This window comes from Nyctereutes procyonoides, unplaced genomic scaffold (genome assembly GCF_905146905.1).
Source record: "Nyctereutes procyonoides isolate TBG_1078 unplaced genomic scaffold, NYPRO_anot_genome, whole genome shotgun sequence".
In the NCBI taxonomy this organism is placed as follows: domain Eukaryota; kingdom Metazoa; phylum Chordata; class Mammalia; order Carnivora; family Canidae; genus Nyctereutes; species Nyctereutes procyonoides.
Genome location: NW_026575047.1, coordinates 60,391,088 through 60,535,266, shown reverse-complemented (window position 1 = coordinate 60,535,266; position 144,179 = coordinate 60,391,088). Strand labels below are relative to the sequence as shown.

At 42.0% G+C, this 144,179-nt stretch overlaps 1 protein-coding gene across 5 annotated transcripts; it reads left to right on the top strand.

The window, feature by feature from the left end:
- The first annotated feature begins 82,346 nt into the window (after positions 1-82,346).
- Positions 82,347-136,898, top strand: TUBGCP5 (tubulin gamma complex associated protein 5). Of its 5 annotated transcripts, none has more exons than XM_055326090.1 (23): positions 82,347-82,552; positions 83,986-84,039; positions 84,148-84,256; positions 91,999-92,095; positions 92,682-92,761; positions 93,393-93,528; positions 105,991-106,108; positions 106,637-106,726; positions 107,888-107,981; positions 108,702-108,948; positions 111,210-111,412; positions 113,698-113,813; positions 114,899-115,170; positions 116,238-116,436; positions 117,019-117,207; positions 118,200-118,382; positions 123,845-123,929; positions 124,033-124,153; positions 124,716-124,804; positions 126,610-126,735; positions 127,309-127,397; positions 135,714-135,814; positions 136,524-136,898. In XM_055326090.1, the coding sequence occupies exons 1-23, from the start codon at positions 82,407-82,409 to the stop codon at positions 136,568-136,570; spliced, it is 2,991 nt and encodes a 996-aa protein (XP_055182065.1). In that variant the 5' UTR covers positions 82,347-82,406; the 3' UTR covers positions 136,571-136,898. The 5 variants fall into 5 exon arrangements, with proteins under 5 accessions (XP_055182065.1, XP_055182064.1, XP_055182063.1 ...); XM_055326089.1 differs by having other exon boundaries at positions 82,348-82,552; positions 105,994-106,108; positions 114,899-115,167; positions 124,716-124,891; XM_055326088.1 differs by having other exon boundaries at positions 82,348-82,552; positions 105,994-106,108; positions 124,716-124,891.
- The last annotated feature ends 7,281 nt before the right edge of the window (positions 136,899-144,179 follow it).

Here is a 144,179-nt window from a genome sequence, read left to right as displayed (position 1 = left end):
TTAAACAAACAAGACAAACTATCCAATAAAGAAATTATCTTAGAGGATAAATGTTCAAAAAAAATTGGATCAATACAAGGACCTCAAGTGGGAGAGGTTAGTATCCCAGGTCCGATTGTCAGCTGAGAGTTGACAGCACCCCAGTGCGTTAATGGCTTCACCCCTTGAATTTGACCACACATCCCTCTCTCGAGGTGCCAACTTGGAGACCTTTCCTTGGGTGGGAGGGCTCAGGGTGTGAAGGCTGTAGGGTGTTCAGCGCCGCCCTGTGATCTGGCAACAGAAGGGAATCGTATCGAAGTCCTGCATCAGTGAAGGGCTCAGTGGCTGTGGGAACCAACTGGCCTTCTGACATGTTGTGCAGCACACGAGGCCCCTGTGCCTGACCCCGGAAGGGGGGGCAGGAATGTCCTCCTTCACAACCTAACTGCACAGCAATAGACATTGTACCGTGAGCCCCATGTCCCTTTGGGAAAAAGTCTCCCAACTCACCAGGACCATGCTCAAGCCTTGGAGAAGGTGGAGAAGGACCTCAGGCCAATGGGGTCTCCAGGGAGCACCAGTTAGGAGAAAGCATAGCACAGTGCAAACTACTGGAGACCATGTGCGATGAGACATGGTGTGTCTCTTTTTAAAAAGTTTTCATTATTCATGAGAGACAGAGACAGAGAGAGGCAGACACACAGACAGTGGTAGAAGCAGCCCCCATGCAGAGAGCCCGAGGCGGGACTTGATCCTGGGCAGAAGGCAGGCGCTAAACCACTGGGTGACCAGGCATCCCCTGAAGACTCTATTCTGATATTCTCACAAATCTGTGCACAGGGACTCTGCATCTGGCCCAGGCAGGGGCAGGGCCATGGGGGCAAGTTTGGGGAGAAGGGGAATCCAGACTCATGTGGGAGCAGGTGTCTAGGGGGGAGCCCAGGGGAGTAGCAGGCTGGCTTCTGGGCCCCAGGGCCCTTCGTGCTGCACGGGGCCCTGGGTGTCAGGTGGCCCCAGGCCCTGCACTCACCTTGAGCCCACGCTGGCCTCTGTTAGCTGTGCAGGGCAATTCCCAGTTCCTTGAGGTGGTGGGGCAGATGACCTCTTCCTCCCGCTCCCGCCCCCAGTCCTGTGTGGAGCTCTGTGAAGACAGTGCTTGGAAGCCAGGCGGGAGGCATCAGTGCCCTGTCTGGCTGCCTCGGCTGGGCCGCATACCCAGCTGACTCCATTCCAGACACACCACAGCACAGTCAGCACACACACCTCCCCCAAGGAGAGAAAAGGGATGCAGCTGCAGGGCCTTGGGCTAACTCTGGGTCGGGTAAGAGGCACCTCAGGAATTCTCTTTCCACCCTGCCCACCATGACATCAGGGTGACCCTGAAGGGATCACCGGGGAACCTGCTGCACTGCAATGTCCTCCAGTCTGGATGCGACCTGCCCACACATCCCTGTTTCCCTGAACCTGAGGAGGAGGGGATGGGACTGCCCAGGATGGCTGGCACAGGTGGGCTGGCCTGGCCTGCGCTGCTTTTACCTTATGACACTTCCTGATAAATGCCCTGAGGCATTGGCTTTTATGGTGGAGCCAAAGCCTACAGCATTTGAACAAGTGGCATCCCTGGGGTTCCTGGAAGCCAGAGTCCCCAGAGGTGGGCAAGCAGCAAGAGAACATCTTCCAGTAGCGGATGTCTCCAGCCAAGTGAGCCTGAGGTGGGGCTGCACTAGAATGCGGGTGCCTGGTTACAGGGGTTCCAAGTTCTGTTGGGCTCTGCTGTCAAGGAAGTGACCTCACTGCCTGGGACCCCCTTCCTGAGTCCACTCCTGGAGGAAGCTTCAGGAGCAGCGCTCGGGGCTGCCGATGGCTCCCCCCTCCCTGCAGGCAATGGCCTGTGCACACAGTGACACAACTGCACCCCTCTCCACAGGCCCCAAGGAAGGACTGTGTGCAGCCAGGGCCCCAGCCTGGAAACACACCTGGGTTCAGACACAACTTTCCGTTCTTCCCTGGTTTTGACCCCGGAGAAGCCATTGTGCCCGTTGGGGATGGTCTGTGTCTTGCCTGTGGGATAGGGATTTTCCTAGCGGATGCTTCCTCCAGACATCCCCAGGCCACTGTGGCATCATATCTATGACATTGGAGACGGGTGTCACATGCAGGAAATACCTCCAACCACATGTTCTTCCTTGGTGTGTACATGCATCCAGGCCCACATGGTCCTGTGTGCAAACAAGTGGGCACGAGTACTCTCATTCTGGAGGCCCAGAAGATGACAGTCCCACTGGGGCAGGGATGGGCAATAGCTGCCCACAATCCTAGGCTCCTGAATATAAGGCAAACCCTACAGAATGTGTCAGAGTCTTGGCCTAGAAGGTGTGAGGCTGTCCTTATCCTGAAACCCTGCCCGTCATGTGTTAAGGGCCATTCCCTCATTTCCACTGGGTGAGCTGTGGACAGCGATGCACCCAGTGGGTCGCCCTGACCTGGGCTCTAGGAAACCTGCTGTCAGAAACAGAACTGTAAGTAGACAGTAGGCACTGAATCTCCAGCTTGACCACCAACTGAACTGAAATCATTTTGTGTATCCATGCACACTGACAGAGAAACAGAGAAATGGATGTAAATGTAGACACATATGCAGAACTAGGGAGTTAGCAGAGGAGAAGTAACATCATTGAAGATCATTAAATAAAAAAAGAAATACAACTGAATCTTGAATGGAGAAAATGGAGTAATTAAAATAGAACCATGAAAAATAATTCATCAAACCAAAAAGCAGAAAGTGGGATAAAGAAGCAGGAGCAGATTGGTGACACAAAGAAAGCAGCAAGCCTCGAATATAAGTATGATCCTGCCTCACGGATTCCGTGGAACAGAAGTCGAGCAACAAGCAGCACATTCCAGCAAAGGCCTAAGAGAATTATTTTGTTTTGTTTGTTTTTACTTAAATATTTTTATTTCTTTTTTCCATGAGAGTGACAGAGAGTGAGAGAGGCAGAGACATAGGCAGAGGGAAAAGCAGGCTCCGTGCAGGAAGCCTGATGGGGGACTCAATCCCAGATCCCAGGATCAGGCCCTGGGCCGAAGGTGGACGCTCAACCCTGGAGTCACCTGGGGGTCTTAGACTAAGCTAATTATTGAATAGACTGTGTTTTTTCCAGTGGTCTACTGCTTTTTTGTTTCTTTATCATTTATTTCTGCTCAATCATGATTCTTTCTCTCCTTCTTTTGCCTTTAGGCATTAATTACTGTTCCTTTCCTAGCTTCCTTAGCGGTAAGGCTCGGTTGTGTATTTGCACCTCTTCTTGCATCTTGAGGTAGGCCTGTATTGCAGTATACTTTCCTCTTAGGACCACTTATAGACAAGTAGAGCTTTACCTCCAATGTCAGCAAAAGTTTGACACTGTCTGTTTTCATTTTCATTTGCTTCCATGTATTTTTATTTCATTTTTAATTTTCTGATTAACCCTTTTATTGTTTAGTATGGTATTCTTTAACCTCCATGCATTTGTGGTTTTTCCAACTTTTTCCTTGTGATTGACTTTAGGCTTCATAGCATTGTGGTGAGACATTATGCATGATATGATCTCAGTCTTTTTGTATTTGTTGTGCCCTGATATGCGACCCAGTGTGTGATCTATTCTGGAGAATATTCCATGTGCATTCACGATGAACGTGTTCTGGTGCTTTCAGACAAAATGTTCTGAATATATCTGTGAAGACCATCTGGTCCAGTTTGTTATTTAAACCATTTTTTCCTTGTTGATTTTCAGGTAGATGATCTGTCTGTTGCTCTAAGTGGGTGTTAATGTCTCCTAATATTTTTTACTTCAGTGACTTTAAGTTTGTTATTAGTTGATTTTTAGGTTTGGGTGCACCAGTTTGGGGGGCATAAATATGTACAACTGTTAGATGTTCTTGTTGGATAGATCCCTTTATTATATTATAGTCCCCTTTTTCATCTCTTCTTACAGTCTTTAGTTTAAACTCTAGTTTGTCTGATGTAAGTGTGGCTGCTGACTTTCTCTTGATGTCCATTTGCATGGTACATGGTTTTCCATCCGCTCACTTTGAATCTCTAAGTGTCTTTAAGTCTAAAATGAGTTTCTTGTAGGCAGCATAGAGATGAGTCGTGTTTTTTATCCATTCTGATATCCTGTGTCCGTTGGTGAGAGCAGTTAGTCTGTTTCCCTTCACAGTGAGTGTTGATAGATATGAATTTAGTGCCATTGTGTTACTTGTGAGGTTGCTGTTCCTGTAGATTTTCTCTCTTCCCTTGTAGTCTTTGTAGCTTGTGATCTATCCTTCTTTCCCTCTTGAAAAGTTCCCTTTAATATTTCTTGCAGGGGTAATGTAGTGGTCATGAACTCCTATTGTTTTTGTCTGTCTGGGAAACTCTTTCTCCCCTTCTATTCTGAATGACAGCCTTGCTGGAAAAGGATCTTTGGCTGCATATTACTCCCATTCAGCACATTGAGTATATCATGCTTCTCCCCTCTGATCTATTAGGTTTCTGTGGAGAGATCTGCTGCTAACCTTATTTCTCTTCCGCTATAATTATGCAGGGGACAATCCCAATCTTTTGGTATTGGTTAGGACCTGATTTGTGACCCAGTAATTTAATTTAGGGATTTCTTTTCCATTGCTGCTCTCAGGATGTTTTCCTCATCTCTATATTTTGCAAATTCTACTCTAATATGTCTTGGTGTTGGCCTGCTTTTGTTGATTCTGGCCAGAGTTCTCTGTGCCCCCTGGATTTGGATGTCGCTTTCCTTCAGCAGATTAGGGAGGTCTTCAGTATAACTTCCTAGGGTAAGCTGTCTGCCCCATTTCCCTGGGACACCTATGCTCTTCCTGTTATTATGCTTTATGAGGTCACCAGTTCTTTAAGTCTATATTTGTGATTTTTTTCTTTCCTTTGACTTTTCAGCTTCATTATTCCCCATAATGTAATTTTTCAAATCACTTCTTCATTATTCTGCTTCTTCTATCATTGTGCTCATTGTATATGGTGGATTTTGCATCTCAATTACAGGATTTTTTTTCAGACTGACAAGTGTTTAAATCTTTTATCTCTGTGGTAAGGGACTCTCTGGTGTCTCTATGCTTTTCTTAAGCCCAGAGAGTATCCTTAGATGCTGTTTTAAATTCTGGGTGAGGCATATCACTTATATCTGCTGAAATAGATCCCTGGCTATGACCTTTTTTTTGTTCTTTCTTTTGGGATGAAGTCTTCCCTCTTGGCATTTTGCCCAAGTCTCTGTCTTCTAGGTGTTAGGAAATCCTTTGTGTTTCCTTGTCATGGGGTGATGACTGTATTAAGAAGAGGTTGTATGCTAACCAGGCAGGGCCTGGGCTTCAGGAAGTGTCTGGAGTATGCTGTGTACTCTGCTGCTGTGTTTTGGCAGCTCTTTCCCTCAGGTCACCTGTGCAGTGTTTCCGCCTGCCTGCAGTGAGGCCCTTGTCCAGTGTGTGGTGAGTTTTACCTAGGAGTGCTGTGGTCATCTGGGTAGAAAGGCTAGATTTAGTATCCTCTAGAGCTGGTGTTCTATCACTCCATGGTCTGTAGACTTAGGTGTGGGGAGTGGGTGCTGGTTGTCTGGAGGGGAGAGGCCCAGCTGCCGTTCCGGGTCTCAGGTACACTTGCCCTCATAAGAAAGCACCTGCAGAGCATAAGGGGATGGGGATTGTTGTAAGTTTCTCAAGCTCCCACTTTTTTCTATATACTGCTGCCTGAAGTCCTCAGTGTTGACTAGGAGCGGAAAAAAAATGGCATCATGCATTCAGTGTTCACACCCACAGCTATTCAGGAAGCCATCATAGAAGAGGGAACCATGTCCTCTCATTGACCCCAGGCTTCCCTCAGATTCCTGCCTTCCCCCTGTCTGTGTCTGAGCTGTCTGACCCACAGTGGCTCAGTGCTCCTGTCTTAGCTCATGCATGCAGGCTGGGTTTCAAAACTCCAAATTTTAGGGACCCAGTGTGGGATGGAGCCACATTAATCCTCTGGGGGAGGATCTGGCCCATTGTGGCTGGTGCCACTATGCCCCTAAAAGGCAGTCACGCGAACACACCGGGGTTTGCAGTTTATGGTGAAGCACGGTGAAAAAACCAGTCTCCAGGTTAGCTGCCCTCAGCAGCTGGCTCTGCTCCTATGGTAATGCGTGGGGAATTTCAGTGCTGTCTGCTGCCTGTTTTGTCCCTGAGCGGCAGTGCCACCTCTCCCCGATGCACTGCAGTGGGCCCCAGGGTATCCTCAGACATGCTGTCTGCTGCTGGACCTCTGCCCCCACTCCACCAGGAGCACTTCAGAGCTGGCCAGGCTCCACTCATGGGGACGGCATGGAGTTCTGAGACTCCAGACTCTGAGCTCCACTGCTTCCAAGAACTTTCTATAATCAGCCCCTTTGGCTTTCTCCCCTCGACGGCTTTGGAGAATGTTTCTCTTGTGGAGTGCCCCGCGCATGTCCTCTCCCACACGCACTCTCCTCTCTCTCCATGATTTTTACTATGCTTTTTATATTTTTTTATATTTAAAATTTTTTCTTTCATGAGAATTTATTTCATTTTAATTAGTGAAAACATTATTAATGATATGAAACTAATGTATGACTTGTGGATGAGGCACTGAGCTCTCTGGAACCCCCATCCTGTATAAACAAAACTCTCCCTCCATCTTAAGCCTCTTGCAGGCTCACTCCATTTTCTGCTGTCAGTGGAACCTTGAGCTGACCTTGAGCTCCTATGTACAAGGGGACTAAGGCCACTCCAGACCATCACTGTCCCCTCCCTGAGACTCATGGCAGCTGTTGGCATTACTCTCTCCTCCACTGTTTGCTGTCATTAGCAAAGCTGGTCTCTTTCCCTCGTGTGTCTCCCCCCTATCCTCGGTCCTCATCATCTTTCTTGACAGCTTCAATATCTACATGGATGACCCGCCGAATGCCCTGGCTCCTCGCTTCCTCAGGTTCCTATGGCCAAAGAATGACCTTTACTTCCACTCAGTACTGTCATCCTCTCCCATTTTGTATACACCTCACCAAAACTTGTATCACCTTCAAAATATTACACACAGTAACCCCAATTCATCTTCTATGACACTTCCACCATATTTCACATTTATCACGACATAAAATCCATTGACTTCTCCATCTCCATCTGCCTTTTCCTTTGTTCACATTTCTTCTCCTCATTAGGCTCCATGGCCCATCACTGTAATGACCTAGCACCTCTCTCTCTCTCCACCACACTTGTCTGAACCTGGATGCCCACAGCCCCAAGTCTGCACCCAAATGTTGAACTTTGCCAGATATGCACAACAGGGCAAATCGGCTTTACAATTCATGATCCCACAGTCCAGATGACCCCTCTTTGTAACCTACCACCCTAGTGTTTTTATTGCTGGTAAGATTACTGTCCCTGTTTCCAGGAGAAACATTTTTTTCTCTCCTCTTATACCTTCTACTCTTCCCAGGTGCTCGCTCCAATCTTTCATCACCTGAGCTTATACTTGGTTGAGAAAGCGGGAGCTATCAGATGCTTACTTCCTTACTTTCCACCATCAAATTCACAAACTTACTTGCATCCATTCTGTTGTTTACCTTTCCCTTTCCTCATCAACTGAAGGAATGCTTCCTTTCTTATCAAAGTCTAATCCTTCCACGTGTTTTCTGGTTCCCATCCCATCTCAAGGAATTTGCTCCTTCGTAATCTCTTTTTTTTCCTGCAGTAACTTTTTTTCCTTAGCTCATTTGCTATGTCATACTAACACAGGATCTTCCATCTTTTAGCATTTCAGCATATGCTCGGCAAGACTAAGAGTTAAGTCTCTAGTTATGTCATTGGGTAGACATCCCATAAAACCAACACACTCACATGCACATATATGTGAACCCAACATCTAACAAGTAATTTTCTGAGTTTCAACTAATTTGTCTTTTCACCCTTAAAAACCTGTATCCCATATTTAGATTCAGCATCCTTTCTGAGGTTATTATAAGCTGTGGTAACCTTAACTTATGGAATAAACCTTTTTAAATGGATTTTTTTCTCATTCAATTATTTAGGTTCAATGTTTATGTGACAGTGTTGAGAACTCTGAATATGTTTCCATCATATTCAAAGTATTTCTACTCTCTGGACACCTCAGGGTAATTTCTGACATTATGACAAATATAAAAACCTGAATGACTGAACCTGTGAGTGCAAGAAGTTATATTATGGCATTATAAAGTAGCTCTCAAAAGAACCCATTCAGTCATATATATTAGAGTTCATTTCTATAAAACAAAATTTCACACTAGGGAATCTCAGGAATAGTTGCTTTATATGGTTCTAGGGTTTGTTTCAAGCACAACAGGAAAAAAATGCTTCTGGCATTTCCAGAAGAATACAAGAGGGAAGATGGATCTTGATATTGTTGGCCATAATTCTTAGCTGCAGTATTGACAAAATATGACTATATATATTTTGTGGAATTTGTTTAAACTTATGAATTTTTATATTTAGTAGCTAATATAAATAAAATACAAATAAGCAAACATTTTTGTTCGTATATATAAATAGGCAAATTTAAATCTGTCAAAAAATAACAATTGAAGTATGGTAGATTTCTTTGGTCTTCCTCTTCACTTTGGTTATCTCGCCTTTGGAAGACTCCTCCTCCACTGGCTTCCATGATACCCATCTCCTTTTCTTCTGACCTCTTTGTCTACTAAGGAGTTTATTCTCCTTTGATGGTCTCTGTTCCTCCAATCCCTGCTTCTCACTTTATTCTCTCTCTGGGGATCTCACTCATGCCTTTTCACCAACTGCAGATGACTTCCATGTGTCTTCTTTGAGCCCACATTGCTCTTTAGAACTTTAAAATCAAGGATGTATCTTCCTTCTAGGAATCTACTTGTGTGATCCATGGGCACCGCAAGCATCACATGCCCCAAACTCATGTAACCCTTCTCCCAAATATGTTGCTCCTTCTGTGTTCCCTTGTTCAGCAGATAACAACCTTTTCCCAATGTGAAACATTGGGGCTTATCTGAGGCTTCTTTCTCTCCCTTGCCTTAAAATTAATTGTTCAATATCTCCTATTGAAACTATAGCCTAAATATCTTTTAAGTTTCTCTATCATCTCCATCTTCACTTTTGATGCTTTGATTGATGAATCAATATTTCTGTAATATTCCATATTTTTCTCCCTTTTTTAGAGACAACTTGTGAATCTGCTCCTTACATTTTGTCAGAAGGATTTTCTTAATATGTACATAATGTCATGTCCCTTCAATGCTCAAAATCCTTTAATGTCTCTTCTTTATTTTTAAGGCTTTTTAAAATTTTAATTCCAGTTAACATACAGTGTTATATGTTAGTTTCAGGTGTACAGTATAGTGATTCAACACTTATATACAATACCCAGGGTTCATCATGACAAGCATACTCCTCAAAACCCACCACTTCTTTCACCCATCCCCTCACCCTCTTCGTCTCTGGTAATTATTAGTTCCCTCTAATTTAGGGTCTGTTTCTTGGCTTGTCTCTTTTTTCTTTATTTATTTGTTTTGTTTCTTAAATTCCACTTATGAGTGAGTGAGTCATATGAATACCTCCCCTTTACTCTCAGGAGAACATTCATACTTAGAGTAATCTACAAGGTGTTTTGATATTATCTTTCTCCCATTCATACCCATTGCACCAGGATTGATCATAAACTGCATTTGAAAAGGGAGACAGAACATGAGAGACTCCTAACTCTGGGAAACGAACAAGAGGTGGTACAAAGGGGGGTGGGGGTGACTGGGTGACGGGCACTGAGGGGGGCACTTAATGGGATGAGCACTGGGTGTTATGCTATATGTTGTCAAATTGAACGCCAATAAAAAATTAAATAAACTGCATTTGATTTGCAAATATTGCTCTGCTGCCTCGCCTCTCTGACTTTGAACACACTGTTTGCTGTCTGTCCCTGGAGTGACTTTCTTCCATTTGCTGCCTAGCTGACTCCCACTTGTCTCTGTGAGAGTGAGCTCAAGCAACATCTCACCTAGGAAGACTGTTCAAGTCTGATTAGATATCTCCCTATGTGCTAACACACTCTTCTGTTCATACAGCTATCAGGCAATATAATACAGCAATACTCATTTATCTTCTTGTCTGTGTCCTTCACTGGACTGTGAAATTCCTAAGCGTGATGCTCTGTCTTTTTAATCTCTATATCCACATGACCTAGCAAGTAATACAAACAAACATTAAATAGAAATCTGTGTTAACAACTCCTATCAAAGAATATCAGTACATTGGGTTATCCAAGTATTATAGTTGATACTGAAATTGAGCATTGGTGGTGATACCCACAATTAAACATCCATTTTTCTCAGCATCAAGTGACCATAGATTTGTTGCCATGGAAAGGAAAAAGTAAATTTTAAAATGGTCTGAGGAAAGTTGCCCTAATGATTGTAAATCCTCTAATGGCATTATGCTAGCACCATTAGTTACAGATTTTGTTCCAAATTCTCAATGCATTTTTACTTACATGAGAAACCTAACTATTTTCAAACACTCTCAGTCTCACTTACGGTTTCTAACTTGCATCCAGCTGAAATGTAGCTAGCTGGAGATTTTGAAAGGAAATACTCTTTCACCATTTATACAAGTGCTGCAGCTTCTATAATCTTTAGGAGGCTCATATGAACCACTAATTTGTGACAAGATGAGTTGACATTTTAGAGATCATCAGAATCTTCCTTGAGGCAGAATTTAGTCTTCCTTCTAATAGCCAACAGTCACAAAATATTCACATACCTGCCAACATTCATATTGCTGAACTTCACTATACAGCTTCATTGTACTGTATAGCCTTCAACAGCAATTATTTCTTATTTCCAATTATTTGTGGCTATGAATGGATAAAATTATGAAACCATGAGCATTAGAATATTCTTTTAACATTTTCCTTGACTATGTTCTTTAATGGAGAAATGAAATTATTCAGCTAACATGGAGACTTACTTAAACCCTCCATTTCTTTTCATTGTCAGTCTGCTTCTTTCCAAGGGAAAGAGTTAATTCATTCCTTCAGCATGAGGGACAGAGAATCCTAATTCCTCTAGAACTCCATCTTAGGAGGCAGACTCTTGTTTGCATCTTTGGGGTAAATCCCCAGCAGGGCATTTGCTGGATCATAGGGCAGGTCTATTTTTAACTCTTTGAGGTACCTCCATACAGTTTTCCAGAGTGGCTGCACCAGTTCACATTCCCACCAACAGTGTAAGAGGGTTCCCCTTTCTCCACATCCTCACCAACATTTGTGGTTTCCTGCCTTTTAATTTTCCCCTTTCTCACTGGTGTGAGGTAGTATCTCATTGTGATTTTGATTTGTATTTCCCTCATGGCCATTGATGCGGAGCATTTTCTCATGTACGTATTGGTCATGACTATGTCTTCCTCTGTGAGATTTCTATTCATATCTTCTGCCCATTTCATGATTGGATTGTTTGTTTCTTTGCGCTTTAGTTTAATAAGTTCTTGATAGATCTTGGAATCTAGCCCTTTATCTGATATGTCATTTGCAAATGTCTTCTCCCATTCTGTAGGTTGTCTTTTAGTTTTGTTGACAGTGTCCTTTTCTGTGCAAAAGCTTCTTATCTTGATGAAGTCCCAATAGTTCATTTTTGCTTGTTTCTTTTGCCTTCGTGGATGTATCTTGCAAGAAGTTACTGTGGCCGAGTTCAAAAAGGTTGTTGCCTGTGTTCTCCTCTAGGATTTTGATGGAATCTTGTCTCAAATTTAGATCTTTCATCCATTTTGAATTTATCTTTGTATATGGTGAAAGAGAGTGGTCAAGTTTCATTACTCTGCATGTGGATGTCTTATTTTACCAGCACCATTTATTGAAGAGACTGTCCCAAAGGACAGTCCTTCCTCCTTTATCGAATATTAGTTGACCGTAAAGTTGAGGGTCCACTTCTGGATTCTATATTCTGTTCCATTGATCTATGTGTGATGTTTTTTTTGTCCCCCCCCCTTTTTTTCTTTTATTCTCTTCTCTTTTTTCCTTCTTTTTTAAATTCTTTTTTCTTCTTTGTTTTTGTTTTCTTCTTTCTCTTCTCTATTTTTCTCCTTTTCCCAATACAACTTGTTTTTGGCCATTTTGCACTGAGTAAAATGACTGGAAGGAAAAACTCACCTAAAAAAAAAAATCAGAAACAGCTCTCTCTCCCACAGATTTACAAAATTTGAATTACAATTCAATGTCAGAAAGCCAATTTAGAAGCACAATTATAAAGCTAGTCGTGGGGATCCCTGGGTGGCGCAGCGGTTTGGCGCCTGCCTTTGGCTCAGGGCGTGATCCTGGAGACCTGGGATCGAATCCCACGTTGGGCTCCCGGTGCATGGAGCCTGCTTCTCCCTCTGCCTGTGTCTCTGCCTCTCTCTCTCTCTCTGTGTGTGACTATCATAAATAAATAAAAATTAAAAAAAAAAAAGCTAGTCGTGGCTCTCGAAAAAAGAATGAAGGATTCAAGAGACTTCATGACTGCAGAATTTAGATCTAATCAGGCCGAAATTAAAAATCAATTAAATGAGATGCAGTCCAAACTAGAGGTCCTTACGATATGGGTTACCGAGGTAGAAGAACGAGTGAGTAACATAGAGCAAAGTTGATGGCAAGGAGGGTAACTCGGGAAAAAAGAGAAAATGACTAAAATGTTATGAGAGGATAGGGTAAGGGAAAAAACAGCCTCAGAAAGAAAAATCTACGTTTATCTGGTGTTAACGAGGGTACCAAAAGGAACAGAGGTCCAGGGATCCCTGGGTGGCGCAGCGGTTTGGCGCCTACCTTTGGCTCAGGGCGTGATCCTGGAGACCCGGGGTCGAATCCCACATCGGGCTTCCGGTGCATGGAGCCTGATTCTCCCTCTGCCTATGTCTCTGCCTCTCTCTCTCTCTCTCTGTGACTATCATAAATAAAAAAATTAAAAAAAAAAAAAGGAACAGAGGTCCAGAATAGGTATTTGAACAAAACATAGCTGAAAACTTCCCTAAACTGGGGAGGGAAACTGGCATTCAGATGCAGGAAAAAGATAGATCCCACCCCAATATCAATAAAAACCGCTCTGCACCTGGATATTTAATAGTGAACCTTGCAAATTAGAAAGATAAAGAGAATTTCCTGAAAGCAGCAAGAGACAAGTACTCTCTTTTATGGGGAGAAGTATTAGCATAACAGCAGACCCCTCCACAGAGACCTGGCAGGCCAGAAAGGGCTGCCAGGATATATTCAGGGTCCTAAATGAGAAGAACATGCAGCCAAGAATACTGTATCCAGCAAGGCTCTCATTCAGAACAGAAGGAGAGATAAAGAGCTTCCAAGATAGGCAGAAACCGAAAGAATATGTGACCACGAAGCCAGCTGTGCAAGAAATACTAAATGGGATTCTGTAATAGAGGAAGTCCAAGGGAACAATCCACAAAAACAGGGACTGAATAGGGATCCTGATGACACGAAATACAGATCTTTCAATAGTAACTCTGGACGTGAATGGGCGTCATGACCCCATTAAAGGCGCAGCTGCGGTTTCAGACTGGGTAAAAAAGCAAAACCCATCTATTCGCTGTCTACAAGAGACTCATTTTAGACATAAGGACACCTACAGACTGAAAATAAAAGGTTGGAAAACAATGTACCATTCCAAAGGTCATCCAAGAAAGCAGGGGTAGCCATCCTTAGGTCAGATAAACTAACCTTTATCCCAAAGACTGTAGTAAGTGAAGAAGAGGGACACTATATCATACTTAAAGAATCTATCCAACAATTGAAAGATGAATGGATAAAGAAGCTGTGGGCTATGTATACAATGGAATATTACTCAGGCTTTAGAAAACATAAATTCCAACCTTTGGTTTCTTTTCATTTTTTTTTTTTTTAGATTTTAATTTTTTTACTCATGAGAGATACACAGCGCGAGAGAGAGAGGCAGAGACACAGGCAGAGGGAGAAGCATGTTCCATGCAGGGACCCCAACATGGGACTCGATCCGGCGTCTCCAAGATCATGCCGTGGGCTACAGGCGGCGCTAAACCGCTGGGCCACAGGGGCTGCCCCCACCTTTGGTTTCGACGTGGATGGAACTGGAGGGTATTATGCTGAGTAAAATAAGTCAATCGGAGAAGAACAAACATTATATGATGTCATTCAATTGGGGAATTTAAAAAATAGTGAAAGGGAATAAACGGAAACGGAGAAAAAAATGAGTGGGAAATATCAGAAAGGGAGACAGAACATCAAAACTCCTAACTCTGGGAAACGAACTAGGGGTGGTGGAAGGGGAGGGGGGCAGTGGTGGTGGTGACTGGCTGACGGGACTGACATGGTCACTTGATGGGATGAGCACTGGGTGTTACTGTATATGTGGGCAAATTGAACACAAATAAAAATCAATTAAAAAAACACTGTATTGTGCTGTTTTAGGGTGAAATGTTCTGAATATATTTGTTAAGTTAAAAAAAAAGAAAAGAAAAGAAAAGAAACGACAAATAAGCAGCATTTCCTTCGACATTGATGTAACTGGAGGGTATTATGCTGAGTGAAATAAGTCAATCAGAGAAGGACAAACAATATATGGTCTCCTTCATTTGGGGAATATAAAACATAGTGAAAGGGAATAAAGGAGAAATGAGAAAAAATCAGTCAGGAAAATCAGCAAGGGAAACAGAACATGAGAGACTCCAAACACTGAGAAACGAACTAGGGGTGGTAGAAAGGGAGGTGGGTGTGGGGTGGGGGTCACTGGTTGACGGGCACTGAGAAGGGCACTTGATGGGATGAGCACTGGGTGTTATTCTATGTGTTGGCAAATTGAACACCAATAAAAAATAAATTTAAGAAAAATTAAAAATAAAAGATTCAGCTGTAGTGCCATATATGTTCCAAGTCAGCTTCTAATGTATGACGTTGTTTCTCCCATAGCTCACATTCACAGGTGCAGGAATCGAGGACTAGAACTGGGAGTGGTATTACTCACTATAACCCATTCATGATGTATTTGCAAAATGTTTACTTTCTGTTCCCAAGATTTTATATTCTGCTGGACTAGAGGTCTCAGGTTCAAAGAGAGCCACAAAAACAAACCCACTGAACTGGAAATTGAAACTCGTGCATGGACACTTTGAGCTCTTCATGCCTCGGAATCAATAGGCAAGGAAGGAAGTTACTATGCTGGCTGGGAAATTAATCCCAAATACCTGGGAGAAATTGGATGAACTCCATAATGGAGGTTAAGAAGAGTATGTGAGAAAATCAGAGGATCACTAAAGACATCTTTTGATATGACCTTCATGTTTTCATTTTCATTTCCTTCCATGTATTTTTTAATTTACACTTTAATTTCCCGATTAACCCATTCATTATGAGCAGTAGGATATTTTTTAACCCCCAGGTATTAGTGGCATTTCCAATTTTTTTCTTGTGGTTGACCTTAAGTTTCATGTCATTGTGGTTGGAAAATATGCATGGTATAGTCTTCATCTTTTTGTACTTGTTTAGGTCTGATTTGTGACCTGGTATGTGATCTATTCTGCAGAATGTTTCATATGCACTCAAAAAGACTGTGTCTTCTGCTGTTTTAGGATGAAATGTTCTGAATATATTTGTTAAGTACAAAAAAAAAAGAGTAGAATAGAATAGAAATGACAAAGACCTACTACTTGCTTCATTGTGGATGGAACCAGACGGTATAATGCTGAGGGAAAATACTCAGTCAGAGAAGGGCAATGATTATATGGTATCATTCATTTGGGATAATAAAAAATAGTGAAAGGGAATAAAGGGAAACGGAGAGAAAATGAGTGAAAATATCAGTTGACGATGACAGAATATGAGAGACTCCTAACTCTGGGAAATGAACAAGGGGTACTGGAAAGGTTGTTGCTTGGGTGGTTGGGGTGACTGGATGACGTGCACGCAGGGGGACACGACATGATGAGCCATGGGTGATATGCTATATGTTGGCAAATTGAACTCTTCTCATTTAGGACCCTGAATGTATCTTGCCAGCCATTTCTGGCCATCCAGGTCGCTGGGGAGAGGTCTGCTGTTAACCTACTACTTCTCCCATAAAGTTTAGGGATCCCTTGCATCTTGCTACTTTGAGGATCTTCTCTTTATCTTTGGAATTTGGAAGTTTCACCATGAAACATCAGGGTGTTGAAAGGTTTTCACTGAGTATAGGGGGGGATCACTCTATCTGCAGGATCTGCATGCCTGATTCCTTCCCCAAGTTAGAGAAGTTCTCGGCTATGATTTCTTCAAATACACTTTCTGGTCCTCTGTTCCTTTTGACATCCTCTGGAACCCCCTTTAAACACAGATTTTTCCTTCTGAGGTTATTCATTTATTTCCCCTAACCTTTCTTCATGGTCTTTTGTTTTTCTCTCTTTTCCTCTGCTTCCTTCCTTGCCATCAACCTGACTTCTATGTCACTCACTCGTTCTTCTACCTCATTAACCTCATCGTTAGGACCTCCAGTTTGGATTGCATCTCATTCAATTGATTTTTCATTTTGGCCTGATTAGATCTATATTCTGCAGTCATGAAGTCTCTTGAGTCCTTATGCTTTTTTCTAGAGCGAACTGTAGCTTTATAATAGTGCTTCTGAATTGGCTTTCTTTTTTTTTAATAAATTAATTTTTATTGGTGTTCAATTTACCAACATACAGAATAACACCCAGTGCTCATCCCATCAAGTGCCCCCCTCAGTGCCCGTCACCCATTCACCCCCACCCCCCGCCCTCCTCCCCTTCCACCACCCCTAGTTCGTTTCCCAGAGTTAGGAGTCTTTCATGTTCTGTTTCCCTTTCTGATATTTCCCACACATTTCTTCTCCCTTCCCTTATATTCCTGAATTGGCTTTCTGACATTGAATTGTAATCCAGATTTTGTAACTCTGTGGGAATGAGGACTGTTTCTGGTTCTTTCTTTTGAGGTGAGGTTTTCCTTCTAGTCATTTTGCTCAGTGCAGAGTGGCCAAAAATAATTTGTATTGGGAAAAGGAGAAAAAGAGAGAAGAGAAAGAAGGAAATAAAAAGAAAAAAACAAAGAAGAGAAAAAAGAGAGAAGAAAAGAAAAAAAAGAAAAAAACGGGGTGGGGGAGCAAACAGAAATCAAAAAACAAAAGACAAAAAAACAAGGGGGAGTTCCTCTGATTCTGTATAATGTAAATCCCTCGACTTCCCCTGGAACTTTCAAGTGCTGGTCGGTCAATAATTTGTTTTTCCCCTGTCCCTCTAGCTGGTCTTCTGGGGGAGGGGCCTGCTGTGCTGATTTTCAGTTATTAGCACTTGGGGGCATGGTTCAGGGCTCAGTGAAAGATGCTGAAGCTGTTTATACGGTGAGGCCACTGTGAGGCTCATTGGGGGTTGTTTATCCTGTGAGGCCCCAGGAGGAACAACAACAGTGGGGCCGGCCAGGTCTGGAGCCCTGGAATCAGCTCCTGCAGTAACTACAGAGCTCTCAGTCTGCAGGGCCCTGGATGCCCTGGGGCGGGGCTGCTGATCTGCTCAGCTTGGGGCAGGAGTGTCCTTGCTGTCCTGTGCCCTCCGGGCTTCTGCCTGTTCCTGGGGGAGCACCAGATCCTGGGCTGTGTCCGCGGCGCCCTGTGCTCCCGGGCCTGCACTGTTGGATTCGCGCTACTGGCTGCACAGCCCCTTCTAAGCGGAGCCTCTGTTGGAGCCGCTCCCGAGCTGCTCCAGGGGCCGCGCAGCCCCCTCCCCGCAGTGCCTCTGCCAGAGCCGCTTCTGAGCTGCTCCGGGGCCACGCCGACCCTCCGTGCGCCTGGGTCGCCCAAGCTGCCTCCCTGCTACTCCCGTGGCCGAGCAGCCTCCTCCCCCCGAAGCCTCCACCAAGCCGGCTCCGAGCTGCTCCCGAGTCCAGCCAGGCGCGCTGCAGCCCTTTAGCATCTCTATCTTTGGGGTAAATCCCCAGCAGTGCAATGGCTGGGGCAGCTGTTATTTTTAACTCTTTGCGGAATCTCCACACAGTTTTCCAGAGTGGCTGCACCAGTTCACATTCCCACCAACAGTGCATGAGGGTTCCCCTTTCTTCACATCCTCTCCAACATTTGTGGTTTCCTGCTTTGTTAATTTTCCCCATTCTCACTGGTGTGAGGTGGTGTCTCATGGTGGTTTTGATTTGAATTTCCCTGATGGCAAGTGATGCAGAGCATTTGCTCATATGCTTGTTAGCCATGTCTATGTCTTCCTCTGTGAGATTTCATTTCATGATTTTGCCCATTTCATGATTGAGTTGTTTGTTTCTTTGGTGTTGAGTTTAATCAGTTCTTTTGGATCTTGGAAACTAGCCCCTTATCTGATACATCATTTGCAAATATCTTCTCTCATTCTGTAAGTTGTCTTTGAGTTCTGTTGATGGTATCTTTTGCTTTGCAAAAGCTCCTTATCTTGAGGAAGTCCCAATAGTTCATTTTTGCTTTTGTTTCTCTTCCCTTGGTGGATGAATCTTGCAAGAAGTTACTGTGGCCAAGTTCAAAAAGGGTGTTGCCTGTGTTCTCCTCTAGGATTTTGATGGAGTCTTGTCTCACATTTAGATCTTTCATCAATTTTGAGGGGTTTTTTGTGTGTGGTGTAAGACAATGGTCTAATTTCCTTCTTCTGCATGTGGCTGTCCAATTTTCCCAGCACCATTTTTTGAAGACAGTCTTTTTTCCATGGATAGTCTTTACTGCTTTGTCAAATATTAGTTGACCATAGAGTTCAGGGTCCATTTCTGGATTCTCTATTCTGCTCCATTAATCTATGTGTCTGCTTTTGTGCCGATACCACACTATCTTGATGACGACGGCTTTGTAGGACAATGTGATATCTCACATTGTGATGCCCCTGGCTCTGGTTTTCTTTCTTAATATTCCCCTGGCTATTCGAGGTCTTTTCTGATTCCACACAAATCGTAAGATGATTTGTGCCAACTCTCCGAATAAAGTCCATGGTATTTAGGTAGGGATTGCATTAAATGTGTAAATTGCCCTGGGTAGCATTGACATTTTCACCATATTAATTGTTCCAATCCGTGAGCCTGGAATATTTTCCATCTCTTTGTGTCTTCCTCAATTTCTTTCAGAAGTGTCCTGTAGTTTTTAGGTTGTAGATCCTTTACCTCTTTGGTTAGGTTTATTCCTATCTGTCTCATGCTTTTGGGTGCAATTGTAAATGGGATTGACTCCTTAATTTCCCTTTCTCTGTCACACTGTTAGGGTATAGAAATACAACTGATTTCTGGGCATTGATTTTATATCATGCCACACTGCCGATTGGCTGCATTAGTTCTTGGATCTTGGGCAGGAGTCTTTTGGGTTGTTTAGGTACAGTATCATGTCATGTGCCAAGAGGAAGAGTTTGACTTCTTCTTTGCCAATTTGAATGCCCTTTATTTCTTTATGTTGCCTGATTGCTGTGGCTAGGACTTCTAGTACTGTGTTGAATAGCAGTGGTGATAGTGGTCATCTCTGTCTTGTTCCTGATCTTCGGGGAGAGGCTCCCAGTGCTTCCCCATTAAGAATGATATTTGCTGTGGGCTTTTCGTGATGGCTTTTAAGATGCTGAGGCATGTTCCCTCTATCCCTAAACTCTCAAGAGTTTTGATCATGAATGGATGCTATATTTTGTCAAATGCTTTCTCTGCATCTATTGAGAAGATCCTATGGTTCTCGTTTTTTCTCTTGATGATATGATCAATTACATTGATTGCTTTATGAGTGTTGAACCGGTTTTCCATCCCGTGGATAAATCGCACTTGGTCAAGTGAATAATCTACTTAATGCACTGTTGGTTCGTACTGGCTCATATCTTGTTGAGAATTTTTACATCCATGTTCATCAGGGATATTGGTCTGTTATTCTACTTTTTGGTGGGGTCTCGGTCTGGTTTTGGAAGTAAAGTGATGTTGGCCTCATAGAAGGATTTTGGAAGTACTCCTTCTCTGTTGTTGTTTTTTTTTTTAATAAATTAATTTTTATTGGTGTTCAATTTACCAACATACAGAATAACACCCAGTGCTCATCCCGTCAAGTGTCCCCCTCCGTGCCCGTCACCCATTCACCCCCACCCCCCGCCCTCCTCCCCTTCCACCACCCCTAGTTCATTTCCCAGAGTTAGAAGTCTTTATGTTCTGTGTCCCTTTCTGATATCTCCCACACATTTCTTCTCCCTTCCCTTATATTCCCCTTCACTATTATTCATATTCCCCAAATGAATGAGAACATACACTGTTTGTCCTTCTCCGATTGACTTACTTCACTCAGCATAATACCCTCCAGTTCCATCCACGTTGAAGCAAATGGTGGGTATTTGTCGTTTCTAATGGCTGACTAATATTCCATTGTATACATAAACCACATCTTCCTTATCCATTCATCTTTCGATGGGCACCGAGGCTCCTTCCACAGTTTGGCTATTGTGGACATGGCTGCTAGAAACATCGGGGTGCAGGTGTCCCGGCGTTTCATTGCATCTGAATCTTTGGGGTAAATCCCTAACAGTGCAATTGCTGGGTCGTAGGGCAGGTCTATTTTTAATACTTTGAGGAACCTCCACACAGTTTTCCAGAGTGGCTGCACCAGTTCACATTCCCACCAACAGTGTAAGAGGGTTCCCTTTTCTCCGCATCCTCTCCAACATTTGTTGTTTCCTGCCTTGTTAATTTTCCCCATTCTCACTGGTGTGAGGTGGTATCTCATTGTGGTTTTGATTTGTATTTCCCTGATGGCAAGTGATGCAGAGCATTTTCTCATGTGCATGTTGGCCAAACCCAAAAGCCTCCACCCCAAGATTGCTAGAACTCCTTCTCTGTTTATCTTTCGGAACAGCTTTAGTAGAATAGGTATGGTTTCTCCTTGAAACGTTTGATAGCATTCCCCTGGGAAGCTTTTGGCCCTGGACTTTTGTGCATCAGAAGTTTTTGAGGACTGCTTCAATTTCCTCTCTGGTTATGGGCCTGTTTAGGTTTTCTGTTTCTTCCTGTTCCAGTTTTGGTAGTTTGTGGTTTTCCAGAAATGTGTCCATTTCTTCTAGATTGCCTAATTTATTGGTATATACCTGCTCCTAATAAGTTTTTAAGATCATTTGTATTTTTTTTGGTGTTGATGGTGATCGCTCCTTTCTCATTCATGATTTTACTAATTTGAATCTTTCCCTCTTCATTGAAATAAGGCTTCCTAATGATTTATCTATCGTATTCATTCAAAGAAACAACTCCTGGCTTTGTTCATCTGTTCCACATTTCTTCTGGTCTCTATTTCATTGAGTTCTGCCCGAATCTTTATTAACTCTCTTCTGCCTGGTGTAGGATCTATTTGCTGTTTTTTCTCTAGCTCCTTTAGGTGTAAGGTTAGCTTTTGAATTTGAGTTTTTTCCTGTTTTTGGATGGATGCTCGTGTTGCGATGTATTTCCCCCTCAGGAGTGCTTTTGCTGTATCCCAAAGATTTTGAACTCTTTTATCTTCATTCTCATTAGTTTCCATGAATCTTTTTAAATCTTCTCTAATTTCCTTCTTGACCCTTTCGTCTTTTAGCTGGATGGTCCTTAAGCTCCACGTGTTTGAAATCCTTCCAAACTTGTTCCTGTGATTTAGTTCTAATTTCAAAGCATTATGGTCTGAAAATATGCAGAAGATGATCCCAATCTTTTGGTATCAGTTGAGACTTGATTTGTGACCCAGTATGTTGTCTAATCTGGAGAAAGATCCATGTGCACTTGACTCGAATGTGTATTCATTCAATTGTGTTTGGATGGAAAGTTCTGCAGATATCTGTGAAATCCATCTGGTCCAGTGTATCCTTTAAAGCTCTTGTTTCTTTGATGATGTAGTTATTAAAAAACCTGTCGAGTGTAGAAAGCGCTACATTCAAGTCACCACGTGTAAGTGTATAATTATGTAAGCATGTCTTAACTTTCATTATTAATTGATTGATATACTTGACAACTCCCACATTCAGGGTATGAATATTGATGATTGTTAGGGCCTCTTGTTGGATAGATCCTTAAGTACGATCCTCTTCATCTCTTACTACAGTCTTTGGGATAAACTTTAGTTTATCTGATCTAAAGATGGGTACTGCTGCTTTCTTTTGAGGACCATTGAAATGGTACGTGGTTCTCCAATTTTTTATTTTCAGACTGTAAGTGTCCTTATGTCTAAGTTGAGGCTCTTGTAGACAGCAAATAGATGGGGTGCTTTTTTATCCAGTCTCAAACCGCAGCTGTGCTTTTTGATGGGGTCATTGAGCCCATTCACATTCAGAGTTACTAATGAAAGATATGTATTTAATGTCATCATGATACCTATTCAGTCACTGTTTTTGTGGATTGTTCGCTGGACTTCCTCTAGAGAGAATTCCCCTTAGTATTTCTTGCAGAGCTGCTTTGGTGATCACATATTCTTTCATTTCCTGCTTATCTTGGAAGCTCTTTTTCTCTCCTTTATTTCTGAATGAGAGCCTTGCTGGATACAGTATTCTTGGCTGCCTGTTCTTCTCATTTAGGAACCTGAGTCTATCCTACCAGCCCCTTCTGGCCTGCCAAGGCTCTGTGCACAGTTGTGCTGTTATGCTAATCTTTCTCCCCATAAAAGTTAGAGATTTCTTGCGTCTTGCAACTTTAAGGATCTTCTCTTTATCTTTGGAATTTGCAAGTTACACTATTAAATGTCGAGGTGTTGAGCGTTTTTTATTGATTTTAGGGGGGGTCAATCTCTCTATTTCCTGGATCTGAATGCCCATTTCCCTCCCCAAATTAGGGAAGTTTTCAGCTATGATTTGTTCAAATACATATTCTGGGCCTCTGTCCCATTCGGCACCCTCAGGAACCCCCAGAAAATGTAGATTTTTCTTCTGAGGCTGTCATTTGTTTCCTTTAAACTTGCCTCATGAGCTTTAAATCATTTTTCTCTTTTCCTCAGTTTCCCTCCTTGCCAACAACTTGTCTTCTGAGTCACTCACTCATTCTTCTACCTCATTAACTATCATCATTAGGACCTCTAGTATGGATTGCATCTCATTTAATTGATTTTTAATTTCGGCCTGATTAGATCTAAATTTGCAGTCATGAAGTCTCTTGAATCCTTCATGCTTTTTTCGAGCGCCACCAGTAGCTTTAAAATTGTGCTTCTGAATTCACTTCCGACATTGAATTGTAATCCAAATTTTGTAAATGTGTGGGAGAGAGGACTGTTCCTGATTCTTTTTTTTTTTTTTTTTGATTCTTTCTTTTGAGGTGAGGTTTTCCTTCTAGTCATTTTGCTCAGTGCGATGTGGCCAAAAACAAGGTGTACTGGATAGAAGCGTGAACTCTTGTCACACTGTAGCATTCCAGCTGATCTCTCTTTAAATATCAGGCCAAATACCTATGTTTTCAGGATGATTTGAAAGTTATCCAGGTAGTTTCGTGGGGATAGGTGACTTGGGGACGCTACTCTTCTGCCATCTTGCCCCCTCCTCCTCTGTTTTCCATTTAAACATGGTTTCTAGGCAACGATATCAGGAGGGTCACTCAGAATGCCCTCTGACATTGGCCATCTGAGCTGCATGGTGATTGGCCACGTGAAACAGGCCACCCTGAGAGCCTGCGTGATTGGCCGGTACATGGCGGTGACATCACAGAAGGGCACTCTGATGCACCTGGGCTGATATAAAAGCATGGCAACCTCACACCTCCGTAACGACAGAGATGGCACTTCAGTCACAGATCTCCCTGCTCTTCCTCAGGTTCTCTGCCCTGTTTTCTGCCCCTGTCCATGGCAAGCCCACTGCCACCCTCTTCTCCCCCAGGCCTCTGGCTAACACTTTGGGCTCCACCAGCATGTTTGCACCTCCTTTCATCATCCTCTGTCTTCCTGAGAGTCCAAGAACCCACAGCAGGCAACTCCTGGTCCCATTTCCCACATTGAGGTTGGCCTGGCTGCTCACAGATATATTCCCATGTGGCCTCTGGGAGCGGGACACTGGGAATCAGTACCATGTTTTCTCAGGCAGAGAGAAAACCTTTCCCACACCTCTGGGCTCACCACCATGCTCAACACAGGAGAGCTGTGAGTCCATGTCCTGAGGGAGCCCAGGGCACTCACTGTTTCTCTGGAGCTCTCCAACCCAGCTCAGCACAGGGCACATGAATGCCCTAAACCTCCAGTCCTCCAGTATGTGTACAATGCCTGCAGTACTCCAGGCACCCGGAAGAGAGGGGAGAGTATGAAATAAGTAGGTCCTGGGTGAAAGAATCAACACATCACTGGACACGGTGGGGGTCATTGGAACACAGGCCCTCAGGCACGAGCTGCCTGCCTTAGCTCAATAGCAGAAAAACGGATCCTCCAGATCCCTGGCTGACCAGGAGCCCACAGACCACAAACCCTCAAACACAGCAGGACACTGAGAAATTCAGTCCTCAGAACAGAGCACCTACTAGGAGACCACAAACTGGGAACCCTCTGAACCCACATGCCCCTGGGTATGTGAGTCACCCAGACACTGGAAGGACCAGGAACCTTCATAGCACCAGCTCTCCAGCTGAGCCCAGAATAAGGCAAGTGGGGCCAGGAAACACTGGGGTTGCTGAGTGCCTGAAAATCATGAGCCCTGCAACCCAGATTATCATTGAGAAAATGAGGCACCTGCATAGTGGGATCAGCATGTGCCTTGGACCTGGAGACCAACATCACAGCTCAGCTCTACTCACTTAGGTCCCTGGTAAGGGGGCTCCCCTTGTGATTTGGACTTGAGGTTACACATCCCAGGCATGGCTAGGCCAAGCAGGCCCCTGGAATGCAGGCTCACCATGTGCCATTGGACCCCTAGACTAACAGCATATCTCAGCACTAGGGAAAGCTGGCCTCTGCTTAGGAAGAATTCATGAGATTGAGAAAACTCTCATAGGACTTATCAAAGAAAAGATAAAGAATCCAAACAAATAAAATAATATATGAAAGAGGCGGATCAAAACCAACTCCAAATAAATGCAATCAATTTTAAAGAATACTATGCGCAATTATATGCCCCCAAATTAGGAATCTGGAAAAAGAATGGATGCTTTTCTGGAAGCTTATAAACTATGAGAACTGAAACAGGAAGAAATTGAAAACCGGAACAGATCCATAACTAGTAAAGTAATTTGGAAGTACTCATCAATAACTTCCCAGAAAACAACAGTCCAGAGCTGAATGCCTCCCAGAGAATTCAACCAAACATTTGAATAAGAAGTAATACATATCTGAGGCGGGACACGATGGCAGAAGAGTAGGGTCCCCAAGTCACCTGTCCCCACCTAGATACCTAGATAACCTTCAATCATCCTGAAAACCTACGAATGCGGCCTGAGATTTAAAGAGAGAACAGCTGGAATGCTACAGTGAGAAGAGTTCATGCTTCTATCAAGGCAGGAAGATGGGGACAAAAGAAATAAACAAAAGGCATCCAAGGGGGAGGCGCCCCACGAGAAGCTGGGCTAAGGTCGGGGCGAGTATCTCCAGGACATGAAAGCCCCGTCCTGGAGAAGTAGGAGTTTCACCAATCTTCCCGGACAGAAAGGCACTCCTAGGGAGTTAGAGTGGGATCCCCGGAGGGGCGGGGATGCCCTCAGGCTCCCAGGGCCACTAACAGAGCACCTGTGCCCCAGGGAGAGTGCGCCACACCCCGGGCAAGCTCCCTAAAGCGCTATAGCGCACCCACGGCTGGACCGGGGGGAGCAGCTAGGAAGGGGCTCAGCTGGGGGCTCCTCGCAGAGGGGGCTGCGTGGCCCTGGGAGCAGTTTGACGGCGGTAGAGGCAGACGCTCTGCACAGAGGGGGCTCCATGGCCACGGGAGCACTTCGGTGGCAGATCAGGAGGTGGCTCGGCACAGAGGGGGCTGCGGGGCCCCAGGAGAAGCTCGGAGGCGGCTTGGGCAGAGGCTCCGTGCAGAGGGAGCTGCGCAGACGGGAGCGCTATTCCAACAGCACAGGCCCGGGAGAACAGGCCGCCAGGGACGCAGCCCAAGATCCGGCGCTCCCCCGGGACGGGCAGAGGCCGGGAGGGCCCAGGACAGCAAGGGCACTCCTGCCGCCAGGCAGCCCCAGGCTGATCAGATCAGCGGCCCCTGCCCCCAGAGCATCCAGGCTTCTGTAGACTGAGAGCTACATAGCTACTGGGGGAGCTGACTCCAGGGCTCTAGAGCTGGCTGCTGCCACTGTGGTTGTTCCTCCTGGGGCCTCACAGGATAAACAACCGCCACTGAACCTCACAGTGGACTCACCAGATAAACAGCTTAAACATCTTTCACTGATCCCAGCACCAGGCAGGGGGCTGAGCAGCTCCCCCAAGTGCTAACACCTGTAAATCAGCACAACAGGCCCCTCTCCCAGACCAGCTAGACTGACAAGGGAAAAACAAATTATTGACCAAACAACACTGTAAAGTTCCAGGGGAATTCAAGGGCTTTACAATTTACAGAATCAGAATCAGAGGCTACTCCCCCTTGTTTTTCTTTTTCTTTTTCTTTTCTTTTTGATTTCTGTTTGCTTCCCCCTTTTTTTCTTTCTTATTTTCTTTGCTTTTTTTCCTCTGTTTTCTCCTTTCTTTTTTTCATTTTTCTATTTTCTTTTTCTTTTCTTCTTTCTCTTTTATCTTTTTCTCCTTTTCCCAATACAACATGTTTTTGTCCACTCTACTCTGAGCAAAATGACTAGAAGGAAAAACTCACCTGAAAAGAAAGAATCAGAAATACTCCTCTCACCCACAGAGTTACAAAATCTGGATTACAATTTAATGTTAGAAAGCCAATTCAGAAGCACTATTATAAAGCTACTGGTGGCTCTAGAAAAAAGCATAAAGGACTCAAGAGACTTCATGAGTGCAAAATTTAGATCTAATCAGGCAGAAATTAAAAATCAATTAAACGAGATGCAATCCAAACTAAAGGTCCTAACAACGATGGTTAACGAGGTGCAAGAATGAGTGAGTGACATAGAAGACAAGTTGATGGCAAAGAGGCAATCTTAGGAAAAAAGAGAAAAAACGACTAAAATATCCTGAGGGTAGGCTAAGGGAAATAAATGACAGCCTCAGAAGGAAAAATCTACATTTACCTGGGGTTCCCGAGGGTGCCGAAATGGACAGAGGTCCAGAACACGTATTTGAACAAATCATAGCTGAAATCTTCCCTACTTTGGGGAGGTTAACAGGCATTCAGATCCAGAAATAGAGCGATCTCCCACTAAAATCAATAAAAATGTCTCAACATCTCAACGATGAATAGTGGAACTTGCAAATTCCAAAGAAAAAGAGATCTTTGAAGCAGCAAGAGTCAAGAAATCTCTAACTTTTATGGGGAGAAGTATTAGCATAACAGCAAACTTCTCCACAGAGACCTGGCAGGCCAGGAATGGCTGGCAGGATATATTCAGGATCCTAAATGAGAAGAACAGGCAGCCAAGAATACTGTATCCAGCAAGGCTCTCATTCAGAATAGAAGGAGAGATAAAGAGCTTCCAAGATAGGCAGAAACCGAAAGAATATGTAACCACGAAGCCAGCTCTGCAAGAAATACAAAGGGGGATTCTGTAATAGAGGAAGTCCAGGGGAACAATCCACACAAACAGGGACTGAATAGGTACCATGATGACACTAAATCCATATCTTTAAATTGTAACTCTGAACGTGAATGGGCTTAACGACCTCAGCAAAAGGCACAGCTGCAGTTTCAGACGGGATGAAAGAGCAAAACCCATCTGTTTACTGTCTACAAGAGACTCATTTTAGACATAAAGACACCTACCGCCTGGAAATAAAAGGTTGGAGAACCATGTACCATTCCAATGGTCCTCAAAAGAAACAGGGGTAGCCAATCTTAGATCAGATAAACTAAACTTTATCCCAAACTCTGTAGTAAGAGATGAATAGGGACACTATATCGTACTTAAAGGATCTATCCAACAACAGGACCTAACAATCATATATTTTTATGCCCCGAATGTGGGAGCTGTCAAATATAGCCATCAATTAATAACCAAAGTTAAGACATTCTTAGATAATAATCCACTTATACCTGGTGACTTGAATGTAGTGCTTCTGACAATCGACAGGTTTTCTAAGCACAACATCTCCAAAGAAACAAGAGCTTTAAATGATACACTGGACCAGATGGATTTAACAGACATTTACAGAACTTTACATCCAAACACAACTGAATCCACATTCTTCTCAAGTGCACATGGAACTTTCTCCAGATTAGACAACATACTGGGTCACAAATCAGGTCTTAAAAGACACCCAAAGATTGGGATCATCCCCTGCATATTTTCAGACCATAATGCTTTGAAATAAGAACTAAATCACAAGAAGAAGTTTAAAAGGATTTCAAACACATGGAGGTTATGAAACATCCTGCTAAAAGATGAAAGGGTCAAGTAGGAAATTAGAGAAAAATTATAAAGTTTCATGGACACTAAGGAGAATGAATATACAATGGTTCAAATTCTTTGGGATACAGCACAAGCAGTCCTGAGGGAGAAATACATCGCTTTATGAGTATTCATCCAAATACTGGAAAGGACTCAAATATAAAAGCGAACCTTGCCCCTAAAGGAGCTGGAGAAAAAAACAGCAAATAGATCCTACACACAGCAGAAGAAGAGAGTTAATAAAGATTCGAGCAGAACTCAATGAAATAGAGACGAGAAGAAATGTGGAACAGATGAACAAAGCCAGGAGTTGGTTCTTTGAAAGAATTAATAAGATAGATAAATCATTAGCCAGTCTTATTAAAAAGAAGACACAGTAGACTCAAATTAATAAAATCATGAATGAGAAAGGAGAGATCACTACCAACAATAAGGAAATACAAACGATTTTAAAAAACATATTATGAACAGCTAAACACCAATAAATTGGGCAATCTAGAAGAAATTGACGCATTTCTAGAAAGCCACAAACTATCAAAACTGGAACTGGAAGAAATACAAAACCTGAACAGGCCAATAACGAGGGAAGAAATTGAAGCAGTCATCAAAAACCTCCAAAGACACAAAAGTCCAGGTCCAGATGGCTTCCCTTGGGAATTCTATCAAACGTTTAAAAAAGAACCCATTCCTATTCTACTAAAGCTGTTCGGAAAGATAGAAAGAGACAGAGTAATTTCAAACCCGTTCTATGAGGCCAACATCACCTTAATTCCAAAACCAGACAAAGACCCCACCAAAAAAGGAGAATTATAGGCGAATATCCCTGATGAACACGCATGCAAAAATTCTCCACAAGATATTAGCCAATAGGATACTAAAATACATTAAGAAGATTATTCACCATGACCAAGTAGGATTGATCCCTGGGATGCAAGGCTGGTTCAACACTCGTAAAATAATGTCATTCATCACATAAGCAAGAGGAAAACAAGAACAATATGATCCTCTCAATAGATACAGAGAAAGCATTTGACAAAATGCAGCATCCTTTCCTGATCAAAACTCTCCAGAGTGTAGGGATAGAGGGAACATTCCTCAACATCTTAAAAGCCATCTACAAAAAGCCCATAGCAAATATCATTCTCAATGGGGAAACACTGGACGCCTTTCCCCTGAGATCAGGAACAAGACGGATGTCCACTCTTATCACAGCCATTCAACATCGTACCAGAAGTCCTAGCCTCAGCAGTCAGACAAATAAAATAAATAAATGTATTCAAATTGGCAAAGAAGAAATCAAACTCTCTCTCTTTGCCGATGACATGATACTCTACATAGAAAACCCAAAAGAAAAAAAAAGAAAGAAAACCCAAAAGACTCCACCCCAAGATTGCTAGAACTCATACAGCAATTTGGCCGCATGACAGGATATAAAATCAAAGCCCAGAAGTCACTGGCATTTCTATACAATAACAATGAAACTGAGGAAAGAGAAATTAAGGAGTTAATCCATTTACCATTGCATCCAAAAGCATAAGATACCTAGGAATGAAATTAATCAACAAGGTAAAGGATCTATACCCTAAAAACTACAGAAGACTTCTGAAGGCAATTGAGGAAGACACAAAGAGATGGAAAAATATTTCATGCTCATGGATTGGAAGAATTCATTTTGTGAACATATCAATGATACCCAGGGCAATTTACACATTTAATGCAATCCCAATCAAAATACGATGGACTTGGGGATCCCTGGGTGGCGCAGCGGTTTAGCGCCTGCCTTTGGCCCAGGGTGCGATCCTGGCGACCCGGGATTGAGTCCCACGTCGGACTCCCGATGCATGGAGCCTGCTTCTCCCTCTGCCTGTGTCTCTGCCTCTCTCTCTCTCTCTGTGACTATCATAAATAAATAAAAAAATAAAAATAAATACGATGGACTTTCTTCAAAGACTTGGAACAAATTATTTTAAGATTTTTTGTTGGATCAGAAAAGACCCTGAATAGCCAAGGGAATTTTAAAAAAGAAAACCATAGCGCGGGGCATCACAATGCCAGATTTCAGGTTGTACTACAAAGCTATGGTCATCAAGACAGTGTGGTATTGGCACAAAAACAGACACACAGATCAATGGAAATGAATAGAGAATCCAGAAGTGGACCCTCAACTTTGTGGTCAATGAATATTCAACAAAAGAGGGAAGACTATCCACTGGAAAAAAGATAGTCTCTTCAATAAGTGATGCTGGGAAAATTGGAAATCCAGATGCAGAAGTGTGAAAGTAGACCACTCTCCTGTACCATACACAAAGATAACTGAAAATGGATGAAAGATCTTAAGTGAGACAAGATTCCATCAAAGTCCTAGAGGAGAACACAGGCATCACCCTTTTTCAACCTGGCCACAGTAACGTCTTGCAAGATTCATCCATGAAAGCAAGAGAAAACAAAGCAAAAATGAACTATTGTGTCTTCATCAAGATAAGAAGCTTTTGCACAGCAAAAGATTCTGTCAACAAAACTAAAAGACAACCTACAGAATGGGAGAAGTATTTCCAAATGACATATCAGAGAAAGGGCTATTATTCAAGATCTATAAAGAACTTATTAAACTCAACACCAAAGAAACAAACAATCCAATCATGAAATGGGCAAAAGACATGAAGAGAAATCTCACAGAGGAAGACATAGACATGGCCAACAAGCACATGAGGAAATGCTCAGCATCACTTGCCATCAGGAAAATACAAATCAAAACCACAATGAGATACCACCTCACACAAATGAGAATGGGGAAAATTAGCAAAGCAGGAAACCACAAATGTTGGAGAGGATGTGGAAAAAGGGGAACAATCCTACACTGCTGGTGGAATGTGAACTGGTGCAGCCACTGTGGATAACTGTGTGGAGGTTCCTCAAAGAGTTAAAAATAGATCTGCCCTACTACCCAGCAATTGCACTGCTGGGGTTTTACCCCAAAGATACAGATGCAATGAAATGCTGAGACACCTACACACCGATGTTTGTAGCAGCAAAGTCCACAATAGCCAAACTGTGGAAGGAGCCTCGGTGTCCATAGAAAGATGAATGGATAAAGAAGATGTAGTTTATGTATACAATAGACTATTACTCATCCATTAGAAACAACAAATACCCACCATTTGCTTCGACATGGATTGGACTGTAGGGTATTATGCTGAGGGAAATAAGTCAATCTGAGACAGGCAATCATTATATGGTCTCATTCATTTGGGGAGTATAAAAAAATAGTGAACGGGAATAAAGGGAAACGGAGAGAAAATGAGTGAAAAGATAAGTTGAGGATGACAGAATCTGAGAGACTCCTAACTCTGGGAAAGGAACAATGGGTAGTGGGAAGGGAGGTGCTTGGGGGGTTGGGGTGACTGGATGAAGGGCGCTGAGGGGGGCACGTGAAGGGATGAGACCTGGGTGATATGCTAGATGTTGGCAAATTGAACTCTTCTCATTTAGGACCCTGAATATATCCTTCCAGACCTTTCTGGTCTTCCAGGGCTCTGTGGAGAGATCTGCTGTTAACCTAATACTTCTCCCCATAAATGTTAGGGATCACTTGTTTTTTAGTGCTTTGAGGATCTTCTCTTTATCTTTGGAATTTGCAAGTTTCACCATGAAATGTCGGGGTGTTGAACGGTTTTTATTGATTTTTTGTGTGTGGGTATCTCTCTATCTCGAGGATGTGCATGCCTGTTTCCTTCCCCAAGTTAGGGAAGTTCTCGGCTAAGATTTGTTCAAATATACTTTATGGTCCTCTGTTCCTTTTAGCAGCCTCTGGAACCCCCTTTCTACGTAGATGTTTCCTTCTGAGGCTGTCATTTATTTCCCTTAACCTTTCTTCATTGTCTTTTTATTTCTCTTTTTTCCTCAGCATCCTTCCTTGCCATCAACATGTCTTCATACTATGTCACTCATCGTTCTTCTACCTCATTAACCTTATCGTTAGGACCTCCAGTGTGGATTGTATCTCATTTAATTGATTTTAATTTTGGCTTGATTAGATCTAAATTCTGCAGTCATGACGTCTCTTGAATCCTTCATTCTTTTTTCTAGAGCTATCAGTAGCTTTATAATTGTGCTTCTGTATTGGCATCCTGACATCGAATTGTCACCCAAATTCTGTAACTCTGTGGGAGAGAGGACTATTAGTGATTGTTTCTTTTGTGGTGAGTTCTTCTTTCTAGTCCTTTTGCTCAGTGCAGAGTGGCTAATTGGAAAAAGGATGGAAATAAAGAAACAAGGGGGAAACAAAAAACAAAAACCAACAAAAAACAAGAAAATTTTCAAAATTTAAAAAAACATAACCAGGAAGGGTCTCCTCTGATTCTACATACTGTAAGTCCCTCAACTTCCCCTGGAGCTTTCCAGCGCTGCTTGGTCAAGAATTTTCTCTTCCTCTTTCCTTCCAGCTGGTCTTGTGAGGGAGGTTCCTGCTCTGCTGATAGTCAGGTGTGAGCACCAGGGGAGCTGCCCCGCCCCCTGCCAGGGGCACGGCTCCCTGGGAGCTCTTTATCCTGTGAGGCCCATGATCCCTGGCCGCCCCACTCCGACCCAGGCACAAGGTGACATAGGGAGGAACAACAACACTGGCGGCGGCCAGCTCTCCAGCCCGAAAGTCAGCTCCCACATTAAGTCCTGCAGCTCCCAGTCCGCGGGAGCCTGCAGCCCCGGGTGTCGGCGGCACTGACCTGCACAGCTCGGGTGTGCCCGGTGGCAGGAGCGTCCTCGCTGTCCTGTGTCCTCCCGGCCCCCGATTGCCCAAGGGGATCACCAGATCCTGGGCTTTGTCACCCGGGGCCCTGGGGTCCGAGGCCTGCGCCGCTGGAATCGCTCTCCCAGGGCCGCGCATTCCCCTCCTCGCCGAGCCGCTGCCAGAGCCACCACCTGAGCTGCTCCCGGGATCCGATGCGTGCGCGCTCCAGACCTTTTCAGAGCTCAGCCCATGGTGTGTGTGCGCGCTCTCCCCACTTCCTCTGTTAGTGAGCCCGGGAACCTGGGGGCTCCACTGCCCCTCGGTGGATCCTGCCCGAGTTCCCTGTGAGCGCCTTTCCATCCGGGAAGATTGGTAAACTTCCTGATTCTCCTGGTCTGGGCTTTTCCTGGAGTGTCTCCTGCCCGGCCTTGGCCCGGCTCTTCGTGGGGGTTCTCCCCTCCCACGCTGGAGTCTTGTTCTTTATTTTTTCGTCTTCCTACCTTGATAGAAGCACAAACTCTTCTCACTGTAACCTTCCAGCTGTTCTCTCTTTAAATCCCAGGCCGAATTCGTAGGTTTTCAGGATGATGTGAAAGTTATCTAAGTAAGTTGTTGGGGATAGGGGATTTCGGAATCCTACTCTTCCGCCATCATGCCGACAGCCTTGGCTCTCATTATCTTGATGTCCTATTTTCCCAATCTATTTACACAAATATGTTATTTTATCTTATTTTAAGTTACTTGTTAAAAATTTGAATTCAATTTGCCAGCATATCATAAACCATTAGTTTCAGATGTAGCGATCCATAAATTATCATTTGTATGTAACACCCAGTGCTCCTCACACCACGTGCCATCCTTGATGCCCCTTACCCAGGTCCTGATCCTCCACCCACCTCCCCTCCAGCGACCCTCAGTTTATTTCACAGAGTTAAGAGTCTGTCATGGTTTTTCTCTCTCTCTCTCTGATGACTTCCCATTCAGTTTTCCCTCCCTTCCCCTATGATTCTATGCAATGTTTCTTATATTTCACATATGAATGAAACCGTATGATAATTGTCTTTCACTGGCTGACTTATTTCACTTTCTGACTAATACGCTCCAGTTCCATCCATGTCGATAGAAGTGGTAAAGATTCGTCCTTTCTAAAGGCTGAGTAATATCCCATTGTAACTATAGCCCACATCTTCTTTATACATTCATCTGGCGATGGATATGTGGGCTCGTTCCACATTTGACCATTGTGCACATTGCTGCTGTGAACATTGGGGTGCAGATGCCCCTTCTTTTCACTACCTCTGTATCTTTGTAGTAAATACCCAGTAGCACATTTGCTAGGTCATAGGGTAGCTCTGTTTTTAAGTTCTTGAGGAACCTGAACACTTTTCCAGAGTGGCCGCTCCACTTTGCATTCTCACCAACAGTGCAAGACAGTACCCCTTTCTCCACAATCTGGCCAAAGTTTGTGGTTTTTCTGTCTTGCTTATTTTAGCCATTCTGCCAGATGTGAGGTGGTATCTCATTGTGGGTTTTGTTTTGTTTTGTAATTTCCTGATAATGAGTGATGTGGAGCATTTTTTTCATGTGTCTGTTGACCACGTGTTGTCTTCTTTGGAGAATGTCTGTTCGTCTCTTCTGCCCATTTCTTCACTGGATTACTTGTTTTGGGTGTTGAGTTCCATAAGTGTTTTATAGATCTTGGATACTAGCCTTTTATCTCCTATGTCATTTGCAAATGCCTTCTCCCATTTTGTAGGTTGCTTCCTAGATTTGTGGACTGTTTCCCTTGCTTTTTATCTTGATGAAGTCCCAATAGTTCAGTTTTGCTTTTGTTTCCCTTGCCTTTACAGACATGTCTTGCATAAGTTGCTATGGCCAAGGTCAAAGAGGTTGTTGCCTGTGTTTTCCTCTAGGATTTTGATGGATTTCTATTTCACCTTTAGGTCTTTCATCCATTTTGAGTTTATCTTTGTGTGTGGTGTAAGAGAATGGTCCAGTTGCATTCTTCTGCATGTGGCTGTCCAATTTGTTGAAGAGACTATCCTTTTTCCAGCGGATATTCTTTTCTGCTTTGTTGAAGATTACTTGACCATAGAGTTGAGAGTCCATTTCTGGGTTCTCTATTCCGTTCCTTGATCAATGTGTCTGTTTTTGCGCCAATACGATAACATTTTGATGATGACAGCTTTGTCGATGACATGCAAAAAAAAACCTTAGGCAAAATACAGCCTGAAGTCCAGACATTGTGATATAACCAGCTTTCGATTTCTTTTTCGACATTCCTGTGGCAAATTGGGGTCTTTTCTGGTTCCATGCAAAACTTAGAAATATTTTTTTCTGATCTGTGAAAAATGTCAATGGTATTTTGATAGGGACTACTTCGAAAGTGTACATTGGGGATCCCTGGGTGGCGCAGCGGTTTGGCGCCTGCCTTTGGCCCAGGGCGCGATCCTGGAGACCCAGGATCGAATCCCACATCGGGCTCCCGGTGCATGGAGCCTGCTTCTCCCTCTGCCTATGTCTCTGCGCCTCTCTCTCTCTGTGACTATCATAAATAAATAAAAATTTAAAAAAAAGAAAGTGTACATTGCCCTGGGTTGCATGGACATTTTCAAAATATTGATACTTCAAATCCATGAATATGGAATATTAATGAATCTCTTTGCTCTTCCACAATTTCTTTTATAGGTGTTCTGTAGTTTTTTTTTTTTTTAAATTAATTTTTTGGTGTTCATTACCACATACAGAATAACACCCAGTGCTCATCCCGTCAAGTGTACCCCTCAGTGCCCGTCACCCATTCACCCCCACCCCCCACCCTCCTCCCCCTCCACCACCCCTAGTTCATTTCCCAGAGTTAGAAGTCTTTATGTTCTGTCTCCCTTTCTGATATTTCTCACACATTTCTTCTCCCTTCCCTTATATTCCCTTTCGCTATTATTCATATTCCCCAAATGAATGAGAACATACACTGTTTGTCCTTCTCCGGTTACTGTGGCCAAGTTCAAAAAGGGTGTTGCCTGAGTTCTTCTCTGGGATTTTGATGGAATCTTGTCTCACATTTAGATCTTTCATCTATTTTGAGTTTATCTTTGTGTATGGTGCAAGAGAGTGGTCCAGTTTCATTCTTCTGCATGTGGATGTCCAATTTTCCCAGCACCATTTATTGAAGAGACTGTCTTTCTTCTAGTGGATCGTCTTTCCTCCTTTATCGTATATTAGTTGAGCATAAAGTTCAGGGTCCACTTCTGGGTTCTCTGTTCTGTTCCATTGATCTATATGTCTGTTTTTGTGCCAGTACCACACTGTCTTGATGAACACAGCTTTGTAGTACAACCTGAAATCTGGCATTGTGATGCCCCCAGATATGGTTTTCTTTTTTTAAAATTCCCCTGGCTGTTTGGGGTCTTTTCTGATTCCACACAAATCTTAAAATAATTTGTTCTAAGTCTCTGAAGAAAGTCCATGGTATTTTGATAGGGATTGCATTATACGTGTAAATTGCCCTGGGTAACATTGACATTTTCACAATATTAATTCTGCCAATCCATGAGCATGGAATATTTTTCCATCTCTTTGTGTCTTCCTCAATTTCTTTCAGAAGTGTTCTGTAGTTTTTAGGGTATATTTTGAGAACCATTTGAATGGTAAATGGTTCTCCAACCTTTTATTTTCAGGTTGTAGGTGTCCTTCTGTCTAAAATGAGTCTCTTGTAGACAGCAAATAGATGGGTCCTGTTTTTTTATCCAGTCTGAAACTCTGCGCCTTTTGATGGGGTCATTAAGCCCATTCACGTTCAGAGTTACTTGAACTTCTTCTTAAAGGGGAGTTTTAAGAGTCCCCCTTAAAATTTCTTGCAGAGCTGGTTTGGAGGTCACATATTCTTTCAGTTCCTGCCTGTCTTGGAAGCTCTTTATCTCTCCTTCCATTTTGAATGAGAGCCTTGCTGGATAAAGTATTCTTGGTTGCATGTTCTTCTCATTTAGGACCCTGAATATATCCTGCCAGCCCTTTCTGGCCTGCCAGGTCTCTGTGGAGAGGTCTGCTGTTACCCTAATATTCCTCCCCATGAAAGTCAGGGACTTCTTGTCTCTTGCTGCTTTAAGGATCTTCTCTTTATCTTTGGAATTTGCAAGCTTCACTATTAGATGTCGAGGTGTTGAACGGTTTTTATTGATTTTAGGGGGGGATCTCTCTATTTCCTGGATCTGAATGCCTGTTTCCCTTCCCAGATTGGGAAAGTTTTCAGCTAGGATTTGTTCAAATACATATTCTGGCCCTCTGTCCCTTTCGGCGCCCTCGGGAACCCCAATTAAACGTAGGTTTTTCTTCCTTAGAGTGTCATTTATTTGCCTTAATCTGTCTTCATGGTTCTTTAATTGTTTATCTCTTTTTTCCTCAGTTTCCCTCTTTGCCATTAACTTGTCTTCTATGTCACTCACTCGTTCTTCCACCTCGTTAACCCTCGTCGTTAGGACTTCTAGTTTGGATTGCATCTCATTCAATTGATTTTTAATTTCTGCCTGATTGGATCTAAATTCTGCAGTCATGAAGTCTCGTGAGGCCTTAATGCTTTTTTCTAGAGCCACCAGTAGCTGTATAATAGTGCTTCTGAATTGGCTTTCTGACATTGAAGTGTAATCCAGATTTTGTAACTCTGTGGGAGAGAGGGCTGTTTCTGATTCTTTCTTTTGAGGTGAGGTTTTCCTTCTAGTCATTTTGCTCAGTGCAGAGTGGCCAAAAACAAGTTGTATTGGAACACGGGGGAGTATCACTGGTCCGTCCAGCTGGTCTTCTGGGGGAGGGGCCTGTTGCGCTGATTTTCAGGTGTTAGCACTTGGGGGAGCTGCTCTGCCCCTGCCTGCTGCAGGGCTCAGCGGGGGTTGTTTACCCCGTGGGGCCCCAGGAGGAACAGTCGCAGTTGCTATGGCAACTCTGGAAGCCTGGATTCAGCCTCCGCAGGAACTACGGGCTCGGGGCTCTCGGCTCTCCGTCCGCAGGGCCTGGAGGCTCCGGGGCGGGGCCGCTGATCTGCTCAGCTCGGGGCAGGAGCGTCCTCGCTGTCCTGGGCCCTCCCGGCCTCTGCCTGTCCCGGGGGAGGCCGGATCCTGGGCTGTGTCCCGGCGCCCTGTGCTCCGGGGCCTGCGCTGGTGGATTCGCGCTCCCGCCCCGCAGCTCCCTCCGCGGAGCCGCCGCCCGAGCCCCTCCGAGCTGCTCCGGTCGGTCCCGCCGTGCGCGCTGCAGCCCTTAGGGAGCTCGGAGCACTCCCCGGGGCGCAGGTGTCTGTTAGTGTCCCCGGGAGCCCGAGGGCATCCCCGCCCTCCTGGGTCCTGCTCCAACTCCCTGCGAGCCCCTTGCCGCCCGCCCGGGAAGGTTGGTGCAGCTCCTGCTCCTCCGGGACGGGGCTCTCCTGTCCTGGGGACACTCGACCCGGCCTCAGCCCGGCTCCTCGCGGGGCCCCTCCCCCTCGGAGGCCTTTTGTTTCTTTATTTCTTTTTCCCCGTCTTCCTACCTTGATAGAAGCGCGAACTTTTCTCACTGTAGCATTCCAGCTGGTCTCTCTTTACATCTCAGGCCGAATTCGTAAATTTTCAGGATGGTTTGAAGGTTATCTAGGTAATTTGGTGGGGACAGGTGATTTGGGGACCCTGCTCTTCCGCCATCTGCCCTCCCCCTCTGTAGTTTTTATTTACAGATCCTTTACCTCTTTCATTATGTTTATTCCTTGGTATTTTATGGTTTCTGGTGCAATTGTAAATAGGATCAGCCCTTAATTTCTCTTTCTTCTGTATCATTCTTGCGTCTAGAAATAAAGCAGATATCTGTACATTGATTTTTTTATCCTGCCACACTGCTGAAATACAATATGAGTCCTAGCAGAGTTACAAACTCTCGTGTTTTCCAAATAAAATATCATGTCATCTGAGGAAAGTGAGATGTTGACTTCTTCCTTACCAGTTTGAATGCCTTTATAATTGTTTGCATTTATTTGGAGTTGGTTGTGATCTGCCAATTTCATTTATGATTTTATTTGTTTGGATTCTTTATCTTTTTTTTGATAAGTCCTTTGAGAGCTTTCTCAATCTCATGAATTCTTCCTAAGTAGAGGCCAGCTTGCCCTAGTGCTGAGATATGCTGTTAGTCTAGGGGTCCAATGGCACATGGTGAGCCTGCTATCCACGGGCCTGCTTGGCCTAGCATGTCTGGGTTGTGTAACCACAAGTCCAAAATCACAAGGTGAGACCACTTACCAGTGGCCTAAGTGAGTAGAGCTGAGCTGTGATGTTGTTCTCCAGGTCCAAGCAACATGTTGATCCCACTGTGCAGGTGCCTCGTTTTCCCAATGATGAGCTGGGATGTGGAGCTCATGATTTGGAGGCACTCTGCAAACCCAGTGTTCCCTGGACCCCCTTGCCTTTTTCTGGGCTCAGCTGGAGACTGGTGGTATGAGGGTTCCTGGCCCGTTTAGTGTTTGGGTGACCCACATGCCGTGGGGCACCTGAGTTCAGTGGGTTCCCAATCTGAGGGCTCCTGGTAGGTGCTCTGTTCTGGGGACTGCATTTCTCCATGTCCTGCTGTGTTCAAGGATTTGTCATTTGTGGGCTCCTGGTCAGCCAGGGATCTGGACGATCCATTTGTCCACTACTGAGTTGGGGCAGGCAGCTCGTGTTCTAAGGGCCCGTGTTCCAGTGACCCCCACTGTGTCCAGTGATGTGGTGACTCCTTGTCCCAGGACTTACTTGTTTCATAATACCCCCTCTCTGCCGGGGGCCTGGAGGCACTTCAGACATTGTACACATGGGAATGGACTGGAAGATTAGGGCATTCATAAGCCCTGTGCTGATCTGGGTTGGAGAGCTCAAGAGAAGCAGTTAGTGCCCTGGGCTCCTCAGGACATAGACTCACAGCTTTCCTGTGCTGATCCCTCCTGTCCCCAGAGGTGTGGGAGAGGCTTTTCTCATCTGCCTGAGTATCCATGGTACCGGTCCCCAGTGTCCCACTCCCACAGGCCACATGGGAATATGTCCGTGAGCAGCCGGGACAAACTCACAGTGGGAAAAGGGAACAGGAGTAGCCTGCTGTGGGTTCCAGGACTCTCAGGACCACAGAGGGGGATGAAGGGAGGTGCAAACATGCAGGTTGAGCCCAAAGTTTTGATGAGAGGCCTGGGGCAGGTGATGGGACAGGGGGCTTGCCATGGGCAGGGGCAGAAAACAGGGAAGTGAACTAGAGGGAGAGCAGGGAGATCTGTGGATGAAGTGCCATCTCTGTCGTCACGGGGGCCTGCGTGATTGCCATGCTTTTATATCAGCCCAGGTGCATCAGAGTGCCCTTCTGTGATGTCACCGCCCTGCCGCGGCCAATCAGGCAGGCTCTCGTTGTGGCCAGATTCAGGTGGCCAATCGCCATGCACCTTAGGTGGCCAATGTCAGACGGCTTTCTCAGTAACTCTCCTGATATCGTTGCCTAGAAACCATGTTTAAACGGAAAACAGAGGAGGTGGGGGCAAGATGGTGGAAGAGTAGGGTCCCCAAGTCACCTCTCCCTACCCAATTACCTACATAACTTTTATATCATCTTGCAAAGCTAGGAATTTGGCCTGAGATTTATTTTTTTTTATTTTTTTTAAGATTTATTTATTTATGATAGACATAGAGAGAGAGAGGCAGAGTGCAGGCTCCATGCCGGGAGCCCGACGCAGGACTCGATCCCGGGACTGCAGGATCACCCCTGGGCCAAAGGCAGGCGCTAAACAGCTGAGCCATCCAGGGATCCCTGGCCTGAAATTTAAAGAGAGAACAGCTGTAAAGCTACAGAGAGAAAAGAGTTCACACTTCTATGAAATACAACTTCTTTTTGGCCACTCTGCACTGAGCAAAATGACTAGTAGGAAAAACTCTCCTCAAAAGAAAGAATCAGAAACAGCCCTCTCTCCCAAAGACTTACAAAATGTGTATTACAACTCAGTGTTAGAAAGCCGATTCACATGAATAATTATAAAGCTACTGGTGTATCTAGAAAAAAACCCTAAAGGATTCAAGACACTTCATGACTGCAGAATTTAGATCTAATTAGGCCAAAATTAAAAATCAATTAAATGAGATGCAATCCAAACTAGAGTTCAGAACGATGAGAGTTAATGTGGTAGAACGAGTGAGTGACATAGAAGAAAGTTGGTGTCAAGGAGGGAAACTGAGGAAACAAAGAGAAAAATGACCAAAAGATCATGGGGATAGGCTAATGGAAATAAATGACAGTCTCAGAAGGAAAAACTGCGTTTACCTGGGGTCCCGAGGGTGCCGAAGGGACACAGGCCCAGAATATGTATTTGAACAAATCATAGCTGAAAACTTCCCTAATTTGTGGCAGGAAACAGGCATTCAGATCAGAAAATGGATAGATCCCCCCTGAAATCAATAAAAACCACTCTACACCTGGACATTTAATAGTGAAACTTGCAAATGCCAAAGATAAAGAGAAAATCCTTAAAGAAGCAAGAGAAAAGTAATCTCTAAATTTTATGGGGAGAAGGAAGAGCATAACAGCAGACCCTTCCACAGAGACCTGGCATGCCAGAGAGGCCTGGCAGGATATAGTCAGAGTCTTAAATGAGAAGAACATGGAGCCAAGAATACTTTATCCAGCAAGGCTCTCATTGATAATAGAAGGAGAGATAAAGAGTTTCCAAGATAGGCAGAAACTGAAAGAATATGTGATCATGAAGCCAGCTCTGCAACAAATACTAAGGGGGATTCTGAAATAGAGGAAGTGCAAGGGAACAATCCACAAAAACAGGGACTGAATAGGTATCATGATGACACTGAATACATAGCTTTCAATAAGTAACTGTGGACGTGAATGGGTTTAATGACCCCAGCAAAAGGCGCAACTGCCAATTCACACTGGATAAAAAAGCAAAACCCATCTCTTTGCTGTGTACAAGAGACTCATTTTAAAAAATAAGGACACCTACAGCCTGAAAATAAAAGGTTGGAGAAAAATGAACCATTCCAAAGGTCCTCCAAAGAAAGCAGGGGTAGCCATCCTTAGATTAGATAAACTACATTTCTACACAAAGACTGTAGTAAGTGATGAAGAGGGACACTATATCATACTTAAAGGATCTATCCAACAAGAAGACCTAACAGTCTTCAATATTTATGCCCAGAATTTATGCCCGCAATGTGGGAGCTGCCAAGTATATCAATCAATTAATAAGCAAAGTTAAGGCCTACTTAGATAATGATACACTCATACTTGGTGCCTTGAATGAAGTGCTTTCTACAATCAACAGGTTTTCTAAACACAACATTTCTAAAAACAAGAGTTTTAAATGGTACACTAGTCCAGATGGATTTCACAGATATTTACAGATCTTTCCATCCAAACACAATTGAATACACATTCTTCTTAAGTGCACATGGATCTTTCTCCAGAGTAGACCACATACAGGGTCACATAACAGGACTTAACTGATACCAAAAGATCGGGATCGTCCCCTGCATATTTTCACACCTTAATGCTTTGAAATTAGAACTAAATCACAAGAAGAAGTTTGGAAGGATTTCAAACATATAGAGCTTAAGGACCATCCTGCTAAAAGATGAAAGTGTAAAGCAGGAAATTAGAGAAGAATGAAAACATTCATGGAAACTAATGAGAATAAAGATACAACCGTTAAAAATCTTTGGGATACAACAAAAGCAGTCCTGAGGGGGAAATTCATCGCAATATGAGCATCCATCCAAAAACTGGAAAGAACTCAAATTCAAAAGCGAACGTTGCATCTAAAGGAGCTGGAGAAAAAAACAGCAAATAGATCCTACACACAGCAGAAGAAGAGAGTCAATAAAGATTCAGGCAGAACTCAATGAAAGAGAGGCCAGAAGAAATGTGGAACGGATGAACGAATCCAGGAGTTGGTTTTTTGAAAGAATTAAAAACGTAGATAAATCATTAGGCAGCCTTATTAAAAAGAAGAGGGAAAGGATTCAAATTAATAAAATAATGAATGATAAATGAGACAACACCACCAACACCAAAAATACAAACGATTTTTATTTTTTTTAATTTATTTATTTATGATAGTCACAGAGAGAGAGAGAGAGAGAGAGAGAGAGAGAGAGGCAGAGACATAGGCAGAGGGAGAAGCAGGCTCCATGCACCGGGAGCCCGATATGGGACTCGATCCCGGGTCTCCAGGATCGCGCCCTGGGCCAAAGGCAGGCACCAAACCGCTGCGCCACCGAGGGATCCCCTACAAATGATTTTTAAAGCTTATTATGAGGAGCTGTATGCCAATAAATTAGGCAATCTTGGAGAAATGGACACATTTCTGGAAAACCACGAACTACCAAAACTGGAACAGGAAGAAATAGAAAACTGAACAGGCCGATAACCAGGGAAGAAATTGAAGCAGTCCTCAAATCCTACCAAGACACAAAATCCAGGGAAGATGCCTTCCCAGGGGAATTCTATCAAACGTTTAAAGAAGAAACCATACCTCTTCTACTAAAGCTGTTCTGAAAGATAAAACGAGATGTAGCACTTGCAAACTCCTTCTATGAGGCCAACATCACTTAAATTCCAAAACCAGACAAAGACCCCACCAAAAAGGAGAATTACAGACCAATATCCCTCATGAACATGGATGGAAAAATTCTCAACAAGATTCTAGCTAGTAGTATCCAACAGAGCGTTCCCTTTCACTATTTTTTCTATTCCCCAAATGAAGGAGACCATATAATGTCTGCCTTCTCCAACTGCCTTATTCACGCAGCATAACACCCTCCAGTTCCATCCACATCGAAGGAAATGGTGGGCATTTGTCGTTTCTGATGGCTGAGTAGTATTCAATTGTATACATAAACCACATCTTCTTTCTCCATTCATCTTTCCATGGACACTGATGCTCCTTCCACAGCTTAGCTATTGTGGACATTGCTGCTATAAACATCAGTGTGAAGGTGTCCCGGCATCTCATTGCATCTATATCTATGGGATAAATCCCCAGCACTGCAAATGCTGGGTCCTGGGCACATCTATTTTTTTTTTTTTTGGCAGATCAATTTTAATTCTTTGACTAACCTCCACACAGTTTTCAAGAGGGGCTGCACTGTCGCGGCCGGCGCGAGAAGGTCCGGATTCAGGAACCGAGGGCAAGGGGATGAGAAATAAACAAGAGACTAAAAGTTCATGGGATAGGAGGTTCCATGCAGCTGATGGCTACAATGGACAAGCTTTATTTTTGCATGTAGAGTTTATATAGCCTCTGAAAGCAGGCAGCTTATTTCTTTAAGGAGAAGTACATCTCACGCACAAACATACATTGTTTTTAAAACTAACACCTGTTATTTGTTTAAGCAGTAGAGCATGAAGGCCACATATAGACTAAACAGTGAGGTTTGTTTACTAAGTAATGTCTGCCAAGGTGGTCATGTGTCAGGCCACCTTCTTGCTTACTTTATGGGAACTTGTCTCGATAACATTTTAAAGGAGAAGCAAATATGTACATTTACTTCCATAAGGGGGAAGAGCTAGGTGCAGTCCCAGCGGGTTGGCTAGGTATGGCAGGGAGCCTTTGCTCAACCTGGAACCTTGCCTCGCACCGCAGGACCGCTCCCAACACTGCACCAGTTCACTTTTCCACCAACAGTGCAGGAGGGTTCCCCTTTCTCCACATCCTCTCCACCATTTGTGGTATCCTGCCTTGTTCTTTTTCCCCATTCTCACACGTCTGAGGTGGTATCTCATTGTGATTTTGATTTGTATTTCCCTCATGGCTAGGGATGCGGACCATTTTCACATGTGTGTGATGGTCATGTCTATGTCTTCCTCTGTAAGATTTCTGTTCATGTCTTTTGCCCATTTCCTGTTTGGATTGTTTGTTTCTTTGCTGTTAAGTTTAATAAGTTTTTTAGAGATCTGTGATACTAGCCCTTTATCTGATACGTCATTTGCAAATGTCTTCTCCCATTCTGTAGGTTGTCTTTTAGTTTTCTTGACTGTATCTTTTGTTGTCCAAAAGCTTCCTATCTTGATGAGTCCTAATAGACCATTTTTGTTTCTCTGTCTCTTGCCTTCAAGGATGTATCTTGCAAGACGTTACTGTGGTCAAGTTCAAAAAGGTGTTGCCTGTGTTCTCCTGTAGGATATTGATGGACTCTTGTCTCACACTGAGATCTTTTATCCATTTTGAGTTTCTCTTTGTGTATGGTGCAAGAGAGTGGTCTAGTTTCATTCTTCTGCATGTGGATGTCCAATTTCCCCAGCACCATTTATTGAAGAGACTGTATTTTCTAGTGGAGAGTTTTTTCTTCTTTATCGAATATTATTAGTTGATCATAAAGTTGAGGGTCCACTTCTGGATTCTCTATTCTGTTCCATTGATCTATGTGTCTGTTTTTGGGCTGGTACCACAGTGTCTTGATGACCACTGCTTTGTAATACAACCTGAAATCTGGCATTGTGATGCCCCCAGCTATGGATTTCTTTTTAATATTCCCCTGGCTATTCGGGGTCTTTGCTGATTCCACACAAATTTTAAAATAATTAATTCCAACTCTCTGAAGAAAGTCCTTGGTATTTTGATAGGGATCCAGTGTCTGGGTGACTCACATGCCTAGGGGCACGAGTGTTAAGAGGGTTCTCAGTCTGAGGGATACTGGTAGGTGCTCTGTTCTGGGGACTGAATTTCTCCGAGTCCTGCTGTGTTCGAGGGTTTGTGGTGTATGGGTGCCTGGTCAGCCAGGAACCTGGAGCATCCATTTGTCCACTACTGAGCTGGGGCAGGGAGCTCGTGGTCTGAGGGCCTGTGTTCCAATGACCCCCACCGTGTCCAGTGATGTGGTGACTCCTTGCCTCAGGACTTACTTGTTTCATACAATCCCTTCTCTGCCGGGTACCTGGAGGCACTGCAAAACACTGTACACATGGGGGTGGAGTGGAGGTTTAGGACATTCCTGTTCCCTGTACTGAGCTGGATTGGAGAGCTCCAGAGAATCAGTGAGTGCTCTGGGTTCCCTCAGAACTGGGACTCACAGCTTTCCTGTGTTGAGCACCCGGTTGACCCGAGGGGTGTTGGAGAGGCATTTCCCCACTTCCTGAGTATCCATGGTACCGATTCCCAGTGTCCGGCTCCCACAGTCCACATGGGAATATGTCGGTGAGCAGCCAGGCCAACCTCTCAGTGGGAAATGGGAGCAGGAGTCACCTGCTGTGGGTTCGTGGACTCTCAGGACCACAGAGGGGGATGAATGGATGTGCAAACATGCAGGTGGAGCCCAAAGTCTTGGCGAGAGGACTGGGGCAGGAGGGTGGTCTGGGGGCTTGCCATGGGCATGGGCAGAAAACAGGGCAGACAACCTGAGGGAGAGCAGGGAGTTCTGTGGCTGAAGTGCCATCTCTGTCATCACGGTCACCTGCACGGTTGTCATGCTTTTATATCAACTCAGGTACATCAGAGAGGCCCTTTGTGATGTCACTGCCATGCCGCAGCCAATCACACAGGCTCTCGGAGGGGCCTGGTTCAGGTGGCCAATCACCTTGCAGCTCAGGTGGCCAATGTCAGATGGCTTTCTCACTGAGCCTCCTGATACCGTTTTCTAGACAATTTTAAACGAAAAACAGAGTAGGAGGGGGCAAGATGGAGGAAGTGCAGGGTCCCCAAGTCACCTGTCCCCACCAAATTACTTAAGTTCAAATCCTCCTGAAAACCTATGAATTTGGCCTGAGATTTAAAGAACAGCTGGAATGCTACAGTGAGAAGAGTTCACTCTTCTATCACGGTAGGAAGACGGGGTGGGGGAAGAAATAAAGAAACAAAAGGCATCCAAGGGGGAGGGGCCCTGCTAGGACCCGGGCTAAGGCCACGGCGAGTGTCCCCAGGACAGGAAAGCCCCATCCTGGAGAAGCAGGGGTTTCACCAATCTTCCCGGGAGTTGGAGCAGGATGCCAGGAGGGGCGGGGATGCCCTCAGCCTCCCTGGGACACTAACAGAGCACCAGCGCCCCAGGGAGAGCGCCCCCACACCGCGGCCGAGCTCCCTAAAGGGCTGCAGTGTGCATCCGGTGGGGCCCCGGAGCAGCTTGGAGGTGGCTCAGGCAGAGGCTCTACGCAGGGGGCTGCACGGCCCTGGGAACTGCTCAGAAGGCGCTCGGTCAGAGGCTCCACATGGAGGGGGCTGCGCGGCCTGGAGCATGATTCCAACAGCTCAGGCCTCGGAGCACAGTGCGCCAGAGACTCAGCCCAAGATCCCGCGCCTCCCCCGGGACAGGCAGAAGCCAGGAAGGCTCAGGACAGCAAGGACACTCTTGCCACCGGGTGGCCCCGAGCTGGGCAGATCAGCGGCCCCTGCCCCCAGAGCATCCAGGCTTCTGCAGACTGAGAGCTCCATAGATACTGTGGGAGCTTAGCCCAGGGCTCCAGAGCTGGCCACCTCTACTGTTGTTGTTCCTCCTGGGGCCTCACAACCCCCACTGAACCTCACAGTGGCCTCAATGGATAAAGAGGTTAAACATCTTTCACTGAGTCCTGCACCAGGGAGGGGGCTGAGCAGCTCCCCCAAGGGCTAAAACCCGAAAATCAGCACAGCAGGCCTCTCCCAGAAGACCAGCTAGACGGACAGGGGAAAAACAAACTATTGTCCAAGAAGCACTGGAAAGTTCCAGGGGAAGCCGAGGGATTTACAGTATAGAAAAGGAGAGGAGACTCTCCCTTGTTTTTTGTGTTTTGATTGCGGTTTTCTTCCCCCCCCCCCACCTTTTCTTTTATTCTACTCTCCTTTTCACTACTTTTGTTTTTTTCTTTTTAGTTTTTTTTCTTTCTTTCTTTTTCTCTTCTTTCTCTTCTCTCTTTTTTTCATTTTCCCAGTGCAACTTGTTTTGGGCCATTTTGCACTGAGTAAAATAACTAGAAGGAAAAAATCACCTCAGAAAAAGAATCAGAAACAGCTCTCTCCCACAGAGTTACAAAATTTGAATTACAGTTCAATGTCAGAAAGCCAATTCTGATGCACAATTATAAAGCTAGTGGTGGCTCTCGAAAAAAGCATGAAGGATTGAAGAGACTTCATGAGTGCAGAATTTAGATCATATCAGGCCGAAATTAAAAATCAATTAAACAAGTGAGTGACAAAGAGGACAAGTTGATGGCAAGGAGGGAAATCTGAGGAACAAAGAGGAAATGACTAAAAGATCACGAGGATAGGTTAAGGAGAAAAAATATCAGCCTCAGAAACAAAAATCTACGTAGATTTATCTGGTGTTACCGAGGGTACCAAAAGGAACAGAGATCCAGAATAGGTACTTTTTTTTTTTAAATTAATTTTTATTGGTGTTCAATTTACCAACATACAGAATAACACCCAGTGCTCATCCCGTCAAGTGTCCCCCTCCGTGCCCGTCACCCATTCACCCCCACCCCCCGCCCTCCTCCCCTTCCACCACCCCTAGTTCGTTTCCCAGAGTTAGGAGTCTTTATGTTCTGTGTCCCTTTCTGATATCTCCCACACATTTCTTCTCCCTTCCCTTATATTCCCCTTCACTATTATTCATATTCCCCAAATGAGTGAGAACATACACTGTTTGTCCTTCTCCGATTGACTTACTTCACTCAGCATAATACCCTCCAGTTCCATCCACGTTGAAGCAAATGGTGGGTATTTGTTGTTTCTAATGGCTGAGTAATATTCCATTGTATACATAAACCACATCTTCTTTATCCATTCATCTTTCGATGGACACCGAGGCTCCTTCCACAGTTTGGCTATTGTGGACATGGCTGCTAGAAACATCGGGGTGCAGGTGCCCCGGCGTTTCATTGCATCTGAATCTTCGGGGTAAATCCCTAACAGTGCAATTGCTGGGTCGTAGGGCAGATCTATTTTTAATTCTTTGAGGAACCTCCACACAGTTTTCCAGAGTGGCTGCACCAGTTCACATTCCCACCAACAGTGTAAGAGGGTTCCCTTTTCTCCACATCCTCTCCAACATTTGTTGTTTCCTGCCTTATTAATTTTCCCCATTCTCACTGGTGTGAGGTGGTATCTCATTGTGGTTTTGATTTGTATTTCCCTGATGGCAAGTGATGCAGAGCATTTTCTCATGTGCATGTTGGCCATGTCTATGTCTTCCTCTGTGAGATTTCTCTTCATGTCTTTTGCCCATTTCATGATTGGATTGTTTGTTTCTTTGGTGTTGAGTTTAATAAGTTCTTTATAGATTTTGGAAACTAGCCCTTTATCTGATATGTTATTTGCAAATATCTTCTCCCATTCTGTAGGTTGTCTTTGAGTTTTGTTGACTGTATCCTTTGCTGTGCAAAAGCTTCTTATCTTGATGAAGTCCCAATAGTTCATTTTTGCTTTTGTTTCTTTTGTTTTCGTGGATGTATCTTGCAAGAAGTTACTGTGGCCAAGTTCAAAAAGGGTGTTGCCTGTGTTCTCCTCTAGGATTTTGATGGAGTCTTGTCTCACATTTAAATCTTTCATCCATTTTGAGTTTATCTTTGTGTATGGTGCAAGAGAGTGGTCTAGTTTCATTCTTCTGCATGTGGATGTCCAGTTTTCCCAGCACCATTTATTGAAGAGACTGTCTTTCTTCCAGTGGATAGTCTTTCCTCCTTTATCGAATATTAGTTGACCATAAAGTTCAGGGTCCACTTCTGGGTTTTCTATTCTGTTCCATTGATCTATGTGTCTGTTTTTGTGCCAGTACCACACTGTCTTGATGACCACAGCTTTGTAGTACAACCTGAAATCTGGCATTGTGATGCCCCCAGCTATGGTTTTCTTTTTTAAAATTCCCCTGGCTATTCGGGGTCTTTTCTGATTCCACACAAATCTTACAATAATTTGTTCTAAGTCTCTGAAAAAAGTCCATGGTATTTTGATAGGGATTGCATTGAACGTGTAAATTGCCCTCGGTAGCATTGACATTTTCACAATATTAATTCTGCCAATCCATGAGCATGGAATATTTTTCCATCTCTTTGTGTCTTCCTCAATTTCTTTCAGAAGTGTTCTATAGTTTTTAGGGTATAGATCCTTTACCTCTTTGGTTAGGTTTATTCCTAGGTATCTTATGCTTTTGGGTGCAATTGTAAATGGGATTGACTCCTTAATTTCTCTTTCTTCAGTCTCATTGTTAGTGTATAGGAATGCCATTGATTTCTGGGCATTGATTTTGTATCCTGCCACGCTACCAAATTGCTGTATGAGTTCTAGCAATCTTGGGGTGGAGGCTTTTGGGTTTTCTATGTAGAGTATCATGTCATCGGCGAAGAGGGAGAGTTTGACTTCTTCTTTGCCAATTTGAATGCCTTTAATGTCTTTTTGTTGTCTGATTGCTGAGGCTAGGACTTCCAATACTATGTTGAATAGCAGTGGTGAGAGTGGACATCCCTGTCTGGTTCCTGATCTTAGGGGAAAGGCTCCCAGTGCTTCCCCATTGAGAATGATATTTGCTGTGGGCTTTTCGTAGATGGCTTTTAAGATATCGAGGAAAGTTCCCTCTATCCCTACACTCTGAAGAGTTTTGATCAGGAATGGATGCTGTATTTTGTCAAATGCTTTCTCTGCATCTAATGAGAGGATCATATGGTTCTTGGTTTTTCTCTTGCTGATATGATGAATCACATTGATTGTTTTACGAGTGTTGAACCAGCCTTGCATCCCGGGGATAAATCCTACTTGGTCATGGTGAATAATTTTCTTAATGTGTTGTTGGATCCTATTGGCTAGTATCTTGTTGAGAATTTTTGCATCCATGTTCATCAGGGATATTGGTCTGTAATTCTCCTTTTTGGTGGGGTCTTTGTCTGGTTTTGGAATTAAGGTGATGCTGGCCTCATAGAATGAATTTGGAAGTACTCCATCTCTTTCTATCTTTCCAAACAGCTTTAGTAGAATAGGTATGATTTCTTCTTTAAACGTTTGATAGAATTCCCCTGGGAAGCCATCTGGCCCTGGACTCTTGTGTCTTGGGAGGTTTTTGATGACTTCTTCAATTTCCTCCCTGGTTATTGGCCTGTTCAGGTTTTCTATTTCTTCCTGCTCCAGTTTTGGTAGTTTGTGGCTTTCCAGGAATGCGTCCATTTCTTCTAGATTGCCTAATTTATTGGCGTAGAGCTGTTCATAATATGTTTTTAAAATCGTTTGTATTTCCTTGGTGTTGGTAGTGATCTCTCCTTTCTCATTCATGATTTTATTAATTTGAGTCTTCTCTCTCTTCTTTTTAATAAGGTTGGCTAATGGTTTATCTATCTTATTAATTCTTTCAAAGAACCAACTCCTGGTTCTATTGATCTGTTCCACAGTTCTTCTGGTCTCAATTTCGTTGAGTTCTGCTCGAATTTTAATTAACTCTCTTCTTCTGCTGGGCGTCGGGTCGATTTGCTGCTTCTTCTCTAGCTCCTTTATGTGTAAGGTTAGCTTTTGTATTTGAGTTCTTTCCAGTTTTTGAATGGATGCTTGTATTGCGATGTATTTCCCCCTCAGGACTGCTTTTGCTGCATCCCAAAGATTTTGAACAGTTGTATCTTCATTGTCATTAGTTTCCATGAATCTTTTTAATTCTTCCTTAATTTCCTGGTTGACCCTTTTATCTTTTAGCAGGATGGTCCTTAACCTCCACGTGTTTGAGGTCCTTCCAAACTTCTTCTTGTGATTGAGTTCTAATTTCAAGGCGTTATGGTCTGAGAATATGCAGGGGACGATCCCAATCTTTTGGTATCGGTTCAGACCCGATTTGTGACCCAGTATGTGGTCTATTCTGGAAAAAGTTCCATGTGCACTTGAGAAGAATGTGTATTCAGTTGAGTTTGGATGTAAAGTTCTGTAGATATCTGTGAAATCTATCTGGTCCAGTGTATCATTTAAAGCTCTCGTTTCTTTGGAGATGTTGTGTTTAGAAGACCTATCAAGGGTAGAGAGAGCTAGATTGAAGTAACCAAGTATAAGTGTATTATTATCTAAGTATTTCTTTACTTTGGTTAATAATTCGTTTAAGTATTTGGCAGCTCCCACATTCGGGGCATATATATTGAGGATTGTTAAGTCCTCTTGTTGGATAGATCCTTTAAGTATGATATAGTGTCCCTCTTCGTCTCTCACTACTGTCTTCGGAGTGAATTTTAGTTTATCTGATATAAGGATGGCTACCCCTGCTTTCTTTTGAGAACCATTTGAATGGTAAATGGTTCTCCAACCTTTTATTTTCAGGTTGTAGGTGTCCTTCTGTCTAAAATGAGTCTCTTGTAGACAGCAAATAGATGGGTCCTGCTTTTTTATCCAGTCTGAAACCCTGCGCCTTTCGATGGGGTCATTAAGCCCGTTCACGTTCAGAGTTACTATTGACAGATATGAGTTTAGTGTCATCATGATATCTATTTAGTCCTTGTTTTTGTGGATTGTTCCACTGAACTTCTTCTTAAAGGGGACTTTTAAGAGTCCCCCTTAAAATTTCTTGCAGAGCTGGTTTGGAGGTCACATATTCTTTCAGTTCCTGCCTGTCTTGGAAGCTCTTTATCTCTCCTTCCATTTTGAATGAGAGCCTTGCTGGATAAAGTATTCTTGGTTGCATGTTCTTCTCATTTAGGACCCTGAATATATCCTGCCAGCCCTTTCTGGCCTGCCACGTCTCTGTGGAGAGGTCTGCTGTTACCCTAATATTCCTCCCCATGAAAGTCAGGGACTTCTTGTCTCTTGCTGCTTTAAGGATCTTCTCTTTATCTTTGGAATTTGCAAGCTTCACTATTAGATGTCGAGGTGTTGAACGGTTTTTATTGATTTTAGGGGGGGATCTCTCTATTTCCTGGATCTGAATGCCTGTTTCCCTTCCCAGATTGGGAAAGTTTTCAGCTAGGATTTGTTCAAATACATATTCTGGCCCTCTGTCCCTTTCGGCGCCCTCGGGAACCCCAATTAAACGTAGGTTTTTCTTCCTTAGAGTGTCATTTATTTCCCTTAATCTGTCTTCATGGTTCTTTAATTGTTTATCTCTTTTTTCCTCAGTTTCCCTCTTTGCCATTAACTTGTCTTCTATGTCACTCACTCGTTCTTCCACCTCGTTAACCCTCGTCGTTAGGACTTCTAGTTTGGATTGCATCTCATTCAGTTGATTTTTAATTTCTGCCTGATTGGATCTAAATTCTGCAGTCATGAAGTCTCGTGAGTCCTTAATGCTTTTTTCTAGAGCCACCAGTAGCTGTATAATAGTGCTTCTGAATTGGCTTTCTGACATTGAATTGTAATCCAGATTTTGTAGCTCTGTGGGAGAGAGGGCTGTTTCTGATTCTTTCTTTTGAGGTGAGGTTTTCCTTCTAGTCATTTTGCTCAGTGCGGAGTGGCCAAAAACAAGTTGTATTGGGAAAAGGAGAGAAAGAGAGAGAAGGAAAGAAAAGAGAAAAAGAAAAAAGAAAAAGAAAAGAAAAAGGAAAGAAGAGAAGAAAAAGGGAAAGAAAAAGAAAGAAAGGTGAAAAAAAAAGAAAAAAAAGGGGGGTGGGGGAAGCAATCAGAAATCAAAAAGAAAAGAAAAAAGAAAAGAAAAAAAAAAACACGGGGGAGTATTTCTGTAGACTTTAAGTCCCTTGACTTCCCCTGGAACTGGTCCGTCCAGCTGGTCTTCTGGGGGAGGGGCCTGCTGCGCTGATTTTCAGGTGTTAGCACTTGGGGGAGCTGCTCTGCCCCTGCCTGCTGCAGGGCTCAGCGGGGGTTGTTTACCCCGTGAGGTCTCAGGAGGAACAGTTGCAGTTGCTATGGCAACTCTAGAAGCCTGGATTCAGCCTCCGCAGGAACTACGGGGCTCGGGGCTCTCGGCTTTCCATCTGCAGGGCCTGGAGGCTCCGGGGCGGGGCCGCTGATCTGCTCAGCTCGGGGCAGGAGCGTCCTTGCTGTCCTGGGCCCTCCCGGCCTCTGCCTGTCCCGGGGGGAGGCCGGATCCTGGGCTGTGTCCCGGCGCCCTGTGCTCCGGGGCCTGCGTTGTTGGATTTGCGCTCCCGCCCCGCAGCTCCCTCCCTGGAGCCGCTCCCGAGTCCCTCCGAACTGCTCCGGTGCGTGCTGCAGCCCTTAGGGAGCTCGGAGCACTCTCCTGCGCTCGCAGGTGTCTGTTAGTGTCCCAGGGAGCCCGAGGGCATCCCCGCCCTCCTGGGTCCTGCTCCAACTCCCTGCGAGCCCCTTTCCGCCCGCCCGGGAAGGTTGGTGCAGCTCCTGCTCCTCCGGGACGGGGCTCTCCTGTCCTGGGGACACTCGCCCCGGCCTCAGCCCGGCTCCTCGCGGGGCCCCTCCCCCTCGGAGGCCTTTTGTTTCTTTATTTCTTTTTCCCCGTCTTCCTACCTTGATAGAAGCGCGGACTCTTCTCACTGTAGCATTCCAGCTGGTCTCTCTTTAAATCTCAGGCCGAATTCGTAGATTTTCAGGATGGTTTGAAGGTTATCTAGGTAATTTGTTGGGGACAGGTGATTTGGGGACCCTACTCTTCCGCCATCTTGCCCCTCCTCCCCCCAGAATAGGTACTTGAACAAATCAGAGTTGAAAACTTCCCTAAATTGGGGAGGGCAACTGGCATTCAGACACAGGAAAAAGATAGATCCCACCCCAATATCAATAAAAACCGCTCTATACCTGGATATTTAATAGTGAAACTTGCAAATTCGAAAGATCAAGAGAATTTCCTGAAAGCAGCAAGAGACAATCTCTGAATTTTATGGGGAGAAGTATTAGCATAACAGCAGACCCCTCCACAGAGACCTGGCAGGGCAGAAAGGGCTGGCAGGATATATTCAGGGTTCTACATGAGAACATGCAGCCAAGAATACTGTATCCAGCAAGGCTCTCATTCAGAATAGAAGGAGAGATAAAGAGCTTCCAAGATAGGCAGAAACTGAAAGAATATGTGATCAAGAAGCCAGCTGTGCAAGAAATACTAAGGGGGATTCTGTAATAGAGGAAGTTCAAGGGAGCAATCCACAAAAACAGGGACTGAATAGGGATCCTGATGACACGAAATACAGATCTTTCAATAGTAACTCTGGACATGAATGGGCGTCATGACCCCATTAAAGGCACAGCTGCGGTTTCAGACTGGGTAAAAAAGCAAAACCCATCTATTTGCTGTGTACAAGAGACTCATTTTACACATAAGGACACCTACCGCCTGGAAATAAAAGGTTGGAGAAAATCGAACCATTCCAATGGTCCTCCAAAGAAAGAAGGCATAGCCATCCTTAGATCACATAAACTACATTTCTTCACAAAGACTGTAGTAAGTGATGAAGAGGGACACTATATCACACTTCAAGGATCTATCCAACAAGAGGACCTAACAATCTTCAATCTTTATGTCCCGAATGTGGGAGCTGCCAAGTATATCAATCAATTAATCACCAAAGTTAAAACATACTTAGATAATAATACACTTATACGTGGTGACTTGAATGTAGTGCTTTCTACAATCAACAGGTTTTCTAAGTACAGCATCTCCAAAAAACAAGAGTTTTAAATGATACACTGGACCAGATGGATTTCGCAGATATTTACAGAACTTTCCATGCAAACACAATTGAATCCACATTCTACTCAAGTGCACATGGAACTTTCACCGGGTTAGAGAACATACTGGGTCACAAATCAGGTCTTAACCGATACCAAAAATTGGGATCGTCCCCTGCATATTTTCAGACCATAATGCTTTGAAATTAGAACTAAATCACAAGAACAACTCTGGAAGGATTTCAAACACGTGGAGCTTAAGGACCATTCCAATAAAAGATGAAAGGATCAAGCAGTAAATTAGAGAAGAATTAAGAAGATTCATGGAAACTAATGAGAATGCAGATACAACCATTAGAAATCTTTGGGAAACAGCAAAAGCAGTTCTGAGGGGAAATATATCGCAATACGAGCATCTATCCAAAAACTGGAAAGAACTCAAATACAAAAGCTAACCTTACACCTAAAGGAGCTAGAGAAAAAAGAGCAAATAGATCCTACACCCAGGAGAAGAAGAGAGTTAATAAAGATTCGAGCAGAACTCAACGAAATCGAGACCAGAAGAAATGAGGAACAGGTGAACAAAGCCAGGAGTTGGTTCTTTGAGACAATTAATAAGATAGATAAATCATTAGCCAGCCTTATTAAAAATTAGAGGGAAAGGACTCAAATTGATAAAATCATGAATGAGAAAGGAGAAATCACTACCAACACCAAGGAAATACAAACGATTTTAAATTTTTTTTTTATTTATTTACGATAGTCATACAGAGAGAGAGAGAGAGAGGCAGAGACACAGGCATGTGTCAGACAGCAGGCTCCATGCACCAGGAGCCCGACGTGGGATTCGATCCCGGGTCTCCAGGATCGCGCCCTGGGCCAAAGGCAGGCGCCAAACCGCTGCGCCACCCAGGGATCCCACAAACGATTTTAAAAAAATATTATGAACAGCTAAACGCCAAAAAATTAGGCAGTCTAGAAGAAATTGACGCATTTCTAGAAAGCCACAAACTATCAAAACTGGAACTGGAAGAAATACAAAACCTGAACAGGCCAATAACGAGGGAAGAAATTGAAGCAGTCATCAAAAACCTCCAAAGACACAAAAGTCCAGGTCCAGATGGCTTCCCTTGGGAATTCTATCAAACGTTTAAAAAAGAACCCATTCCTATTCTACTAAAGCTGTTCGGAAAGATAGAAAGAGACGGAGTAATTTCAAACCCGTTCTATGAGGCCAACATCACCTTAATTCCAAAACCAGACAAAGACCCCACCAAAAAGGAGAATTATAGACCAATATCCCTGATGAACACGCATGCAAAAATTCTCCACAAGATGTTAGCCAATAGGATACTAAAATACATTAAGAAGATTATTCACCATGACCAAGTAGGATTGATCCCTGGGATGCAAGGCTGGTTCAACACTCGTAAAATAATGTCATTCATCACATAAGCAAGAGGAAAACAAGAACAATATAATCCTCTCAAAAGATAAAGAGAAAGCATTTGACAAAATGCAGCATCGTTTCCTGATCAAAACTCTCCAGAGGGAGGAGGGGCAAGATGGTGGAAGAGTAGGGTCCCCAAGTCACCTGTCCCCACCAAATTACCTAGATAACCTTCAAATCATCCTGAAAATCTACGAATTCGGCCTGAGATTTAAAGAGAGAACAGCTGAAACGCTACAGTGAGAAGAGTCCGCGCTTCTATCAAGGTAGGAAGACGGGGAAAAAGAAATAAAGAAACAAAAGGCCTCCGAGGGGGAGGGGCCCCGCGAGGAGCCGGGCTGAGGCCTGAGCGAGTGTCCCCAGGACAGGAGAGCCCCGTCCCGGAGGAGCAGGAGCTTCACCAACCTTCCCGGGCGGAAAGGGGCTCGCAGGGAGGTGGAGCAGGACCCCAGGAGGGCGGGGATGCCCTCAGGCTCCCTGGGACACTAACACACACCTGTGCCCCGGGAGAGTGCGCCGAGCTCCCTAAAGGGCTGCAGCGCGCACGGCGGGACCCGAGCAGCTCGGAGGGGCTCGGGCGGCGGCTCCGCGGAGGGGGCTGCGGGGCGGGAGCGCGAATCCAACAGCGCAGGCCCGGGAGCACTGGGCGCCGGGACACAGCCCAGGATCCGGCCTCCCCCGGGACAGGCAGAGGCCGGGAGGGCCCAGGACAGCAAGGACGCTCCTGCCCCGAGCTGAGCAGATCAGCGGCCCCGCCCCGGAACCTCCAGGCCCTGCAGACGGAGAGTTCAGTAGTTACTGCGGGGGCTGAATCCAGGTTTCCAGAGCTGCCATAGCCACTGTGGCTGTTCCTCCTGGGGCCTCACGGGGTAAACAACCCCCACTGAGCCCTGCACCAGGCAGGGGCAGAGCAGCTCCCCCAAGTGCTATCACCTGAATATCAGCAGACAGGCCCTCCCCAGAAGACCAACTGGACGGACAAGTTCCAGGGGAAGTCAAGGGACTTAAAGTCTACAGAACCAGAAGATACTCCCCCGTGTTTTTTTTTTTTTCTTTTTTGATTTCTGATTGCTTCCCCCACCCATTTTTTTCACCTTTCTTTCTTTTTCGTTCTCTTTTTCTTCTCTTTTTTCCTTTTTTTCTTCTTTTTTCTTTTTCTCTTTCCTTTCCTTCTCTCTCTCTCTTTTTCTCCTTTTCCCAATACAACTTGTTTTTGGCCACTCTGCACTGAGCAAAATGACTAGAAGGAAAACCTCACCTCAAAAGAAAGAATCAGAAACAGTCCTCTCTCCCACAGAGTTACAAAATCTGGATTACAATTCAATGTCAGAAAGCCAATTCAGAAGCACTATTATACAGCTACTGGTGGCTCTAGAAAAAAGCATTAAGGACTCACGAGACTTCATGACTGCAGAATTTAGATCCACTCAGGCAGAAATTAAAAATCAATTGAATGAGATGCAATCCAAACTAGAAGTCCTAACGACGAGGGTTAACGAGGTGGAAGAACGAGTGAGTGACATAGAAGACAAGTTGATGGCAAAGAGGGAAACTGAGGAAAAAAGAGACATAAAGACCATGAGACAGATTAAGGAATAAATGACACCTAGGAAGAAAAACCTACGTTTAATTGGGGTTCCCGAGGGTGCCGAAAGGGACAGAGGGCCAGAATATGTATTTGAACAAATCCTAGCTGAAAACATTCCTAATCTGGGAAGGGAAACAGGCATTCAGATCCAGGAAATAGAGAGATCCCCCCCTAAAATCAATAAAAACCGTTCAACACCTCGACATTTAATAGTGAAGCTTGCAAATTCCAAAGATAAAGAGAAGATCCTTAAAGCAGCAAGAGACAAGAATCCCTGACTTTCATGGGGAGGAATATTAGGGTAACAGCAGACCTCTCCACAGAGACCTGGCAGGCCAGAAAGGGCTGGCAGGATATATTCAGGGTCCTAAATGAGAAGAACATGCAACCAAGAATATTTTATCCAGCAAGGCTCTCATTCAAAATGGAAGGAGAGATAAAGAGCTTCCAAGACAGGCAGGAACTGAAAGAATAGTGACCTCCAAACCAGCTCTGCAATAAATTTTAAGGGGGACTCTTAAAATTCCCCTTTAAGAAGAACTTCAGTGGAACAATCCACAAAAACAAGGACTGAATAGATATCATGATGAGATATAGATAAACTCATATCTGTCAATAGTAACTCTGAACGTGAACGGGCTCAATGACCCCATCAAAAGGCGCAGGATTTCAGACTGGATAAAAAAGCAGGACCCATCTATTTGCTGTCTACAAGAGACTCATTTTAGACAGAAGGACACCTACAACCTGAAAATAAAAGGTTGGAGAACCATTTACCATTCAAATGGTCCTCAAAAGAAAGCAGGGGTAGCCATCCTTATATCAGATAAACTAAAATTTACCCCGAAGATTACAGTGAGAGATGAAGAGGGACACTATCTCATACTTAAAGGATCTATCCAACAAGAGGACTTAACAATCCTCAATATATATGCCCCAAATGTGGGAGCTGCCAAATATTTAAGCCAAATAATAACCAAAGTGAAGAAATACTTAGATAATAATACACTGATACTTGGTGACTTCAATCTAGCTCTTTCTATACTCAATAGGTCTTCTAAGCACAACATCTCCAAAGAAACGAGAGCTTTAAATGATACACTGGACCAGATGGATTTCACAGATATCTACAGAACTTTACATCCAAACTCAACTGAATACACATTCTTCTCAAGTGCACATGGAACTTTCTCCAGAATAGACCACATACTGGGTCACAAATCGGGTCTGAACCGATACCAAAAGATTGGGATCATCCCCTGCATATTCTCAGACCATAATGCCTTGAAATTAGAACTCAATCACAAGAAGAAGTTTGGAAGGACCTCAAACACGTGGAGGTTAAGGACCATCCTGCTAAAAGATGAAAGGGTCAACCAGGAAATTAAGGAAGAATTAAAAAGATTCATGGAAACTAATGAGAATGAAGATACAACCGTTCAAATCTTTGGGATGCAGCAAAAGCACCCCTAGGGGGAAATACATGGCAATACAAGCATTAAGAATACATAAGCATTAATAATACAGAATTAATATTGTGAAAATGTCAATGTTACCCAGGGCAATTGACACGTTTAATGCAATGCCTATCAAAATACCATGGACTTTCTTCAGAGAGTTAGAACAAATTATTTTAAGATTTGTGTGGAATCAGAAAAGACCCCGAATAGCAGGGGAATTTTAAAAAAGAAAACCATATCTGGGGGCATCACAATGCCAGATTCCAGGTTGTACTACAAAGCTGTGGTCATCAAGACAGTGTGGTACTGGCACAAAAACAAACACAGAGATCAATGGAACAGAATAGAGAACCCAGAAGTGGACCCTGAACTTTATGGTCAACGAATATTTGATAAAGGAGGAAAGACGATCCACTGGAAGAAAGACCGTCTCTTCAATAAATGGTGCTGGGAAAATTGGACATCCACATGCAGAAGAATGAAACTAGACTACTCTCTTGCACCATACACAAAGATAAACTCAAAATGGATGAAAGATCTAAATGTGAGACAAGATTCCATCAAAATCCTAGAGGAGAACACAGGCAACACCCTTTTTGAACTGGCCTTAGTAACTTCTTGCAAGATACATCCACGAAGGCAAAAGAAACAAAAGCAAAAATGAACTATTGGGACTTCATCAAGATAAGAAGCTTTTGCACAGCAAAGGATACAGTCAACAAAACTAAAAGACAACCTGCAGAATGGGAGAAGATATCTGCAAATGATGTATCAGATAAAGGGCTAGTTTCCAAAATCTATAAAGAACTTATTAAACTCAACACCAAAGAAACAAACAATCCAATCATGAAATGGGAAAAAGACATGAAGAGAAATCTCACAGAGGAAGACATAGACATGGCCAACATGCACATGAGATAATGCTCTGCATCACTTGCCATCAGGGAAATACAAATCAAAACCACAATGAGATACCACCTCACACCAGTGAGAATGGGGAAAATCAACAAGGCAGGAAACAACAAATGCTGGAGAGGATGCGGAGAAAAGGGAACCCTCTTACACTGTTCATGGGAATGTGAACTGGTGCAGCCACTCTGGAAAACTGTGTGGAGGTTCCTCAAAGAATTAAAAATAGACCTGCCCTACGACCCAGCAATTGCACTGTTAGGGATTTACCCCAAAGATTCAGATGCAATGAAACGCCGGGACACCTGCACCCCGATGTTTCTAGCAGCCATGTCCACAATAGCCAAACTGTGAAAGGAGCCTCGGTGCCCATGGAAAGATGAATGGATAAAGAAGATGTGGTTTATGTATACAATGGAATATTACTCAGCCATTAGAAACGACAAATACCCACCATTTGCTTCAACGTGGATGGAACTGGAGGGTGTTTTGCTGAGTGAAGTAAGTCAATTGTAGAAGGACAAACAGTGTATGTTCTCATTCATTTGTGGAATATGAATAATAGTGAAAGGGAATATAAGGGAAGGGAGAAGAAATGTGTGGGAAATATCAGAAAGGGAGACAGAACATAAAGGCTTCTAACTCTGGGAAATGAACTAGGGGTGGTTGAGGGGGAGGAGGGCGGGGGTTGGGGGTGAATTGGTGACGGGCACTGAGGCGGACACTTGACGGGATGAGCACTGGGTGTTATTCTGTATGTTGTTAAATTGAACACCAATAAAAATTAATTTATTTAAAAAAAAAGTGATGTGGAAAACTCAGTAACTTAGGAAAACGTTGTTGTTGATAGGGAAACATACATGGAATAAAGACACTAACTCAAAAAAAAAAAATAAAACTACCCCTACATCTTAATCTACACCTACTCTTACCACCACCACTACCATACCCATAACTGTACACTTAAACATAACCCTTTGACTACTCTTACCCCAGCAACTACCCCCAACCCTACTCCTACCCTTACCCCTAAACTTAACCCTATACCTACCCCTAATGGTACTCCAAACCCTACCCCTAACTCTATACCTAACATCCCTAGCTCTACAACTACCCCTAAACTTATCCCCATGTCTACCCTTACCCATAACCCTAATCCTACCACTTCCCATACCCATCACTCTAACTCTATAACTACTTCTACCCATAACCCTACACTATCCCTTCTCCTACACCTATGTAGCCATGCCCCTATGGCTAAAATTACCCCTACACCTAATCCTAATCCTACCCCTACCACTATATATATGCTTACCCCTACCCCTATTTGTATCCCTATGACTACCCTTACCCTAACACCTACACCTAACCCTACTCCTACACCAACCCATAAACCTAACCTTATCCCTACCTCTAACGTACTTCAAATACTACCGTTAAATTTATACCTAACTATACCCCATACCCCTACCCCTACCCTTAACCCTACTCCTACCCTTACCCCTACTAATACCCTTACCATTAAAACTACCCCTACATAGTGGAAGGGGAGGTGGGCGGGGGGGATGGGGTGACTGGGTGATGGCCACTGAGGGGGGCACTTGATGGGATGAGCACTGGGTGTTACACTATATGTTGGCAAATCGAACTCCAATAAAAATATTCAAACAAACAAAACCCTACAAATAACCTTATGACTACCCCTACAAATACTCCTACCTGTATCCCTAAACATACCCCATCCCTCCCCCATCCCACCACTAACCTCATTCCAACCGCCAAGCATAAGCCTTCACAAACCCCTCCCTAACCCTAACCCTACCCATAACACTACCCATAAAACTTCCCTACCACTACCCTGCCACCTACCCCTACCCTACTCCTACCCCAATCCCTAACACTACCCACATCCCTTTCCCCACCCCACCCATACACTAAGTGCTATCCCTACCCCAACCTTATCCCTACCACTACTTCATTCCTTAACCCTATCCCTACCCTACATGTAACCCTACCACTACAACTAACACTAACCCTAAACTACAACTATCCTTATCCCAAATCCTATCCTTACCCTTACTCGTACTTCTACACCTAACCCCATCCCTATCCTTAACCTTAACCCTACTCCTACTCCTACCATATCACCTAACTCCACAATTACACTTACCCTTTATCCCATTCTTACTCCTATCACTAGCCCTACCTCAACCCTACCCCTACTCCTACATCTACTCCTAAACCTACCCCTACCTATACACCTGACCCAACACCTACACTTAGCCTTACCCCTAGTCCTAATTGTACTCCCACCAATAACCTAATCCTATACCTACCCCTAACCCTACTCCAAACCGAACTCTAACACTAACACTAATCATATCCCTACTCCAAAACCTCTCCTACCCCTACTCACCCCTACTCCTACCTCTACCCTTAATCCTACTCTTAAAACATCCCTACCTGTAACAGTAGCTGAAGGACTAGCCAATCATCTACCTTGGCTCCTGACCCTACCTGTTAACCTGTAGGAGTTGGTACTCCTACAGCTAACCCTTCCCCTACACCTCCCGCAAGCCTACACATGCACCTACCCTTATCCCTACAACTACCACTACCCCTACTCCTATCCCTAAACACACTACATACTCCTACCCTAAAACTACACCTAGCCCTACCCCAAAGCTTACTCCTATCTACACCCCTAAAGCTATCCCTACCCCTTCCTCTATATGTTCACCTAACCCTAACACTGCCCCTATACATAAAGCTACCCATAAACCTAAACCTACTCCTAACCCTACCTTTACACCTAACTCAACTCTCCCCCAACACTTACGACTACCCTGAATCCTATCCCTAAACATACATCTACCCCTACACTTAAAGCTAATCCTACTCCTACCCCTACCCTTACCCTTACTGCTAAACTATTTCTTAAAGATTTTATTCATTTATTCCGAGGGAGAGAGAGAGAGAGAGAGGCAGAGAAAGAGGCAGAGGGAGAAACAGGCTCCATGCAGGGAGCATGATGTACGACTCAATCCTGGGACTCTAGGATCATGCCCCGGGCTGAAGGCAGGCACTAAACTGCTGAGCCACCCAGGTATCCCCTGCTATACTATTTATTACCCCTATCCTTACCTCTACTCCTACCTCAAACTAAACTGCTAGCTTTACCACTAACCCTAACCCTCTCCCAACCCTACTCATACCAGTACACCTACTGCTCCCCCTACCCCTAATTCTAAACTTACACCTACCCCAACCCTACACCTACCTCTACACCTGCTCCTAACACCACCCTTACCACACGCTTACCCCTCCCCCAACCCTGTAGGAGTAGATCTTCCTATAGCTAACTCTTCCCCTACACCTCCCACAAACCAACACATACAACTATCCCTAACCATACAACTACCAATACCCCTACCCCTACTCCTACCCCCTACACACACCTCCTACCCCCTACACACACCCTTAGCACTACACATAGCCCTACCCTAACCTTACTCCTACCATTATGGTTTAACTTACCCCTACCTATACCCCTTCCCCTACCCGTACACCTAACACTTACCCTAACCCAAGCCCTGACCCTACACCTTCAGCTCTCCATAACCCTAAACCTACTCCTAACCCTACATCTACACCTAACTCAACTCTCCCACAACACCTAAAACTACCCCAAACCCTATCCCTATGTTTAGGGATCCTCCATCCTCATCCCAACCCCTAAAGCTAATCCTACCCCTACCCTTATACTTACTGCTACACTATTCCTTTCTGCTACACTTACCTCTACTCCTTACTCAAACCCAACAGCTAGTTGTACCCTTAACCCCAACCCTAACCCAAAGTACCCCAACCCTATCCATAACGCTAACCCTACCCATACATGTACAACTACTGCTCCTTCAACCTTACCCCTAAACCTACTCCTACCCCTAACCCTACACCTACCTCTACACACTCCTTAATCTACCCTTACCCCATCCCTACCCCTACCACTAACCTTACCCCTTCCCCTACACTCACTCCTACCCCATACTTACTCCTACTCCTACCACTACACCTACCCCTAGCAATACTCCTCCACATACCCCATTTCTTCCACTACATGACCCTTACGACTTATCGACTCTTGCCCCTACAGTCACACTCCTTTCTAACAACTTGCCCTACCCCTACCCCTAACACTACATTTTCCCATACCTTAACCCTACCCATACTCCTATCCCAACCCATATCCCCACCCTACCCCTTCCCCTAACCTTACCTGTAACTCTACCCTGCCCCCAAAACCTACATCTATCCCTGCCCCTACCCATACCTGTACTCCTACCCTGACCCCTACACCTACCATTAACTCTATGTATATTCCTACCCCATCACTACTCCTACTCCTACCCTTAGCCCTACCTCTACACTTACTCCACTATACCTACACCTACACCTACCACTTCTACTACACCTATCAATACCCCAACTCTTACCCCAAAACCTACCCCTAATCCTGCCCCAATCCATAAACTCACTCCTACACCTGTACCTACCCCTAAACCTAATCCTACAGCTTCCCATAACCATACTACTAATCCTACCCCCTAACCCTATGCTTGCCCTACCCTGACACCTAACACTACCCTTACACCTAAACCTAACCCTAACTTTACCCTTATGGCTGATCCTACCTCCACACCTAACCCTCACACTTCCTCTTCCCTTAACCCAACCACTACACCTACCGCTATCTCTACATCTACCCATAAACCTACTCTTACCCTACAACTACCTCTACACCTAACCGTACCCCTACCTCGAACCCTACCCATACCACTACCACTTCCACTACCCCAGGACCTATCCATACCCTTACATCTAAACTTACTCCCATCTCTATTTCTACACCATCTGTAACCCTACACCTAACCTTATCTGTACAATTATCCCTATCCCTACCAATACCCCTATGCTTAACCCTACCTCTAAACCTATCACTAAACCCATCTGTAACCCTAAATGTAACACTACCCCTAATCATAACTTTAAACCTACTCCTAGCAATACTCCTATTATATGCCTACTGTATAGCACTCTTCCATTTTAGTGTCACACCTACTGGTGACATAGTATCTAACTCCCTTATGTGAGAGGCTAGTTGAAAGCTGCATTCAAGCAATGCTTGTTTCTCAGAGTAAGTAGATTGCATTTCCAAGGTGCCTACACACCTCCTGTTGAGCTTGGTTCTAACTCCCTCATGTGGGACCCTAGTAGAAAGCTACATTCAGGGCAGGCCAGGTGGCTCAGCGGTTTGGCACTGCCTTCAGCCCAGGGTGTGATCCTGGAGACCCGGGATTGATTCCCACATCGGGCTCCCTGCATTGAGCCTACTTCTCCCTCTGCCTCTCTCTCTCTCTCTCTCTCTCTCTCTCTCTCTCTCTCTCTTCTCTGTGTATTCTCATGAATAAATAAATAAAATCTTTAAAAAAAGAGAGCTGAATTCAAGAATGCTTGTTTCTTAGTGAAAGGTAATAAAGGGGGAAAGGATAAAAAATGAGTGGGAAATATCAGAAAGGGAGACAGAACATGAGAGACTCCTAACTCTGGGAAATGAACAAGGGGTGGTAGAAAGGGAGGTGGGTGGGGGGTGGGGGTGACTGGGTGACGGGCACTGAGGGGGGCACTTGATGGGATGAGCACTGGGTCTTATGCTATATGTTGGCAAATTGAACACCAATAAAAAATAAATGAAAAAAAAAAGAATGCTTGTTTCTCAGAGTTAAGAACATCACATTTCCAATGTGCCTTCACACTTACTGTTGAGATAGATTCTAACTCCCTTATGGGAGAGGCTAGTAAAGCTCATTCAAGGCATGATTTTTTTCACAAATAAGTACAACGGATATACATTTAACTTCCACACTGACTTTAGACATGGTTTCCAACTCGCTTACATGAGAGTCTAGTTTCAAGCCTCATTCAAGGAATGCTTGTTTCTCTGAGTTAACTACATCACATTTCCATTGTGCCTACACACCTAAAGATGAGATAGCTTCTAAATCCCATACTGGAGGGCAGCCCCAGTGGCGCAGTGGTTTAGCGCTGCCTGCAGCCCAGGGTGTGATCCTGGAGACCTGGGATCGAGTCCCAAGTTGGGCTCCCTGTGTGGTGCCTGCTTCTCCCTCTGCCTCTCTCTCTCTCTCTCTCTCTCTCTCTCTCTCTCTGTGTGTGTGTGTGTGTGTGTGTGTGTGTCTTTGTGAATAAATAAAAATATTTAAAAAAATAAATCCCATATGTGAGATGTCAGTTGAAGCTTCATTCACAAAATACTTTTCTCTTGGAGTTAAGTAGATCATCACATTTCCATTGAGACTCCACACCTACTGTTGAGATAGCTTCTAACTCATGTATGTGAGAGCTTAGTTGAAAACTAAAAATCAATGAATGCTTGTTACAGAGGGTTAGGTACAGCGCATTTCAAATGTGTCTCCACATCTACTTTGAGATAGATTCTACCTCCCTTATGTGAGAGCCAAGTTGAAAGCTGCATTCAAGGACTGTTTGTTGATGAGAGTTCAGTACAGCACATTTCCATTGTGCCTCCATACTTGCTATTGAGGTAGGTTCTATCTCGTTTACATGAGAGGCTATTCAGCAGTTGAAAGTTAGATTCAAGGAAAGCTTGTTTCTGAGAGTTAAGTACAGCACTTATGTTTCCATTGCACCTCCAAACCTACTGTTGAGATTGGTTCTAACTCCTTTATGTGAGAGGCTAGTTATGAAGCTGCATTCAAGAAACGCTGGATTCTCAGAGGTAGGTACAGAGTTTTTCATTGCAATTCCACGATGACTGTTGAGATATGTCCTAACTCCCTTATGGGAGATGATAGTGGAAAGCTGAATTCAAGGAACGCTTGTTTCTCAGAGTTAACATTAGCATTTCCATTGCACCTCCTTACCTACAGTTGAGATGGGTTCTAAATTCCAGTTGTGACAGGATAGTTGAAAGCTGCATTCAAGGAATGCTTGTTTATGAGAGTTAAGCACAGTTCATTTCCATTGCAGCTCCACACTTACTTGTTCAGATAAGTTCATAACCAGTATGTGAGAGGCTAGTTGAAATTGCAGACAGGGAATGGTTGATTCTCAGAGGAAAGACAGGACATTTCCAATTAGCCTACTGTTGAGATAGTTTCTAACTCCCTTACATGAGAAGCTAGTTGAAAGCTGCATTCAGAGAATGCTTCTTTCTCAGACTTAAGTACAGCTGACTTCTATTGAGCATCCACACCTATTGTTGAGATAGACTCAAGCTCCTTGTTCATAGAGGCAATTTGAAAGCTGCATTCAGGGATCGCTTGTTTCTCAGAGATAAGTATATGGAATTCCCATTGAAAGTTAATGCCTACTGTTGAGATAGGTTCTAACACCCTGATGTGTAAGGCTAGTTGAAAGCTGTATTCAAGGAAGACTTGTTTCTCAGAATTCAATATATCACATATCCATTGAACATCCACACCTACTGTTGAGAGAGGCTCTCTCTCTTTTTTTAATAAATTAATTTTTTATTGGTGTTCAATTTGCCAACATACAGAATAATACCCAGTGGTCATCCCGTCAAGTGTCCCACTCAGTGCCCATCACCCACTCACCCCCACGCCCCGCCCTCCTCCCCTTCCACCACCCCCTAGTTCGTTTCCCAGAGTTAGGAGTCTTTATGTTCTGTCTCCCTTTCTGATATTTCCCACACATTTCTTCTCCCTTCCCTTATATTCCCTTTCACTATTATTTATATTCCCCAAATGAATGACAACATACACTGTTTGTTCTTCTCCGATTGACTTACTTCACTCAGCATAATACCCTCCAGTTCCATCCATGTTGAAGCAAATGGTGGGTATTTGTCGTTTCTAATGGCTGAGGAATATTCCATTGTATACATAAACCACATCTTTTTTATCCATTCATCTTTCAATGGACACCGAGGCTCCTTCCACAGTTTGGCTATTGTGGACATGGCTGCTAGAAACATCGGGGTGCAGGTGTCCCAGCTTTTCATTGCATCTGAATCCCTGGGGTAAATCCACAACAGTGCAATTGCTGGGTCCTAGGGCAGGTCTATTTTTAATTCTTTGAGGAACCTCCACACAGTTTTCCAGAGTGGCTGCACCAGTTCACATTCCCACCAACAGTGTAAGAGGGATCCCTTTTCTCCGCATCCTCTCCAACATTTGCGGTTTCCTGCCTTGTTAATGTTCCCCATTCTCACTGGTGTGAGGTGGTATCTCATTGTGGTTTTGATTTGTATTTCCCTGATGGCAAGTGATGCAGAGCATTTTCTCATGTGCATGTTGGCCATGTCTATGTCTTCCTCTGTGAGATTTCTCTTCATGTCTTTTGCCCATTTCATGATTGGATTGTTTGTTTCTTTGGTGTTGAGTTTAAAAAGTTCTTTATAGATCTTGGAAACTAGCCCTTTATCTCATAGGTCATTTGCAAATATCTTCTCCCATTCTGTAGGTTGTCTTTTAGTTTTGTGGACTGTATCCTTTGCTGTGCAAAAGCTTCTTATCTTGATGAAATCCCAATAGTTCATTTTTGCTTTTGTTTCTTTTCCCTTCGTGGACGTATCTTGCAAGAAATTACTGTGCCGAGTTCAAAAAGGGTATTCCTGTGTTCTCCTCTAGGATTTTGATGGAATCTTGTCTCACATTTAGATCTTTCATCCATTTTGAGTTTATCTTTGTGTATGGTGCAAGAGAGTGGTCTAGTTTCATTCTTCTGCATGTGGATGTCCAATTTTCCCAGCACCATTTATTGAAGAGACTGTCTTTCTTCCAATGGATAGTCTTTCCTCCTTTATCGAATATTAGTTGACCATAAAGTTCAGGGTCCACTTCTGGTTTTCTATTCTGTTCCATTGATCTATGTGTCTGTTTTTGTGCCAGTACCACACTGTCTTGATGACCACAGCTTTGTAGTACAACCTGAAATCTGGCCTTGTGATGCCCCCAGATATGGTTTTCTTTTTTAAAATTCCCCTGGCTATTCGGGGTCTTTTCTGATTCCACACAAATCTTAAAATAATTTGTTACAACTCTCTGAAGAAAGTCCATGGTATTTTGATAGGCATTGCATTAAATGTGTAAATTGCCCTGGGTAACATTGACATTTTCACAATATTAATTCTGCCAATCCATGAGCATGGAATATTTTTCCATCTCTTTGTGTCTTCCTCAATTTCTTTCAGATGTGTTCTATAGTTTTTAGGGTATAGATCCTTTACCTCTTTCATTATGTTTATTCCTAGGTATCTTATGCTTTTGGGTGCAATTGTAAATGGGATTGACTCCTTAATTTCTCTTTCTTCAGTCTCATTGATATAGAAATGCCATTGATTACTGGGCATTGATTTTGTATCCTGCCACACTACCAAATTGCTGTATGAGTTCTAGCAATCTTGGGGTGAAGGCTTTTGGGTTTGTTTTTTTTTTTTTTTAATTTTTTTTTTATGGTAGTCACACACACACCACACACAGAGAGAGAGAGGAGAGAGAGAGAGAGAGAGAGAGAGAGGCAGAGACACAGGCAGAGGGAGAAGCAGGCTCCATGCACAGGGAGCCTGATGTGGGATTCGATCCCGGGTCTCCAGGATCACGCCCTGGGCCAAAGGCAGGCGCTAAACCGCTGCGCCACCCAGGGATCCCGGCTTTTGGGTTTTCTATGTAGAGTATCATGTCATCGGCAAAGAGGGAGAGTTTGACTTCTTCTTTGCCAATTTGAATGCCTTTAATGTCTTTTTGTTGTCTGATTGCTGAGGCTAGGACTTCCAATACTATGTTGAATAGCAGTGGTGAGAGTGGACATCCCTGTCTTGTTCCTGATCTTAGGGGAAAGGCTCCCAGTGCTTCCCCATTGAGAATGATATTTGCTGTGGGCTTTTCGTAGATGGCTTTTAAGATGTCGAGGAAAGTTCCCTCTATCCCTACACTCTGAAGAGTTTTGATCAGGAATGGATGCTGTATTTTGTCAAATGCTTTCTCTGCATCGAATGAGAGGATCATGTGGTTCTTGGTTTTTCTCTTGCTGATATGATAAATCACATTGATTGTTTTACGAGTGTTGAACCAGCCTTGTGTCCCAGGGATAAATCCTACTTGGTCATGGTGAATAATTTTCTTAATGTGTTGTTGGATCCTATTGGCTAGTATCTTGTTGAGAATTTTTGCATCCATGTTCATCAGGGATATTGGTCTGTAATTCTCCTTCTTGGTGGGGTCTTTGTCTGGTTTTGGAATTAAGGTGATGCTGGCCTCATAGAACGAATTTGGAAGTACTCCATCTCTTTCTATCTTTCCAAACAGCTTTAGTAGAATAGGTATGATTTCTTCTTTAAACGTTTGATAGAATTCCCCTGGGAAGCCATCTGGCCCTGGACTCTTGTGTCTTGGGAGGTTTTTGATGACTGCTTCAATTTCCTCCCTGGTTATTGGCCTGTTCAGGTTGTCTATTTCTTCCTGTTACAGTTTTGGTAGTTTGTGGCTTTCCAGGAATGCGTCCGTTTCTTCTAGATTGCCTAATTTATTGGTGTAGAGCTGTTCATAATATGTTTTTAAAATCGTTTGTATTTCCTTGGTGTTGGTAGTGATCTCTCCTTTCTCATTCATGATTTTATTAATTTGAGTCTTCTCTCTCTTCTTTTTAATAAGGCTGGCTAATGGTTTATCTATCTTATTAATTCTTTCAAAGAACCAACTCCTGGTTCTGTTGATCTCTTCCACAGATCTTCGGGTCCAATTTCGTTGAGTTCTGCTCGAATTTTAATTAACTCTCTTCTTCTGCTGGGCATCGGGTCGATTTGCTGCTTCTTCTCTAGCTCCTTTATGTGTAAGGTTAGCTTTTGTATTTGAGTTCTTTCCAGTTTTTGAATGGATGCTTGTATTGCGATGTATTTCCCCCTCAGGACTGCTTTTGCTGCATCCCAAAGATTTTGAACAGTTGTATCTTCATTCTCATTAGTTTCCATGAATCTTTTTAATTCTTCTTTAACTTCCTGGTTGACCCTTTCATCTTTCAGCAGGATGGTCCTTAATCTCCACATGTTTGATGTCCTTCCAAACTTCTTGTGATTTAGTTCTAATTTCAAGGCATTATGATCTGAGAATATGCAGGGGACGATCCCAATCTTTTGGTATCGGTTCAGACCCGATTTGTGACCCAGTATGTGGTCTATTCTGGAGAAAGTTCCATGTGCACTTGAGAAGAATGTGTATTCAGTTGAGTTTGGATGTAAAGTTCTGTAGATATCTGCCAAATCCATCTGGTCCAGTGTATCATTTAAAGCTCTCGTTTCGGGATCCCTGGGTGGCGCAGCGGTTTGGCGCCTGCCTTTGACCCAGGGCGCGATCCTGGAGACCCGGGATCGAATCCCACGTCGGGCTCCCAGTGCATGGAGCCTGCTTCTCCCTCTGCCTCTCTCTCTCTCTGTGTGTGACTATCATAAATAAATAAAAATTTATAAAAAAAAATAAAGCTCTCGTTTCTTTGGGGATGTTGTGCTTAGAAGACCTATCGAGGGTAGAAAGAGCTAGATTGAAGTCACCAAGTATAAGTGTATTATTATCTAAGTATTTCTTCACTTTGGTTATTACTTGGTTTAAGTATTTGGCAGCTCCCACATTCGGGGCATATATATTGAGGATTGTTAAGTCCTCTTGTTGGATAGATCCTTTAAGTATGAGATAGTGTCCCTCTTCGTCTCTCACTACTGTCTTCGGGGTAAATTTTAGTTTATCTGATATAAGGATGGCTACCCCTGCTTTCTTTTGAGAACCATTTGAATGGTAAATGGTTCTCCAACCTTTTATTTTCAGGTTGTAGGTGTCCTTCTGTCTAAAATGAGTCTCTTGTAGACAGCAAATAGATGGGTCCTGCTTTTTTATCCAGTCTGAAACCCTGCGCCTTTTGATGGGGTCATTAAGCCCATTCATGTTCAGAGTCACTATTGAAAGATATGAGTTTAGCGTCATCATGATATCTATTCAGTCCTTGTTTTTGTGGATTGTTCCACTAAAGTTCTTCTTAAAGGGGAATTTTAAGAGTCCCCCTTAAAATTTATTGTAGAGCTGGTTTGGAGGTCACATATTCTTTCAGTTCCTGCCTGTCTTGGAAGCTCTTTATCTCTCCTTCCATTTTGAATGAGAGCCTTGCTGGATAGAGTATTCTTGGTTGCATGTTCTTCTCATTTAGGACCCTGAATATATCCTGCCAGCCCTTTCTGGCCTGCCAGGTCTCTGTGGAGAGGTCTGCTGTTACCCTAATACTCCTCCCCATGAAAGTCAGGGATTTCTTGTCTCTTGCTGCTTTAAGGATCTTCTCTTTATTTTTGGAATTTGCAAGCTTCACTATTAAATGTCGAGGTGTTGAACGGTTTTTATTGATTATAGGGGGGGATCTCTCTATTTCCTGGATCTGAATGCCTGTTTCCCTTCCCAGATTGGGAAGTTTTCAGCTAGGATTTGTTCAAATACATATTCTGGCCCTCTGTCCCTTTCGGCGCCCTCGGGAACCCCAATTAAACGTAGGTTTTTCTTCCTTAGGCTGTCATTTATTTCCCTTAATCTGTCTTCATGGTCTTTTGTCTGTCTCTTTTTTCCTCAGTTTCCCTCTTTGCCATTAACTTGTCTTCTATGTCACTCACTCGTTCTTCCACCTCGTTAACCCTCGTCATTAGGACTTCTAATTGAATGCATCTCATTCAATTGATTTTTAATTTCTGCCTGATTGGATCTAAATTCTGCAGTCATGAAGTCTCGTGAGTCCTTGATGCTTTTTTCTAGAGCCACCAGTAGCTGTATAATAGTGCTTCTGAATTGGCTTTCTGACATTGAATTGTAATCCAGAGTTTGTAACTCTGTGGGAGAGAGGGCTGTTTCTGATTCTTTCTTTTGAGGTGAGGTTTTCCTTCTAGTCATTTTGCTCAGTGCAGAGTGGCCAAAAACAAGTTGTATTGGGAAAAGGAGAAAAAGAGAGAGAAGGAAAGAAAAGAGAAAGAGAAAAAAGAAAAAAAAGGAAAAAAGAGAAGAAAAAGAGAAAGAAAAAGAAAGAAAGGTGAAAAAAAAGGGGGTGGGGGAAGCAATCAGAAATCAAAAAGAAAAAAAAACACGGGGGAGTATCTTCTGATTCTCTGTAGTTTAAGTCCCTTGACTTCCCCTGGAACTTGTCCGTCTAGCTGTCTTCTGGGGGAGGGGCCTGTTGTGCTGATTTTCAGGTGTTAGCACTTGGGGGAGCTGCTCTGCCCCCTGCCTGGTGCAGGGCTCAGTGGGGGTTGTTTACCCCATGAGGCCCGAGGAGGAACAGCCACAGTGGCTATGGCAGCTCTGGAGACCTGGATTCAGCCCCCGCAGTAACTACGGGGCTCTCCGTCTGCAGGGCCTGGAGGCTCCGGAACGGGCTGCTGATCTGCTCAGCTCGGGGCAGGAGCGTCCTTGCTGTCCTGGGCCCTCCCGGCCTCTGTCAGTCCCGCGGGGAGGCTGCATCCTGGTCTGTGTCTCAGCGCCCTGTGCTCCGGAGCCTGCGCTGTTGGATTCGCGCTCCTGGCCGCACAGCCGCCTCTCTGCGGAGCCGCCGCCCGAGCCCCTCTGAGCTGCTCCTGGAGCCGCGCAGCCCCCTCCGCGCAGAGCCGCGCCCGAGTCCCCTGAGCTGCTCCGGGTCCCACCATGCGCGCTGCAGCCCTTAGGGAGCTCGGCTCACTCTCCTGCGCGCGCAGGTGTCTGTTAGTGTCCCAGGGAGCCCGAGGGCATCCCCGCCCTCCTGGGTCCTGCTCTAACTCCCTGCGAGCCCCTTTCTGCCCGGGAAGGTTGGTGCAGCTCCTGCTTCTCCGGGACGGGGCTCTTCTGTCCTGGGGACACTCGCCCCGGCCTCAGCCCGGCTCCTCGCGGGGCTCCTCCCCCTTGGTGGCCTTTTGTTTCTTTATTTCTTTTTCCCCATCTTCCTACCTTGGTAGAAGCGCGAACTCTTCTCACTGTAGCATTCTAGCTGTTCTCTCTTTAAATCTCAGGCCGAATTCGTAGATTTTCAGGATGATTTGAAGGTTATCTAGATAATTTGGTGGGGACAGGTGATTTGGGGACCCTACTCTTCCACCATCTTTCCCCTCCTCGAGGTTCTCTCTTATGTGAGAGACTGGTTAGCAAGCTAAGTTTAGGATGATTGTTTCAGAGAGAGAGTGTGTGTGTGTGTGTGTGTGTGTGTGTGTGTGTGTTTCAGAGAGTTAAGTATATTACATTTCCATAGCACTTCCACAAGTACTGTGGAGATAGGCTCTAACTGTTTTGTGTAAGTCAGAGGCTAGTTACACCTGCCTTCAAGGAAACTGTTACACAAACCTGAGTGTATCCCCTTTCCATTGCACCTCCACACATACTGCTCAGATAGAGTCTAACTCCCTTCCATGAGAGGCTAGTTGAAAACTGCATTCAAGGAAGGCTTGTTTCTCAGAATTCCATAGATCACATTCCATTGAACATCCACACCAACTGTTTATATAAGTTTTATCCATTATGTGAGAGGCCAGTTGAAAGCTGCAACCAAGGAAATCTTGTTCCTCAGAGTTCCTTTGAGCACAGTTCCAATGGGCTTCCACACCTACTTCTGAGGTAGGTTCTAAGAGAGTTTAGTGGAAAGCTGTATTCAAGGCTTGTTTCCCAGAATTCAAAATATCACATTTCCTTTGAACGTCTACACCAATTTTTGAGATAGGTTCTAACTCCCTTATGTGAGAGGCTAGTTAAATCTGCATTCACCATTATTTGGTTTCTCAGATTTATGTATATCACACTTCCATTGCACCTCCACACCTACTGCTCTAATACAGTCTAACTCTCTTATGTGAGAAATTAGTTGAACACTGCTCTCAAGGAAGGCTTGTTTCTCAGAGTAACATGAAGCACCTTTCCAGTGGGCCTCCACATGTCCTTCTGAGGTAGGTGCTAACTCACTTATATGAAAGGCTGGTTTCATATGCTTTCATTCATGGAATTCTTGTTTCGGAGAGTTAACTATAGCACATATCCATTACACCTCCACACCTACTGTTGAAATAGTTTCTATTTCCCTTATGTGAGGTGCTAGTTGAAAACACAAAGGAAGTTTATTTCTCAGTGTTCCCTACAGCACATTTCCAATGGGCCTCCACACATACTTCTGAGATTGGTTGTAACTCACTTATATGAAAGGCTAGTTGAAGGCTGCATTATAGGAACACTTGCTTCTGACAATTAAGTATGGCTCAATTCCAGTCTAGTTGAACACTGCATTCAAGGAATTCTTGTTTCACGGAGTTAAGTATATCGCATCCATTGCATCTCTATGCCTGCTATTGAGTTAAATTCCATCTCCCTTATGTAATAGGCTTTTGAAGGATGCATTCTATGAAAGCTTGGTTCTCAGAGTTAAGTACATTTCTTTTTTTTAAGATTTTATTTATTTATTCATAGAGACAGAGAGAGAGAGAGGCAGAGACACAGGCAGAGGGAGAAGCAGGCTCCATGCAGGGAGCCTGACGTGGGACTCGATCCAGGGTCTCCAGGATCACGCCCTGGGCTGCAGGCAGCGCTAAACCGCTGAGCCACCGGGGCTGCCCCAGTACATTTCAATTCCATTGTACCTCCACCTTGACTGCTGAGGTAGGTTTTAACTCCCTTATTGAGAGGGTAGTTGAATGCTGCATTCAAGAAATGCTTGTTTCTCAGACTTCAGTACTTTGCATTCCCAATATGCCTCTCTCTACCTGTACCATTGAGAAAGGTGAGAGGTTACTTGAATGCTGCATTCAAGAAATAATTGTTTCTCAGAGCTACCTCTAACCCTACTCCTACACCTAACTCTACCCCTAAAGCTACCCTAACATCTACCTTACCCCTACTCCTGGGCCCTACACCTAACCCTATGCCTGCCACTATCCATCCTCCACCCCAGCCCTTCACCTACTCCTAACTCTTCTGCTACCTCAACCACTACTGCTACCCCTACCACTAATCATAATCATAGCCCTACACCTACCCTAACACGGACCTCTAGCCTTACCCCACCCATACACTTACCCTATACCTACCCCTGCCCCATACTTCCTCCCCTACCCCTAAACCTACCTGTACCTCTACACTTAACCCTAACCCTACTCCTACCCCTCATCCTACCAATACCCCTACCACTAATCAAACAGCTAACCCTACGTCAACCCTCAAGCTAGCACTAACCTTAACCTTAACCCTAACCCTTCCCCTATCCCTAACTCTATCCTCTACTCCTAACCTACTCCTCAGCTACATCTACCCCTACACTTACACCTACTCCTACTCCTGTCTCTACCATTACCCCTATCCCTACCCTCAAACACTATATCTATCCTTACACCTACTCCCTATAAGTCCCTCTAACCCTACACCTACCCCTAACCATACTCTTACCCCTACCCTTAACTCTACCCCTACCGCTACCCTACACCTAACACTACCCTTACCCCTATCTGTAAGCCTAATCTACCCCAAATCCCCCACCCTAACCCTACCCTGTCCCTACCCCTAGCCTTCCCTGTACAACTAACCCTACTCCGACCCCTACGCAAAACCCTACTCTTACCCCTACTCCTAACCTTACCCCAACACTAACCCTCTTCCTAACCCTACACATAGCCCTAACCGTACACCTATCCTGACCCCTACTCATATCCCTAATCCTACACCTACTAACCCATCCCCTAAGCCTACACCTACACTTGGTCCTACCTCTCCCCAACACTATGCCTAGCCCTAAACATACCCCTACCATTACCCGTACACCTACCCCCATACCTACCCCTACAACTACCCATACACATACCACTACCCCTACCTCTGACCCTAAAACTAACCTTACCTCTACCTGTACACCTTCCCCCTACCCATAATCCTACCCCTAAAGCTATCCCTACCCCTACCACCGATACCCCTGCCATGACTCTTAACACTAACCCCAATACCTAACTCTAACCCTAACACTACCCCTACCCATTCTCTAAGCCTAACCCTAACCCTAATCCTAACCCTACAGCTAACACTAACACTAACCCTACCCCTACTGCGACCCCTACATCTAACTCTACCCCAAAATAGTAAATCTAAACCTATCCTTACACCTATTCCTACCCCTACCCTTAACACTAGCCCCAACAATACCCCACTACTACCCTACCCTTAATTCTAACTGTAACCCACTCTACTGCTAACCTTAACCCTACACCTACCCCTACCCTTATCCTAATCCTAATCCTAACCAAAACCACACCCTAACCCTGACACTATCCCTACCCCAACCCTAACCCTCACCCTAAACTTAAACCTACTCCTACCCCTACTCCTAACTCTAATTCTAACCCTAACTCTACCCCTAACCCTATGCCTATGCCTACCAATAACACTACTGTAATCGTACCCCTAACCCTAACCCTATCCATAACTGTAACTCTACCCATAATCCCTAACCCTGCCCCTAAACTAACTTTACCACTAATCCTACCCCTACCCCTACAGCTATCCTTAACCTTACCCTAATTCTACCCCTACACCAACCTCTGCCCTTAACCATAACCCTAACCCTAATCTAGCCCTACCACTAATCCTACACCTACCACTACCCCCACCCCTAACACTAACCCTAACCCTACCTGAACACCTACTCCTAATGCTACTCTTCTCCCTAACTGAAACCCTAACCCTAAACCTACTGCTATACCTACCCCTAACCTGTACCAACCTAACACTTGACCCACCACCACTGATACTCCAACCCCTAGCCCTAACCCTAAATCTAAACCTAATCCTAACCCTAATGCTACCAAAACCGTACCACTATCCCTAACCCTAACTCTACCCATACCCCTAACATAATCCTAACCCTAAACTACCACCACCCCTCCCCCAACAGCTACCCATCCCCCTCCCCCTCAAAGTACCCACAACCCTAATCCTATCTCTAGCCCTAGCACTACCACTACCCATAACCCTACTCCTACCCCTAACACTACTGCACTCCTAACCTTAACCCTACACCTACACCTACACCTACACCCACTACACATCAAAATTTACACCTAGGGCAGCCCGGGTGGCTCAGTGGTTTAGCACTGCCTTCAGCCCAGGCCGTGATCCTAGAGACCCGGGATCTAGTCCCACATCAGGCTCCCTGCATGTGTCTCTGCCTCTGTGTGTGTGTGTGTGTGTGTGTGTGTCTCATGAATAAATAAATAAAATCTTAAAAAAAACCTTACATCTAAACTTAACCTTACCATAACCCTAACCTTACCCCTATGACTACCCATAACCCTACCCTACCTAATCCTACCACTAACCCTCCCACTAACCCTAACCCTAATCCCTAACCCAAACTCTACCCTACCCCTACCCAACCCTAAACTAAACCAAATCTAACCATAACCCTAACCCTAACCTGACACCTACCCTTATCCCTACTCCTAACCCTAATCCTACTCCTACACCACCTCTACCCCTACCCCTAATCTAACCCTACTACTAATCCAACATCTACTACTACCCCTAACACTAACCCTAACCTGCACCTAAACATACCCCTAACCCTACCCCTACCCATCCCCATGTCTTTACACCCACGAATACCCCTATCCCTACCCCTAACCCTGACACTAACCCTACTCCCTAACCTTAACATTACCGCTACCTAAACCAACCCTAAACATAACACTAACCCTAACCTAACCACATCCCTACCCCTACCCCTACTCCTAACCCTACATCTAGCCCTAACTATAACCCTAATACTAACCCAAACCCAACTTCTAACCCATCCCTAACCCTACCCCTGCCCCTACCCCAAACACTAATCCTAAACGTATCCCTACCCCTAATCCTACCACTAACACTAACCCTAAACATAATCCTAAACCTAAGAATACTATAACCCTATCCCTTTACCTGTCCCTACCCCTAACCCTACCACTAACCTAACATTAATCCTAAACTAACACCATCCCTCCCTCTACTGCTACCCCTATCTCTCCCCTAAACATACCCAAACCCTAACACTAACTCTAATTCTATTCCTAACCCTACTCCTACCCCAACCCTAACCTTAGCCCTAACCCAAACACTAACCCTACACCTACACTTACACCTACCCCTAACCCTAACCATACCTTTACCCCATCCCTACCCCTAAACCTAACACGAAACCTAACCCTAATGTAACCATAACCCTAACCCTACCACTACGCATACCCATTCCCTAATGCTAATCCTACCCTACGCCTTCCCCTAAGCCCTACACCTAATCCTAACCCTAAACCTACCCCTACACCAACACCGACCCCTAACACTAACCCTAACCATACTCATGCCCCTACATCTGCCCTTATCCTAACTCTAACCCTACCCTTACCGCTTCCCAATCATAACCCTATTCCTAAAAGAAACCCTACTCTAACCCTAGCCCTACCCCTATCCGTACCCCAATCCTAATCCTCACCCTAAACCTGACCCTATGACTACACATACCCCTATCCCTACCTCTAACCCTACCCCATGCCTACACCTACACCAAGCCCTAACTTACCCCTACCCTAACCCTACCCCTATATCTACCTGTAAGCCTAACCCTAACCCTTATCCTAACCCTATCCCTAACCATTTTCCTGCCCCTACTCCTACCCCTAATCCTACCTGTACCCCTGCGCCTCCCCCTAACCATACCCCTGCACCTAATCCTTCCCTAACACCCCTAACAATAACCTAACCCAAACCCTAGCCCTAACCATAACCCTACCCCACCACTAACCCTAACCCTAACCCTAACCCTAACCCTAACCCTAACGCCCAATGTATTAGCAGGTTGAGCCCTTGGGAGGTGATCAGGTACTAAATGGTAGCCCTCATGAATGGGATTAGTGCCCTTATAAAACAGGCCCCAGTGAGCTCCCTTGCCCCTTTCACCATATAGGACACAATCAGAAGTCTGCTCTAGGAAGAAGCCCTTCACAAACCCCATGCTGGCACCCTCATCTTGAATTTCAGCATCTAGGATTGTAAGAAATAAATTTTTGTTGTTTAGGAGCCATCTGTTTTGTAGTATTTTGTTACAACTGCCCAAATGGACTGACAATGAGGAATCGGCTATTACTACAGTAATGCAATGTAATAAACCACATGAAAACCTAGCAGATCACTAAAAGAAAAATACAGAGATCTAGGTTTCTGGAATGGTTATATACAACACCAGGCAGAAAGTTAGTTCAGGAGCGCCTGGGTCGCTCAGTCAGTTAAGCATCTGGCTTTGGCTTCAGGTCATTGTCCCAGGGTTCTGGGATCCAGCCCCACATCTAGCTCCCTGGGGAGGAGAAAGCCTGCTTCTCCCAGTCCCTCTGCTGCTCCCTCTGCTTGTGCTGTCTCATTCTCTGTCAAATAAATAAATAAAGTCTTTTTTTTTTTAAGTTAGTTCAAAGGTACAGATTTAATTATGAATAATAAAGACAATACGCCACCTTTGGTCAACAGGGATTATAAAGCCGACTTTGGCTGTTCCCAGAGAGGAAGCAGGAGCAGCGCTCAGCCTGTCTGCCTCTGCCAGACAAGCCTCTTTGCTGACACTTCCTGCAGTGTGGACCGCGTAGTGTGACCTGGGTAGACAGAGTGAAATAGAGATAATTAAGATCAGCTCTAGGAGAACCTGAAGCTGGGATAAGGATAGACAGACAATAAGGGGTCAACGGTACCTGAAAAGGCAGGTGCAAATAGGATGAAAAGTAGCGCTCTCCAAATATCAGAAGTTAAACCACCAACCAAAATTAGGCAAAGAGTATTTTTAAAAATATTTTATTTATTTACTCCTGAGAGACAGAGAGACAGAGGCAAAGACACAGGCAGAGTGAGGAGCAGGCTCCCTGCAGAGAGCCCAAGGCGGTACTGGATCCCAGCACAGCGGGATCACCACCTGAGCTGAGGGCAGACGCTCAACCACTGAGCCACCCAGGCGTCCAGGGAGAGGTTATTAATGTGATAAACAATAAAGGCTAAGTTTCTGAGGACGCTCCTAAAGGCACCCAGGAAGGAAAGGAAAACCCAGCCTGGAACACACAGGAATCACCGGCTCTGAACCTCAAGGCGGCAGGAGTGCGAATTCTCGCGACAGCATCCTGAGTCTCTCGGGAGCGTAAAGCCGCGGGAGTGTGAACTCTCGCGAGAGTGGGCGCAACCTCGCGCAGACGGGTTGTGGTCGGAGCTGGAGCGGTGTGTTTCGGCGGGTGTAACTCTCGCGAGAGCAGGCTCACTCTCCCGAGGCGAGTTGCCGCTGGGGGCTGCGCGGTATGTCTCGGTCCGCGCTGTCATGGGGCCCGCAGGACGCACAGCAGGAGCGCGACGTTCGCCAGCTCGTTCGCCATGTGGCAGGCCTTCAGGACGAGGCAGACCCCAACTTCCAGCTGGCCCTGCACTTTGCTTGGTCCAACTTCAGGTAAATGGGGTGCGGCTCCTGGGCGAGGCCGGGGACAGGAAGGGGTCTCGCGGTGCCCGGGGCGCGCGGCCCGGTCCCCGCCCCGGCGGAGCTCTGGCGCTCCCTTTGCTGGGGCTGCTTGGTGCCCTGAGGCCGTCTGCTTCCCTGTCGTCTGATATGCGCACGCCTGCAAGGGCGGCTGTGTCGGACCGGGCAGGGCAGTGAGGTTGTGAGGCAGAAGTGTTCTTACGGATTCCTCTCTCCTTGAGCTAAGCCAGATTTCTCTTACCTTGGTCTTCTTTTTTTCTCTCTCTCCCCAAAATGCACAGCATAATACCCTGGATAGCTTTTATGTTGTTGACTGTTTCTCTCCTCTAACCTTACTTTCAGCTACAATCTGAGTTCCACAAGGGTAGGGATCTTGGTCTGTTTTGTTCATTTCTTACCCCAACACCTAAATGGTAATAGATAAAGTGGTGTTCTACTCAGCCATTTAGAATTAGATATATTATTTAGTACCATAATTTATTTCTTTTAAATACAAATTGTTGTCTTTGACACTAAAACATGGAAAACAAGAGTTGAGTGAGCTCTTCTACAATTTTATAATACTTTAATCTATCAGAAAAATGAATAATTCATGTCTGCTGCCCCCCCCCCTTTTTTTTTAAATTGTGGCCATGTTCTAGGGCCTAGAAATTCAGGCCAGTGAGACATAGCCTCTATCCTAAAGGAAAAGAGACAAAAGTTAATTACATATGATGTAGGATAGGAGTTTTTAACCTGAGAGCCTGAAGATAGAATTCAGGTGTTAAGAATTTGGACAAGAAAAAGAATTACACTAACCTCTAACTAAAAAGTAGCATTTTCTTAAATTACAAATGAAAGCAATAAGCAATACTGGTTTACCTATGACTACGTCAAAGGTAGAAATCACATAGTTCACATCATAAAGTTATGGCAGATTTTTCTAAATATTTTTTATTCTTTAATGTGAGTTATGGATCCACTGCTAGATCTTGTTATTTAATGCTTTAATAAATAGGCCTCTTATTATATCACAAACATTAGAAAAATTCACAACTACATTTCAGTATACTTGGTTTTCTTTGTATTTCAATTTATGGTTTAAAAGCGTTATTCGGAGAAGAGATCCCTCAATTTCACTGGGCTTCATTCACTATGGTATAAAAACATTAGGAACCCTGCTCTAGAGCATTATGGGAAGATGAAGGAATCAGAGGACAAAAGAGGCTAAGGCTGACCTGTGCTTGAGCAGCCCCCTGAGACTACTGAGTGGCTATTTGCTTGGATGATAGAGATGACTTGAGAGGGATGCAGTCCTGGAAATATATTGCTGAATATAGGGTATCTGTAGGGCTATGGAGGGCTCTGAAACTAGTCTATTTAGGTATATGGCAAGATTCATATAAGAATTGCATTTTATCTTTTAGATTTCATCGTTTCTTGGATGTTAACAGCCACAAAGTAGAAAAGACAATAGAAGGGTAAGTTAGTTTCATATATGTGTGTGTGTATATGTACATATTCAGAAATTTATGTATATTCTTGTAGATATTTTTATTATAACTATCAGTTTATTCTTTATATTTTAGAATTTATGAAAAATTCATCATTCATTCTGATCTCAGCAAAGCTGCTAGTTGGAAGAGACTAACTGAAGAATTTCTAAATGCATCACTACTGAGCATAAAGGAAATAAAGGTAAGCCTTATATTGTGACATTTCATGTATATTTTATTGTTTCCAATCTATTATCATCAACTTGTTTCTGTTACTGTTTGAACATTCTGTTTTATAATCATCTGCTAATTGGAGCAGAACCTTCTGGAAATTGACTTAAGCATTGTCATCAAACCCAGTGTGCCTCAGGCTTGTGATCAGTGAAAAGGCATGTTCTTGTTTGTCTTCTAAGCTGAACCTACTATGGAAATTGAAATCGACTGGCACAAATAATAGCACTGTCTGGCTGTCTTAAAACTTTTAAATGGCTTTTCAGCACTTGGTAATAATAGCTACTTATATATTGCTAACTAGATACCAGGTGCTGTTCTAAGCACACTCATATATTCAGCTGAGGGTCTCTAAGATCACCCATAGACTTGATGATTCACTAGAGGGATTCACAGAACTTTTAACACACTGCTATCCTCACTGTTAGGTTTATTATAGTAAAAGGATACAGATTTAAAATGAACAGAGGGAAAAGATACTTTGAATAAAGTTCAGAAGAAACCAGGTGTGCCTTCCTATTGGAATTGTATGAGAGTGCACTTAATTCTAACAGTGGCAATGTATGACAACATATGCAAAGTGTTTGCAAACCAAGGAAGTTCACCTGAGCCTTGGTGTCTAGCATTTAGTTGGGGGTCAGTCACATGGATGTGCAGTACACATGTGCTTGACCATAGTTCTTCAGTCTCCAATCCCTCTGAGGTCAAACCAAGGACCTCAGGCATAAGAAAATGCATTCACCATAAGTCACATTGTTAGCATAAACTAACTAATCAAACTGATACTACATGACCAAAGGAATCAAACTGATACTGCATGACCCAAAGCATACAGAAACACTCTTAGCAGGATATTCCAAGGGCTCAGAGATTCTCTCAGGAGCTAGTAAAGGGCCAGTCTGAGATGATTAGAGTTTGGGCAACTCAGGCTTCCTGAGTATGTCCTTTATTTCACATATATATTAATTCACCCTCACAATAAGCACTACGAGATATTATGTAATTGTTAGGCTTTCTCTTTATCTACACTGTGGGAAGTGGTAAGGAAGAGAGCTTCCTTCCTCATAAGGAAGAGAATTTTAGATAATTTTTGAAACTATCAATTTAAGAAAAGGCTATAAAAAGTATTTCTGGAAACGAGAGCTCCACAGTACTTTGAATCCATGCCCTAAGGATTAAAAACACACTTCTGTATGTTATTCCTGAAAGGACCATTTTGAAAGAGAGGAAGTAAATCTTTTTTTAGATCTTTTCTTGATTTTTTTATATAGCTTCTTGTATAGACTGTAGAATTTAATAATCTAGATCTAATGGCAGGGCACCTGGGTGACTCAGTCAATTAAGCATCCGACTCTTTTTTTTTTTTTTTTTTTTTAAGGGAGAGAGAAACAGGCAGAGGGAGAAGTAGGCTCCATGCAGGGTGCCCGACGTGGGTCTCGATCCCGGGTCTCCAGGATCACGCTCTGGGCAGAAGGCGGTGCTAAACCACTAAGCCACTGGGGCTGCCCTAAGCATCCAACTCCTAATCTCAGCTCAGATCTTGATCTCAGGGTCATGGGTTCAGGCCCTGTGTTGGGCTCCACACTAGGCATGGAGCCTACTTTTTATTTTTGTAAGATTTTATTTATTTTAGAGAGAGAGAGAGAGAGACAGCAGGAGTATGGGTAGGGGGAGAAAGGGACAAGCAGACTCTCCACAAGCAAGGAGCCTGATATGGGGCTCAATCCCAGGACTTTGGAATCATGACCTGAGCTGAAGTCATGCTTAACTGACTGAGCCAACCAGGTGCCCCAGGCAAGGAGCCTACTTCAACAACAACAACAACAAAAGAAACTGGTGCGGCCACTAGGGAAAACAGTATGGAAATTCTTCAAAAACTTAAAAATAGAATTACTATACAACCTAGCAAGTGTACTACTAGGTATTTATCCAAAGGATACAAACATAGTGATCTGAAGGGGCACCTGCACCCCACTGTTAATAGCAGCAATGTCCACAATAGCCATACTGTGGAAAAAACCCAGATGTCCATTGACAGGTGAGTAGATATAGAAGATGTGGTATATATACAATGGATTATTATTCAGCCATCAAAAAGAATGAAATCAAAAAAAAGAAAAAAAAAAGAATGAAATCTTGTAATGATGTGGATGGAACTACAGGGTGTTATGCTAAGCAAAATAAGTCAGTAAGAGAAAGAGAAAACATGAAAATAAGAGAAGGGAAGGAAAAGTAAAATAAGATAAAAGTGGAGAGGGAGATAAACCATAAAAGACTCTTAACTATAGGGAACAAACTGAGGGCTGCTGGCGGGGAGATGGGTGGGGGGATGAGGTAACTTGGTGATGGGCACGTGATATAATGAGCACTGAGTGTTACATGCGACTAATAAATCACTAAATTCTACCCCCTGAAACTAATAGTATACTATATGTTAGCTAAATTGTAACTATATGTTAACATATAGTATACTATATGTTAACTAAATTGTAACTATATGTTAACATATAGTATACTATATGTTAACTAAATTGAACATAAATAAAAATTATGTAAAAAGATGACATAAAAAATCAAATTAACATATATTTTTTAAAAGATTTTATTTATTGATTCATGAGAGCTACAAAGAGAGGCAGAGACATAGTCAGATGGAGAAGCAGGCTTTCTGTGGGGGCCTGATGCAGGACTTAATCACAGGATCCTGGGATCACGCCCTGAGCCAAAAGCAGACACTCAACTACTGAGCTACCCAGGCATCCCAACTTATATTTTTAATGTTAAGTAAAATTGTTCATATCTTCTAAATGTAAGTGCCAGAATCCTAACTCTAAGCAGTGTTCTTTTTACTACAATTAATAATTTTGGTCAAAGCATGATGTATATAGCTGGTTGGTAGGCTGTGTTTAGACCATTAGTGCTGATTTGTAGTTCAGTGATAACCCAATTGTTGAGTGTCTCAGGCTCAAGCTCCTTTATAGAAGTTACTCAAAAACTGAATAAGGTATAGGAGTGGGGAAATGGCATCATTCATGTCCTCCTCCCATGACCAAGAGCTACTTTTCTGCATCCCTACAGTGCTACAGGGCAATAGTTATAAACCTTGGCCAGGTAGGGAGGTCTGCAAAGGTGCATTGTGTGCCCTTTCCCTGTGCACACTTTATTCGTCATTCACCTTTCACCTCATTCAGGTGCACAGAATACAAAATAGGTAATAATCTGATACTTCCAATTCTTACTGAACACAATACGTTTCTATACTGAGAGATATTTTCTTTAAGTATTTGTATTTTAGACTTTTCATTTTTCTTTCCACTTTTTAAATTTATTTTTACGCTTTTATTTAATTAATTAATTAATTTATTTATTTATTTACTTATTTATTATTGGAGTTCAATTTGCCAATAGCATAACACCCACTGCTCATCCCATCAAGTGCCCCCCTCACTGCCCGTCACCCAGTCACCCCCACACCTCACCCACCTCCCTTTCCACCACCCTTTGTTCGTTTCCCAGAGTTAGGAGTCTCTCGTGCTCTATCTCCCTCTCTGATATTTCCCACTCATTTTATCTCCTTTCCCCTTTATTCCCTTCACTATTTTTTATATAAAAATTTATTTTTTATTGGTGTTCATTTTGCCAACATATAGAATAACACCCAGCGCTCATCCCATCAACTGCCCCCCTCAGTGCCCGTCACAGAGTTACCCTCACCCCCCGCCCACCTCCCCTTCCAACCCCCATAGTTCCTTTCCCAGAGTTAGGAGTCTCTCATGTTCTGTCTCCCTCTCTGATATTTCCCATTCATTTTTTCTCCTTTCCCCTTTATTCCCTTTCCCTATTTTTTATATTCCCCAAATGAATGAGACCATATAATGTTCGTCATTCTCTGACTTCATTCACTCAGCATAATACCCTCCAGTTCGATCCATGTCGAAGCAAATGGTGGGTATTTGTCGTTTCTAATGGCTGAGTAATATTCCATCGTATACGTAGACCACAGCTTCTTTATCCATTCATCTTTTGATGGACACTGAAGCTCCTTCCACAGTTTGGCTATTGTGGACATTCCTGCTATAAACATCGGGGTGCAGGTGTTCCGGAATTTCACGGCATCTGTATCTTTGGGGTCATTCCTGAGCAGTGCAATCCTGGGTCTTAGGGCAGATCTATTTTTAACTCTTTATCTTTGGAAATTGCAAGTTTCCCTATTAAATGTCGAGGTGTTGAGTGGTTTTTATTGATTTTAGAGGGGGATCTCTCTATTTCCTGGATCTGAATGCCTGTTTCCCTTCCCAGGTTAGGAAAGTTCTCAGCTATGATATGTTCAAATACATATTCTGGACCTCTGGCCCTTTCAGCGCCCTTGGGAAGCCCAATTAAACGTAGATTTTTCCTTCTTAGGCTGTCATTTGTTTTCCTTAACCTATTCTCATGATCTTTTAATTGGTTTTCTCTTTTTTCCTCAGTTTCCCTCCTTGCTATCAGCGTGTCTTCTATGTCACTCACTCGTTCTTCTACCTCGTTTACCCTAGTCGTTAGGACCTCTAGTTTGGATTGCATCTCATTTAATTTATTTTTAATTTCTGCCTCATTAGATCTAAATTCTGCAGTCATGAAGTCTCTTGAATCCTTTATGCTTTTCTCTAGAGCCACCAGTAGCTTTACAATTGTGCTTCTGATTGGCTTTCTGACATTGAATTTTAATCCAAATTTTGTAACTGTGGGAGAGAGGATTTTGTGATTCTTTCGTTTGAGGTGAGGTGTTCCTTCTAGTCATTTTGCTCAGTGCAGAGTGGCCAAAAACAAGTTGTACTGGAAGAAGGAGAAAAAGAGAGAAGAGAAAAAAAAAAAAAAAGTAAAAGTGCGGGAAGCAAACAGAAAACAAAAAACAAGGGGGAGTATCCTCTTATTCTATATACTGTAATCCCTCGACTTCCCCTGGAATTTTCCAGTGCTGCTTGGTCAGCAACTTGCTTTTCCCCTGTCCGTCTAGCTGGTCTTCTTGGGGAGGGGCCTGCTGTACTGATTCTCAGGTGTGAGCACCTGGGAGAGCTGCTCAGCCCCCTGCCTGGTGCAGGGCTCAGTAGGAGTTGTTTATCCTGTGAGGCCCGAGGAGGAACAACAACAGTGGCGGCGGCCAGCTCTCCAGCCCTGGAGTCAGCTCCTGCAGTAACTACCGCAGCTGTTAGTCCGCAGGGGCCTGGATGCTCTGGGGGTGAGGGCCACTGATTTTTTTTTTTTTTGTAGGGCCGCTGATTTACACAGCTTAGGCCGCTTGGTGGCAGGAGCATCCTTGCTGTCCTGGGCCCTCCCGGCCTCTGCAGGTTGGAGTGCCTTATCTTGGGCTGTGTCCCCCAGTGCCCTGGGCTCCAGGGCCTGCGCCACTGGAATCACACTCTCGGCACCCCCCTCTGCCCCCCCCCCCCCGTGAGCATGCACTGCAGCCCTTTAGGGAGTTTGACCTACGATGTGTTGTCCATCTACCCGAGGGTGCAGGTCCTCTATTAGTGCCCCTGGGAGCCTGAGGGCATCCCCGCCCCTCCTGGGATCCTGCTCCAACTCCCTAGTAGCACCTTTCCACCCGGGAAGGTTGGTAAAGCTCTTGCTTCTCCGGGCCTGGGCTTTCCTGTCCTGTGGGAGCACTCGCAGTGCGGCCTTAGCCCGGCTCTTCGCGGGGCCCCTCCCCCTTGGATGCTCTTTAATTAATTAATTTATTTTTTCCCATCTTCCTACCTTGATAGGAGTGCGAACTCTTCTACTGTAACATTCCAGCTATTCTCTCTTTAAATCTCAGACCAAATTCATCAGTTTTCAGGATGATTTGAAAGTTATCTGGGTAAATTGATCCGGACCGGTGACTTGGGGACCCCTACTCTTCCACCATCTTGCGCCCTCCCCTCTCTTTTCACTTTTTATTCCACTTTTATCTGTGGAATAAAAGTTCTTTGTTAAAGGAATTTCAGTCATCTAAGCAGGTGAGAAATTATCAGAAAAGGGCAACTCCTTACACTCTTATTAGTGATATATTTCCTAAACATTCCTAGGAAAGTTTAGCAAGTGTTTAGTGTGTCCCTGGCATCATACAAGGTGATAGGAATACACAATAAACAGGACATGATAATCACTGCCCAGATAGTTTTTTATTTTTTATTTATTATTTATTTATCTTTTCAGATAGTTTTTTAATAGTTATTTAATTATGATAAACATTATGAATACATATATAAGGTAGTACAGATGGTCCCTGACTTTCAGTGGTATACAGGCAATTCACATTCCGTAGAAATTCAGATTTTGAATTTTGATCATTTCTCAGGTTAGTGATATGCAGGGGGAGAGAGAAAGGGACAAGCAGATTCCCCACTAAGCAAGGAGCCTGACATGGGCTGGATCCCAGGACTCTTGTAATGCTGGACAGTGATAACAAGCCACAGCCCCCAGTCAGCCAGGTGTTCATGAGGGTAAATGACCAATACATTTAACAGCCATTTTATACCTATACAACCATTCTGTTTTTCACCTTCAGTACAGCACTCAATAAGTTACATGAGATATTCAGTACTTTATTATTAAATAAGCATTGTGTTAGATGATTTTGTCCAACAGTAGGCTAATATAAGCATTATGAGCATGTTTATGATAGAATAGGCCAAGGGTGCCTGGCTGGCTCTCTTGGTAGAGTATGGGACTTTTGATCTTGGGGTTCTGAGTCCAAGCCTCATGTTGGGTGTAGAGATTACTTAAAAATAGTGTAGGCCAAGCTATGATATTCAGTAAGTTAGATATATTAAGTACATTTTGGACTTAAAATATTTTCAACTTACAATGACTTTCTTGGGATGTAATAACCCTATTGTAAGTGTGGAAGAAAACTTGAATACAACATAGAATAGGAAAAAGAAAAGAAAAAAAGAACAGAATAGGAAGAGTTCACCTGGTTTTTCAGCATCAGAGACTTACCTCCTTGAATTTAACCCATCTCTTCTTTCCAGCATAGTTTATGACAGTCCATTTGGGGTGTTTGTATTTTTTGGTAACTTTTAAACATGGTTTTGTTTTATTTTGTTTTTTAAGATTTTATTTTTATTTGTTTATTTTAGAGACAGTGTAAGTAGGGAGAAGAGCAGACCAAGGGGAACAAGCAGACTCTGTACCAAATGTGGATCCAGATACAGGGCTTGATTCCACAACCCTGAGATCATGACCTGAGCCAAAATCAAGAGTCAGATGCTTATCCAACTAAGCCATCCAGGCACCCCAAATATGGTCTTTTAAATATAATTTAAAAAAAAAAAAAAACTTAAAGAGAAGTTGAAGAATAGTAAGTGAACTCCAGTGTATCCTTTGCTCAGGTTCACTAATCAGTCTCTTTTAATCTGGAATACTTCCTTAGCTTCTCCCCACCTCCCCCCTTGATCTTGACATTTTAAGAGCACAGGCCAATTATTTGGTGACTTGTCCTCAATTTTGGTATTTTTGACAATTCCTCATTATGATTCAGGTAATGCATTTTTGACAAGTTCTTTATACGTACACATTTGAACTATAAAAGAGACTTTGAGATTAGAATATATTTAGATATAATTCATGTTTTCTAAAACAAGAAAAAATATTGGGGACATAACTGACATGGGGTTTTCTTTTCTTAAACTAGTTTTGAAAGTTCTCACCAACCTCAGTGATTGATAATATTTATATTTTGTTTTCAAGACAGATGCACATTATTCCATACTGTCACTTCTTCTGTGTCTATCTGATTCACCTTCAAACAGCAATTATGTGGAAACACCAAGAGATAAAGAAGTGGGTACGTTGCCAAATGTTTAATATATAACAAAAGCATGATTGGTGACATTGAGATTTTTAAAAAGTTGTAAAAATCTATGAGACTAAAACATTTCTGTTGGTTTGAATACAATTGCAATTGCAAATCCTCTGTTAAAATTTAAATTCTGACTTAGTTAGCTTTCAATTATTTAAAGAGAAAAGTCACTTTTGACAATAAGTTAAATTTTAAAAATGTGTTAGAATATCAATTGAGTGTTTCAGTATTTTTGAATTTCCATTTGCTGAGTGCATTTTATTACTATTTTTTTAAGAGCTCATTTATTTATTCATGAGAGACAGAGAGAGGCTGAGACACACAGGCGAGGGAGAAGGAGGCTCCATGCAGGGAGCCTGATGTGGGACTCGATCCCAGGACCTGGGATCACACTCTGAGCCGAAGGCAGATGCTACACCGCTGAGCCACCCAGGCGTCCCACCTGAGTGCATTTTATTTTGAGTTTTGTTAGACGTTTTTCTTAGAGTTTCGGGGATTTCTCCCACATAATTTTGATAAAGCTGATTAAATTCTTCTGTTACAAAAAAAAAATTCTTCTGTTACATTTTAGAAAAGAAAGATGATTTTGACTGGGGAAAATACTTGATGGAGGGTGAAGAAATTGACCTTGGTCCAAATGTAGACACACCAGTAAGTGACAATAGTTTTACTATTGAAAATATGAATATATGTCAAGTGATACGTTTTTTATGATTCCTTTCACCTTAGAGCAACTTAACTAAAACAACACTGTTCACTAAATGAGAGTAGTTTATATTCAAAGATTTATTGAGATTTTGCAGTGAGTCAATAGTACTAGGAAGTTGAATAGAATGAATGTTAAGTATCCTTTATAGAGCTGTGAATCTTGGGGGTTTTGCCATCAAAAATAATTTCATGTTATAATAGTAACTTTGAAGACATTTAGAAAAAAGTGTCATTAGATATACTTTTTGCTCTTCTTTGGAAGTTTTCTTAATCTTTTCTTATTTTTTTTTAAAGATTTTATTTATTCATGAGAGACACAGAGAGGCAGAGACACAGGCAGAGAGAGGAGCAGGCTCCATGCAGGGATCCCGATGTGGGACTCGATCCCAGGACCCCAGGATCATGCCCTGAGCCGAAGGCAGATGCTCAGCTAGTGAGCCACCCAGGCATCCTTTTTTTTTTTTTAAAGATTTTATTTATTCATGAGAGATACAGAGACAGATAATCTTTTCATCTAACTAGTTCTAGTCACTGTACACTCTTAAGGGTAAAATATATTTCCATTTTGTATCAGAATTGGTCTGAAGAAAGTGAAGACGAAGATGATCAACAGCCATTAAGTAGAGAAGACTCTGGGATTCAGGTGGACAGGACACCGTTAGAAGAACAAGATCAAAACAGAAAACTGGGGCCTCATATCAGCTGGAAAGGTACTGTGTATTCTCAGATGTTGGCATCATTTTCTTGTAGTAGGACAGGCTCATTTTGGGAATCAGTTCTATGTAATTTAAGATATTGGTAAATTCTGCCATCCTCATAATCTCTAGAACTTAGTAGATCTATAGTGTCTAAGAAGTGATACTATGATACTACAGAATTAATATGAAAAGAGATTTAGAGTAAAATCTGTTCTTTTTTATAGTTCTAAGAACTTTAGTAGCCCAAATTGTTTGTTTGTTTTTTATTGGAAAAGGGTTGACTTTGCTAAAGTTAGCTAAATAAAAGGAAAAAAGATCTATATGATTGAATTTTAAATTGAAATGCTTAAGTTTTAGTGAAGACTATGAATGAGTAGACTCTAGGAAGGACTGGAAGCAGTTTAGAGGCAAGATGGTGGAAGAGTAAGAGTCCTCACCTCACCTGGCCCCACCAACTTACCTGGATAACTTTCAAACCATCCTGAACACCTACGAATTCGACCTCAGATTTAAAGAGAGAATGGTTGGAACCCTACAGAGAAAAGGGTTTTCGCTTCTAATAAGATAGGGAGGTGGGGAAAAAAAAAAAAAGAATCAAGTGGGGGAGGGGCCCCACCAGGAGCCGGGCTAAGGCTGGGTGGCGATTACAACTGAGACAGGAAAGTCCAGCCCTGGAGAAGCGGGAGTCTTAAAAATCCTCACCAAATTCTTCCCAGACGGAGAAGTCCTCAGCAGGGAAATTGGGCAGAACCACAGGAGGGGCAGGGATGCCTCCATTCTCCCAGAGTCACTAATAGAGCGCACTGGACACCGAGGCCAATCTTGGTAAAGGGCTGGAGTACGCAGCCAGTGGGGCCTCGGGGAAAAGCTATTGGGTCAGGTGGCAGCTCTGGACGGAGGGGTCTGCCCTGCTGCTTTCAAGAGCTGTGGCCCAGGAGTGCAATCCCAACAGAACAGGCCCCAGATCTCAGGTTGCCAGGGAGGGCATAGGATAGTAGGAGCCCCCAAGCTGTGTAGGTCAGTGCCCCCCGTGCCCCAGGAGCATCTAGGCCAGTGCGGACTGGGACTGCGGTAGTTACTGTAGGGAGCTGACTCCAGAACTGGAGACCTGGCCACCACCAGTGTTATTGTTCTTCCCGGTGTCACCTTGTGCCCGGGAGAGGCGGGGCCACCAGGGAACAGAGACCTCAGGAGGTAAACTGCTCCCACCGAGCCCAGGACCCAGCTGGAGGCGGGACATCTGCCTCAGGTGCACACACCTGAGAGTCAGCACAGCAGGCCCCACCTCAAAAACCACCTGGAAGGACTGGGGAAGAGCATGTTCTTGACCAGGCAACACTGGAAAGCTCCTGGGGAAGTCGAGGGATTTATAGTATATAAAGTAGAGGGTACCCTGCTTTTTTTTTTTTCTTACTTTTTCTAGTAGAACTCGTTTTTATATCAGACTAAAATTTTCCAGTATTTTTTCTCTTTTCCTACCTTAACTACAATATTTTCCCATCTCTTCATTTCTAAGTTTCTTCCTTTCTGACTTTCATGTTTCTACAATAACCTGTCTTAGATGTATTTTTCACTTCCAGATTCCCTTCAACATATTCAATTTAATTTTGGGAGATACACAAGATACGATTTTGTTTTGTGTTTTTTGTTTTCTTTGCCTCATTTTGTTCTACAATGGTGGAAATTAATACCTTCTAAACCATGACCAGCATGCACCCAGAACGAAGTGGAATACCTTGCTGGTTCATTCTGTGAGACTATATCCTCTCTTAATTCCTCTTCTGCCCCTCTCACATGTATTGTTTCTGTGTTGGTGGTCAATGTTGGGGCTTTCTACAAGTATTGCTGGTTTATACAAATTTGGGACTGAACATCCTTGGACATACAGAACTTAATACACTCAGAATCAAGAGGATCACCTGAATAGACTACATTCTCCGTCCACTACAACTTAACTACCACAACTTCCCAGTACCCTCCCCTTCGTTTTTTATTCTCTTTATTTTTCTTTCTCTCTTTTTCCTCTTTAATTTTCTTTTTTCTTTTTTTTTTTTTTTTTTCTGTTCTTTGGGATTTTTGGCGTATTGTTTTTTACTACATTGTTTTAAAATTTGTTTTTCACCTTAGTGGTCCTTTTGTTTTATTTTGTTCTGGTCTTTGTTTTCTTTTTCGGGTCTCTGACCTTGTTAGAATCATCTAGGGTAAAATTTACTTAGGTCATGGTTGATATTCTTGACTCAGCTCACTCATACAGCCAGTCTGCACTGAGCAAAATGACTAGAAGGAAGAATTCACCACAAAAGAAACAACTGGAAACAGTACTCTCTGCCATAGAGCTACAGAATATGATTTGATGTCAGAAAGCCAATTCCGAAGCACGATTATAAAGCTACTGGTGGCTCTGGAAAAAAGCATAAAGGACTCTAGAGACTTTGTTACTGCAGAAATTAGATCTAATCAGGCCCAAATTAAAAATAGATTAAATGAGATGCAATCCAAACTGTATGTCCTAACGAATAGGGTTAATGAGGTGGAAGACAGAGTGAGCGACATAGAAGACAAGTTGATGGAAAGGAAGGAAGCAGAGGAAAAAAGAGGAAAACTACTAAGAGCTCATGAGGAAAGGCTTACGGAAATGATAGTCTCAGAAGGAAGAATCTACATATAATTGGTGTTCCAGAATCGCCAAGAAGGACAGAGGGCCACAAAATATATTTAAACAAGTCATAGCTGAGACTTCCCTAGTTTGGGGAGGGAAACGGGCATTCAGATCCAGGAAATAGATTCCCCCCATAAAATCAATAAAAAACACTCAACACCTCGACACTTAATAGGGAAACTTGCAAATTCCAAAGATAAAAAGAGGATCCTTAAGGCAGCAAGAGACAAGAAATCTCTAACTCTTATGGGGAGAAGTATTAGATTAACAGCAGACCTCTCCACAGAGACCTGGCAGGCTGAAAAGGGCTGGCAGGATATATTCAGGGTCCTAAATGAGAAGAACCTACAGCCAAGAATACTTTATCCAGCAAGGCTCTCATTCAGAATAGAAGAGATAAAGAGCTTCCAAGATAGGCAGAAACTGAAAGAATATGTGACCACCAAGCCAGCTCTGCAAGAAATATTAAGGAGGATTCTGTAACAGAAAGAAGTCCAAGGGAACAATCCACAAAAATAGGGACTGAATAGGTATCATGATGACACTAAATTCATACCTTACAATAGTAACTCTGAACGTGAATGTGCTTAATGACGCCATCAAAAGGCGCAGTGTTTCAGACTGGATAAAAAGCAAGACCCATCTATTTGCTGTCTACAGGAGACTCATTTTAAACCTAAGCCTGAAAATAAAAGGTTGGAGAACCATTTACCATTCAAATGGTCCTCAAAATAAAGCCAGGGTAGCCTTCCTTATATCAGATAAATTAAAGTTTATCCCGAAGACTGTAGTGAGACATGAAGAGGGGCACCATATCATACCTAAAGGATCTATCCAACAATAGGACCTAACAATCATCAATATTTATGCCCTGAATGTGGGAGCTGCCAAGTATATCAGTCAATTAAAAGTGAAAGTTAAGACATTCTTAGATAATAATACACATGTACTTGGTGACTTGAATGTAGCGCTTTCTACAATTGACAGATCTTCTAAGCAAAACATCTCCAAAGAAATAAGAGCTTTCAGTGATACACTGGACCAGACGGATTTCACAGATATTTACAGAACTTTACATCCAAACGCAACTGAATACACATTCTTCTCAAGTGCACATGGAACTTTCTCCAGAATAGACCACATACTGGGTCACAAATCAGGTCTTAACTGATACCAAAAGATTGGGATCATCCCCTGCATATTCTCAGACCATAAAGCTTTGAAATTAGAACTAAATCACAACAAGAAGTTTGGAAGGATTTCAAGCACGTGGAGGTTAAGGACCATCCTGCCAAAAGATGACAGGGTCAACCAGGAAATTAGAGAAGAATTAAAAAGATTCATGGAAACTAATGAGAATAGAGATACAACTGTTCAGAATCTTTGGGATGCAACAAAAGCAGTCCTGAGGGTGAAATACATTGCAATACAAGCATTCATCGAAAAACTGAAAGAACTCCAATACACAAGCTAACCCTGCACCTAAAGGAGCTGGAGAAAAAACAGCAAATAGATCCTACACCCAGCATAATATGAGAGTTAATAAATATTTGAGCAGAACTCAATGAAATACAGACCAGAAGAACTGTGGAACAGTTCAACAAAACCAGGAGTTAGTTCTTTGAAAGAATTAATAAGATAGATAAACCATTAGCCAGCCTTATTAGAAAGAAGAGAGAAAAGACTCAAAGTAATAAAATCATGAATGAGAAAGGACAGATCACCACCAATACCAAGGAAATACAAATGATCTTAAAAACTTATTATGAGCAGCTTTACGCCAATAAATTAGGCAATCTAGAAGAAATGGACGCATTTCTGGAAAACCACAAACTACCGAAACTGGAACAGGAAGAAATAGACAACCTGAACAGGCAATAACCGGGAGGAAATTGCAGCAGTCATCAAAAACCCCCAAAAACAACAGTCCAGGGCCAGATGGCTTCCCAGGGGAATTCTGTCAAACATTTAAGAAAGAAACCATACCTATTCTACTAAGGTGTTCGGCAAGATAGAAAGAGACGAAATACTTCCAAACTTGTTCTATGAGGCCAGCATCACCTTAATTCCAAAACCAGACAAAGACCCCACCAAAAAGGAGAATTACAGACCAATATCCCTGATGAACATAGATGCAAAAATTCTCAACAAGATACTAGTCAATAGGATCCAATAGTACGTTAAGAAAATCATTCACCATGACCAAGTAGGATTTATCCCCGGACACAAGGCTGGCTCAACACTCGTAAAACAATCAGTGTGATTCATCATATCAGCAAGAGAAAAACCAAGAACCATATGATCCTCTCATTAGATGCAGAGAAAGCATTTGACAAAATACAGCATCCATTCCTGATCAAAACTCTTCAGAGTGTAGGGATAGAGGGAACATTCCTCGACATCTTAAAAGCCATCTACAAAAAGCCCACAGCAAATATCATTCTCAATGGGGAAGCACTGGGAGCGTTTCCCCTAAGATCAGGAACAAGACAGGGATGTCCACTCTCACCACTGCTATTCAACATAGTATTGAAAGTCCTAGCCTCAGCAATCAGACAACAAAAGGACATCAAAGGCATTCGAATTGTCAAAGAAGTCAAACTCTCCCTCTTCGCCGATGACATGATACTCTACATAGGAAACCCAAAAGACCACCCCAAGATTGCTAGAATTCATATAGCAATTCGGCAGTGTGGCAGGATACAAAACCAATGCCCAGAAGTCAGTGGCATTTCTATACCCTGACAATGAGACTGAAGAAAGAGAAATTAAGGAGTCAATCCCATTACAATTGCACCCCAAAAGCATCAGATACCTAGGAATAAACCTAACCAAAGAGGTAAAGGATCTATACCCTAAAAATTACAGAACACTTCTGAATGAAATTGTGGAAGACACAAAGAGATGGAAAAATATTCCATGCTCATGGATTGGAAGAATGAATATGGTGAAAATGTCAGTGCTACCCAGGACAATTTACACATTTCATGCAATCCCTATCAAAATACCATGGACCCTCTTCAGATATTTGGAACAAATTATCTTAAGATTGGTTTGGAATCACACCATCTCCAGAGACAACACCAAGAACACATTGTATCTGCAGATGAACAGTCTGAGAGCCGAGGACATGGCCGTGTATTACTGTGCAAGTGACACAGTGAGGCGACCTCAGTGTGAGCCCAGAACAAACCTCCCTGAAGAAGGGGATCGGGACCACCAGGGCATACACATCATCACTTCTGTCTTGAAGGCCCAGGAGCAAGTGCAGATGGAGGTTCTGGGCAGGTTTCCTGTCAGGGCCTGGGTTTCCTCTACATGGAGCAGTTTCCCCCAGGGAGCCTCTATTTTTTGAATTATTTTTTTATTGCAGTTCAATTTGCCAACATATATCACCCAGTGCTCAGGGGCCCTCTGTTCACACCAGATTCTGTGTGTACCAATGCAGTGTCTCACTTGATAATTTGTTTCATGGGAAAAAAAAAAACTATTCTTATATGCACACACACACAAAAAAAAAGATTGATGTGGAATCATAAAAGATCCCGAATAGTCAGGGGGAATATTAAAAAAGAAAACCATAGCTGGGGGTATCACAATGCCAGATTTCAAGTTGTACTACAAAGCTGTGATCATGTGTGGTACTGGCACAAAAACAGACACGTAGACTAATGAAACGGAATAGAGAATCCAGAAGTGGACCCTCAACTTTATGGTCAACTAATGTTCGACAAATCAGGAAAGACTATCCATGGGAAAAAAGACAGTCTCTTCAATAAATGGTTCTGGGAAAATTGGACATCCACATGCAGAAGAATGAAACTGGACCATTCTGTTACACCATACAAAAAGATAAACTCAAAATGGATGAAAGATCTAAATGTGAGACAAGATTCCATCAAAATCCTAGAGGAAAACATAGGTAACACCCTTTTTGAACTTGGCCACGGTAATTTCTTGCAAGATACATCCATGAAGGCAAGAGAAACAAAATCAGAAATGAACTATTGGGACTTCATCAAGATGAGAAGCTTTTGCACAGCAAAAAATACAGTCAACAAAACTAAAAGACCACCTACAGAATGGGAGAAGATATTTGCAAATGACGTATCAGATAAAGGGCTAGTTTCCAAGATCTATAAGAACTTACTAAACTCAACAGCAAAGAAACAAACAGTCCAATCCTGAAGTGGGCAAAAGACATGAACAGAAATCTCACAGAGGAAGACTTAGACATGGCCAACAAGCACATAAGAAAATGCTCCGCATCACTGGCCATCAGGGAAATACAACCAAAACCACAATGAGATACCACCTCACACCAGTGAGAATGGGGCAAAGTAATAAGGCAGGAAACCACAAATGTTGGAGAGGATGTGGAGAAAGGGGAACCCTCTTACACTGTTGGTGGGACTGTGAACTGGTGCAGCCACGCTGGAAAACTGTGTGGAGGTTCCTCAAAGAGTTAAAAATAGACCTGCCTTACACCCAGCAATTGCACTGCTGGGGATTTACCCCAAAGATACATATGCAGTGAAACGCGGGGACCCCTGCACCCCGATGTTTCTAGCGGCACTGTCCACAATAGCCAAACTGGAAGGAGCCTCGGAGTCCATCGAAAGATGAATGGATAAAGAAGATGTGGTTTATGTATACAATGGAATATTACTCAGCCATTAGATATGACAAATACCCACCATTTGCTTCAACAAGGATGGAACTGGAGGGTATTATGGTGAGTGAAGTAAGTCAATCGGAGAAGGACAAACATATGTTTTCATTCATTTGGGGAATATAAATAATAGTGAAAGGATTTATAAGGGAAGGGAGAAGAAATGTGTGGGAAATATCAGAAAGGGAGAACATGAAGACTCCTAACTCTGGGAAATGAACTGGGGGTAGTGGAAGGGGGAGGAGGGTGGTGAGGGAGGGGATGAATGGGTGACGGGCACTGAGGGGGGCACTTGACGGGATGAGCACTGGGTGTTATTCTGTATGTTGGCAAATTGAACACCAATAAAAAATAAATTTATTATAAAAAAAAAGCTGTGGTCTGTGTATACAGTGGAATATTACTCAGCCATTAGAAACAACAAATACCCACTATTTGTTTCAACGTGGATGGAACTGGAGAGTATTATGATGAGTGAAATAAATCAGTCGGAGAAGGACAAACATGGTCTCATTCATTTGGGGAATATAAAAAATAGTGAAAGGGAATAAAGGGGAAAGGAGAGAAAATGAGTAGGAAATATCAGAGAGGGAGATGAAATATGAGAGACTCCTAACTCTGGGAAGCAAACAAGGGGTTGTGGAAAGGGAGGTGGGCAGGGGGTGGGGGTGACTGGGTGTCAGGCACTGAGGGGGACACTTGATGGGATGAGCACTGGGTGTTATGCTGTATGTTGGTAAAGTGAAATCCAATAAAAAAAAAATATATATATATATATATATAAAGAATCTTTAAAAAAAAGATGTGGTCTTTGTATACAATGGACTATTACTCAGCCATTAGAAAAGATAAATACTCTCCATTTGCTTCAATGTGGATGGAACTGGAGGGGATTATGCTGAGTGAAATAAGTCAATCGGATAAGGAAAACATATGGTTTTATTCATTTGGGGAATATAAAAAATAGCGAAAGGGAATAAAGGGGAAAGGAGAAAAAAATGAGTGGGAAATATCAGAAAGGGAGACAGAACATGAGAGACTCCTAACTCTGGGAAACGAACTAGGGGTGGTAGAAAGGGAGGTGGTTGGGGGTGACTGAGTGACGGGCACTGGGGGGGGGCACTTGATGGGATGAGCACTGGGTGTTATTCTATATGTAGGCAAATTGAACACCAATAAAATATAAATTTATAAGAAAAAAGAAAATATAAATACTCTCCTTTTGCTTCATTGTGGATGGAACTGGAGGGTATTATGCTGAGTGGAATAAGTCAGTCGGAAAAGGAAAACATGGTCTTACTCATTTGGAGAATATAAAAAATAGTGAAAGGGAATAAAGGGGAAGGAGAGAAAATGAGTGAAAACATCAGTGAGGGTGACAACATGAGAGACACCTAACTCTGGGAAACGAGCAGGGGGTTGTAGAAAAGGAGGTGGGTGGTGGGTTGTGGTGACTGGGTGACGGGCACTGAGGGGGCCACTTGACGAGATAAGCACTGGGTGTTATGCAGTATGTTGGCAAATTGAGCTCCAATTAAAAAATTAAAAAAAAAACAAAAACAATGGTATTCAGCAACACCTCTGACCTGGAGGGAGTTTTAGGTATTCCTCTGTCATTTGGTGGACCTTCTAGGGTAGTGAGTGGGTTTCCATCATTTTTAGTCTAGTTGTCCTTTTATCTGCAGCTTTTTTCTGTGTCCTAACAGCTGGCAAATCTTGAGGGACCAAATTGGTCCCTCAGTACTGTCTCCCCACTGCACAGCATTTGGAGTCAGGTTCCTGTCATGACCATGTTTCTGTCTCTCCTACCCCTCTCTGTGTGGTTCCTCTGTTGTTTGTTGTTCAGTCAGCCCTCAGTTGTTTGTCATGAGGAAGTGCTCCATATATAGGTGTACTTTTGCTGTGTTTGTGGGAGGAGGGAAGTTCAGAGTCATCCTATACGACCATCTTGGATGCCTCTCCCCGTTAGTTTTTTTTTTTTAATAATAAATTTATTTTTTATTGGTGTTGAATTTGCCAACATACAGAATAATATCCAGTGCTTATCCCGTCAAGTGCCCCCCCTCAGTGCCTGCCACCCATTCACCCCCACCCCCACCCTCCTCCCCTTCCACCACCCCTAGTTCGTTTCCCAGAGTTAGGAGTCTTCATGTTCTGTCTCCCTTTCTGATATTTCCTACCCATTTCTTCTCCCTTCCCTTATATTCCCTTGCACTATTATTTATATTCCCCAAATGAATGACAACATATAATGTTTGTCCTTCTCCGATTGACTTACTTCACTCACCATAATACCCTCCAGTTCCATCCTCATTGAAGCAAATGGTGGGTATTTGTCATTTCTAATGGCTGAGTAATATTCCATTGTATACATAAACCACATCTTCTTTATCCATTCATCTTTCAGTGGACTCCGAGGCTCCTTCCACATTTCGGCTACTGTGGACATTGCTGCTATAAACATTGGGGTGCAGGTGTCCCGGCGTTTCATTGCATCTGTATCTTTGGGGTAAATCCCCAGCAGTGCAATTGCTGGGTCATAGGGCAGATCTATTTTTAACTCTGAGGAACCTCCACACAGTTTTCCAGAGTGGCTGCACCAGGTGACATTCCCACCAACAGTGTAAGAGGGTTCCCTTTTCTCCACATCCTCTCCAACATTTGTGGTCTCCTGCCTTATTAATTTTCCCCATTCTCACTGGTGTGAGGTGGTATCTCATTGTGGTTTTGATTTGTATTTCCCTGATGGCAAGTGATGCAGAGCATTTTCTCATGTGCGTGTTGACCATGTCTATTTCTTCCTCTGTGAGATTTCTCTTCATGTCTTTTGCCCATTTCATGATTGGATTGTTTGTTTCCTTGGTGTTGAGTTTAATAAGTTCTTTATAGATTTTGGAAACTAGCCCTTTATCTGATATGTCATTTGCAAATATCTTCTCCCATTCTGTAGGTTGTCTTTTAGTTTTGTTGACTGTATCCTTTGCTGTGCAAAAGCTTCTTATTTATATAGATGATCATTATTTGCAAATAGTTTTATCTCCTGTCAAATTTTTTTTAAGAGTTATTTATGTATTCATGAGAGACACAGAGAGAGGCTGAGATATAGGCAGAGGAAGAAGCAGGCTCCCTGCAGGGAGTCCATTGTGGGATTCTATCTCAGATCCTGGGATCACATGCTGAGCCGATGGCAGAAGCTCAACAGCTGAGCTACCCAGGCATCCCAGTCCTGTCAATTCTTGTATCTTGTATTTTCTTTGCAACACATTAATGGTGTCTGTTCTGGCCAGGCCTTTAGTCTGAAGAGAAAGCATCAGCAGTGAGAGCAGGTTTCCTGGATTTGTTCTTCTGAGAGGGTTACACCTGAAATTCCTCCATTAAGTGTGATGGGTTTTGTTATAGGTTCTGGGTATGTGGCCTTTATTGAGTTAAGACAGTTCTATTCCTGTTTTTCCAGGAGTCTTTAGTCATGAATATTGAACTTTATCATATATTCTTCTCTGTGAGATAATCCTATACTTTTTCTCTTTTGTTCTATTTCTACATTGATAGATTTTGTGATAGTGAATCATCTTTGAATTCCTGAATAATGATTCTCTTATTAATGATTAATGAATTAATGATTCTCTTATTAAAGTAGTAACTACTTTTTTAAAAAAATAAGCTCTATGCTTAATGTAGGGCTCGTGCGAACTCAAGACCCTGAGATCGAGAGTCACATGATCAACAAACTGAGCCAGTCAGGTGCCCCTAGGTTAGCTATTTTTAATTTAGGATTTTTCATTTTTATGTCCTTATTACTTCTTCTTATGTAATTATCTGGTTTAGAAGCAAATTTATATTAGCTTTATAATCCATTTAGTTCTATAAGCTTAGTCCCAGTCCTAAGGGTTTGGGGGGATTCATGAGAACATCTTTGATTACCATTTCAATTTCTTTCATGATTATTGAACTATTTGAATATACTGTCTGTGTTTTCTTATTCATAGATCATTTAAAATTAGTAATTTTTTCTTTATAGCCAATGATATTTAAATTTTGAATATACTTTTTATATGTATGTGTGTGTGTGTATACACACACATTCTAAAGAGCTTTTTTCTGTTCTTAAGGATTCTTTTAATCTAACTTTTGTTAACATACAGTGCAATATTGGTTTCAGGAGTAGAATTCAGTGATTCATCACTTACATACAACACCCAGTGCTCATCACAAGTGCCCTTTTTAATACCCATCACCCTTCTCTGGAGCCCATCCCCAACTCCTTTCATCAGTCCTCAGTTTATTCTCTATCATTAAGAGTCTCTTATGGCTTGTTTCCCCTCTCTCCTTTTTTTCTTTTCCCCCTTCCCATATGCTCATCTGTTTTGCTTCATATCATAAGAGTGAGATCATATGATATTTGTCTTTCTCTGATTTATTTCACTCAGCATAATGCACTCTGGCTCCATCTATGTGGCTGCAAATGCCAAGGTTTCATTCTTTTTGATTACTGAGTAATACTCCATTGTGTATGTATACCATATCTTCTTTATCTGTTCATCAGTCGATGGACATTCGGGCCCTCTCCATGGTTTGGCTGTTGTTGATAATGCTGCTGTAAACATTGGGGTATATCTGTCCCTTTGAATCTGTATTTTTATATCCTTTGGTTAAATACCTAATAGTGCAATTGCTGGATCAGAGAGTAGTTCTGTTTTTAACTTTTTGAGGAACCTCCATACTGTTCTCCAGTGTGTTTGCACCAGTTTGCATTCCCACCAACAGTGTAGCAGGGTTTCCCTTTCTCTGCATCCTCATCAACACCTGTTGTTTCTTGTGTTGTTAATTTTAGCCATTCTGACAGGTGTGAGGTGGTATTGTGTTGTGGTTTTGATTTGTATTTCCCTGATGGTGAGTGATGTTGAGCATCTTTTCATGAGGCTGTTAGCTGTCTGGATGTGTTTTTTTGTGGAAATGTGTCTATTCATATCTTCTGCCCATTTCTTAACTGGATTATTTGGTTTTTTGGGTGTTGAGTTTGATAAGTTAAAGGGCTTTTTTAAATTGCATATTTGAATGGAGTCGTAAATCCAGAATTTTGGGATAGCTGCTCAAGTATTTTTTGTTAACTCTCATAACTTAAACTTCTTAAATATTCTTTTAGTAGATGAGATAGATGGCCAGAGTTGGCTGGAACAGCATGTGGTTCATCAATACTGGACAGCCAGATCCTCAAGATTTCCTCATAGTTTACATTTGTACTCCAATTTAGCCGCTGTCTGGTAAGAAGCTAAGTTTTTCACTTAATGTGTTAATTGGAGAAACTTTGATGTTTTAATATTTGCTGTTGATTTGTGGTTTATATCAAATACTTCCCTGAAATTTAAACTTGTTTTTTTTAACAATTCTAATTGAACATAGTTTTCAGTTATTTATTTTAAAAATGAGGTTATTATTTAATTATAGTCTGTTTTTTTTTAATTTATTTTCAAAGCTAATGGATTGGTATGAATTAGCCCATTTGATTTCTGTTTTAATGCACTTATTGCAAAAGTACAGTTACTATTTTTCTAAAATAGTGCATAGTTTTAAACACTTGGTTAAATCAATAATGAATATAATAATTGGAATTGTTCTGAAAATACTTCTGAAAGAATTATAATTGACATGTAGAAATGAGTATGGAGGGCATTTAAAGCATGTTTTTTGTTTATTGATTACTGGTTAAATTACCACCTAATGCATATATTACTAAACATAATTTTACTTCATGAGAAACCTTTACATTAACATTTGATGTTTGCTAATAGGGACCAACACTTGTATAGCAGTGACCCGTTATATGTTCCAGATGACAAAGTTTTTGTTACTGAGACACAGGTTATTCGGGAAACCTTATGGTAAGACCTATTAAACTAATTAATAGTGTAGAAGACTTTGTTACTGAGAAGCAGAATTTTGGGTTTTTAAGGAAAAGTATTCATGTTTTTTTTCACATTCATACTAGAAACAGGCCATTAGGTTTAACCCAAAACTGTTTCTAGTAGGCACCTAAGTGTAAATGGGGGGACTCAGGAAACCCAAACTTCAAATTTGATTGTGGAGATTGTGGGAATTTGATATGTTTATTTTTTTTTCATCTTAAATCATTTAGTATGCTATTTAATTAGTTTAAACCATTATTTTTTTAATTACTGAGTTCAAAGAAAGGCTCCTAGTTTGCTGCTAACTGCTCTTAATAGGCAGAGTATGTCAGTGAGATCCTGTTTCTTTTACCTGGAAACCAGGAACCTAACAATTTAGATTGTGGGAAAAAAAAAAAGAATTTAGATTGTGTTCCCATAAAAATGAAAATGAGAAATGCAGCAAGTAGTGCTGATACTACTGAGATTTTCAGGTTTTGATCCTCTGCCACAAAGTATAATATTGACATTCTTAAAAATGGGAAGACTTATTTAGGCCAACACACAGATGAGGAAATGCTTTGACAACTCTGTCTTGACTTCTAAGATGATGTTGAAATATCTTGAGTCTTTTGGTAATCAGATAAAAAGATTGATGCCTTCTATTTTCTAATTATCTGCTCTCTTTGCCTCAAACCCCCAATTCTGAATCTTTCATTAAAATTTTTTAAGCAGTGTTTGCAATGACAAGGATGGAGCTAGAGTGTATCATGCTAAGTGAGTAAGTCAGAGAAAGACAAATACCATATGATGTCATTCATTTGGGGAAATTTAGGAAACAAAACAGATGAATGTGTGGGACGTGAGAAAAAAAGAGAAGGAGAAAGGGGGAGGCAAACCAAAAGAATTCTTAACAGTAGAGAATAAACAGGGTTGATGGAGGGATGTGGGTGGGGATGGGCTAATAAGGAAGGCACTTGTTATGATGACTGCTGGTTATTGTATGCAAGTAATGAATCACTAAATTTTACTCCTGAAACCAATATTATAGTATATGTCAGCTAACTAAAATTTAAATAAAAATTTAGAAGAAAATATTTTTTTAAGCATTACTGTAATGAATATTTTTGTAGGCTTATCTCTTTTATTTCATTTTAGGTTACTTTCAGGGGTGAAAAAGCTCTTTATATTTCAGTTGATAGATGGAAAAGTAACTGTGAGAAACAGTGTTACAGTAACTCATTTGACACATGTAAGTTATTTGTATTTATTGTAATTAAAATTAAATAATAGGATTTAAATCTTTTTTTTAAGATTTTTAAAATGTATTTATTCCTGAGAGACAGAGAGAGAGAGAGAGGCAGAGACACAGGCAGAGGGAGAAGCAGGCTCCATGCAGGGAGCCTGACGTGGGACTTGATCCCCGGTCTCCAGGATTATGCCCTGGGCTGAAGGCGGCGCTAAACCACTGAGCCACCCAGGCTGCCCAAATGATAAGAGTTTATGTAAACCATAGTTCTGTAACTTTAAACCATTTTGCAGTATCAAAATTAATTATTAAATGTACTTGAGATCCAAAAGGCAAAATTAAATTGTGCATGTTTATAGTGCTAGAGAATTCTTTAATAGTTTGTTATATTCACATTTAGTTTCAATTTATGTTTTCTCCTTTTTATTTCTGTCAATTCTGTATTGGGAAGCTGTGTACTATAAATTATTTGTTTGTAGTACATTTACTTACCTTATATGTGTTTTTAAAAAGTGTAAGCCACAATTCTGTATTCTGTAGAAATTAATACTTACATTGTTTCCTTGGAGTATAAAACTATTCATTTTATTTGTCGTCTACTAAGCACACTGTTTAAAACAGTGACCAATAAAAACCAGTCGTGAAATAAATATTTTAGTGAACGAATATGTATTTGAATGTTTATTGAGGACTTCAAATGTTTGCGGTTTGCTTCTATTATAGAGTTGTTTACGATCAGTGCTAGAACAAATAGCAGCATATGGCCAGGTTGTATTTCGACTCCAAGAGTTCATCGATGAAGTCATGGGGCATAGCTCCGAAGGCATGTTACCTGGAAATGGTTCTCTTCCCAAGAAGTTGACTGAAGCTCCCTTTAGGACATACCAGGCTTTCATGTGGGCCCTATACAAATACTTCATTAGTTTCAAAAAGGAACTTACAGACATTGAGAAGTACATCATCAATAATGGTATTTAAATATCCTTCCTTTTACTTCTAAGACACATAAGTCATATTTAGAATGCCATCTAGGTTATTAAATTATACAAAGTTTGTAAATTCTATGACAAGTAATATTCATGATCATTTTAAATCATTTTAAATTTGTATTAAACCATTCATTCTCTAAAAATCCAAATAGTACAGAAAGTTTACAGTGAAAATTATTCTTCCTGTGCAAGTTCTCTAGCCAAGTACTCAGTTCCCTTCCCCAGAGACAACCAAGTCATAAGTTTCTTTTGCATTCTTCCAGAAATAATATATATTTTTTGAGATTTTATTTATTCATGAGAGACACACAGAGAGAGACAGACACAGGGAGAGGGAGAAGCAGGCTCCATGTAGGGAGCCCGATGTGGGACTCCATCCTGGGATTCCAAGATCATGCCCTGGGCCAAAGGCAGGCTCTCAACCACTGAGCCACCCAGGCATCCCCAGAAATAATTTAAACACATGCAAGCAATACATATTCATATATACATACCTAGTAGTCTGTTAACTTCTCCATTCAAATTATTTTTTTTCTTTTTTTAGATTTTTTTTTTAATTTATTTATTCATGAGAGACACAGAGAGAGAGGCAGAGGAGACCTAGGCAGAGGGAGAAGCAGGCTCGATGCAGGGAGCCCGATGTAGAACTCGATCAGGGACTCCAGGATCATGCCCTGAGCATGAAGGCAGACGCTCAACCACTGAGCCACCCAGGCGTCCCTCTCTTCAAATTGTTTCCTAATTTGGGTTTTGAGGATTATACCATACAAAAATGTAAAGAGCTTCCTCATTCTTTTTTACAAATTGAGTATTTATACATTTAGGTTGTTTCTGATCTGCTATTGCCAATAGTGCTATAGTGATAACTGCTTACTTAATGTGAAGCAAGCTATAGTATAAATGTTTTTTTAAGATTTATTTATTCTTGAGAGACAGAGAGGCAGAGACATAGGCAGAGGGAGAAGCAGGCTTCCCACAGGGACCCTCATGCAGAACTCAATCCCAGTACCACGGGATCATGACCTGAGCCAAAGGCAAATAAATGCTCAACTACTGAGCCACCCAGGCATCCCTGTAGCATAAATTCTTAATGGAATTCCTAGGTTAAAGAGAATGTGATGGCATATGTGATTTTGATATGTATTCCACACGGTTGCCTGCAATGTATATGATTACCCTTGCCAACAGTGTGTTATTAAACCAGCAATATATATGAGTACCTGTGTCCTCACACTCTTGTTAACAGTGTGTTATCAACAGTGTGTTATCAAACAGATTTAAAATGGTAACCAGCATTTTTAGCTTCCCCCCGCCCTCTACTTTCATTTTCAACTACTGCAAAAATATAGTACCCAGACATCCCAGGTTCCCATCACCCAACTTCCTCCAATAATTCCTACCTTACCATTATTATGGTATGTTATCAAAACTAGGAAATTGACATTGGCACAATACATTTATTGTTCTGCAGACCTGACATGAGTTTCAGCAGTTTTGCAGGCACTTGCTATTTTGTGGGGAGGGGAGTGGTATCTTCGTGTATAGTTCTGTGACACTTTATCACATGTGACAAATATCACATATATTTGTAAATCCACTTCCATCTTCAGGATACAGAGCTCTTCCATCTCCATGAAAAAACTTATTCTTGCTCCCCTTCGTAGGAACCATCTCCTCATTAATATAATAGCCCACTGAAGTCTTTTTTATTTACCCAGTGTAGTTTTAATTTGTATTCTTTTGTTATAATTGAGGTTGAATATCTCTATATATTTAAGAATCACTTTTATTTCCTTTCCTTTCCCCTGAACTGTGAGTTCCTTTATATATTATTTATCTTCTGAGTTTTCTTTCTTTAGAGAAATTAACTCCTTATGATGGGAGATTAAAATCCACCACGCCCGGGCAGCCCCAGTGGCTCAGCGGTTTAGTGCCGCCTTCAGCCCAGGGTGTGATCCTGGGGTCCCAGGATTGAGTCCCACGTCAGGCTCCCTGCATGGAGCCTGCTTCTCCCTCTGCCTGTGCCTCTGCCTCTGTGTGTGTGTGTGTGTCTCATGAATAGATAAAAAAAAAAAAAAAAAATCTTAAAAAAAAAATAAAGTGCTTTCTTTAAAAAATATATATATATATCCACCATGCCCTAGTTTGCTATGTCTTTCCATAAGTGACTTAGCATTTATATCCTTTTCTGAATGCAGATATTCTTCCTTGCTAAAGGGTTTGATTTTTGGATATTTTGCAGACACTACAATAACTCTTGCAATAGTGGTGGACAAGTTGTCACCTCGACTGGCTCAGCTCAAAGTTCTGCACAAAGTATTTAGTACTGGAGTAGCAGAAGTTCCACCTGACACTCGAAATGTTGTTCGGGCATCTCACCTGCTCAACACACTGTACAAGGCCATTCTTGAATATGACAATGTTGGAGAAGCCTCTGAGCAAACTGTAAGACCTTCATCCTAAGTTGTGTGACTCCCTTCTGTTCAGCCAAAGTAGTGGTAGATAGCCTGTCATAGTTCTTTGTAAAAATACTGCTTAAATCATGGTGTGTCATACAGTTGTTCAGAGTTTTGTTTTGTTTTAAAGATTTTATTTATTCATGAGAGACACAGAGAGAGAGATAGAGAGGCAGAGACACAGGCAGAAGGAGAAGCAGGCTCTATGCAGGGAGCCTGATGTGGGACTCAATCCTGGGACTCCAGGATCACGCCCTGGGCCAAAGGCAGGTGCTAAGCCAATGAGCCACCCAGACCCAGACGTCCCTGTTCAGAGTTTTTAAATAAGCTTCTAAAATCAGCGCTACAGGAAACTGGCTTCTTGGCTTTAATCACAGAGATTATGGGGAGGATGCAGCAAGGAGAAAGCAAAACGTAAAAAGCAAGATGTGAAAAACATCTAGCTGACTTATATAAATATTTGTAATTACTCTTCAATAAAAATACAGATTATATAAGGTATCTAGAGTAGTCAAATTCATAGAAACAAAACAGAATGGTGGCTGCCACAAACTGGGAAGGGAGAAGAGGGAAGATGTTTAATGGGTGCAGAGTTTCAGTTCCGCAGCATGCCCAAGAAAAACATTCACAACAATATGAATATATTTAACACTACTGAACTGTACACTTAAAAATGCTTAAGATAGGGGCACCTGAGTAGCTCAGTTGATTATCTGCCTTCAGCTCAGGTCATGAGCCCTGGGTTGGGCTACTCAGGGGAGTCTGCTTCTCCTTTTCCCTCTGCCTCCCACCTTGTCCTTGCTCTGTCTCTCTAGTGCTCTCTCTCTCTCAAATAAATAAAACCTTTCAAAAATGCCTAAGATAGTATTTTTTGTGTTACATGTTTTTTTTTTTTTATTTTATTTACGATAGTCATAGAGAGAGAGAGAGAGGCAGAGACACAGGCAGAGGGAGAAGCAGGCTCCATGCACCGGGAGCCTGACGTGGGATTTGATCCCGGGTCTCCAAGATCGCGCCCCGGGCCAAAGGCAGGCGCCAAACCGCTGCGCCACCCAGGGATCCCTGTGTTACATGTTTTAATTTAAAATTTTTTTAATTTAAAATTTTAATACATACCATTCTAAAATTTTTTTAAATTTTAAAAAATACAACTTAAAAAAATACAAAGCTAACGGAAACTATAGTCTAGAAAGCTGCAGGTTTGTTTGGATACACATTTTAGGTGTTGTTTCCTAGTACGTTGATGTAACTTTGTTTTCTCACCATTTTGGTCCTGCAGTTCAGTATAAAACAGTTTTATTTCTTTCAGCTATGCAATTTTTTTCCTTCTGGGAAGTATAGTAGAATGAAATCATTTCATTTTTTTTTAAGATTTTTATTTATTTATTCATGAGAGACACAGAGACAGAGGCAGAAACATAGGTAGAGGGAGAAACAGGCTCCCTACAGGGAGCCTGAAGTGGAACTCGATTCCGGAACTCCAGAATCATGCCCTGAGCCAAACGCAGAGCCACCCAGGCATCCCTCATTTCTTCATTCTTAATGGACATTTTGCTAATAACATGTTTTAGATAGGGTAGCTGTTCCTCAGTTTGTACTATCCAACTTAAGACTGCTCTTGTAACCCTCTTGTAACTTTAATTCCCAAGAGAGTCCTGGTATGGACTACAGATGATATGGTCATCTTATCTTTAGGTGAGTTTTCATAAGGATTTTATAAAGTATGTTTTGGATTTTTAATTTCTTAATTTCTGTCAAAAAGCAGAAATCCCATCACTTTTTAAAAGGTATTTCAGGGGATCCCTGGGTGGCTCAGCGGTTTGGCACCTGCCTTTGGCCCAGGGCACGATCCTGGAGTCCCGGGATCAAGTCCCGCGTCGGGCTCCTCGCACGGAGCCTGCTTCTCCCTCTGCCTGTGTCTCTGCCTCTCTCTCTCTCTCATTATGAATAAATAAATAAAATCTTAAAAAATCAAAAAATAAAAATAAAAGGTATTTCAGAGGGGTGCCTGGGTGGTTTAGGTGGTTAAGCATGTGACTTGATTTCAGCTCAGCTCATGATCTCAGGATCATGAGATCAAGCCCCACGTTGAGCTCTATGCTGGGTGTGGAGGTAGCTAAAGATTCTCTCTCCCCTCTCTCCCTGGACCCACCTTTGTGTGTGCACTCTCTTTCCCTTTCTAGAAAAGAAAAAAAAAAGTATCAGAAATATTTAAACTTCATTTTATCCAGGGACAAGGAAGTTCTGAGAATTGACTATACACTCTGCCCCCAGGTCTCGCTTCTGTTCTCTCTCTGGGTTGAAACAGTACGACCCTACCTGCAGATTGTGGATGAGTGGATCGTGCACGGACATCTATGTGACGGTGCTAGGGAGTTCATCATCCAAAGGTCAGGTCCTCCACACAGCTCGGGAGATGTGGGGAAATGCTTGCACCTCTTTTCTCTCACAGGAAAATCATACACTTTTGTTGGTTCAGGTGATGCTGAGGGAGACTAGTGCAAGTGACAGAGCTGTGTTTTTATCATAAACAAGTTCTTTTGCATTTTTGTAGATGTTAGGTACCCAAAAAAAGTTCCAAGTTTTATGTAAATTTATACCTTTTCTTAGCAAATTCTGTTTTTTATTTTTTATTTATTTATTTATTTTTTTTAATTCTGTTTTTTAAATGATAGTGCTTATGATTGGCTAATACTGTAAAAGGCACATTGCTTCCCATAAAATGAATTTAGGTAATATCAAATGGCTTCAATTAATTCCCATTATAAATTATCTGTAGGATAAAAGATATGAATATATTACAGAATATGCCTCTAATATGGTATTTATCCAAATTTGCTAGGGGTTTCTTTGATTACCCTCCTTCATATAATATTTAATAAAGCAAGGAAAATCATAAGTCACTTGTTATGATTTCCCCTTCAGTTAATTGATTTTTCTGAACAGAATCATATACACTGCTATATACAACTCTCTTAACTCAGTTTTAAATTAATGCACTCTGTTTAGATGTATGATTTTTATGGATAACTATCCATTTAACTCATCAAGGAGAGCATTAAGTTCTTACAGCTCTGAAAAGGTAACTTGTTTATGCAGTGCTCATATAAATTAGCAGACCTTCTCTAACTAAGTCACGTCTGTCATTTTGTTTTTTCATTGATCTTGCATGATAATTTTGCGAAAATAGGATTCTGGCTGTTCTTAGAGGGTGATGAGTGACTGACCATTGTTTCATTCCAATTTAAGAAACTTTCTAGTTAGTTAAATTTTACCTATGCCATTAAGAGTATTTATCTACTTTTCTGTGTTAAACTGAAGTCAGATAAACCTCTGCCCCATTTTGTGCTTCATTTTACTAATAATTGATAAAACTGTTTTGGAATGTCTGGACAACATGCCTAAGCTAGAATAGATATACTCTTGTTTTTAAGGCTGAAAAGTTGAAATTTAAAATTCTTTTGAATCTTTATAGAAACAAAAACGTTCCGGTAAATCACAGAGATTTTTGGTATGCCACTTATACACTATACAGCGTATCGGAAAAGACAGAAAATGAAGAAAAAATGAGTGATAATGCTAGTGCAAGTTCTGGAAGTGACCAGGGGCCCTCCAGCAGGCAGCATACCATGGTGTCCTTCCTCAAACCTGTCCTTAAGCAGATAATTATGGCTGGCAAGTCAATGCAGCTGCTGAAGAACCTGCAGTGTGTGGAGAGCACCACATGCCAGGACACAGCCAGAGGTAGCAGTTTCCTTCTTCATATATCTTTCAGCATTTAGGCAACTCTTCTCTCTTCACTCTTGTCATCCTGAGATAGATATGTAATTATTTTGTAGTTTGAAAATTATCAAAGACTTTTACTTTTGTGGAAATTACCACCTTGATCAAATTACTACTCCTGATTGAAGAATATCCTCAATGGAAATTTTCAGCACTGTGTTTCTAATTTTCTTCCATTTCTTAATACAGTGCAGCATTTAGCTGTTGAAGACCATAAATATAAACCCTGGTGGATAGGAATTTGTTGGTTTAGTGGTTCAGACATGATCATAGATCTTGAGAAAATCTTGATATACTTATGGCCTTTTTTTTTTTTTTTTTTTTTTTTTTTTTTTTACAATTTAAGTAATGAAATACTTCAGGTTTTATCATCTGACTTAAAAAGACTTGAAAGTATATATGTGACCTTAATTGTTTGTAAATTATCTTAGTTTTACATTTCTTTGTATTATTGTATTTAAGTAATATTTCACTTTGTGGAACATTTCCTTTTTGACTCAATAATAAAATGTAATGAGCTTCTAGGGTCACTGTCAGAAGTGTTTTCCCCAAAGAAATTATGACTCCAATTAGTATTATCATAGTGCTATCCACTGTGGTGGTTAACTTAACTGTTAAGCATCCAGCTTATGGTATTACTCTTTCAGAAAAAATTAGCTTATGCTTTGAATGTTTCTGAGCTTTGCGGTTGTCTAATAGAATATAAAATTATTTAGTTCTACCATACTGTAGAAGTAAAGAAACAGGGATAGACTCTCATAAGCCAAAGGAAAAATACCAAGCTATATTAAGATAAAACTATTTAGGGCCCCTAGGTGGCTCAGTTGGTTCAGAATCTGCCTTTGGCTCAGGTCATGATCCCAGAGTCCTGGAATCGAGTCCTGCATTGGGTTTCCTGCTCCGTGGGGAGTCTCTCTGTCTCATGAATAAATAAATAAAATGTTTAAAAAAAAAAGATAAAACTAGTATTTCTTAATGTGACTATCATTTACCAGAACATAGTTCAACATACATCTTTCTTCATGTTTCAGATGCAGAAAGAAAAAGCTTGTATACCCTATTTCTGGAATCTGTACAGTCACGCCTTCGACATGGAGAAGATTCTACTACACAGGTCTTCACTGAGCAGCAGGCAACCAAAGAGAACCTAATTAAGATGCAGTCCATTGCTGAAAGGCATCTGGAACTGGATGATGTTCACGATCCACTGCTGGCAATTAACTTTGCAAGGTGATACATACCTGCAAGATTTTGGATGATTTAAATAGAATCTGTGCAATATTTAGTAACCATTTATTTCTCCAAGGTGGGGCTTTCCACCCTTAAAAACCTTTGTAGCTCATCTTTTCTAATGACTGAAATGCAAAAGGACATTGTATTCAGTTTGGCCTCCTTGTTTATGAAAGTCCACAGGCTTTTCGATGTGCCCTATATCCATGGGGAGTTGCCATCACTCATACAGAAGATACTTCTGAACATCTGGGTCATGTGCAGGCATCAGACACAAACACACACACACATACCCTGCTTAAAATGCATCTTGACCCTTATGTATTTTTAGCACCCTGTTGTCTAATGGCCATTTTTCACTACCTGTGGCCCAGTGATTAAAAAGATCTACTCAGTACTTGACCCTTAAGGAAGAAGGGTTGAAATGGCTGAAAAACTTTTTGTGTAAAGAATATTTTGGGGGGAAGTTTCTTTCTGTAATATTTGGTAACTTTAAAGGTAAAAATGGGACTCTGGAGTTTTGATTAAGGGAATTCTGTTGACAACAGCTCATAAAAAGAGACTCACATTCTTATCTTAAAGGTTATATTTGGAACAGAGTGACTTCCATGAGAAGTTTGCTGGTGGAGATATATGTGTGGATAGATCATCAGAATCTGTGACGTGCCAGACTTTTGAGTTAACACTGAGATCTTGCCTCTATCCTCATATTGATAAGCAATATCTAGAGTGCTGTGGAAACCTCATGCGAACTCTAAAAAAGGATTACAGGTATTAAGGGAGTAGTTTTATGTTGGAAGTAGGTTATTGTACTTTAAAACAGTTGAAATTATTTTGAAATCTGTATTTCAAGTTAATAAAGTAACTAATGGGTACATGATAAACAGTTTTCTTCTGAGAGAATCAACTATCAGTGTTTCATACCATTATATTGCAAAATTTAATCCTTTGTATCTGAGACTCTGTCCTGAAAGAAATACAGAAAAAGCTTGTTGCACAAAAATGCCCATCAGAAAGTTTGCTGTCAGAGGGAAGAACATGAAATTACTTAGTAATGGATGATTAGTTCTTTAAATAATGGTACATCCATAAATATGATATAGCCGTATAAACTATGGCATATCCATGTCAAGTATAAACTTTGTTTCATACAAATTATGTTTGTCCAGGGATGCCTGAGTGGCTCAGTGGTTGAGTGTCTGCCTTTGGCTTAGGTCATGATCCTAGAGTCTCAAGATCAAGTCCTGCATTGGGCTCCCCACAGAGAGCCTGCTTCTCATCTGCCTCTGTCTCTGCCTCTCTTTGTGTGTCTTAAATAAATAAATAAAATCTTTAAAAAGGAATTATGTTTGTCCAGAGTTTGAAATAATATAAAATGTTCTTAAAGTTTAAAATGCAGGATATATATAATATGATGGGAAGTATATTTTTTTAATGCATAGAAAAAAGGGCTAGACAGAAATACCCCAAGAATTAACAGTAGAAATTCGCTATGAATAGCAGGATTTGGACTAACTTCAGTTTGTTACAGTTTTTTTACTTTTCCCATCTTTCTACAATGTAATAGGAAAGTAATTTATTTCTTTCTATTAAAAACAAACATATACTATTTTTGTTACTTAAAAAGTCTTTAAAAGGTGTTAACATTTCTATTTTTTGTAAATGTAGGTTTTGTTTTAAAATTAGTAGTGTACAAAGCCTGGTCCTAATCCAGAATTCAGTCTCAGGAGTGCAAGATCTTTGTGTGCTTATTTTCTGTTTAGGTTGGTTGAATACTTACAAGCCATGAGAAATTTTTTCTTAATGGAAGGTGGAGATACCATGTATGACTTCTACACATCAATTTTTGATAAAATAAGAGAAAAGGAGACCTGGCAGAATGTGTCTTTCCTTAATGTGCAGCTTCAAGAAGCAGTAGGACAACGTTATCCTGAAGATAGTTTACGGTAAAACATAAGACCTTTTAGTCCAAATAATATAAAATAATCCATGTGCAACACTTCTGCTGTGAATTCTTAGGTATGTTATTTAATCCTCAAGCTCACGCTATGAATTTTATGAATATTATTTTTCATATTAGAAAACTGAGGCAGAAGGTAGCTAAATGACTTGCCCACTAAGAAGGAGACGATGAGATGGAGCCAGGTAGGCTGTCAGTCTGGTGGCCTACACTCACAGGCCTGAAGTACTTGTCCTCCAGCCAGCTGTGCTTGGCCTCCTTACACAGGAGTCTTAGGTGATGTTCTGAGATCTGCCGACGCCTGAGCTCCAGGCATCACAGACTTTCCAGCCAGCTGTGCTTGGCCTCCTTACACAGGAGTCTTTGGTGATGTTCTGAGACCTTCCGACGCCTGAGCTCCAGGCATCGCAGACTTTCACTTCCACCACAGGCTGTTGGCCAAACCTAGTCACGGGTCAGCCTGCGTTCAGGGTTGGGAAATGGTTTCTACCACTTACATAGACAGAGTTGCATGTTTTCAAACTGTTACATCAACCCTGGTGGTATAGTGGTTAAGATTCGGCTCTCTCTTACCATCAACTGTAGAGCTGATCAAGCCTGTCTCAGTGCCTCTTGGTCTGTCTGCTGAACGTTCAGCTCACCCAGGTCTGTGGGTTGGTACCACCAAATCTTTGTGAATCTGATACACTGCTTGGTAGTCTTTTTTCTCTTCCACATCCCTGCTTGGTTCTCTTAGCTTCATTTCTTCGCATCCTCAGAGGTCCTTCACGAATAGCAGTCATAATAATTAACGTTACATGTCATTTCCTCATAGCCATGCTAGATTACCAAGCTACTACTTAGTAGATTATTCTCATTTCTTTTATTTTTGTGTCATTCTTTTTTATTACCTTTAATTCCTCCATAAAAACAGAATTTTCGTGAGTTATGTGCCCAGCAACCCCCATGGAAAACAGGGAAAGTTGTTTTTCACTATTAGCAGAAACTCATAAATTTGTTATATTTAAAGTCACAGTCTATTGCAGCATTTCTTTTTTTGTTGCTCAGACTCCCATTTTTTACCCAAAGGCACCCCTTCGTATGACCCTAGTAATCTGAGAGAGTATCTTTACTTTCAGGGCTAATTGGATGTGCAGGCTGGTCCTGTGCACCTCCTGCCTTAGGCTTGTGCACCTCTCCCAAAAGCACTGGGCCCATCTGTTTGGTAGCTTAAAAACACCTTTATCTCGGTGCCAGAGTATTCATCAGTATTGGATTGTTAGTACTTCTGGGGTTTTTCAGTGGACAGAGCGATGAAATATGTAGGAAGAAAAAAATTAATCATAATTTCATATTGATATTTCCAATTTATATTAAAGATTAGTTTTCAACTCTTTGGTTTTCCTTTGTACTTCGTCTCTTGAGTGCTAACACATTGACGTAACGAATGGTTTTTTAATTCTATAATAAGTAATAGTTCCAAAGTAATAATAGCCCACTGAGAGCTTAAATTAAGGTTTGTGATTCTTTTCTTCCTGTACTGTCAAGTCATCAGAATACTGTATTTCAAGGCCACTTGGAATAATTCTCCATATGATTATGCCACCAGCTTAATATAGGGTCAAGTTCATTTGTTTTCATTTATTTCCTACTTTTAGGAATTGCTTTTTTTTTTTCTTGATTGGCTTTTGTTTCTTAATTATGTAAACAGCTGTATATGTCTTAAGTTAAAATCACTGGTACAGTGGCACTTCTAGGGAGAACTGTCTTCTAGTCCTGTTCCCACCCTTTTTCTCCCTTTCCTTTAAGTAACTGTTTTTATTAGATTTTGTTTTATCCTTCAGGTATTTATTTTTTGGAATCAAAAACATGTCTCTATATTCCATTTCCTCATTGCCTACTATGCAAAAGGTAGCATGCATTGCCCACTCTGGCATCTGGTTTATTTTTCTTATGTTACTAATGTGTCTCACATCCACTCCATTTATAAGCTAGAGAGCTTGTCCTTACTCCTTTACAGCTGTCTGGCTTTCCACTGTATTCTGTCATTTGTCCTGTTGGTGGGCATTTGGGTTTCTGTTCTGCTGTGCGTATATGCAATGACTAACAAGTCTTTGTACATCTTGCTTCATATTTTTGCCAGTGTGACTCTGGAGTATATTCCTAGAATGGTATTGCTGGGTAAAAGGGTAAATGTGTGTGCAATTCTGCTAGCTATTCCAAATTTCTCTTCATATGGGCTGTATTTTTTCTGATTCCCACCAGCAATATGTAGAGTGGCTTTCTCCACAGCCTCACCAACAGACTGTGCTGCCAGAGTTTTGGAATTTTGCTGATCTGATGAGAAATGGTATCTCCGTATAGTTTTAATTTACATTTTTCTAATTATGAGTGACTTTTATCATTTTTCCATATATTTATTTATAATTTTTTTTAAAGATTTTATTTATTTATTCATGAGAGACACACACAGAGAGAGAGAGAGAGAGGCAGAGACACAGACAGAGGGAGAAGCAGGCCCCATGCAAGGAGCCTGATGTGGGACTTGATCCCTGGGACTCCAGGATCACGCCCTGGGCCAAAGGCACATGCTAAACCATTGAGCCACCCAGGGATCCCCAATTTGTAATTTTTTTTTAATAAAAACTGTATATATCTTTTCCCACCATTTCTGTTAGTATCAGATTATTGGTCTCTAATTCTCTCCATTTTTAGAAACTATTATATTATATATGTTTCCCAAATGACATTTGTCTTTTCATTCTGCTTACATTTATAATAATTTTTTATTATTGTTTTGTCAGGTAGATTTTTTTTAGTTTTATTATTTATCAGTCTTTTCCTACTTTTAGGTTTTGAGAGTCAGGATAAGTTTTACTTTTTCCAGATTACAAAGAAAATCACCCACCTTTTCTCCTAATACTTAGATTTTTTTTACATTTAGATATTGATCCATTTGGAATTTATCCCCCTAAACACATGAGAAATAGGTCTAGTTTTATCTTTTTCCAAATGATTAATTTGTTCCCATCAGTTATTAAAAAAATCCATCTTTCCTACATTTATTTGACATGCCCTTTATCATTAAATTTTCATATGTACTTGAGTATCTTTCTAGATTTTCCATTCTGTTTCTTTGTTCTATTTATTCATGTGCTAATAGCATCCTGTTTTAATAATAAAGGCTTTCCTGGCTATTCTTGTTTGCTTGTTTTCCCAAATGTACTTTATCATCAACTTGTCTAGCTCCACCAAAACAAAATATTTGATGGTATTTTTATATCAAATATAAAGAGATTGCATTTAGTCATAGATTAACTCAGGAGGAATGAGCCACCTGGGGGACCTCTTTTGCTCTGGCTTCCAAGCTTCCATGTGTTCTAGGCAGCTGTCTGCCTCCTCAGGCTTGCTGAGTCTCCTTCTCAATTCCAGCATCATTGCCAGTGCTACTCCCCTGCCCTGCACAGTGCCTCTGTCTTACAACTCTCACACATCACTGCTACTCTTTCTATAATCTCCCTTGGGCCCCTTGCTTTCCACATGTCCTTGGCATAGCTTCTTTCTCTACTGCCTCAGCACTCCTGCCAGGGGCAATTCCAGTCCCTGTTAATGGTTTCAGCAATGCCTTATGACCTGCAGATCAGTACCTTTATCCCAAGTGTCTGCTTGTGACTCCACTCAAATGTCTTGTGTCCAAAACAGAGCACTTCATTGTCTCATCCCAAATCATCTCTTGTCTCTTATAGTTGAGCACCATTGTTCATTCCAGTGCCCAAAGGAAGTGTGTGGCTTGCTCTAGATTCCTTCCTCTTTCCTAAAACTCCTACACCTTCCTAATTGTTCAGTCCTGCCTCTTAGATAACGTTCCCCCTTACCTCTGGGTGCTCACTCAAGAGCTCCTCTCTGACACCTCCTGACTATCTCTGTGTCTAAGCTTCACTCCCTTCCATTTAACCCCAACAGGGTCACCAGAGTGACTACAGTAAACCAGCAATTCCCTCCACCAGTTGTGTTCAGTCTCCTTATTGGTGCCTCATAACAGATGGGCTGAGCTTCTCATAAGAGGGCAAGCTTTTACTACCTAGCTCATTTCCCAACCCCATTTCTAGTTACATGTACCCATATAGACACATCATGTTCTCTCTCCTACCACACTTTACATTTCAGGGATTTAGAATATTTCTGGTTTGCCAAAGAGCTGTATACTCTCCCTGCTTCACAGCTTCCTCCAGTTATGAGCTCTTCCATTTGCATGGCCTGGCAGTGGCCTGTTCTACGTAGTCCTGCTTGGCCTGGATTGGTGCAGCACCCTGACCCTGTGTCTGCTCTGGGATTTGCTCTGGGCTATGAGCCTGTAGAAGGGAAGGGATTGACTTTTCTTTCACGTGCTTGGCCTGGTGACTGTCAAGGTATCCAGTAAGTGCCTACTAAGTACTTAGTGGATGCACATGTAATAGACTTACAAGCTAAAAAAAATTCTAACTAGTGCCTATGACATGGAATGAATTGCCTAATTTATAAGTCACACGCTGTGCTTGCCATCTCTGGTTGTAAGGCTGCCTCCCCATCTGTATTACACTTAAACCTTCCATGGTCTGCATCCTTGTTTCATCACTTGATGCCTCTGTAATTGTGGGAGTGTTACATCATTTCCCAGTCCACTGAGAGAACTACTCTGAGGATTTAATGAGTAAGGGCACTTAAGTGCCCATGTGGTGCCTGGTGCAAGGACATTTCCATGTACATTTATTTGTTGCTTTCAGTTGAGAGTCACATTCAAACCAATGTTAGGAAACAGTGGATGAAGCAGTGTGTATATTATATACTTTTGCTTTAGAAACAGACCCCATTCCTGTCAATAGACTTGCACACACACTCTCCAGGGCAAGGAGAGCAGTCTGCCTCCACTGCCCTCAGCAGAGTCTTATCTTCTGAGCCTGTTGCCTGAATTTTATCAGAATTAAGCACCCAAGGCATCCTGGGTGGCTCAGCGATTTAGCACCGCCTTCAGCCCAGGGCCTGATCCTTGAGACCCCAGGGTCGAGTCCCACATCAGGCTCCCTATGTGGAGCCTGCTTCTCTCTCTGCCAGTGTCTCTGCATCTCTCTCTCTCTGTGTGTCTCTCATGAATAAATAAATAAAATCTTTAAAAAATTAAGCACCCAGCCAGCATATTACCATTATATCTTCTTCCCTGACTTCATCTTTTTCCTAAATAACTTACTACATCTAAGTATCTCTTCTCTTTCATAGCTAAACCCATTATTTAAAAACTTTGCTCCTCTTCTAAAACCAAATTCCTATTCTGGAATATATGCTAGAAAACCTTTATTGAAATATTTGCATTCCTTTTATGAAATGAGTCTTCTTTGAAATTGCTGTGAATGTTAAAATGCTAATGGTTTTTAAAGAGTATTTTTATTTGAGCATAGTACTTTCACAAACTAAAGCTGAAATCTCTTTTTCTAGTCTGTCTATATCTTATGAAAATGTCGACACAACTAAGAAGAAACTCCCTGTTCATATCTTAGATGGTCTGACCCTGAGCTATAAGGTATGTGCTGATACACTTTATAAGAACATTGTTTTCTGTTGAAATTACAACATGCAAGTAATAGATTACTTTCTACTCTAATTTTTTGTTTTTGTTTTCATAGATCCCATGGCCTGTGGATATTGTTATAAGTTTGGAATGTCAAAAAATTTATAATCAGGTGTTCCTTCTCTTATTGCAAATAAAGTGGGCAAAATATAGTCTGGATGTTTTACTATTTGGTGGTAAGATTTGTTTTCAACAGATAAGTCATAATTGAATTTTAACCCTGAAATAAAGAAGGGGGTGATCTTTGGTCATTTTTTATGTATACATAAGTGCCCAAATCACAAGTATTTACAGCAACAGTTTTATAGATGTCAAGATTAACTTCCCTGAATGAAATACCAGAGAATTATACTGCAATCCATCTGAATTATAACAGCTTGATTAGGAATTTAGCTAGAATTGGGATGAGAACTGGGTGTTATTCTATATGTTGGCAAATTGAACACCAATAAATTTAAAAAAAAAGGAATTTAGCTAGAATAAATACTCTTTAATTATACAAAAATCTTTAAAATGACCAGATATTGGGACTTTGCATTTACATTTTAATGACAGTGGTAATCAGGATGATAAAGGGAACTTTTCACTGTCTTACCTACCTTCCAGAGACACTAGTGTGCCTCCTGTAGAGTGCCCTTTGCAGGTGACCATATCAGAAGTCCCATCCCTGTGCAATGGCACAGGTGGGCCTTGAGTAGATGTTCTTCCCACCTTCTCTGCTCTTTCAATCCTATATAGAACTGGCAAGTACTGCTGGAAAACCACAACTTAGAGAAGGACTTCTATGTGAACAAGATACAACTCGGTTTGCACCACAAAAGGAGCCAGTAAGACAGCAAATTCATCGTATGTTCCTCTTGAGAGTGAAGCTCATGCACTTTGTGAACAGCTTACACAACTACATCATGACCAGGGTTTGTGCCTGGACTACTCGTGATATATTTATAAGAGCCCAGAGAATACTTGTAGACTATAAGTACGAAAATAGCACATATAAAATATTTGATCATAAAATAACAAGGCAGTGGGGGGAAATGTTTTTTTTAAACATGCCACAACATGTGTAACCAGACTCCTGTCCATGTTGTCCGGTAGCCTCTTGGGACAGGTATATCCAGAGCTCCTCTTTTGTAATTATCTTCAGAACTTGAAATATATAGCCTTTTAAGCTTTATCAGTGGTGACAGATCTGTCCCTGGAAAATGGCTTCAAATTTTAGTAACAGCCAAAAATCTGTCAGGCTAGTATGGTGTGTAAAGAGGAAGATGCAGCCAGATTATGTATTTTTTCTTTAAAAAAAGAAGCAACTGATTATGAAGTAAATGAAGCTGCTTTTCTTTCTTCCTTTTTTTTCCCAAGATTTTTAATTTATTTATTCATGAGAGACAGAAAGAGAGGGGCAGAGATATAGGGTAAGGGAGAAGCAGGTTCCCTGTGGGGAGCCTGATGTAGGATTCGATCCCAGGATCCCGGGATCATGACCTGAGCCAAAGGCAGACTTTTCAACCACTAAGCCACCCAGTTCCCCCTGAAACTGCTTTCCTTATACATCTTAAAAACAGGTCTAGAGGAAGTTTGGAATAGGAGTTCAGATATTGGAACAATAGCAGTATTTTGGAAGACAGTACTTATTTGGGATTTAAAATGGCTGCTTTAAAAAAAAAACTCATTTGAACATAAGTTCTGAAAATTCAATTTATTTGGAAGAAGTGAGGCTTTGAAGCCTGTGTTTTAGACATGATGCATATGGCAGAGGTGCTTTCTGCTTACCATGTATTGGCCTTCAGAGGCAGCCTTAAACCCTTAATTACTGAGAGTAAATGGTAGGAGTTTTTAAGTTTTTACTTGTTTCTTGTTTTCTCGTTAAACATCTATCTTCCTTTTAAAGAAAGATCATTATAAAAACAGTGGAACTTAAAAAAACACGTAAGTTGGGGATCCCTGGGTGGCGCAGCGGTTTGGCGCCTGCCTTTGACCCAGGGCGCGATCCTGGAGACCCGAGATCGAATCCCACGTTGGGCTCCCGGTGCATGGAGCTTGCTTCTCCCTCTGCCTATGTTTCTGCCTCCCTCTGTCTCTCTGTGTGACTATCATATATAAATAAAAATTTAAAAAAAACACATAAGTTTAATTTACCTGATAATTGTTTTTTAAAAATCAATGCATTTTGTATGTGGTTTGATGTACTTGCCCCTGGCCACCAGGAGCAACCTGTTAGTACAAACTAAGGCATCCATTTACTGTACAAGTGGATTTCCTAAAGAACTGACCTCCACCATTATTCTAGGATAAGAATGCCAGCCTTTAAAGAAGGTACTTCGGAGCACCTGCGTGGCTCAGTGTTTGAACTGAATTTGGCTCAGGTCGTGAACCCAGGGTTCTGGGATGGAGTCCCACATTGGGCTCCCCACAGGGAGCCTGCTTCTCCCTCTGCCTATGTCTCTGCCTCTCTCTCTGTGTCTCTCACAAATTAATAAATAAAATCTTTTTTAAAAAAGGTACTTTGTAAATTTTACAGATGTAACTATTGAAGAAAATTTGAGAGGAGTAGAAGAGGTTGATAAACAGTTTTGTGTCTAGCACACAAGTCCTCAAAGAAGTCTGCTGATTAAACTTCATCTTTCTCTTCAAGATTCTTCACAGTACAGGACTGGAGTTTCAGCATCAAGTTGAAGAAGCCAAGGATTTAGATCAGTTGATTAAGATTCACTATAGATACTTGTCAACCATCCATGATCGATGTTTGCTAAGAGAAAAGGTATGTGAGATGTCATCTGCAGATTTGGCCACTGAGGCAGGAGTGAAGCTGGCCAAGGGAATTTGTCTATCTGCTTCAGAATTTAACACTTACTAAGTCTCTGTTCTGCAGAGTTTCAAATTTGTTACAAATTTGTGCCATATTACTAGAAATTGTGTCTGAGAGAAGCAGATGAGAACTACATTGTGATCATCTGCACACTCCGCTTGTATTCAATTGGAAAATTCTGTCTGCAGTTGTGGAATGATACAGTGCTTTAGTCAGGAAGTGCATCCAGCTAGCAAGAATATATGGGATAAGTCCATTGGATTACTTGCTCCCTTTTGTGGATGAATTTAAATGCCATCCCAGGAAATAGTCTCTTGCTCTATTGGTCAGCTCTGTTGCTAATATTCCCTGTATCTGATTCCAAGTGCACTTATTCATAGTCTGGCACCCTTCCATATTATACTGAAGGCTGTCATTGCACTGATGAGCTTTTTCTGTGACTCATGTAGATTAAATGAAAGTGTTGGTGTCCATGTCCAAACATAGTTATAGAGCCTGTATTTTGTCTGTGGTTTTCATCTCCAGGTCAGTTTTGTGAAAGAAGCCATCATGAAGGTATTGAATTTGGCTCTCATGTTTGCAGATGGTTGGCAAGCAGGTCTGGGGACGTGGCAGTAAGTAGCTTGTGGAACCTCTGCATTGTGACTATTTCAGCTTTCATTTTAAAACAGGCTTTATGATAACTGCTTGTCTATGAGGGCTCACTGAAGATTGGGGTCACAAACCTTTAGATCTGGGGCTAGAGACTGGGGCCTGGCCATTTTCATTCTCCTCATCAGGGCTGAAAGCCTTCAGGGAGCAAAACAGCGCCACCCGGTGGCGTCTGGAGCCCCTAACCCTGATCTCAGCCCACTGACAAGGGAGGTAGAATTCCACCACCATAAGGGCACCTCAACATCAGCACAGCAGGTGCCTCCACCAGAGAAGCAGCAGAAACAAGCAGTTAACACTGAGTCCACCAACCATAGAGATCTACAAAATTCAGCTCTTGGAGAAATCACTATATAGCATTGGTGATTTTTTTTTTTTATTTAGTCTTTCTGTTTTTTTACAGCTATTTTCGTATTTTTTCAATTCTTTTTTTATATATACATTATATATGTATATATTTTTTATCTTTGCTTTCCATTCATTGTATATTTTACTTTATTTTCATATACAAACATTTTTGTTTCTTATGTTGGGATCTAGTTTCTTTTCATTTTGTTTTTTTTAAAGATTTTATTTATTTATTCATGAAAGACACAGAGAGAAAGAGATGCAGAGACATAGGCAGAGGGAGAAGCAGGCTCCATGCAGGGAGCCTGATGTGGGACTCGATCCCGGGTCTCCAGGATCACACCCTGGGCTGAAGGCGGCGCTAAACCGCTGAGCCACCCGGGCTGCCCGGGATCTAGTTTCTTTTAACAAGCAGACCAAAATAATCCCAGGAGATAGTATTTTGTTTTGTTCAGTTTGTGTCTGGTTTGATGATTTTTTTTTTCTTATTTTGCCTTCTTTTTGTTTTCTTCTGGTTTGTTATTTTTCTTGTTGTTTTTCTGGTATTGTGTTTTCTTCTTTTCTGCACATAATGATCAAATGGAGAAATTCACCACAAAAGAAAGAACAGGGGATACCACTCACTACCAGGGATTTAATCAATATGAATATAAGCATAGGATAACTGGGGATCCCTGGGTGGCGCAGTGGTTTAGCGCCTGCCTTTGGCCCAGGGCGCGATCTTGGAGACCCAGGATCGAATCCCACGTCGGGCTCCTGGTGCATGGAGCCTGCTTCTCCCTCTGCCTATGTCTCTGCCTCTCTCTCTCTCTCTCTCTCTGTGACTATCATAAATAAATAAAAATTTAAAAAAATATATAAAAAAAATTTAAAAAAAGCATAGGATAACTGAACTAGAATTTAAAATGATTATAAAGATACCAGCAGGGCTTGAAGAACTATAGAAGATATTCAAGAATCCTGTATGGAGAAATAAAAGTGAAAATCTAACAGCCCAACTTAAAATGCTATTACTGAAATGCAGTAAAAAATAGAGCTCTAACAGCAAGGATGAATGAGCCAGAGAAGTCAGTGACATAGAAGACAAAATGATGGAGAATAAAGATGAAAAGAAGAGAGAAAGCTACTGGATCATGAAGGGAGACTTTGAGAACTCAGCAATTCCATAAAGCAACATAACATCCAGATAATAGGGGTCCCAGAAGATGAAGGGGGGGGGGACAGAAGGTATATTTGAACAAATTCTAGCTAAGAACTTCCCTAATCCAGGAAGCACAGAGGAACTCCCCCCCCCCCTTAAGTAAAATTAGGTCAGATGTCAAATACTTCAACGTAAAATAGTGAGCTTGCAACTTTCAGAGATAAAGATAAAAATGCTGAAAGCCATTTGGGACAAGAGGTCCTTAATCTACAAGGGTAAACACATAAGGCTGGCAACAGACCTGGTCAAAGACCTAGCAGTCTAGAAAGGACTGTCGTGATATATTCAGGGTTCTAAATGGGAAAACTATGCAGCTAAGAATACTTCATCCATCAAGGTTTGTCATTCAGAATAGAAGGAGAGATAAAGAGTTTTCAGGAAGGGGGCACCAGGGTGGTTCAGTTGGTTAAGCATCTACCTTCAATTCAACCATAATATTGGGGTCCTAGGATTGAGCTCCACATGAGGCTCTGCTCAGCAGGGAGCCTTTTCTCCCTCCCCCTCTGCCTGCCACTTCACCTACTTGTGCTCGTTCTCTCTTTTTCTGTCAAATGTATAAAACTTTTTAAAAAAGTTTAAAGAACAAACAAAAGTAATTTGTGAACACTAAACTGGCCCTGGAAGAAATATTAAAGGGAATCCTTTGAGCAGAGAGCCCCAAAGTAACAAAGACCAGAAAAGAACAGAGACAATCTACAGGAACAGTGACTTTACAGGTAATACAGTGGCATTAAGTTCAAATCTTTCCGTAATTATTCTGAATGTAAATGAATTAAATGTTTCAATGAAAAGACATGGTATCAGAATGGATAAAAAAATGAGACTCATCAATATGCTGCTTATAAGAGAAACTTATTGTAGACCCAAAGATACCTCCTGATTTAAAGTATGAAGATGGAGAACCATTTATCATGCCAGTGGACATAAAAAAAAAAAAGAGAAGTGAAGTAACCATCCTTTTATCAAACAAACTAGATTTTAAACCAAAGACTTCAATAAAAGAATTGGTATACTATATATCATAATTAAAGGGTCTATCCAATAAGATCTAACAATTGTAAATATTTATGCCCCTAACTATGGAGCAGACAATTATATAAACAGTATACTGTTAATAATAACAGTATTAAAGAACACATTGATAGTACAATAATAGTAGGGGACTTTAACACCCTGCTTACAGCAATGGACAGATCATCTAAGATCAACAAGAAAATAGGGGCTTTGAAATGACACACTGGACCAGATGGATTTCAGTTTATATCCAGAGCATTTCATCATGAGGCAAAAGAATACACATTCTACTCAAGTACACATGGAACATTCTCCAGAATACATCACATACTGGGTCACAAACTAAAATATCAACTGGTACCAAAAGATTAAGATTATACTATGCCTATTTTCAGACCACTTTAAAACGTGAACTCCATCACAAGAGAAAATTTGGAAGCGACACAAATACATGGAGGATAAGGGGCATTGCTACTAAGAAAGAACTGGGTCAACCAGGAAATTAAATAATTTTTTTTTTTAAAACATGGAAGAAAACGAAAACATACTTCAAAACTTTTGGGATGCAACAAAGATAATTATAACAGGAAAGTATATAGCAAGACAGTACTCAAGAATCAAGAAAAGTCTCAAATACACAACCTAAACTTAGACCTAAAGGAACTGGAGAAAGCACAGCAAATAAAGCGTAAATCCAGCAGAAGAGAATAAAGATTAGAGCAGAAATCAATGATCTATAGATTTTTTTAAAAAAACCATATTAGAACACATCAGCGAAACTAGGAGCTGGTTCTTTGAATTAATATTGATAAACACCTAACCAGATTATCAAAAGAGAAAGAGAAAGGACCCAAATTAATAAAATCGTGAATGAAAGAGGAGAAATCTTAACCAACACTGAAAATACAAGCAATTATAAGAGAATATTATGAGCAACTATATGCCAACATATTGGGCAATCTGGAAGAAATGGATGCATTCCTAGAAACATATAAACTACCAAAACTGAAACGGAAAGAAATAGAAAACTGAACAGATCCACAACCAGGAAAGAAATTGAAGTAGTAATCAAAAATCTCCCAACAAACAAGAGTCTAACAAATAAGAGGTAAGCCTCCCAGCAGAATTCTACCAAACATTTAAAGAAGAATTAATACATATTCTGAAGCTATTTCAGAAATTAAAAATGAAAACTTCCAATCTTGTAAAAATTCTCAACAAGATACTAGCCAATAGGATCAACAATACATTAAGAAGATTATACATCATGACCAAGTAGGATTTATACCCGGGACACAAGGCTGGTTCAACACCCGTAAAACAATCAATGTAATTCATCATATCAGCAAGAGAAAAACCAAGAACCATATGATCCTCTCATTAGATGCAGAGAAAGCATTTGACAAAATACAGCATCCATTCCTGATGAAAACTCTTCAGAGTGTAGGGATAGAGGGAACATTCCTCAACATCTTAATGCCATCTACGAAAAGCCCACAGCAAATATCATTCTCAATGGGGAAGCACTGGGAGCCTTTCCCCTAAGATCAGGAACAAGACAGGGATGTCCACTCTCACCCCTGCTATTCAACATAGTATTAGAAGTCCTAGCTTCTGCAGCAATCAGGCAACAAAAAGAAATGAAAGGCATTAAAATTGGCAAAGAAGTCAAACTCTCCCTCTTCGCCGATGACATGATACTCTACATAGAAAACCCAAGACTCCGCCCCCAGATTGCTAGAAGTCATAAAGCAATTTGGCAGTGTGGCAAGATACAAAACCAATGCCCAGAAGTCAGTGGCATTTCTATACACTAACAATGAGACTGAAGAAAGAGAAATTAAGGAGTCAGTCCCATTTACAATTGCACCCAAAAGCATAAGATACCTAGGAATAAACTTAACCAAAGAGGTAAAGGATCTATACCCTAAAAACTAGAACACTTCTGAAAGAAATTGAGGAAGACAAAGAGATGGAAAAATATTCCATGCTCATGGATTGGCAGAATTAATATTGTGAAAATGTCAATGTTACCAAGGGCAATTTACACATTTCATGCAATCCCTATCAAAATACCGTGGACTTTCTTCAGAGAGTTAGAACAAATTATTTTAAGATTTGTGTGGAATCAGAAAAGACCCCAATAGCCAGGGGAATTTTAAAAAAGAAAACCATAGCTGGGAGCAAGCATCACAATGCCAGATTCCAGGTTGTACTACAAAGCTGTGGTCATCAAGACAGTGTGGTACTGGCACAAAAACAGACACATAGATCAATGGAACAGAATAGAGAACCCAGAAGTGGACTCTCAACTTTATGGTCAACTAATATTTGATAAAGGAGGAAAGACGATCCACTGGAAGAAAGACAGCCTCTTCAATAAATGGTGCTGGGAAAATTGGACATCCACATGCAGAAGAATGAAACTAGACCACTCTCTTGCACCATACACAAAGATAAACTCAAAATGGATGAAAGATCTAAATGTGAGACAAAATTCCATCAACATCCTAGAGGAGAACACAGGCAACACCCTTTTTGAACTCAGCCACAGTAACTTCTTGCAAGGTAAATCCATGAAGGCAAAAGAAACAAAAGCAAAAATGAACTATTGGGACTTCATCAAGATAAGAAGCTTTTGTACAGCAAAGGATACAGTCAACAAAACTCAAAGCCAACCTACAGAATGGGAGAACATATTTGCAAATGACGTATCAGATAAAGGGCTAGTTTCCAAGATCCATAAAGAACTTATTAAACTCAACACCAAGGAAACAAACAATCCAATCATGAAATGGGCAAAAGACATGAAGAGAAATCTCACAGAGGAAGACATAGACATGGCCAACATGCACATGAGAAAATGCTCTGCATCACTTGCCATCAGGGAAATACAAATCAAAACCACAATGAGGTACCACCTCACACGAGTGAGAATGGGGAAAATTAACAAGGCAGGAAACCACAACTGTTGGAGAGGATGCGGAGAAAGGGGAACCCTCTTACACTGTTGGTGGGAATGTGAACTGGTGCAGCCACTCTGGAAAACTGTGTGCAGGTTCCTCAAAGAGTTAAAAATAGACCTGCCCTACGACCCAGCAATTGCACTGCTGGGGATTTACCCCAAAGATACACATGCAATGAAACGCCGGGATGCCTGCACCCCGATGTTTCTAGCAGCCATGTCCACAATAGCCGAAATGTGGACGGAGCCTCGGCGTCCATCGAAAGATGAATGGATAAAGAAGATGTGGTCTATGTATACAATGGAATATTACTCAGCCATTAGAAATGACAAATACCCACCATTTGCTTCAACGTGGATAGAACTAGAGGGTATTATGCTGAGTGAAATAAGTCAATCGGAGAAGGACAAACATTATATGGTCTCATTCATTTGGGGAATATAAGTAATAGTGCAAGGGAATAGAAGGGAAGGGAGAAGAATGTGTGGGAAATATCAGAAAGGGAGACAGAACATAAAGACTCCTAACTCTGGGAAACGACTAGGGGTGGTGGAAGGGGAGGAGGACGGGGGTGGGGTGAATGGGTGACAAGCACTGAGGGGGGCACTTGACGGGATGAGCACTGGGTGTTATTCTGTATGTTGGCAAATTGAACACCAATAAAATAACTTATTATTTTAAAATAAACTTATTTATTATTAAATAAACTTATTATTAAAAAGTAAATAAGGAATTTAAAAAAAGGAATATTACTCAGCCATTAGAAATGATAAATACCCACCATTTGCTTCAACATGGATGGAACTGGAGGTTATTAAGTGAAATACTTATTTCACTGAGTGAAATAAGTCAATCAGAGATGACTTATATGGTCTCATTCATTTAGGGAATATAAAAAATAGAAGGGAATAAAGGGGATAGGAGAGAAAGAGTGGGGATTATCAGTGAGGGTGACAGAACATGAGAGACACCTAACTCTGGGAAATGAACAAGGGATGGTGAAAAGGGAGGTGGGCGGAGCATTGGGGTGACTGGTGACCGGCACTAAGGGGTACACTTGATGGGATGAGCACTCGGTGTTATGCTATATGTTGGCAAATTGAACTCCAATAAAAAAATAAATAAGAGGATGGGATCTTTCTGCTAATATGTACTCGTGGACTTAGAATGAAAATTCAGGGCTTTGTTAGCAAAATAAGCTTAAATTGACATCAATTAAAATATAAATACAATCTAATTAAAAGATAAAATTGGTCTACTTTATACCTTTACAAAATAACTGTTAAATTCCGTATGTTTCTGTATTGTAGTGGACTAAACCCTCTGAGTCTAAATAAAGATTCATCCTTTTTTAAACAAATAGGGGATCCCTGAGTGGCTCAGCAGTTTAGTGCCTGCCTTTGGCCCAGGGCACAATCCTGGAATCCCGGGACCCACGTTGGGCTCCCGGCATGGAGCCTGCTTTTCCTCCTCCTGTGTCTCTGCCTCTCTCTCTCTATGTCTATCATAAATAAATATGTAAATAAATCTTTTTTAAAAATAAATAATAAAATTCATAATTGCAGCAAAAATAAAAGTCTTACTTGCTTTGTTATGACTGTCTCAAAGTGTGTAAAGCACCTTTTTCTCTCTGTATCACTGTGAGGTAAAGGAGAAAATAATAACACTGCTGCATATGCTTGTCTAAAATTGAACTGTTTCAATTTCTTCAAAAGTAAATTGTTAGAAAAATAACAGGAGTTAGGAGGGCTTAAGAAGCATTATTTGCCATTTTAGTTTATGGAAGTTAACTTACAGACTTAAAGCAAATGAATGAAAAATTTCAAAAGCAACTTGAAATTTGAGTACTGACTGGTTTTTTGATTATATTAAAACGTATATAATATATATAAAATATAAAATTATATTAAAATATTAAGGATTTTCAAGCAAATGATATTGTGTCTATGTTTGAAAAAGGGTTTTATCTTTAATGTATACACACTGAAATACTTACATCAGAATGCTGTCATGCCTCAAATTTGCTTCTAAGTGTGGTAGGGCTGGCTGTGCATAGAACTCCTAGGTGGTACATGCCTGCTGAAGCTGGATGTGGATGTCCAAATGTCCTCTGGGCTCTCTTTCTATGTATGTTGCATATTGCCCATAATAAATTTTTATTATTTAATTTAAGGATTTTATTCTTTATGATTTATTTTATTTAAATTCAATTAGTTAACATATAGTGTATTATTAGTTTCAGTGGTAGAATTTAGTGATTCATTATCCTCTATAACACTCAGTGCTCATTACATCACATGCCCTCCTTAATGCCCAGCACCCAGTTACCCCATCCCCCCCCCAGCATCCCTCAGTTTGTCTCTTAATGGTTTGTCTCCCTCTCTGATTGTCTTATTTTTCCCTCCCGTTTTTTTTAATAATTTTAAAATGTAGGGTTTTATATCTTTAATGTAGTCTTTGTTTCAGAAGAAGATATGTAAATGAAAATAAAGAAATGTGTAATAGGAAAGGGAACATCCCCAGTCATTTCAGCTTCAGAACTCAGTACCACCTAAAAGGAAGTTTTATGTCTTAATGACTTTTTCTTCAAACATTTGGAAAGCTTGTATTTTAAGGTTGGGCAGGAAATTTTGTATTTCTTTAGACTTTGGCAATTAAACTGAAGTAGATCTGGAATTCCTCTAAAGATATTTTGTAACCTACTCATTAACCCTTTATATACTTAAATTGAAATTTACTTTCTTTCCTAGAATGGAATCTATAGAGAAAATGGAGTCTGATTTTAAAAACTGCCATATGTTTCTTGTAACCATTTTAAACAAAGCTGTCTGTAGAGGATCCTTTCCCCATTGTGAGTATACCATGTTAAATTATTACTGCTTTTGTATTTTCTTATAGCTAAGTCTGCATGTTATTATTTTGGTACTAATCTCATGAAGAATTAGAAATTTCTATCTATTCAAACTTGGAAAGTCCCTCAGCAGTTGTGCCATGCTTTGACTTATTTTTTCAGAATTACAACGTGGTAAGTGAATATCAGATGCTTTTAATTTTTTTTAAAGGTTTAGAACTATTATTAAGTAAACCAGAATAGATCTCAGTCATACCCTACTATTATGTGTAGTACGTTTCATCTGTAGAAACAGGACTAAGTAGTATCTTTGCACAGCTTTTTTTTTTTTCCCAGAAACGTATGGGTTTAATCTCTTCTCTTTTTATGTGTATTCTAATTGTGATGTACTAATTAAGAGTAGCTGAACATTTTTAAAAACACGTGTTAGAGCAAACATTAACCTATTTGTCCATTTTGCATTGGGTGATTGTTTCACAAAGAGGATCCATTCATAGGTTAGAACATAGCATTTTGTTATGAACTGACTCCAGATTCTATGACACAGGAGACAATCATGATTTGTTCAGTGAAATGCAAGATGTTTTGTTTTCAGCATTAAAATCCTAAAAATGAAGTAAACCTTACTTTTTCAATTTGTATTTATTAATAAGCCTTATTTTCAAATATTTAAACCTATTTTGTAACCTTATTTTTATTATTTCCACAGTGGAATCTCTTGCACTGTCACTCATGGCTGGAATGGAACAAAGTTAAATATCTTTAATGTAGTAAATACCTAAGATTGATCTTTATACAAATATAATTCCACCGCATGCAGCTGAGGAATCAGAATCTCTGTTCTGATTCATTTTAAAAACTATTCTCTACTGTCTAGACAAGTACATTTGCAGATGTTTTCTTTGGAAATTATTGGATAGTATACAAGGTTATGTATATAAAATTTTATCAATAAAGCAAAGTGTATATAAGCTGTTTATACTTATATATTTCCTACTGTAAGATACATTTTTGGTATCTTACCTTTAAATGTGAATTATGTCATTTGCAGTTACTGCTATTAAAAAGAGGACATTTTAAAATCTTCTATTCTCTCTTTGCTTGGTTGCAAAAATTCTTACATAGTTTTTCTTTGTTTCTGTTTTTATTTTTTTTTACGTCTTATTTAAATTCAAGTTAGTTAACATATAGTGTATTACTAGTCTCAGAAGTAGAATTTAGAACTATTATTAAGTAAAGTAGATGGCAGAATAGATCTCAGTCATACCCTACTATTATGTGTAGCTTTTGTAACTCTTCCTTATCAGAGGTAGACTTTTTTAGCAATTTCAAAAGCTTCCAGGAAAGTGCAGGTGTAACAGTTCAAAATACCATATGAGGCAGACAGACGTTTTATGGGCTAAATCAAAGGGAGAAGGTAGCTGTTTCATCTGTAGAAACAGAGGACTAAGTAGTATCACTTGCTTGTAACACCCAGGGCTCATTCCATCATGTGCCCTCCTCAATACCTATCATGCTCTTATCCAACCCCCTCACCTACTTCCCCTCCAGCAACCCTCAGTTTGTTCCCTATAGTTAAGAGTCTCTTATGGTTTGCCTCCCTCTCTGTTTCCCTCTTATTTATTTTTCCTTCCCTTCCCCTATGTTCATTGCTTTTGTTTCTTAAATTCCACAAGTGAAATCTTACAGTATTTGTCTTTCTTTGACTGACTTCACTCAGCATAATATCCTCTAGTTCTATCCGCATTGGTGCAAATAGCAAGATGCCATTCTTTTTGATGGCTGAGTAATATTCCAGTATGTGTGTGTGTGTGTGTGTGCGCGTGCACACACACACACACGCCATGTTTTTATACATTTGGCTGCGCCAGTTTGCATTCCCACCAGAAGTGTAAGAGGGTTCCCCTTTCTCCACATCCTTGCCAACACATGTAGTTTCCTGAGTTGTTGATTTTACCCATTCTGACCAGCTTTTAGTTTTATTGATCAGTTCTACTGGTTTTTATTGTTGTTTCTATATCTTTTTTTCCAAACATTTATGTATTTGAGAAAGAAAGTACAGTGGGGAGGAGCAGAGAGAGAGAAAGAGAGTCTTAAGCTGACTCTGCACTGAGCATGGAGCTTGATGTAGGGCTCAATCTCAAGACCCTGAGATCAGGACCTTAGCCTAAAACAAGAGTTTTGGCTTAACTGTGCCACCCATGCACTCCTCTATACCATTTCTTTCTGCTCTATATTCTCTTCTGCTGGCTTTATGCTTTATATGCTGGTCCTTTTCTAGGATTAGGTTGTATATTTGAGACCTTCCTTGCTTTTTGAGAAAGGCCTGTATTACAGTGTACTTACCTCTTAAGGCTGCTTTTACTGTCTTTGTTTTAAAATGTAGTTTGAAAAAAAAAAATAAAATGTAGTTTGTCTGATGTAAGCATGGCTACCCTGGCTTTCTTTTGAGATCTGTTAGTATGTTAGTTGGTTCTTCATCCCCTCAGTTTCAATCTGGAGGTATCTTTAGATCGAAAATTAGTCTCTTCTACGCAGCATATCGATGGGTCTTGTTTTTTATCCATTTTGATACTTGTGTCTTTTGATTGGAGCATTTAGTCCATTTTACATTCAGAATGATTGTTGAATGATATGAATTCAGTGCTGATATACGGGGGTAAAGGAGGACAGTGGGCAGAATGGTGTTGCCCTGCTCCCTCTATCCCTGAGCAGGGAGTTCACACCCACCACTCCTGAGGAAGCTCTCACAGAAGAGCAAAGAGTCACCTCTCTTATGTCCCCAGCTTCCATCAGATCCCTGGCTTCACCCTCCCGGCATCCAAGCTGTCTGCCTGCCAGGTTGCACAACACTTCTGTATTTTATCTCAGGCATGGAGCTGGGTTTCAAAACTCCACCAACTTTAAAGATCCCTGAGGTGCAGACCCACATTGTTCTCTGGAGAAGGGTCTCCCCACACTTTTGCCATCTGCCGGTTTGTCCCAGAAATCAGTTGTGAAAGCACAGCCATTTGGGGTTTATGGTAAAGATCAGCAAATAGCACCATGGCTTGCTGCCCTCAGCCTTTGTTCCCATGCAAGGGAATAGCACAGCCAATGGTCCCCTTGGAGCAGTTGTACCCGCTCTCTGAAATGCCTTGAAGTGGGAAATTGAGTCCTGAGACCATGGTGCCTGCTCCCAAGCCTCCACCCTCCTTCCCACCCATAAGGAACAACCCTGGTAATGTCACAGACATCCAAAACTTTAGAGTTTGTGCTCTACTGCTTAATAGTACTTGTGGTAGTCACCCCTTTCCTTTTCCTCCCACAATGGTTTAAGGGAAGAGTTTTTCTTGTGCAGTGCCTTGCATGCTGATCACGGTTTCTCTCTGTCTCTCTCTCTCTCCAGTCTCCATGATCAGCCCCCCATCCCATTGCAGCACCTGTAGTTCTTTTCTCCCCCAAGTCAACTCTCCACAGCTCCTACGATTTTTGTTTTTTTCTACCCCTAGTGCAGTTTGGCTCTCTCACTCCTCAGATCAGTTTCTTGGGTGTTCAGGATGCCTGGGTGGCTCAGTGGTTGGGCCTCTGCCTTTGGATCAGGTCATGATCCCAGGGTCCTGGGATTGAGTCCTGCATTGGACTCCCTGCAGAGACCCTGCTTCTCCCTCTGCCTGTGTCTCTGCCTCTCTCTGTGTCTCTCATGAGTAAATAAATATAATCTTTATTTATTTTAAATAAAGAAATGATTTTATATTTACTCACGAGAGTAAATATAAAATGGGTGTTAAATGATTTTATATTTATCTAATTGTGTTCGAGAGATAAGGCAAGTCTAGGGCTCCCCACCGCACTCCTCCACCATCTTAACTCCTCTCTGCAAAGGGATTTTCTTTTCTAATATTTTTATTTATTCATGAGAGACCTAGGCAGAGGGAGAAGCAAGCTGTCTAAAATAAAGGAAATACACAAAGGATAGGGCTTCAGATAATCAAAATGCCATTTAGGATGTATTATGATAAACATGGACATTCCTATGTCTGATGGTGAAGATGACAAGGTGTAATTAATTTATTGATAATTATGCCCTTTTTATGATGTATTTGTTTCTATTTGTGCTCTTCACTGCACTGTGAGATCCTTGGGAACACGTCTGTATATGACCATGTTATGGTCAGCATCTGTCATGGGGCAAGGTGTACAGTAGGTGCTCAGTGTTTGTTGAATGAGTGAGTACCTAGCACAATGAAAAATAGATTATCTGTGTCATGAACCTATACATCTTCATATAAACCAGGATTGGAGTTCCATGTTGTATTCCAGCATATGAGAAGAGGTACAGTTATGCCCTTGTTTTTATATGTTGGCTTTTACAAGTCAGTCAGCTTCTTTGCATTGAATTAGGACATATGTTGACTTAAATTTAAATTAAGTTTTCCATTTACTGGCTTGTAAATTGACTTTCTCTTTTTATTTTTTTAAATTTTAATTTTAAGTAATCTCTACACCCAAAGTGGGACTCAAACTCAAAACCCTGAAATCAAGAGCCACATGCTGTACCAACTGAGCCAGATAGGCATCCATATTTCTATTTTTATTTTTATTTATTTTACTTTTTTTTTATTGGAGTTCAATTTGCCAACATACAGAATAACACGCAGTGCTCATCCCATCAAGTGCCCCCCTCAGTGCACATCACCCAGTCACCCCCACCCTCCACCTACCTCCCTTTCTACCACCCCTAGTTCGTTTCCCAGAGTTAGGAGTCTCTCATGTTCTGTCTCGATTCTGATATTTCCCACTCATTTTTTCTCCTTTCCTTTATTCCCTTTAACTATTTTTTATATTCCCCAAATGAATGAGACCATATAATGTTTGTCCTTCTCCGATTGACTTATTTCACTCAGCAAAATACACTCCAGTTCCATCCATGTCGAAGCAAATGGTGGATATTTGTCGTTTCTAATGGCTGAGTAATATTCCATTATATACATAGACCACATCTTTTTTTTTTAATAAATTAATTTTTATTGGTGTTCAATTTACCAACATACAGAATAACACCCAGTTCATCCCATCAAGTGTCCCCCACAGTGCCCGCCACCCATTCACGCCCACCCCCCGTTCTCCTCCCCTTCCACCACCCCTAGTTCGTTTCCCAGAGTTAGGAGTCTTTATGTTCTGTCTCCCTTTCTGATATTTCCCACACATTTCTTCTCCCTTCTCTTATATTCCCTTTCACTATTATTCATATTCCCCAAATGAATGAGAACATACACTGTTTGTCCTTTTCCGATTGACTTACTTCACTCAGCATAATACCCGCCAGTTCCATCCACGTTGAAGCAAATGGTGGGTATTTGTCGTTTCTAATGGCTGAGTAATATTCCATTGTATACATAAACCACATCTTCTTTATCCATTCATCTTTCGATGGACACCGAGGCTCCGTCCACAGTTTGGCTATTGTGGACATTGCTGCTAGAAACATCGGGGTGCAGGCATCCCGGCGTTTCATTGCATCTGAATCTTTGGGGTAAATCCCTAACAGTGCAATTGCTGGGTCGTAGGGCAGGTCTATTTTTAACTCTTTGAGGAACCTCCACACAGTTTTCCAGAGTGGCTGCACCAGTTCACATTCCCACCAACAGTGTAAGAGGGTTCCCTTTTCTCCGCATCCTCTCCAACATTTGTGGTTTCCTGCCTTGTTAATTTTCCCCATTCTCACTCGTGTGAGGTGGTATCTCATTGTGGTTTTGATTTGTATTTCCCTGATGGCAAGTGATGCAGAGCATTTTCTCATGTGCATGTTGCTTGCCATGTCTATGTCTTCCTCTGTGAGATTTCTCTTCATGTCTTTTGCCCATTTCATGATTGGATTGTTTGTTTCTTTGGTGTTGAGTTTAATAAGTTCTTTATTGATCTTGGAAACTAGCCCTTTATCTGATACGTCATTTGCAAATATCTTCTCCCATTCTGTAGGTTGGCTTTGAGTTTTGTTGACTGTATCCTTTGCTGTGCAAAAGCTTCTTATCTTGATGAAGTCCCAATAGTTCATTTTTGCTTTTGTTTCTTTTGTCTTCGTGGATGTATCTTGCAAGAAGTTACTGTGGCCGAGTTCAAAAAGGGTGTTGCCTGTGTTCTCCTCTAGGATTTTGATGGAATCTTGTCTCACATTTAGATCTTTCATCCATTTTGAGTTTATCTTTGTGTATGGTGCAAGAGAGTGGTCTAGTTTCATTCTTCTGCATGTGGATGTCCAATTTTCCCAGCACCATTTATTGAAGAGACTGTCTTTCTTCCAGTGGATCGTCTTTCCTCCTTTATCGAATATTAGTTGACCATAAAGTTCAGGGTCCACTTCTGGGTTCTCTATTCTGTTCCATTGATCTATGTGTCTGTTTTTGTGCCAGTACCACACTGTCTTGATGACCACAGCTTTGTAGTACAACCTGAAATCTGGCATTGTGATGCCCCCAGCTATGGTTTTCTTTTTTAAAATTCCCCTGGCTATTCGGGGTCTTTTCTGATTCCACACAAATCTTAAAATAATTTGTTCTAATTCTCTGAAGAAAGTCCATGGTATTTTGATAGGGATTGCATTAAACGTGTAAATTGCCCTGGGTAACATTGACATTTTCACAATATTAATTCTGCCAATCCATGAGCATGGAATATTTTTCCATCTCTTTGTGTCTTCCTCAATTTCTTTCAGAAGTGTTCTATAGTTTTTAGGGTATAGATCCTTTACCTCTTTGGTTAGGTTTATTTCTAGGTATCTTATACTTTTGGATGCAATTGTAAATGGGAGTGACTCCTTAATTCCTCTTTCTTCAGTCTCATTGCTAGTGTATAGAAATGCCACTGACTTCTGGGCATTGGTTTTATATCCTGCCATACTGCCGAATTGCTGTATGAGTTCTCGCAATCTTGGGGTGGAGTCTTGGGTTTTCTATGTAGAGTATCATGTCATCGACGAAAAGGGAGAGTTTGACTTCTTTGCCAATTTTAATGCCTTTCATTTCTTTTTGTTGCCTGATTGCTGAGGCTAGGACTTCTAGTACTATGTTGAATAGCAGAGGTGAGAGTGGACATCCCTGTTGTGTTCCGAATCTTAGGGGAAAGGTTCCCAGTGTTTCCCCATTGAGAATGATATTTGCTATGGGCTTTTCCTAAATGGCTTTTAAGATGCTGAGGAATGTTTGCCCTATCCCTACACTCTGAAGAGTTTTCATCAGGAAGGGATGGTGTATTTTGTCAAAGGCCTTCTCTGCATCTATTAAGAGGATCATATCGGGGATCCCTGGGTGGCGCAGTGGTTTGGCGCCTGCCTTTGGCCCAGGGCGCGATCCTGGAGACCCAGGATCGAATCCCACATCAGGCTCTCGGTGCATGGAGCCTGCTTCTCCCTCTGCCTGTGTCTCTGCCTCTCTGTCTCTCTCTCTCTGTGACTATCATAAATAAATAAATATTTTAAAAAAAGAGGATCATATCGTTCCTGTTTTTTCTCTTGTTGATATGATCTATCACATTGATTGCTTTACAAATGTTGAACCAGCCTTGCATCCCGGGGATAAATCCCACTTAGTCATGGTGGATCATCTTCTTAATGTACTGTTGTATCCTATTGGCTAGTATCTTGTTGAGAATTTTTGCATCAGCGATATTGGGCTGTAATTCTCCATTTTTGGTGGAATCTTTGGTTTTGGAATTAAGGTGATACTGGCCTCATAGAACAAGTTTGAAATCTTCTCTCTCTTCTTTTTAATAAGGCTGGCTAATGGTTTATCTATCTTACTAATTCTTTCAAAGCACAATGAGATACCACCTCACAGGAGTGAGAATGGGGAAAATTAACAAGAGAGGAAACCACAAATGTTGGAGAGGATGCGGAGAAAGGGGAACCCTCTTACACTGTTGGTGGGAATGTGACCTGGTGCAGCCACTCTGGAAAACTGTGTGCAGGTTCCTCAAAGAGTTAAAAATAGACCTGCCCTACGACCCAGCAATTGCACCGCTGGGGATTTACCCCAAAGATGCAGATGCAATGAAGCACCGGGACACCTGCACCCCGATGTTTCTAGCAGCAATGTCCACAATAGCTGAAATGTGGAAGGAGCCTCAGTGTCCATCGAAACATGAATGGATAAAGATGTGGTTTCTGTATACAAGGGAATATTACTCAGCCATTAGAAATGACAAATACCCATGATTTGCTTCAACGTGGATGGAACTGGAGGGTATTATGCTGAGTGAAATAAGTCAATCGGAGAAGGACAAACATTATATGGTCTCATTCATTTGGGGAATATAAATAATAGTGATAGGGAGAAGAAATGGGTAGGAAATGTCAGAAAGGGAGACAGAACATAAAGACTCCTAACTC

Bases quoted from the DNA above. Each gene is read 5' to 3' on its own strand.
- TUBGCP5 (XM_055326086.1), top strand. From the start codon at position 82,407: ATGTCTCGGTCCGCGCTGTCATGGGGCCCGCAGGACGCACAGCAGGAG. The intron at 84,040-84,147 runs GTAAGTTAGTTT...TTTATATTTTAG, and splicing joins GTAGAAAAGACAATAGAAGG to AATTTATGAAAAATTCATCA. The intron at 127,398-135,713 runs GTAAGTAGCTTG...TTTCTTTCCTAG, and splicing joins GCAGGTCTGGGGACGTGGCA to AATGGAATCTATAGAGAAAA.